General features: G+C 41.9%; 3 protein-coding genes across 4 annotated transcripts; 2 read left to right on the forward strand and 1 right to left on the reverse strand.

The window, feature by feature from the left end:
* Nucleotides 1-14,216: 14,216 nt before the first annotated feature.
* LOC111978451 (leucine-rich repeat-containing protein 4B-like) lies at nucleotides 14,217-17,417 on the forward strand. The gene is made up of 2 exons (XM_024008523.3): nucleotides 14,217-14,698; nucleotides 14,826-17,417. The coding sequence occupies exons 1-2, from the start codon at nucleotides 14,456-14,458 to the stop codon at nucleotides 16,839-16,841; spliced, it is 2,259 nt and encodes a 752-aa protein (XP_023864291.1). The 5' UTR covers nucleotides 14,217-14,455; the 3' UTR covers nucleotides 16,842-17,417.
* Nucleotides 17,418-36,263: 18,846 nt separating this feature from the next.
* LOC111977630 (testicular acid phosphatase homolog) lies at nucleotides 36,264-53,006 on the forward strand. Its single transcript, XM_070448738.1, has 11 exons — nucleotides 36,264-36,379; nucleotides 36,961-37,056; nucleotides 37,355-37,441; nucleotides 38,324-38,479; nucleotides 44,266-44,364; nucleotides 48,847-48,945; nucleotides 50,597-50,729; nucleotides 51,028-51,110; nucleotides 51,335-51,441; nucleotides 51,991-52,169; nucleotides 52,413-53,006. Exons 1-11 carry the CDS (start codon nucleotides 36,290-36,292, stop codon nucleotides 52,520-52,522), a joined length of 1,239 nt encoding a protein of 412 aa, XP_070304839.1. The 5' UTR covers nucleotides 36,264-36,289; the 3' UTR covers nucleotides 52,523-53,006.
* Nucleotides 53,007-54,450: 1,444 nt separating this feature from the next.
* On the reverse strand, nucleotides 54,451-106,873 carry LOC111977788 (myosin-binding protein C, fast-type). Of its 2 annotated transcripts, XM_024007448.2 has the most exons (30): nucleotides 106,756-106,873; nucleotides 83,582-83,599; nucleotides 83,156-83,173; nucleotides 82,389-82,412; nucleotides 80,037-80,063; nucleotides 70,497-70,565; nucleotides 70,055-70,203; nucleotides 69,760-69,877; nucleotides 68,877-68,925; nucleotides 68,574-68,633; nucleotides 67,962-68,131; nucleotides 67,711-67,843; nucleotides 65,825-65,949; nucleotides 65,063-65,168; nucleotides 64,661-64,824; nucleotides 64,244-64,409; nucleotides 63,883-63,989; nucleotides 63,677-63,706; nucleotides 62,099-62,241; nucleotides 61,621-61,885; nucleotides 61,287-61,475; nucleotides 60,922-61,056; nucleotides 60,095-60,262; nucleotides 59,461-59,549; nucleotides 58,945-59,140; nucleotides 58,480-58,619; nucleotides 57,626-57,785; nucleotides 57,321-57,457; nucleotides 55,202-55,388; nucleotides 54,451-54,565 (listed from the first exon to the last, which is right to left on the reverse strand). In XM_024007448.2, the coding sequence occupies exons 1-30, from the start codon at nucleotides 106,775-106,777 to the stop codon at nucleotides 54,531-54,533; spliced, it is 3,399 nt and encodes a 1,132-aa protein (XP_023863216.1). In that variant the 5' UTR covers nucleotides 106,778-106,873; the 3' UTR covers nucleotides 54,451-54,530. The 2 variants fall into 2 exon arrangements, with proteins under 2 accessions (XP_023863216.1, XP_023863218.1); XM_024007450.2 differs by lacking the exon at nucleotides 80,037-80,063.
* Between the last annotated feature and the right edge of the window lie 22,459 nt (nucleotides 106,874-129,332).

Genomic DNA, 129,332 nt, shown 5'->3' on the forward strand with positions numbered 1-129,332 from the left:
CCCACAGCAATGTTCCAACATCTAATGGAAAGCCTTCCCAGAAGAGTGGAGGCTGTTGCAGCTGCAAAGGAGGGCCCAACTCCATATTAATGCCCATGATTTTGGAATGAGATGTTTGACGAGCAGCTGTCCACATACTTTTGGTCATGTAGTGTATTTTCACAAAGTATTGTCAAAAGTGTCATAATTTCTTTTCAAATAAATTGGATTTATTATCCCTGACTTTTGCTATCTGATAAACATTGGTATCTAGGTAGCAAATTTGGGGCAATCATTTTCCTGAMTAAGCCATGTTAAATTCTTCGCTAAATATTGATCAATTCTGTGCTTGCTAAATTATCATAATTGCTTCTTAATGCTTCTAAATGTTTATACATTTTAAAAAGTAATTAAATACATATGAATTGTTAATGAAGGGGTGGCAGGTAGCCTAGTGGTTAGAGCGTTGGACTAGTAACCGAAAGGTTGCATRGATCGAATCCCCGAGCTGACAAGGTAAAAATCTGTCATTCTGCCCCTGAACAAGGCAGTTAACCCATTGTTCCTAGTCCGTCATTGAAAATAAGAATTTGTTTTTAACTGACTTACCTTGTAAAATAAAGGTTAAAACAAGTTAGTACGTTTGTGTTTTTTTGTTGACTGGAAAAATAAACTTTACAGAAAAATATKATGTGTTTATTGTTACCTTAAATAAAGTAAAAATAAATAATTTGTAAAATAAAGTTACATTTGAATTCAGTAAAAAAATATAGAAACATAATTCATAATATTACTTTCAGGTTAGGCATTTTGGTTAACGTCTGTCTTAATATGTTGTTTTAACTAATACATATTTGTAAACTCTTTTCTGAAAGTCATTCTTGAATATACCCTATTATATTGGAATACATCCCCACCGCATCACTGCACATACTGCTAGCAATCATAACAGGCCCACATCTGAACATAAACATGAGTGCATACACATAACGCACGCACGCACGCACGCACGCACRCACGCACRYACRCACACACRCACACACAAACACACTGTGTACTAACCAAAGCGATTTCTCACAGACGGGAAATGATGTCAGGTCTTGTCTCCAAGGAGATGGAGGCAGTTGCTAAGATACTGTGACACTAGACTCTCTCCTCTGGCTCTCTCCCTCCCTCACACAGCACACAGCGTTGTCACCATGAATAGCACTAAATTCACTCAGTATCTATCTCTTTCTGTATCACAAATGACATTGAACGGTTTTCTATCTTTTCAGTCACAGTTATAAATAGAACAGATCCTAAAGACTAAAGTGCCAAAATATCAATTCGTTAGCAAGCTCACATCAGATGCCTATCAAGCAGACTGCTATTTTGTTTACTAGAATCTCAAAGCATATTTAATGACCCRCATTGTCAAACAATGCGTGTAAATGAATGTTCACCACAATAGGAATGTGCACAACCAGCTTTGCTATCTGAAAAGACAGGGCATAGAGACAGCTATCCAACATTCTTGATCCAAAGTGTTATGGGATTGATGAATACGTAGCGACACCCTCCTGTGTGTCTCCACAGTCCTAGCTGCACCTCTCCAGAGCTATCAGCATGTTACATGTGTCTTGCGATGACATGCCACTGCTAAATCTCCATCCCCCTCTCTCTCTCTCTCCCTCTCTCCCTCTCTCTCCCCTGTGGATCATAGCACCACGTTAAGAGGTTATGTGTTGGGATGTATTGGAGATGGTGCACATGCACCCCTCTTTCAATGGCAGGATTAGTGCCATCCACTGTATTTCTGTCAGGTAGCCTCTCTGTACTGATGACACAAGCAATACAGCTATAAGTGTTTGCTCATTCGCCTGCACACACACACACACCAACACACACACACACACACACACACACACACACACACACACACACACACACACACACACACACACACACACACACACACACACACACACACACACACACACACACACACACACACACACACACACACACACACACACACACACACACACACACAACAACACACACACACACACACAAACACACACGTAACGCAAACACACCAACACACACGTACTGCCACACATGCAATGACAGCGAGGACAGAGCGTTGGGAGAGGGGGGCAAGAGGTAAAGCAGGGGGTGGGGTGATCTTTGGTGATGTGTATGGAAACATTTTAAATGGTGCAGGGGTTGGAAGGGAAAGAGATGCACGGAGGAAGAAGAGAGAGAGGGAAGAGTTTGAAAGAGAGCCAGAAAGGGAGAGTGGGATTGGGAGAGGACTAAGATTTCAGAAGGAGTGTGGGGGGAATGCAAGAGACCAGGGGAAGAGGGAGAAAGAGGGAAAAGAGGAATATCCTCTGCACCACTGTGTGACTGGAAATTTAATAGAGAGAGAGAGGTGGAGGGGGAGAGAGAGTCAGAGGCGGAGAGAGGGGGAGGGAGAGGAAGAGAGAAGCACAGAGACCTCATTGCTGTGCAGCACTTAGCGAAAGCTATCGGTTGTGAGCAATGCTCATTACGGCATTCGGGGAGAGGAAGGGGAGGAGTCGAAAAGCGAGGGAGTGCAGAGTATATCTGAGGGGTTCTTCTGGTGAATACTCTTGTCTGTGCTCTACTCCACAGCCTGTACTGTGGAGATAGATGGGGTGAGGGGGAAGGGGGGTGGAGGGAGTGATGCTATAAGCTACGCATTTGAACTTATCACGGGTTCATGTGGATGCAGCTTGAAAATTGATTGAGAGCAAATGCTGTGGATTGCTGAGAATAGCTATAGTCTTGTGTTTTTWAAAAAGTTGAACACAACTCTCAGTGGAATGCATGGAAACAGAGTGACAGGATCCAGTGCATTGTGCAACAGGTTACTAGAGTTGGGTGGTGTGGAGGGCCATGCTAACGTTCAAGGTGGGTGGTATACACCAAGTGGAGCAGTGTCACTGTTTCTCCTAAACTCCATTACTTTCAGTTTAGGGATCTATTTACGAGAAGGAAAGGACAAGGAACCGACTAACAGGACCACATGCCACACACGGCATCACGACACGCATAATTGCTGTCCAAGGCTGTTATGTCCCGACAAAACCATTCGCTGTTATACCCATTGAGCAAAAATTCAGATCAGATGGTCAATGTTTTCTTGATTGCTTGGTTGTCCATATGTCATAATAAGTATTGTTTGGGAGGAGTGAATAATGCAGTTTAACTAGTAATTTAACAAACTTTTGCAGTAGCTTGGTGGTACTCTATATATACAAAAGTATGTGGACACCCCTTCAAATGAGTGGATTCGTGCTAGTTCAGCCACACCTGTTGCTGACAGGTGTATAAAATTGAGCACACCGCCATGCAATCTCCATAGACAAACATTGGCAGTAGAATGGCCTTACTGAAAGGTTCAGTGACTTTCAACGTGGCACCGYCATAAGATGCCACCTTTCCGACAAGTCCGTTTGACAAATGGCTGCCCCAGTCAACTGTAAGTGCTGTTATTGTGAAGTGGATCGTCTAGAAGCAACAACGGCTCAGCCGCGAAGCGGTAGGCCACACAAGCTCACAGAACGGGATCGCCGAGTGATGAAGTGCGCAGCGCGTAAAAATAATCTGTCCTCGATTGCAACACTCATTACTGAGTTCCAAACTGTCTCTGGAAGCAACATCAGCCCAATAATTGTTCATCAGGAGCTTCATGAAATGGGTTTCCATGGCCGAGCAGCCGCACGCACACAAGCCTAAGATCATGCACAATGCCAAGCGTTGGCTGGAGTGGTGAAAAGCCTGCCGCCATTGGACTCTGGAGCAGTGGAAACGCGTTTTCTAGAGTGATGAGTCACGCTTCACCATCTGGCAGTCCGACGGACAAATCTGGGTTTGTCCGCCGGAGAACATTACCTGCCCCAATGCATAGTGCCAACTGTAAAGTTTGATGGAGGAGGAATAATGGTCTAGGGCTGATTCTCATACTTCGGGATAGGCCCCTTAGTTCCAGTGTAGGGAAATATTAACGCTACAGCATACAATGACATTCTAAACTATTCTGTGKTTCCAACTTTGTGGTAAAAATTTTGCACAAAGCGAGGTCCATATAGAAATGGTTTGTTGAGATCGGTGTGGGAGAACTTGACTGGCCTTCACAGAGGCCTGACCTCAACCCCATCGAACACCATTGGGATGAATTGGAATGCCGACTGCGAGCCAGGCTTTATCGCACAACATCCGTGCCCGACCTTGTGGCTGAATGGAAGCAAGTGCCCCGCAGCAATGTTCCAACATCTAGTGGAAAGCCTTCCCAGAAGAGTGGAGGCTGTTATAGTAGCAAAGAGGGTACCAACTCCATATTAACGTCCATTATTTTGGAATGAGATGTTCGACAAGCATGTGTCCACATACTTTTGGTCATCTAGTGTAGTTTAATTAAATTAAAACGTACGTAGTGTTTTTTTGTTGCCATGTAGCTTGGTAAACTATATTTTTCAGAGTAGCTTCCCCAACACTGCTAATAAGCTGTATGCCATGAAGCCACAACCTTAGATACACTACAAAAATACAAAACCCGAATTGAAAAGCCATTGCCTCAATGTTTCTTTTTTTCTTTTTCTAGGAAACCTTTATACTGTGTTAAACCAATGTGGATTGGTCCGGTCAGGTCTGATATTTGTAGGCCATCATTGTCAATAAGAATGTGTTCTTAACTGACTTGCCTAGTCAAATAAAGGTAAAAAAAATACACATTTAAATAAGGCAACATTTGTGTAACAATAGTACAACTGAAAATGCCCAGGGGTTAGTGAAATAGCTACTTTGCCCAAAGGCCCAGTGGYAATATGCTCACTCACTCTGAGATGCAATTGGGAACCAGCAATATCTTGATCTCAAAGCCACTAAGCACACTGCAGCGAAACCTCACGCAACTTTTCCTGAAATGTACCGAATCAATCAATTAATCGAGCAATAGAGTGCTGAGTCATATCGAACACTTAACACTCTGTGACCACTGTCCGTAGCCCACCATAGATCTATCTAGGTTCCCTCAAACCCACTGGACCTGATATCCCACTCACCCTACAAACATAGGTTATAGTAGGGCCTGCACAACGATTGCAAAGACCATTAGGATATTGTAGTGCATTAGCGCCATATGTCTTGGAATACATGGCGAGTTTCTTGATCMTGGCCCTCCATCATAAATGGCTGGTCTTCTGTGATCCACGTTGAGAGCTTACGCTGCCTTCGTGGCATTCAGCTGCAGACCTACGGAATGTGCGTATACTGCCGCTTATGCTGGAGCGCAAAAATACTCTGCCCAACGGGCGCCGTCGCGTTTGCTGCCTGCGCGCGTCTCCAAGGATAAGAAGACGCTTGGATGCATCCAATCCGGATTTCGTTTTTATTTGAACCAAATACCGCTTTATATATTGTAACGTTAACGTTTCTTCACCCTTTTTTATGGTGTGTGTGGATTCTGCTTATATTGAACGTGCTATCGGTGTATGAAGTCCCTGTTGCGTTGCTGCTGCGGAAGACAAGAACAAGACCCGAACTCACAGCCGTGGAAGCGAGCGAATCAATTTAGAGAAGAGAAAATGAGAAATAGATAGAGAGGTTGTGGGACTGACGAGAGGAGAGGGATCGAACGGAGAAGAAAACGTCGACCTCACGCCGCAGCAATTGAAACAGAAAGGTATGRGTCTATTGCACATAGCCTAATACTGGTAGAAACGTCTGAAAAGACAGCCGTAGTCAACCTATTTCTTATTTTGGTTTGTTTCTGCGGATATCAGGTGGCAACATTACTGTTTTATTAGCTAAAATAGCGAAGTATAAATGGATACACGGCATAATTAGTAGGTTCCAATTAACGTTAGACATTTTGAAAATCAAAGCTGATGTGTTGAAATGATCTTGTGTTGAAATGTATTCTTAAGATCATTTCAACCCTAAAAGCTGTTGAAATCATATTGTCACCATATGTAAGCCTATTTTGTAGTAATATACCTTCATAACGATATATTTTGTAGTAATATACCTTCATAACGTTAAATATCATTATTCTTGTTGCAATTGTGTAGTTGTCATTATTCCACATTCAAAGAGACAGTCGATGCAAGCCATTTTGTAATGCAGCATGTGCCGAATTTGGCCTATTCTAAGAATTTCAATTGCGTTCCATAGAAGGTGCGCCGTAGCGCGAGGCCAGCTGCATTAATGAAATTATATGTTAATTTATATTCACTAGGGTTTATTGTGCTTTGGCCATACATTGAGAATAGATTAAACCTATTTGTCATATAAATTCATTGGAAATGATAATAATATATCATTCGACTTTTTATTCCAATGTTTAGACTCTCCATTTTATGCTGTAAAATGTCAGACCAATTAAGGAGGAAAAAAATATCTCCTGCAATTGAAGTGTTTGAAACACCATTTTGACCTACCTAATTTCCCCAATAGGCTAACATTCTGATTTCCACTATTTTGAATATAGCCTCCTCCTAACAGGAAGCCCACGTCCAACAACTCCGAATCAATTTAGTGTTGTCATAGTTACAGTAGGCCTAGACGTTAGCGCTGTTGCAGCTTTGTGTTAATCTCAGACCAGCTGTAAATATCAGGCCTAATTTAGCGTGGTATTGGGTACTAGGGGGTAACTAGCCCCCCCTAAAGAACAATGTCTAATTGCTGACACAAAAAAGCAACGGTTTGGGAAATAAATGGTATTTGGATGAATGCCATGCGTAGGCGAATAAACTATAAAGGGTAATAAATGGCTACAGTTGAGTTTTTTCATGAAATGTTGTTTTTAGAAAAGGGACGTTTTTGTTAAAGTGCCGGTGGCCAGTTACCCCGGTAGAAGATCATGGAATAGGGTTTCACAAAAGTGTGTTMAAATCCATTTAATCAGTTGTATTTAGAAATTCTTTAGTACGTAATACTTCAAAGCTATGTCCAGTTGTCTAATTTTAATTGTTTAAATCAAATAAGGGTGTTGCACATGCCACCATTAATAGCCGCACTATGAGGAGATTTGATGTAAAGTCCCTCCTTTTAACTCACCTGCACATACATTTTCTTTGCTGTTCCTTTTCCATACAATCCATGACGTACAATTGAACTAAATATTATTTGAATAATGCAAKATTTGAAATCCCAGCAGTCTTTAAAATTACATTCAAGAGCAAAAGGTTTTCAATCTTTGTTTTTAATTCATAAAAATAAAATATTCATTGGAATGGAATATAACTAATAACATTAAATAACATTTGAATATAACATTTAATAACAACAACAATAACTTACCTAATTAACTCAGTGTAACATTGMTATGGCAACTCTCTTATGCTTTATTATTGCACGATTCTAATTTGTACAAAGGTCACAAATAAAGATATCCCCAGTAAAATTGAAGCACAACTCGTGAGCCCACCTGCTGCACTGCTCACACCTAATCCAGTCCCCACCTGTGACTGAAAACAAGGGGATGCTGTGCAAAATAGCTAAAAGGCTATAAAGTAACATTAACTGCAAAGCAATCAGTCACTAGTGGAAACATTTACAACTGCAATTAAGTTATGTTATCTTTTTATGTATTCTACCTTTGATGATTTGATAGTAAGGTTGCTAGCGAGCACTCCTAGCAGCTAATGCTAACTAGCTGGGGGGGGGGGTTGCCCCCAACACACTCATCCAACATATTACTACGTTACAAAAAAATGATCTACATGTTTCTCTCTAAACATGTGGATAATTCATCTTAAGGCTTTCCTCCTTGTATATTTAAAAAACAACTATAAATCTAACTTCATTGGAATATATCTACAACTTTTTCAAATTTTCTAAACATTTGATAAATTTACCAGAAAATCGTTTTGTTGAAATATCTCCAAAAGTTGTGATGACACAGAGGATTTTTTTGTTGTTGAGCAAGAGCAGTGGCAGCCAGGGAAAGAGTTGGGAACCCTACAGGAACGCCACAACAAAGCCACAATTGAAAGCCACAACAAAGCCACAATTGGTAACACTTTACTGTGACTTTACTAGAGTGCTGTGCTTTATAACTTGTTATAAGCATATAAGCTATGAGCCTTTATAATGTCTTATAATAAGGCTTATAATAGACTTATGTTAGGCCTATGTCTCTATTATGTTTCAACATTTCAACTTACTCAAAATGGCTGTTATTTATTCAGGATCATTTTGCCACTATTATAATAGTCTGCATTATACACTCGACAATGCATTATAACTGCATCATAATGGACATTATAGTTGCAGGCTATTGAAGTCAATTGAAACCGCCGGCTAGTTAAGTRAAGTGTTACCCCACTATTCACCTCAACAGATCCAAAGAATAAACCATTGTTAGACAGTGATTACACAATAATCATGTGTTGGTGTAACWTTTGGCCAGCAGGTTGCAGATCATTTGTTTCTTCACGACTGAATGCTTTCTTCTCCCAGAACTGATTGYGTGTAGTCGATCAATATCTACATGTGTGCAACTGCAACCAGCTCTTGACATGAGACAAATTCATTGCACCAGTGTAAAGACTAGTGTATGGGGGAGAAGAGTAAGAAGAGCCTATGTCACATAGGAATAAAACCAGAGCCATGTTGTATGAACATAATGTAATGTTCTGTATTTGCGACAGGAAATAAAAGAAAAAGGCTACAGACGACTCAACCTTGTCTTCCACTGAAGGTGGAATGTGTGGTATAGGGTAACTCAAGAGTTCGCAGTGTGTTTTTTTCCCCCAGTGCTTTTTAGCGTAGCCCAAGATAGGCAAAAGCCACCTCCCTAACAGAAGTTCACTGTAGTTGAAGGGAGTAGGGCTAGGGGTAGGGAGTTCAGTAAAACAAGTAAATCAAATAATAAGGCAGACATTTGTGTCAGTTCGCTGGTCTTATTGTGATAGACACATTGAATTGAGAGAAAATGTTATGATTTGCCATGCCTTAGTAGACTATAGGTAGCCAACGTTTACCTACAATAAGAGAATGTGCGCTATAGAATTGCATTGTTGCAGATGCCTGCCTCCACAGTGCACAGCCTGTATGAGAGAGTCTGTATAAGAGATACTGTACATCCATGGACAACACTATGTGTTCTGTTTTGATGGCTYTGGATTGAGTCTTAGTAAAGAGCAATCGTTTCCCCATGCAGCCATGAGCTCATAAACTCGCTTTACAACGGTGTGTCCCTCTGTTGTCTTGTAAGACCCAACATACACTTCTTATGTAATAAAAATGGACTTTTGCTGATCAAGATCGCCACAATAAAAGAGAACATTTTCACAATGATGGACAAGTCCAACACTGGTTGATTCAACGTTGTTTCCACATCATTTCAATGAAATGACATTGAACCGACGTGGAATAGACGTTGAACTGACGTCAGTGCCCAGTGGGCATAATCTCAGAGATATCATCCTGGAGTGTAGGCCCCACATTTTTTWAAATGTAATTTCAATTTAAATGTAACATTTATTTAACTAGGCAAATCAGTTAAGWACAAATTCTTATTTACAATGAYGGCCACATAGATCGTGAAGGGACCTCCGGGGCACATATTTCATATATTCCCCTCCCCCAATGTGACTGTCCATTGCAAAGACCGGTAAACTATCTAATGCCCAGTGACACAACAATCATTTGTCTCAACGTTGAAATTATAGTGGAGAATCATGGATTTAAACGTTACTTTGGTGTGTACAAGTGTTTGTGTGTGCGTGTTTGCGTGTGAGTGTGTGTGCACGTGTGAGGTCGGGTAAAGAACATTTCCACAGACCTATATTTAGGATATTCTCCATCATAAGCTTCTTAAAGGTCCAATGCAGTAATTTCTATTTCAATATTAAATCATTTCTGGGTAACAATGAAGTACCTTTCTGTGATTGTTAAAATGGTTAAAAAAATAAACAAAAATAGCTTCCTTAGCAAAGAGCAATTTCTCAAGCAAGAATTTTGCCAGGACTGTCTAGGAGTGGTTTGAGTGGGGTGGGGGAAAGTGAAAATGTCCTGTTATTTGCAGAGATGTTTGGAACTGTCTTTCTTATTGGTCTATTAACTAATTTACTGCMTRGTGATGTCACCATGGAAGGCCAAAACTCCATCCCACCAAAACAGGCTGAAATTTCAGRTGGTCTTTTCAAACAGCTCTTACACTAAAAGGGCATTATCATCATTTTCACAATTTTACAGTATTATTCCAACCTCATAGTGTGGAAATATATATAAAACACAGGAAATCAAGTTTTTTACTACACTGGGCCCTTTAATGGCTGCATTAAGATTTCAGCAATATTTTAACACCCATTGATGTGGATCTAATCTGCAGCCTATGCGCACATTAGGATTCATGAAGAGTTTGTTTCCCTACGCTCTTATCGTGAGACGCAGGGGTTGGCTTTAGTGTGTTCAATGTGTGCAACGTATATGTTTGAGGGATCATCTCTGGATCAGGTACTTTGACATTGTGGTATGGGAAGTTTGTGTATTTTTCCTTTATTTATGTTAAGTTCGGTCTAAAGATATCGTGGACTCACTTAGGCTACTCAATCATTTCAATAGGTAGGCCTAGTTCTAGTACTASAGCTGTAAACCACCAGCCAGATATTTCAGATTGGTTTAGAACATTTGTAAAGCATAACTTTTTAATGACCCCTTTGTCAGAGARAGAAACATGCCATGTCTAGTGAGCAAGTATGGGCTGTTGACATGCAGGCACCCGACAGTGTAACATAGCCTACAGAACCCTAAAAAGCTTTTGACTTACACTCAGTGGCCAGTTTATTAGGTACACAAATCTAGTACCRGGGCAGACCCCTCTTTGCCTCCAGAAAAGCCTGAATTCTTTGGGGCATGGAAACGTTGCTCAATTGGTATCAAGGGACCTAACGTGTGCCAGGAAAACATTCCCCACACCATTACAACACCGGCACCAGCCTGTACCGTTGATACCAGGCAGGAAGGGGCCATGGACTCATGCTGCTTACGCCAMATCCTGACTCTGCCATCAGCATGACGCAACAGAAACTGGATTTCGTTGGACCAGGCGATGTTTTTCAACTCCTCAATTGTCCAGTGTTGGTGATCGCATKCTCACTGGAGCCACTTCTTATCGTTTTTAGCTGATTGGAGTGGAACCCGGTGTGGCCGTCTGCTGAAAAAGCCCATCCATGACAATGATCGACGAGTTGTGCGTTCTGAGAGGTTGTTCTGCACACCACTGTTGTAATGCAATGTTATTTTCCTGTTTGTGGCCCGCCTGTTAGCTTGCACGATTCTTGCCATTCTCYGTCCACCGGACGCTGACTGGATGTTTTGTGTTTGTCACRCCATTCTCTGTAAACCCTAGACACTGTCACACGCGAAAACCCCAGGAGGCCGGCCGTTTCTGAGAAACTGGAACCAGTGCACCTGGCACCAACGATCATACCACTCTCAAAGTCAATTAGGTTTCTCGTTTTTCCCATTTTAACATTCAATCGAACAGTAATCGAATGCCTCGATGCCTGTCTGCCTTCTTTATGTAGCAAGCCACGGTCACTGTCTGTAGGAGCAAACAATTTTCTGGAATGGGGTGGTTTACCTAATATACTGGCCACTGAATGTAGGTGTTAAATGAGTGAAAAATGAGACACTGATTGTTTGAAAATGATGCCCATACAGTAAAGCTGCTACAGTAGGTATATCTACAGCGTGGGATATATTCATTTTTCTTATTACGTTTATTTAGTCAGGGACAACGTACAACAAAAACATACGTCTCAGATGTGTTGCATCATATTTAGCTAACAGCTACTTACATCTGCAGTCCCCGGGCATAAACATAAAAACATTATATACAGAAGGACAATATACATTCATCAGATTTTTAAGAAACAGAAGTTAGRACACACAGACACATTTAAATACAGAGGYCAAGACATGACACATAAAAGTTAATGCGCATATTTCTGTTGCACCTAATAATATTCAAATCGAAATCAGGATAGGGCACTGGGCAGTGAAACACAAGATGGTGTGTGAGCCGGTTGCCACAGCAACCGGGTTTCTAGGACCGCATGCATCCATGGCACTGCGTAGGAAAGAGAATGTTTTGGGGTTACAATCTGACTATTTACCAGAGAGGTATGATATAGATGGATATACAAGAATTTGAGCACAGGTAGCTTTAGTTTGAACAACAGGGCCTTGAACCACATATAGTATTGTATTGAGGTTCTGATAAGGGTCTCCATATTTGTCGGTCTTAAAGGGACMGTACAGRGTAGTTTGTGGGAAGGAGGATGAAGGAAAGGGAAAGGGGGATACCTAGTCAGTTGTTCAACTGAATGTATTCAACTGAAATGTGTCTTCCGCATTTAACCCAACCCCTCTGAATCAGAGATGAGAGTGGGATACCATGTTTGTATACATGCTAAGATAACTATGTTAGCTATTTTACTTCCCAATTTGTAGAAGCAGAAATTGGCAGAAATGACCATGTAGAAATGATATGGTAAACTGGTACCCAGCAATAACCTATAAATKACTTGTTTGTGTCTTCATAAGACAATCATTTTCAAATGTGGTACGTGTACATCATGAGTAGCCTGATGGTATCACACTAGAGGTACAAGGGCTGAGTTGCTTAATGTAAAACACGTTCACTGTGAAATGGACTACTGAAATTATACAGTCGCAAGGCTAGGGGGTACAAGTTTAACCCGGGTTCTTTYACCCCAATCAAACCCTGAAGGGCTATTGGAGGATGCAGACCAGTCAGGAGGGATGCCGAAAGCTGAGTTACAGATGTAAGATCTTCATTTTTGCTGCTGAGAAATGCAAACATGGAATGTATTCAAGGTTTATAAAGGCTTCTAAAGTTTGTCATTTCAAACTTAAGAATTTCAAGATTTGCTGATAMCAAAAATGTATCAACCCCTACAACAAAAAATCCATCAATCATAATCCACATAATAATTCAAATTTCCTGTTGCTGCAGGATTATTTTCCTGCTGTAGCAAACTGGCTCAAATTAAGATCCAGCATCTGTACACTTGGTTGTGGAAGTACCCCTCAACATCACAAAACATACCCTCCAGTTCCTTGTAATCAATAGAACTGATTGTGACTCAATTAATATCTGTCTTGCAGATCATTAGGGCTAGGTCACCATAAATTTAATGTCGGGAAACTTTTAGCTGTTTCCCCCATGTAGCAGTAGTTGTGTAACAGTGATTCTAAAAACAAGTTATACCTCATTAAATAGAATAGCAAACTGACAGTTCAACGCTTGCTTGTTTTAGTCTTTTAGAGTGATGTTGGCATGTGTTCATGTTTATTTTTTACACAAATACCTTTTCTCCAGTCCAAATACATTACAGTGTGTATGATTATGCTCATAAATAACAAAGGTGTTTCTTTTTTTTCTGTCATCGTCGAGTAATGAATCATACTCTAAAGTCTATTTCATACTTTGCTCTAGGCCTGTGKTTTCTTTGAGTTGTGACACACCTGAGCTCTTGAGTTAAAAAAAATATATATATATATTTTGTGATCCACTTTTTGAGCAAACTCAGAGTATCAAGCCTTGACTAAAATGTTTCCCCTCGACCTATGAAGGATTACATTTACATGATTTATTTATATTGTCAATGGCACACAAGGTCCAACCGAAACTTGACTTCCACTTGTSGGGGGGTTAACTGCCTTGCTCAAGAGCAGAATGACAGATTTTCCCCCTTGTCGGAGCTGGGATTCAAACTGGCAACCTTTCGGTTACTTGCCCAACGCTCTAACTGCTAGGCCACCTGCCACCTTTAGTAAATAGTAGGTGACTCACCAGTAAGCTCTAGAGCCTAATTTATGAGAACCAATGCTTTAGTGTAAACCTGAAAGCTGACATGCTTTCCAAACATGTTATGTATTGACCATCAATCTTGCAATTGCGTTAAAAGTCCAACATGATTCTATGTTTCAGTGCCCACAGAGATTTCACAATGCTTCTACAGTTACAGAACTCATGCTTTGTGAGGTTGTCTGATCCCTCTTTCTTTCTCTCTCTCTCGCTCTCTCTCTCTCTCTCGCTCTCTCTCTCTCTTCCTCCCCTATACAGTGAGGAGCATCTACCATCCACAGAGATACGCCTATCAAGAGCAGATTCACCAAACATCTACTTTGTTGTTCTAATAATTGTCATGGGATCTACAAATACATAATTCCCTAAAAAGCTGTGCTGAAAATTAGACGGCATTTTATATTTACACTGACATTAACATAGTCAAGTGAGGAAATATAAATGATAAATCAAGAGAACATTTAATATCTAACAGTTCTTCACAGTTATTAAAAAGACTTGAAAGAGAAGAATAGAATGGATTGGTAAAATGAACAACAAGAGAACCACTTAATTGTCTTGTATCAGAGGGGACTTATCAACATATTAGGACTAGGGGTGGGTCATGACCCATTTGCCATGCGTGTTGTCATGGTGACCAGCCCCTCCACCCCTTCCCCCCTCCTCTGGTTGGTCCAGCTTTTACTGTGGCTCCAYCACCATGGACCTCAGGTAACAGAGGCCGCGCCCCCATGTCCAAACCCCTGTAGCTGCTCCAATCAGGCAAGCCGAGTCATCTGTACAAGGAAGAGTTTGGTGGAAGTACCGGACAGTATTTCTGTGAACACAAGATACCTTAACCTACAAGAGAACACGATTGAGGTAAATATGCCTTTCTCTCATTACGTTTACCTACAATCCATACATGTACGCATATGAAAAGAGTATGCTTTACGGCAGAGCCGTTTCATATGGCTACAATGTACCAACATGTATTTATCTTTAACAGGTGATAAAGTCTGACACATTCAAGCACCTGCGGCATTTGGAAATCCTGCAGCTTTCCAAGAACCACATCCGACAAATCGAGGTGGGCGCGTTCAATGGCCTGCCCAACCTCAATACCCTGGAGCTCTTCGACAACCGTCTCACACTGGTACCGTCGCAGGCCTTTGAGTACCTCAGCAAGCTGCGGGAGCTCTGGCTACGGAACAACCCCATCGAGACACTGCCGGCGTACGCTTTCCACCGCGTTCCCTCCCTGCGCCGTCTCGACCTGGGCGAACTACGGAAGTTGGACTACATCTCTGAGGCCGCCTTCGARGGCCTGTTCAACTTGCGTTTCCTGAACCTGGGCATGTGCGGTCTGAAGGAAATCCCCAACCTCACACCCTTGGTCCGACTGGAGGAGCTAGAGCTGTCTGGGAACCAGCTGGGGAATGTCCGTCCCGGCTCGTTCCAAGGCCTGGTGTCGCTGCGCAAACTGTGGCTCATGCACTCCAAGGTGACGGTCATTGAGCGCAATGCCTTCGACGACCTGAAGAACCTCGAGGAACTCAACCTGTCCCACAACACCTTGCACTCGCTGCCCCACGATCTCTTCACCCCGCTGCACCAGYTGGAGCGGGTGCACCTCAACCACAACCCCTGGGTGTGCAACTGTGACGTGCTGTGGCTCAGCTGGTGGCTGAAGGAGACGGTGCCCAGTAACACAACATGCTGTGCCCGCTGCCACGCGCCCCCAGGCCTGAAGGGCCGGTACATTGGTGAGCTGGACCAGAGCCACTTCACATGCTAYGCTCCCGTCATTGTAGAGCCACCCACTGACCTCAATGTCACAGAGGGCATGGCTGCCGAGCTGAAGTGTCGCACTGGCACCTCCATGACGTCTGTCAACTGGCTCACCCCAAATGGCACCCTCATGACGCATGGGTCGTATCGCGTCAGGATCTCAGTCCTTCACGATGGAACTCTGAATTTCACCAATGTGACTGTGCAGGACACGGGCCAATACACCTGCATGGTGACCAACTCCGCCGGCAACACTACGGCAACCGCAGTGCTCAACGTGTCTACCTCCGACTCCAGCAACCCTTTCAGCTACTTCACCACCGTCACTGTGGAAACCGTGGAAACTAACAATGGGGAGGATTCCGCTGCAAGGCAGTACATCAACGAAACCTACGTACCGCCAGATTACCTGGGTCCCACTGTTTCAGGAGGGGTACTGGGTAAAGGCAGGGCTGGATTCACCATATCTCCATCTCGCTCATCTCTCTCCTCTCTGTCACCGCGAGCCACCAGAGCCACTGAAAAGGCAGTCACAGTGTCGATAATGGAGGTCACRAACATCCCTGGCCTGGACGACGTGATGAAGACCACCAAGATCATCATTGGCTGCTTCGTGGCCATCACCTTCATGGCGGCCGTGATGCTGGTGGTCTTCTACAAGCTGAGGAAGCAGCACCAGCTGCACAAGCACCATGGCCCCACCCGCGCCATCGAGATCATCAACGTGGAGGATGAGATGGGTGCCGGGGCCGGGAGCGGCATCTCAGGGGGATCGACCATGCAATCTGGGTGCGGAGGAGACGGAACCTTGAGGATGCATCACCCGGAAATAGTCAACCTTCCCAACATCGGGCGATCAGAGCATCTTAACCATTACTACAAGGCCAATCATTTCAACAACAACGTGATGGGTTTGAGCATTGGGACAGGGGCAGGCATCAGTACTCTAAGCAACAAGAACAACCCGTCCCCACTGAACCAGCAWGGCCAGGATATCCCCATYTCCTGTACACAGGTTCCAATYTCCTCAACCACTTTCCAGACCATGTCCGGAAATGGTGCCAACACCAACCCTCTTTCTGTTTCCCCACCTCTGCCGATGTCCCTCCCCATGTCCCCCATGGGATTACACGGATCGATCAAGGGTTTCATGGGCCAGAACCAGAATCCACAAATGGAGCCTCTTTTGTTCAAGGGAAACTCAAAGGAAAACGTTCAAGAGACTCAAATCTGAAAAAAAAGAGTGAGGAGAGAGAGAGTGCAAGGGAAAGACAGAGAGGGGATTGATGGCCTCTTTACGTGCCGAACGATTAAACACTACAGTGCATTGACATTACACCAGGAGAGGGGATAGACTGACACTGCAATACACAAACACATAGACTGGTCAGCGACAGTGTACTGAGCCAAGGATTACCACAATGGGCTACTTGTGTTTGTAGTAACGATCACGGCAATGGAGTTCAAAAACGAACATCGCTACAATGTAAATCTGTGCCAAAGCAAATGTTTCTTGCAGTTTCTACGAGTTGTATTCACATAGAAGAAACGTCTTTCCAAGTACTGTAGCTCAATCCCCCAAGTTGTGGTTGGCCAGTAAGTCAAGACTTAAGTCACGCACAGTACTGACCACATTGAAGTTTGGAGACATTGCAGGGAAAAAATGCTAGAGACATTGCTTTCACAGAAAATACTTGTGCAAGACACTATCTCATATGAACTCAATAGTCTCCCCTTGAGGCTGTAGGWAGGCAGAAATGGAAGGACAAACGGTACATACAGTACAGTACAGTACAAACTACTGTGAAAATCCCACAGATACATAAATATATTTTCATTTGAATATGTTACATTGCAGACTCTAACGCAGAGATATTTTGGAGGATGTACGAGCTGTAGTAGTTTGTTTTGTGAATAATCAGGGGCGGTGATTGTGAAGGTTGATTATACGATACATATGTTTTGAGTTTGGCTACTCCTCGAATACATAAGGGCTCAATTGCAACACTCATTGTGAATCTATGAATTTGGCTKCCATGAATACTGAAGAATGGTCGGAGAGTTCCCCCAGTTTTCTGTTTGGCGAGCTGTTTTTCCTGTGTTTCACTCCCKCAACCGTGACGATAACTGGACACTTCTGTTCTTGTTTGTTTTTGAGAATATATTCCATRTGTTCCAGCAGGCTACTTGATTATTCAAATGAGAGCTCCAGATGCCAGCATATACGTGTACCATCAGCAAATTTAGGTGAAATAACAAAACACATCAACAGTGAGCTAATACCTTGCGAAGACTTGTATGGGAAATGTTGACAAAGTGTAACTCGATCAGTAGCAAGATATGTGCTATAAGTGGTGAATTTGATATGAACTTCTTTCTCATGGTGACCATTTTGATGCCACATAACGCTGTCATAAGGGTGATTAAATGCCTGTCTTTGCAATGGCATTCAGTKGGTGGATTCGACCACATTCTTTGGTTTAGTGGAACAGAAATGTATGATAATAGTATTTGGTTGTATGACAATTGTACGAACCATCTTTTTACGGTGTACCTTTCATGTGTTAATACCATTTAAAGCTTTGTGCATTTAAACTATGTCTTCAATTATTTTTGTTTAGTTTGATATAATGTGTACAGTTGTCTAGCCATGTATCATTCACATGAAATAAATAAATCATATATCGAGGTCTGGGCGGTCAATGGAAACCAACTGAAAACATGCAGTAGTTGTAAAGAGTGATCAGTAGGCTACATATTTCAATCTAGGTTGAACCTATATGGTATACGATACACCCATTAGTCATCTTGGTAATCATATTATGATGTCTGTTCTTTTAATATCTCAAGACCGGCTTTTAGTCATTCTTATGAGKGAGTTACATTGGCATTAAAAGGCTGCTTCAAATGACACAGAATCCCGTTTGTCTCCTTAACCCCAAGGAAGTGATGTGAATCAACACGGAAAACTGATATGAAAATGGTTGTTGCAATTGAGAGCAAACTGAACACGCCAACTCCATTCAGGTGAAAGACGACTGAGATTTGACGGGTGTGATGGTAACGCTACCCGCATACGTCTTTGTGTATGTGGAGGTGATCTTGCACCAACATGCTGCTCTGTGTAATTTGCAAACCACTCAACAATCGCTATTGCTGCACCCCTCTCCTCGCGGTGCTGCATACATTTTCAGTGCTTGAGTGGGTGGGGAAGGCTGGTTCTTCTGATCTCGTTGTTATACTCCCGTAATGAGTGCATCGGGTTTTTTTAATAGGAAATAATGATTCTGATAATGATCAAGACAACCACAATAATAATAACATTAATAATAATATGATCAATTCTGAACGAATTTGTGATAATATCTCTCGTACATTTACATCTGGATTTAAGTTAGTTTGATCAGTATTAAGATATGAAAGGAACATACCGAACATACCAATAACAGGGCAGAATTACTTGTCGATGCAATTTGTCAGCTCTCAACGTCGCTCAGTTGGTGTGTTGCCTGTAGTCTTTCTGAGATGAGACGGGCAAAACGACCGACCAACCAAGGAACTATTAGTGAGTTGTAAAGCAAGCTTTTCCCTGATGTTTTACACACATTTTCAGTAATTATGGCACTCCTCCTCAAAAGGAGTGAAGTAGGATGCTGATATAGTATTTTATGGCCCGGCAGAGAGTTCAACTGTTTCCCTACTGAGACGCTACTAGAATATAAATGAAGACTAAAAACTCCAACATATGGCTGCACTGTTGATGACAGTTGATGTGCTACATTTGGTAACTGTGCTGTCAGATTTCAAAGAGCATATTAAGTACCTCCTGAATATGCTAGTAGAACAAGAAAGTCCTTTCTTGGAATTATAATATTTGKCCATGTTTGATGATCAATATCAATATTGTAGCATCACTGTTGTTACGATTGTACCATTGGAGAAACAAATCTATTATTTAAGCCATATTACTATTAACATGATTATGTTATTATTGTTATTATTATTAGAATTATCCTAATTATCAACCACCCTGTCACACCCTGAAGATAGTGGTGTGGTGAATTTGATGGAGGAATTACACAACAGGAAGTATTATACAGTTACTACTAAGTCATGCCCCGGGTAACAACATCAGAAGAGAACACATGAACTTTGACAACTATGTCTTCTTCACTCTACTTCACAGAAGAAGATGATGATGGCCTTTTGCAACAGATGGAATACTGAGTGTGTTGTTTGTCCCACCTCTTGTTACAGCTGGATGCTACAGCCCAGATGCCATTTCTTTTGGTGTTTGGAGCAAAAATGGGATAAATTACACAGAATGTGGATTACTATACAGCCACAAAATTGTGAGAAAATAATGGAATACTGTATTCTAAACCACAAACTGACCTTTTGGTACAAGATTCCATTTGATAAACAGAACAAGAAACTGAACTAGGTTGTTGTTTGGAAAGCTTTTTAATGATGTGAAATACATGAAGATGAAGCTATAGAAAACATAGATTTCCTTAAATGCAAAATAATAAAAGTGTCATTTTTGTGTTCATTTGTTGACATTTTTCCCCACAAGTGTTGGTTGTATCTAAAGTGTAATATTATTAATATGGTCATTATCAATGTACTGTCATCTGTATAAATCATAAACCCAGGGATACAAAATGGTGGAGTAGATGGTTTGAAACACTGTACTATTTTTCTATAACTTTGGCCAAATCAATACATATGGTATTTACACTTCTATGACTGTCATACAATGACTGAGAGGTATTGTACGTTGCTGTCTATGCCAGTTTGGCTTAGCTTTCTGCTAGCTGTAAATCATATTTCACATACAGAACTATTCAACACACATAGTTCCAATTCAGTTGTTGTTGTTTTCCCATCTTGAGCACCGTGTACTACAGAAGTGTTGACATTTAAGCCGGGGTTACACGATGATACATTAAGTTATGGCGTGGATTTGATAAAACAAAAAAGAAATTCATTCTGAAAAATATAAATTATTCTGTGTGTTTTGTCMTTTTTCTTTTTCTTTTTTAAGAARAAAAGGGAGTTAGTACTTCATTSACCACTAGTACGGTGCCCCATATTAGGTCAGAGACACATCCATGGAAGTTGTGTCAGAGTTAGCAGGGGTTTATGTCAGAGTCACTTGGAGTTGATATCATTGTCGCTTGGAGTAAGTGTCCTAATATGGACACCGTAGACAGGTGTGAGTCACTGCTGTGGACTTGTCTGAATCTTACACTGCAGTACGGCTTAATGGCATTGGGCTATGAAAGTACACTCTTAATCAATGCATGAGTGGAAGTCATTGCAAGTTTGTTTAACCACACATGAGTAGGTGCTCTTTGTTGTTGTGATGTTGCTAGCTTGCTAGCATGTTGAGGTGTACAGCAAGTACCAAGGTAATAATACTTGAGGTGGCCTGACATGTCTTCATAATATTTACATAGGAGTGACAAAAGGGCCTACCATCTGTCAGGGTGCACAATACACCGTAAAGATATTTATCTTTAAAGTATTTGACAGAAAATGACGTTAGATGGATTTTACCCTTGGTTCATCTAGATCAGGTATTTCCAAACTGGGGTGCCAGGGATACGCGCAATGCCGTCGGGGATATGCCAAATAAAAATGTTATTCAATTTCTTTTAAAACRGGGCTATACATTTGGGTGAGGTTTTGTTTCTCGCCTGAGTATCCTCGTTTCACTGGCAAAAATKWAATTCAACCATCTAGTGTTTAGCGAAATAACAACACAATGTCAAATACAGGTAGCCTAGTMAAATAATTAAAATCCAATCACATTAACCRTTACTCTCTTGCAGGAAACCTTCACTCTTGCGCAGACATTTAGAAACAAAACATGACAATTTGAAAAATAATCCACAGGAGTTTTATGGTGAGCTACCGAGTGTCTAGGACAGGCAAGCCCCATACTATTGTGGAGGACTTAATTTATCCTGCTGCCGCGGATATGGCTGGGACAATGCTGGGSGAAAAGGCAAAAAAAACTATACAGACAATGCCTTCATCAAACAACACTGTTTCACGACACATCAGTGACATGGCAGGAGATGTTTTGAAACAATTACTGCTTCGCATACAAGCCAGTGAATTATATGCGTTACAGCTGAATGAGTCAACAGCCGTAGCGGGCCTGGCACAGCTCCTGGTATATGTCCGTTACGTTTATGGGGGTGTCAATTAAGGAAGACATCCTCTTCTGCAAACCACTGGAAACCAGGACAACATGAGAGGATATTTTTAAAGTACTGGACAGCTTTGTGACATCAAATGGACTTTGGTGGTCAAGATGTGTTGGTATCTGTACTGATGGGGCAAAGCCATGACAGGGAGACATAGTGGAGTGGTAATGCGCGTGCAAGCAGTTGCTCCCGACGTCACTTGGGTACACTACAGCATCCACCGAGAGGCTCTTGCTGCCATGGGAATGCCTGACAGCTTAAAATATGTTTTGGGCACTACAGKGAAAATGGTTAACTTTGTTAAAGCAAGGCCCCTCAACTCTCGTGTATTTTCTGCATTATGCAATGATATGGGTAGAGACCATGTAACGCTTTTACAACATACAGAAGCGGGCTGGTTATCAAGAGGCAAAGTATTGACACGTATTTTTWAATTGAGAGACAAGCTTAAAGTTTTCTTTACTGACCATCATTTTCACTTGTCTGACCGCTTGCATGATGATAGGTTTCTCACATGACTGGCCTATCTGGGTGATGTTTTTCACCTGAATGATTTGAATCTAGGATTACAGGGACTCTCCGCAACTATATTCAATGTACGGGACAAAATTGAGGCTATGATTAAGAAGTTGGAGCTCTTCTCTGTCTGCATTAACAAGGACAACACACAGGTCTTTCCATCATTGTATGATTTTTTGTGTGCAAATGAACTCAAGCTTACGGACAATGTCAAATGTGATATAGCAAAGCACCTGAGTGAGCTGGGTGCGCAWTTACGCAGGTACTTTCCCGAAACRAACAACACAAACACCTGGATTCATTATCCTTTTCATGCCCTGCCTCCAGTCCTCTTACGGATATCTGAACAAGAGAGCCTCATCTAAATTGCATCAAGCAGTTCTGTGAAAATTGAATTTAATCAGAAGCCACTGCCAGATTTCTGGATAGGGCTGCGCTCAGAGTTTCTTGCCTCGTGCTGTTAAGACACTGATGCCCTTTGCAACCACGTACTGTACCTATGTGAGAGTGGATTCTCAGCCCTCACTAGCATGAAAAGTAAATACAGGCAYTGACTGTGTGTGGAAACTGATTTAAGACTGAGACTCTCTCCAATACAACCCAACATTGCAGAGTTATGTGCATCCTTTCTAACGCACCCTTCTCATTAACCTGTGGTGAGTTATTCACCATTTTTGATCAACAAATAAGGTGTTATTTGTAAGATGGCTAAATAAAGAGCAAGAATATTGATTTTTATTATTATATTATTTGTGCCCTGGTCCTATAAGAGCTCTTTTATCACTTCCCCCGAGCCGGGTTGTGACAAAAACTCACACTCATTCTTATGTTTAATAAATGTATCGTATAGTGTGTGTGTGTGGCAGGCTTACAATGATGGCAAAAAAACAACAATTRAGAGTGTGTTGACCCTGGTGCTAGAGGGGGTACGCAGCTGGAGGTTGAATGTTTGAAGGGGTACGGGACTAACAAAAGTTTGGGAACCACTGATAGATTAACTTCTTGATTTGACACACTGTTAGAACACAGGACATGTTTTATTTTGTGGTCAGGATAGAGTAACTGTCTGTGTTTTGCACMYAATTGGTTACAGAGTAATGGTTGAGAACAGTTACCTACATCTGGTTCGTCATACAAAGGTGAACGTAACTTCCCATAACCGTGGGTATAAGCCTTCAGTACTGGAATCATAGTATGTTCCACTTATTTGTCCCAGTTTCATAAGGTTTATTGCATATTGATTACAACCAATAKAAAGAAATGTGGATTGACAAATACGAAACTGATGATCCATTTTGCGTTTCGTATTTGCAACATTTGTCTGATTTGTGATGCTTATATGCCATGTTTAACTAAGACTACTGTACATTTGGGACACTATTCAATTCTCTGGGGCATGTTCTTTGGGGCATGTTTATATGTKGTTGTCCTCCTGCAGCCCCTGGAGATCCCCCATTGGTCCCTGGAGACTGTCTGTACATCTGTTTAAAAAAACGTCCTGTTGGAACAAGCATCACACTGCAGTACAGACATTGATTGGACCTAARGAGATGGGTTGGTAGCAATTGGTGAATTGTAACAGAAAAACCGAGTTACATTTGTAGCTGCCAGTAAGGATGGTGCTTATTAACAAGTTGAAGGAGATAACCTCGAGCTGTGATGAGGCTTGAAAGCAGTTGCACTCAAAACACCTTGAGGKGAAATTTCGAGGAGATAAATCGTAACCTGTGTGGCCAAACACACAGAATGAGCTGAAAGGAAATAAATATGGGTTAACGAAAGAAGAAAAAAACCCATCTATATAACATCTATCACTCGCGCCTTAAGTAGGCTTTTATGTCGACAGAACAGGCAGATTTAGGTAACGCATCCATCGTAAATATTCTTAAGAGGCCTTGAAGAGAGAAGCGGAATGCGTCGTACGCTGCGGCGGAAAAACAAATTGAACACGCATCCACACTGAAAGACGGAAGATAAAATGCTGGGAATGCAAATGTGATTAGAGGTGCGTGTGATCTTAACGCGGACATATGTGGCAGTGCAAGGTGATCTTGTGAAAATACCCCTTCTCATCGCTCACAGCAAGGCGCGACCATTTGTACTGGGGGCACGTTTTTTTTTGAACATTACGTTTTTGGCCCTTCTAATTGTGACCTGACTAATTGAAATGAAAGGGGGACAAATTGTTTTTGTTGATGGATGCGACTTTCCTCCCCATCGCTGTCCCCTTTATCTGGATCCCCAGAAAATGTATCTACCCTCGCCCTGAGCCTCCCCGAGCCTGCTCTCTTGCCCTGTTTTTCTCKTTCCGTGCTATCGTTCCCTTCAAATTCAATAGCCTCCCAGCAGTGATTCTCAAGGGGATTCCCTTTTCACTCCCCTGGCCAACAAACAGACTGCACATATACTACAGTGTCTGTTGGTAGACTGACACTGTATGAACTCAACTATGGAGCTATGGAGCAGAGGTGTCACAGTGCGTAGGCAGCTACAGTAGAGCCTTTGCTCTAKAACCATGGACATTTTGTTTTTTTTGTTGCTGTAGGGAGGTAGCGTACTTCTGAGCATGCYCACAGTACATGCATACAAGAGCAGTTTATGGTCGCTGTATTCAAGTGTGGATGTCGCATCAGTGGCTAGATACTGGCTGTGGATTATGTGATCTGTTAGGGAATTGGGTGGATATGCTCTGCCTTTCAATGCCACTCAAAGCCTGGGACTGGGCAACATTTGAGAGAAAGCCTAAGGAACAGAATGCATTCAACTGAATAGGAGTTCTTGTGTGTATTAGGGATATATTGTACTAAATACAATTATTTTTCAGATAGTGATCTTTATATGTAAATAGAGACAAATTGCTACTTCAGCTTACTATTATTTTGTATTTGAATTTTATTCCGGATCCCCATTAGATGAGAACCGAATGCTCTCGAATGTCTCAGTGTCTAACACAATGTACGGTATGTGGAAATGTACAGATGTAAATAATATATTTTTCAGGAAAATTTGATTTTTTTTATCTCGATTAATATTCTGGMCAGTGTATACCAGCTCAAAGAGCTATGGAAGATGCTATCCGCGTTCTATTTTAGTCATACTCTTAACCCATATCTCCACTTCAACTTTCCGAACGCACTCCTCCCCCAGAGCAGTTTCATTACCTCATTTGATGTCTCTCAGGGGGAGACAGCGCTCAACCCAGCAAGCTATGTCACCTGAAATAACTGCATATTTGTAATTCTACTCTGGGTAAAAAAAAACATGTTTTTGCCTATTGGTTTCATTTTGATGATTCTTTTCCTGTCGTTTAATCCAAAAAGGTGGAAGAGGGTGGGAGACGGGGGAGTAGGTTGATAGAGTGTATCTGGAGCCTGTGCCAACTTTTTTTTTATGATGATCCAATTGGTTCATGTGCCCACCTGAAACAAATTTTGTGGAATAAAATATGGACATTGTTGTTGTTAAGAAATGCATGTGTTTGATTCCAAATGGAAACCTTTGCCCGTATTGCTACTGGGAGGAATTGTGTGCATTTTCCTTTGACACTGAGACTGAGGAGGAGATACAGTATTTATACCATGCGTACATGATTAAAAAAGTGTGTCTTGTTTCCTTGACAAGCTTCCTGAACAGCTTGTCCACGTCTTTGAGGACATACACGAGGCTATCGCAGTTATATTCTAAAGCTGTAAAACCAGTGCTCGACTTGGGCCGCAGCTCACAGGAACTGAGTACTGGCACCTATTTCAGTCCCAGTCAAGCATGGCTTAAACTTAAATGCTTATGTCTCCAGTCTCCACTTAGAATGTTCTTTTACTCTCAGCGAAAACATGTTACCTTAAAAGAAAATGTCAGCAAAATATCTTCATTTTTTGTTGATGATTGTCTTGTGTTCCATTTCCAGCAATGCAGCAATGGGTCAATTACCAAAATATATTTTCCTTGTGGTGCATCATGAACACACTCTGAAATAGCACACACATTCAGAATGCATCAGTGCGTTAGAATCTCATTCATAATGTATTCTAACCGTGTTAGATGTTACCAATACAGAACCTCTAACAAGCACAGGACTTCCATAAATATCTCACCAGCCACTGTAAAAAGAGTTTTGAGGTTAGAAAGGGATTCCTTGCTTTTGAGCTATTCTATTTCTCTATCGTCTCCGATATCCCAGTCTTGCAGATGAACGGGGGGGGGGGGGGGGGGGAAGTAGTAGGTCATGTATGTTGGTATGCTGAGGTAAGTTTATGCGCTATGTTGACGTGTGTGGATACATCTTGGAATAGACTACAGTATGCATCACTACTGCGTATGGTACATTACAGTAGGCCTCTGGTTGCCCGGATGATACGGTGAAGCTACTGTGCTCCTTGGGGACACCGTAGGATGATGGCAAGGCAGTGGATGAGGATTAAGGGGAAATGATAAAGGATTGTAAAATGTAAAGAGAGAAATAATGGAAAATATGAGAAGAGGGTGAAAGGTCCATGTTTGGAACATGTCACTACTCATTGAGTGGAGTGTTTCAGTCTCAAGCCTGTTAACATGAGCTATATATATTTCATTTGAATGCGTTTGCAAGTAACTGTCAGTTTCACAACTATCTCGGGAACTGTGGAAGTGACAAATCTGTGTCTGCGAACTCAACACTTGAGAATATGGGGCAGTGGTAAAGGCACTTGATCGTTTCTGTGTCTGCTGCCTCTCTGTTGTGTCTAGATTAATATATTGATTCCATGTTATTACTGTTCCAATATGTACAGTATTCTTATTTTTGGTGGGCAGTTCCTCGTTCTTTCTGAAAAGTCATTTTTTTGACAACACAAAGAAGGAGAAGATTGTTTTAAGAAGCAAAGGACTGAAGGGGAAAAAAAAGTTAAGAAAGAAAGATTAAAGGGAAGCGAAGAAAGACGTACCAATTCTTGCTGTCGAATATATTATTTAGGACATGATGAGATAGGAAGGCAGAACAAGTTTCTCTACCTCTGTCTGTCTGTCTGTCTGTCTGTCTGTCTGTCTGTCTGTCTGTCTGTCCGTCCGTCCGTCCGTCCGTCCGTCCGTCCGTCCGTCCGTCCGTCTGTCTGTCTGTCTATCTATCTATCTACCTACCTCTCTCTCTCTCTCCCCCCTCTTCTGCTCCATTTGTCCTAAGGAAATACATTTTTGTCCCATGGGGTACAACAGTATTGACGTCAAGAGATGAGTTATTGATTGACAAGAGAGGACAGAGAGACAGTTGACATGCAGAAGGTATACGAGACGCCAACAACAACGGTCCCCCTAGTAGGCCTATGCGGTATGCACGGGACACACATTGCTGGCCATAGTGATACATAGCCTACATGTATCTACTGGACTTGTGCATGCACGTGTCCACCAGATGTACACTGAGTGTACAAAACATTAGGAACCCCTTCCTAATATTGAGTTCCACCCTTTATTGCCCTCAGAACAGCCTCAATTTGTCAGGGCATGGACTCAAGGTGTCAAACGTGTTCCACGGGGATGCTGGCCCATGTTGACTTACTTCAATGCTTCCCACAGTTGTGTCAAGTTGGCTGGATATCCTTTGGGTGCTGGGCCTTTCTTGATATACTTGGGAACCTGTTGAGCATTAAAGAAAACCTAGCAGCGTTGCCGTTCTTGACACACTCAAACCGGCGCGCTTGGCACCTACTACCATACCCCTGTTCAAAGGCACTTCAATCTTTTGTCTTGCCCATTCAACCTCTGAATGGCGCACATACACAATGCATCTCAATCGTCTCAAGGCTTTAAATTCCTTCCTTTAACCTGTCTCCTCCACTTCATCTACACTGATTGAAGTGAATTTAACAAAGTACATCAATAAGGGATCATAGCTTTCACCTGGACACACCTGGTCAGTCTATGTCATGGAAAGAGCAGGTGTTTTGTACATTGGCAACACGGACACCCAGATTATTTTCCCTTTATATTCCTCATGKYCTTCAGTGGCACATACTGTATGTCTTCGGTTGTGTTAATGTGTTGATGTGACAAATATTTTTGATATTACATATAGCCTACCTACATATACATACATACACTGTACATGTACACATTAGAGATTGCGTGTCATCGTTATTACCCAGTTAGCACCAGGACTCGGGCCGAACTCGGTTGAGTGAAGGCATGCGTCGGGTGTCGTCAACTGGACCAACAGCATGCCGACTTTGTATACATTCATGGAATGGTATTATATCAGTATGTGTATAACAGTACGTATGTAACTTCATCCCATATTTATCAGTTTATTTATCATGTTTCAAAAAATCCACCTTCTTGTCAGATGGGCCCTTTTGGTTTGCATTGTTTAAGTCCTCACGCAATAACCACACACTGCATTATCCCCCTGTCATTCTCAGTCTCCCTGGGTAAAGTAATGATGTGTGGGATCTTATCACTGTACTTCCTGTCATTCTGAACGACGCTCACGAGGTAAATAAATTCAACACAATTATGACAATCGAGCAACTCAATGTCAAATGAATGAGCAGATGGCTATAGGCCTCCACTGTGTTCTGTGGAGAGTGAGAGAGAGATATCGACTCGAAGCAAGATAAGATATCCGGCGAGAATTATGTTAATGACAGTGACAGTCTGGGCTCTCGGCGGCTCTAGAAGCAGAGATTCGCCATCGCCCCAGTCGGGTGCGGCTATCATTAGCATTAGCATTGTTCACACATCCCCTCATCTTAGGCCCCGCTTCTCTCTACCCCTCCCCCCTACTCCTCCTCCTCCCTCCCTCTCTCCTCCTCCTGCCTGTGTCCTCTCTTTCTTTTTCTCTCGCCGCAGTGTTGCTATAGCAACCCGAGAACTGTGGGAATACCTCTGTCCTTCAGAGAGACGGAGAGAGAAAGGGAGGGAGAAATGGAGAGAGAAAGGGAGAGAGGGCAGAGAGAAAGGGAGAAAGATAGAGAGGGAAAGAGAGAAAAAGAGGGGGAAGGAAGCGGCCAAAGGGACTGGTTAATTAAAAGACATACTGAGTGGCTGGCTCACCATTGACTGAATGGACATTACTTAGCCCCTGACTCCCAGCGTTTGTCCCCTCTCACTAAAGCACCCCATTCATATTCACTCTGGCTGAAAGAGACTGTGTTTTCATGAGGATTAACCCGACCAAGATGGAGAGTAGTCACACATGCCGTGGCATTTGCATGCGCTTGTACGCACGCCATTTGTTTGTCGATCCATGTGTTCTAGTTGTCTCCATTTGTAGTGGCGAGGCTGCTGTTTCCATGACAACCCGCGGCCTAAAATAGCTCGCTCTTTCCCTCTCCGTCCTTTTTGCTCTGTYTCTTTCTCTCTTTCTCTTGTGCTCTTTCTCACAACCGTTTGTTCCCATTGGAGCCTTATTGTGTTGAAATGCCCTGCACTGTTTAGTAACGTTCACTCGTTTGATGGATTTGTGTATCCCTTCACCTCTCATCTCCCATTTTCAATGTCTCAGTCTCCCTGCACAGATTCGTTCAAAATGCATCAACTGCTGGGTTTCCATGACAACCATTGTGAAATTGTGGCAATAACAGTGCATTTGGAAAGTATTCAGACCCCTTCCATTTTTCCAGATTTTGTTAGGTTACAGCTTTATTCAAAAATACATTTAAATATTTTTTCCCTCATCAATCTACACACGTACCCCATAATGACTAAGCAAAAACAGGTTTTTATAAATGTTTTCAAATGTATTACAAATACAAAACAGAAATACCTTATTTACATAAGTATTCAGACCCTTTGCTATGAGACTCGAAATTGAGCTCAGGTGCATCCTGTTTCCATTGATCGTCCTTGAGATGTTCCTACAACTTGATTGGAGTCCACCTGTGGTAAATTCAATTGATTGGACATCATTTGGAAAGGCACACACCTTTCTACATAAGGCACACACCTTTCTCATAACCAAGCAATGAGGTCAAAGAAATTGCCCGTAGAGCTATGAGACAGGATTGTGTCGAGGCACAGATCTGGGGAATGGTACCAAACAATGTCTGCAGCATTGAAGGTCCCCAAGAACACAGTGGCCTCCATTCTTCTTGAATGGAAGAAGTTTGGATCCACCAAGACTCTTTCTAGACCTGGCAAGAATCTGATGGTCACTCTGACAGAGCTCAGATGGACCAAAGTACAGCTAGATCGTTGACGAAAACCTGCCTCAGGGCGCGCAGGTTTTCAGACTGGGTCGAAGGTTCACCTTTCAACATTACAACGACCCTAAGCACACAGCCAAGACAAGCAGGAGTGGCTTTGGGACAAATATTTTAATGTCCTTGAGTGGCCCAGCCAGAGCCCGGACTTGAACCAGATCGATCATCGCTGGAGAGACCTGAAAATAGCTGTTCAGCAATGCTCCCCATCCAACCTGACAGAGCTTGAGAGTGTCAGCAGAGAAAAATGGGAGAAACACCCCAAATACAGCTGTGCCAAGCTTGTAGCATCATACCAAGAAGACTCGAGGCTGTAATCGCTGCCAAAGGTGCTTCAACAAAGTACTGAGTAAAGGGTCTGAATACTTATGTAAATGTGATAGGTACATTTAAAAAAAATCGAATAACCTGTTTTTACTTTGTCATTATGGGGTATTGTGTGTAGATTGATGAGGGAAAAAAAGCAATTTGATACATTTTAGAATAAGGCGGTAATGTAATTTTGGGGGGAAAAAGTCAACGGGTCTGAATACTTTCCGAATGCACTGTATTTCAACAGAGACAGAAACATTATTGCTGCAGTATCCCTTTAATGCAGTTCAGATGTCGTAGTCAGTGTATTGCAGTGTCAACAGTATATACTGTATGTGTGTGTGCGTGTGTGTGTGCAGGGGTCGTGTTTAACTATACTTGTGGGGAATAGAAGAATAGCAAACAAAAACATTTGATCAACTGGGGACATTTTTTTTCTTCCCCACAAGGTCAAATGCTATTTCTAGGGGGTTTAGAGTTAAGGTTAGAATTAATGTCAGGGTTAGAATTAGCTTTAGGGTTAGGAGTTAGGGTTAGGTTTTGGGGTTAAGGTTAGGATTTTGAATGGGACTGAATTGTGTGTCCCCAAGGTTAGTTATACAAGACTGTATGTGTGTGTGTGTGTGTGTGTTGTGTGTGTGTGTGTGTGTGTGTGTGTGTGGTTGTGTGTGTGTGTTGTGTTGTGTGGTGTGTGTGTGTGTTGTGTGTGTGTGTGTGTGTGTGTTGTGTGTGTAGTGTGTGTGTGTGTGTGTGGGGTGTGGTGTGTCAGGTGGATTCGCACCTTCCCTTGGTCATATTCTCGCAGGGCAGAAACCTCAGAGATCAACTGGTAAACTCTGATTACCACCCAAGATATCCCTGCAACAACGTGTATTTGCACCCCTACTGGATGGAAACTTGAGCTGTGCTCAATGCAATGGCACTTATAAATGTAGATCCTTCAAACACCCCAAACAGGGAAACAGATCCCAATCAAGGTGTTATCACGTGCTCCACTAAGGCAGTTATTTATCTTATAACTTGTCCTTGTGGTAAAAATGATGTGGGTAAACAAAACGCAAATTAAAAGTACGTATCTCGTAGTATCGTAGCACCATTAGGTGCAAAAAACTCGACTTAGCCAGTTGCGCCCACTTTTTGGAAGAAAATCACTCGATTTCGTCTCTACGTTATATTGGCATCGAACATGTCACCCTCCCTAGGAGAGGGGTGACCTCGACAATTTATTGTTAAAACGAGAGGCTGCTTGGATCTTTAATAAAGACCCTAATTTAAAGACCTCTTGAGAGTCTACGTTGAGAGTAGACTCTCAACGTAGACTCTCAAGGTATCAACGTAGACGTAGCTCTACACGTAGATTTTGCGGTGACGTAGTGTCTCCATGAGTGACAGAACACTGGCCACGGCGCAACTAGAGAACATACAAACCCCATATTTTTCTGCTGGCTGCCCACCACCACAGATAGCACTGAACTAGGCTGAAACACCTGCGTTTTGGAGCTGCCTTACTCAAGAAAGCAAAAGAGACCAATTCGCATGCGGCTTGATTAACTTCTTATGGCTGCAGGGGCAGTATTGAGTAGCTAAATGAAAGGTGCACAGAGGTGCCCAGAGTAAACGGCCTGCTCCTCAGTCATAGTTGCTAATATATGCATATTATACTATATGTCAACAGTCTGTAGAACATTGAATGAAGCTTCTACTGTGATGTGGGGCTGAATGAGAGGGGAATGAGTCAGGTTACTGGCAGAGAGCCATTTCCTGGTCATGCGCATTTCACATGATAGGGACTTGCGTTCCATTACATCTATAGACACAAAGGAATTCTCCGGTTGGAACGTTATTGAATATTTATGATAACAACATCCTAAAGATTGATTCTATACTTAGTTTGACAAGTTTATTCGACCTGTAATATAACTTTTTGAAGTTTTCGTCCGACGTTCGCCTGGACCTGCACGAGCGTTTGGATTTGTGTACTAAACGCGCTAACAAAAGTAGCTACTTGGACATAAATGATGGACATTACCGAAACAAAACCAAAAATTTCTTGTGGAAGTGGGAGTCCTGGGAGTGCATTCGACAAAGATCAGCAAAGGTAAGTGAAGATTTATAATGCTTTTTATGAGTTTTGTTGACTGCACAATTTGGCAGGTAACTGTATGGCTTCCTTTTGTGCTGAACGCTGTTCTCAGATTATTGAACTATTGTGTTTTGCCGGAAAGCTTTTTGAAATCTGACACAGCGGTTGCAATTAAGAAACAAGTGTATCTTTAATTCTATGTAAAACATGTATCTTTCATCAAAGTTTATGATGAGTATTTATGTTATTTGACGTGGCTCTCTGCAATTTCGTCCGGTATTTTGGAGCAATTTTGCTGACATGGCGCCATGTAAACTGAGGTTTTTGGATATAAATATGAACTTAATCGAACTAAACATATATGTATTGTGTAACATGAAGTCCTATGAGTGTCATCTGATGAAGATCATCAAAGGTTAGTGATTAATTTTATCTCTATTTCTGCTTTTTGTGACTCATGTCTTTGGCTGGAAAAATAGCTGTGTTTTTCTGTGATTTTGCGGTGACCTAACATAATTGTTTGTGGTGCTTTCGCTGTAAAGCCTATTTGAAATCGGACACTTTGGTGGGATTAACAACAAGATTATCTTTAAAATGGTATAAGATACATGTATGTTTGAGGAATTTTAATTATGAGATTTCTGTTGTTTGAATTTGGCGCCCTGCACTTTCACTGGCTGTTATCATATCATCCCGTTAACGGGATTGCAGCCATAAGAAGTTTAACCTCAAATATATATATWTTTTTTTACATTGTTTGCAAACTGATATGTGACACGTATGAATGCCAAAATAACATGCAAAACAGGCCCAACATTTTTTCTAAACAGGTGGTGCTCAGCCCCTGACTCTCTGTCAAGTTGGTTGTTGACCATTGCTAGACAGACATTTTCAAGTCTTGCGATAGATTTTCATTCAATGTCATCTTGGTAAGCAACTCCAGTGTATATTTGGCCTTGTGTTTTAGGTTATTGTCCATCTGAAAGGTGAATTTGTCTCCCAGTGTCTGTTGGAAAGTAGACTGAACCAAGATTTATTCTAGGATTTTGCCTGTCCTTAGCTCTATTCTGATGACAAACATACCCATAGCATGATGCAATCGCCACTATGCTTGAAAATATGAAGAGTGGTACTCGGTGATGTGTTGTRTTGGATTTGCCCYRAACATAAGGCTTTGTATTCAGGACATGAAGTTAATTTCTTTGCCAATTTTTTTGCAGTTTATTCTGTACAGGTTTCCTTCTTTTCACTCTGTCAATTAGGTTAGTATTATGGATTAACTACAATGTTGTTGATCCATTCTCAGTTTTCTCCCATCACAGCCATTAACCTCTGTAACTGTTTTAAAGTCACCATTGGCTTCATGGTGAAATCCCTGAGTTAAGAAGGACGCTGGTATCTTTGGAGTGACTGGGTCTATTGATACACCATCCAAAGTGTAATAAATGTTTTACCCATCTATCAATAGGTGCCCTTCTTTGCGAGGCATTGGAAAACCTCCCTGGTCTTTGTGGTTGAATCTGTGTTTGAAATTCACTCCTTACAGATAATTGTATGTGTGGGGTGCAGTGATGAGGTAGTCATTCAAAAATAATTTTAAACACTATTACCGCACACACACACTGAGTCCATACAACTTATTATTTGACTTGTTACGCACATTTTTACTCTTGAACATATTTAGGCTTGCAATAACAAAGGGGTTGAATACTTATTGACTCAAGACATTTCAGCTTTTCATTTTATATGAATTTGTAAAAAATTAAAAAAATACATAATTCCACTTTGACATTATGGGGTATTGTGTGTAGGCCAGTGACGACACATCTCAATGTAATCAATTTTAAATTCAGGCTGTAACACAACAACATGTGGAAAAAGTCAAGAGGTCTGGATACTTTCTGAAGGCACTGTGTGTATGTACAATGTGTACAATGTGTACAGTGTGTACTCAAATGTGTCATTTAGCTTGTACTGCTATACCATATTCATCCTACTATGTATACACATACCTACAATCTTACAAAAAAGAGTTCCAAGAGGGTTCTTTGGCTGTCCCCACATTCTAAGAATGTACAGGATTACAAAATAATGAACTGATGAATAACTGAGCACTAAAAGTCAGCTCACTTGTTCCAATCATGATGGGTCATAAATTATAAGCCTATAGTACATCATATTACCCTATTTTACTGACCCATAAGGCGACTTTGATACTAACAGAGCCCTACAAGTTTGCCAAGTCAGGGAAAACACTGCAGGCCCTGTAATTTTGGGGCAAAATCCATGGTGGATGACATGGCACGATATAATGAGTGTTTGTGGCCCCGGGCTGTGTGTGTGTGGTGTGTGTGAATGCATGCATGCATGCGTGTGTGTGCTGTGTGTGCATAAGTGCATGTGTGCTTGCTTGTGTGATGCACTCATGGATGTAAGCATGTGTCTGTGTGCCACGGATGTGTGTGTGTTTATGTGTGTGGTGTGTGTGTGTGTGGGGGGGGGGGGGGGGGGGGTTGAGCTAAGTGAGTAAGGCTATCGTTAGAGCCTTGTTAAAGGACGATTCTCATGTTTAGGGCTTGGTTCACCATAGGCACTGTATGGCTGCTACATAAGGAGAGCAGTCCTGTCTGAGGTGGACAGATATGTCTACAGATCAAATGCGAAACTGAAGAGAACTGCCAGGGTATATTGGTCCATTGGTACGTCAAGGGAGAGAGAGTGAGATCGACAGACACAGTTATTTGTATTTTGAGCGGCCAGTGCGAATTGGGAGCAGGCATCACAAGGGAGAGAGGAAGAGAAGAGGAAGAGGGGGTCAGCTAGGTGGGTTATGAAAGCAGTGCATCCTTTAGTGAAACATGCACTAAATGTCAATTCATATCTGTGTATAGCTTCACGGATGAGATTTACTGCAGTGGGCCTTTTTCTCATAGATTTCTTAAAATACAAAACCAGCTGTAAGGAACTACTCTGAGTCTGTTACATACAAATTAAGGTAAGTGAACATTTGCAGTAATTATGTTTTATAATTATTCTCATTTGTTACATGACAGGTCATCATTTACATTTAATGACATAAGGGTTCAGAAGAAATTAACAAACTATTATGAAACAAACAAACTATTATTAGTTAATTAACAACTATTACACTTGTGGAATTAGAATCACCATTGCATTTATATAACATAATGACCTTATTAATGGACTTRCCAAATAGTGTGTTTCTGCTAAAAGTGTCCAAGTAATATTGAGTGAGCAAATAGACTGAATTTGGCAGAACATTTTCATTGTCTTTATCGATATTCGATATTACCTTTTTTTCAGTTAACCTCTAAAAGGCGACCCCGCTGTAACAGAAGTGAAAGAAACTACAGAAGAGATGGTGGGGTGCCTGAAAACTTTGGGGTACCTTTTACTTCTCTCTTGTGTCTCATCGACTGAATCCCGCATTCTGAAATTTGTTGTTGCCGTAAGTCTTTTCAGTTCTGCTTTACTCTTCTGGGATTTGTTTTAAAATGTTTAATGAAATCCTGATAGATTCAACACTTGGTTTATGCTTGAAGGGAAAATAAGATGATCAATAATCATATTGTATTTTATGTCTGATGTAGGAGCCATGTATTAAACCAACCAATCAAGCTTAATTTAACCCAATTTTAGCCCCGTTTATACCTGGTTCTAACATGTGTCCTTTGTCCCAATTCTTGTCCACATTCTGATTGTGCCCACATTTTAAGACAGGTGTAGATGATTMAAATATGTATTATTTGCTGATTGTGATCCGATCTTCCTGACCACCTCCGGAGGGACTAGGATATCTGGTCACAATGGGGACACAGTAATCGGATAAGAAACACATTTTAATACCACGTGTAGATGCAACGACTAATAAGTGGGCACAATCGGAATGTGGATAAGATTAGGACATAGGACACGTTAGCACCAGGTATAAAATATACTTCTGCATATCACATAAGAATATAAGACACATGACTTGTGTAAGGTACTGTAGCTCTATACATATGACATAAAACATATGACTGGCGTAAGGTATTTCGTCATGGCGATCGATCCCCCATTGAGTCGTTTCCCACGGACCCTCACGGTGAGGAAGTGTGGGCACAAGGCTTCGGGCAGCTAACTGAGGTACAGAAATTTGAGTATGCAATGACAATTATATTTCAAAAAAACATATCCCTTTGCCTATATTTTCATTCTGAATGTGCCTGTAACTTCTTCTACAACTATAAGCTTAAGCAAGCACACACATTGTCTTAAGAAAAAGTTGAAGGAGTCTGTCATGAAATGTTAAATAATCCTGTACCGTAACAAAAACAAGCAATATTATCACACTTCACAGCAATATCTCCTAAATCTTCTCCGTAGAAGTTCTTACTTGACCTATAAGCTTTCTCTCGTCTTTTTTTTGGCTCGCTTGGCTCAGTTGGGGATGAGACAGCAGTTTGACGTCGGCAGGTTTCTAAAGAGACGCTATGGACTCTTCCTCAGTGAAGACTACAACAGCAAAGAGGTGCGTTACTGGAGCCCAAACATGTACATATTACACAGGAGAGAAACTGCATTGTTTACCATGTGTGCTGTTTGTGCATTTGAGTCTTGGCAAATCTACTTCGGGCTATACGTCTGGGTTCTTTGGAGCATATGACCACACGATATCCATGTGTGGTACTTAGTGCCTGTAATGTCTGTTATGGTGCAGGCTAATGAGAATGACTCATGTTGATGACATCATCACCCCGGCCTCATAACATGATGTAACATGTGGGCTAATCTCGCCTGATCTCGTCACTGTGCATTAGACTGCATGCATGTTGTTTGGCTCTGTTTGCCCCAAGGCAGTTCGCATCGTACTGGCATTACAGCAAAGATCTGATTTCCCTCTTCCAGTCGCTCTCTTTCTCTTCCTGTCGTTCTCTCCCTTTTTCTCTTCACTCCATTCTATCGCTTTACCTTTTTCTCTCTCGTCCCCGTCTCTCTCTCCCTTTTYCCCTCCCTCCGTCCATAAAGTAGCAATTACCACCAAAATAACAACTTTCCTAATTCACTGTCGCTAACGATTTGTTGTCACACTCAAGTTTCAGCTCGTGCTGTACCTTTCCTGTCCCCTGTCATGTCACATCCGAATTCAAGCAAGCTTTATCGGCATCACAGGAAAAGCCAATGTTGTCAAAATGATTTACAGTGTGCAATCACTTCACATAGGATGACAGAAAAGGGAAAAGCACATTTTAAGTAGAACATATTAATTCTTAATACAGTAAAGCTTTGTTCCATTATGCACACTGGCAAACCACTTACTGTACAGTGGAGCAGTTTTTTGGACATGCATTCTCTAAGTGGTATGCTGGTATAGACATAGGGACCTAAGCTTTACTTCTTTCCCYCCACACAGGTGTATGTGCGGAGCACAGACTATGACCGCACTCTAATGAGTGCCCAGGCTAACCTGGCTGGGCTGTTCCCCCCAAACAGACGCCCCCCTCCCCTCATGCCCCAGTTACCATGGCGGCCCATTCCAGTGCACACTGTCACCAGAGCACAGGATAAGGTAGGCGGGCGCAGGGCTCTAAACTTGCGACCAAATATTTTCCTGTGCGACTAGGAGTTTTATTTTGGGATCTGTAACGATAAGGCTTCACTGTACCATTTGTTTCTCTGTGCCCTAGAGAAACAAGCGAGTGCAGATTCATTCGTGTCATGGTTTCACCATTACGACAGCGAAAACGCCGTGCTTCTAACCCAACCAGGTCAAAAGATCTGACCAATATTATCGGCGCAACATTTTCATCTTCCTATGGCAGATCGATCGCAAGCAGGCAGCTCCCTCCAGATGGAAGAACCATAACAGAGCAGAAAAGACGTATGGCGGATGGTTGGAAACGGCGGCGAGTAGTGCGGACGAAGTGGAGGAAATTGAGACAAGGTTGGAGAAGCAACAGCTGTGCTGGAATGCGATCAATATGGGTGACCGTTCTGATGATATGGAGTGGGAGGATGAGGGTCAAGGATCTGAATGGTCGGTAGAGGAAAGACATAGGAAGAAGAGAGATCATGATACTGAAAGCAGTGGAGCGTCTAGTCTGCAAAGCATAAAAAGGGCCAAGGTAGGGAGCAAGAGTAATAATGTGTTGGAGTGGAAAGTTGTGATGGTGTTTGATGAGACCACAGGGCCTCATTCACACCCTATCCGATTAACCAATGCCGTAGAGATAGGTGAAGTCAAACTAGCCTGGTCCATTGGAAATGGTGGATTGATAATATTGTGTGGTAGCCAGGCTTAGCAAGGGAAGATTCTGTAATGGAAAAGCTTAATGGGAAGAAGATTAAAAGCCATGTCCCTGATGCTTATGCTAGGTCGAGGGGAGTCATCACTGGGGTCCCGATATCTATGTCCATAGATGATATTAAAGAAAATGTGAAGGGAGGCAGAGTGATTGAGGCCAAAAGGTTGATCAGTAGGAAAGAGGGTCAAAGAAGTGAAAGCTTATCAGTGCTGCTGAGGTTTGAGAAGGTTTTGCCTGGAAAAGTACAGATAGGATTCCTTAGTTTCAATGTCAGAGAATTTGTCTCATCCCCAATGCAGTGTTTTAAATGCCAAAGAATGGGACATGTAGTTGTTCAGTGTAAAGGAAAGAAAATATGTGCCAAGTGTTGTAATTGTGGAAGGGGGGGTATGACGACAACATAGTGCATCAGTTGGTGRATGCCAGGTGCAGAGAGAGGCTTGAGAGGCTCAGAGATATAGAATCACTCATGATGTATTATACAGTGCATTCGGAAAGTATTCAGACCCTTTGACTTTTTCCCACATTTTATTACGTTACAGCCTTATTCTAAAATGGATTAAATCGTTTCCCCCCCCTCATCAATCTACACACAATACTGCATAATGACAAAGCAAAAACAGGTTTTTAGACATTTTTGCAAATGTATAATAAAAATAAATAATTCAATATCACATTTACATAAGTATTTAGACCCTTTACTCAGTACTTTGTTGAAGCACCTTTGGCAGCGATTACAGCCTCAAGTCGTCTTGGTATGATGCTACAAGCTTGGCACACCTGTATTTGGGGTGTTTCTCCCATTCTTCTCTGCTGACACTCTCAAACTCTGTCAGGTTGGATGGGGAGCATTGCTGAACAGCTATTTTCAGGTCTCTCCAGAGATGTTCGATCGGGTTCAAGTCCGGGCTCTGGCTGGGCCACTCAAGGACATTCAGAGACTTGTCTCGAAGCATCCTGCCGTTGTCTTGGCTGTGTGGTTAGGGTCGTTGGCCCGTTAGAAGGTGAACCTTCGGCCCAGTCTGAGGTCCTGAGCGCTCTGGAGCGGTTTCCATCAAGAATCTCTCTGTACTTTGCTCGTTCATCTTCCCTCGATCCTGACTAGTCTCCCAGTCCCTGCCACTGAGTAACATCCCCACAGCATGATGCTGCCACACCATGCTTCAGCGTAGGGATGGTGCCAGGTTTCCTCCAGACGTGACGCTTGGCATTCAGTCCAAATAGTTTTTTGTTTTTTATCAGAACAGATAATCTTGTTTCTCATGGTCTGAGAGTCTTTAGGTGCCTTTTGAAATTCCAAGCAGGCTTTCATGTGCCTTTTATTGAGGAGTGGCTTCCGTCTGGCCGCTCTACATATAGGCCTAATTGGTAGTGCTGCAGAGATGGTTGTCCTTCTGGAAGGTTCTCCCATCTACAGAGGCACTCTGGAGCTCTGTCAGAGTGAACATTGGGTTCTTAGTCACCTCCTGACCAAGGCCCTTCTCCCATTTGCTCAGTTTGGGCGGACGTCCAGCTCTAGGAACAGTCTTGGTGGTTCCAAACGTCTTTCCAACAGAAATGTTTGGTAACCTTCCCCAGATCTGTGCCTCAACACAATCCTGTCTCGGAGCTCTACAGACAGTTCCTTCGACCTCATGGCTTGGTTTTGCTGACATGCACTGTCAACTGTGGGACCTTATATGACAGGTGTGTGCCTTTCAAATCATGTCCAATGAATTGAATTGACCACAGGTGGACTCCAATCAAGTTGTAGAAACATCTCAAGGATGATCAATGGAACAGGATGCACTGAGCTCAATTTCGAGTCTCATAGCAAAGGGTCTGAATACTTATGTAATAAGTATTTCTGTTTTATTATTTTTATACATTTGCAAAAATGAAAAAAAGTAAAAAAAACCTTTGTCATTATGGGGTATTGTGTGTAGATTGATGAGGAAATAATAGATTTTAGAATAAGGCTGAAACGTAACAAAATGTGGAAAAAGTCAAGGGTCCGAATACTTTACGAATGCACTCTATGCAGAGGCTGGTTAACAGATTGGTGGAACTACAGTGCGGACTGATGGAGCTTCCATGACTGCTCCTGTAGTAAGTGGACCTGCTGTGTGGCTGGTGCTTCTGCTGGTCCTGGCATGTTTTCGAGACCTGTTCAGAAATCTTGCGCTCAAGAATAGTTGTGTCAAAGGACACTTGATGGTGAATAAATTCATTTCATAGCTTTCATTGGTAAGGTTATCAACACGACTCGGGTTGTGGAAAGCAGAAATACCAGCTTGAAGGCTATTGTGGATACGGCAAAATAGTTATGAGGGTAACAGATGTTACTGTCAAAATGGTTGTAATATGCTGAATAATCCTAAGGATGGATTGTTTCAACATAATATAGATCATATTTAATGAGGGGGCTTGGGGGGTTTGAGGGAGGGTGGGTAGAAGTTAGTAGAGATTTATTTGGTTTAAAAATGTATTTTCTTAGTACAGAATTGGCAGACATGATTGTTCGCACACTCCAGCATAGTAGTGGTGGCATGCACCTTAAACGTTTTTTTTTGTGGACCGCCTTAATATCATAGAAAAATAAGATGGTGCGGGGGCGACAATGGTAGCTAACTAGCTAGCTACGAAAACGGTAGACAGTGTTCTTTGCCTCTGCATGTCGGGCACTGCTTTCCTCCAGTTCTGTTAACGATGGCGGGCAGGTGTTTGGCAGGTGTTAGCGAAGGACACTGGGTGCTAGCTAACTAGCTAGGACTCCGGTACATAGCAGGCAGGAGGCAGGATAGATAGCTAGCTATCTAGGACACCGGTAGACAGTGTACTTTGCTCCCGCCTGTCGGGCACTGTTTTCTGCAGTTCTGTTAAGGGCAGGTTCAGCCGGTGGGAGCGAAGCACTGTGTGCTAGCAAGCAGGCGTCAGTGAAGGACGAATGTAAACTCACCCCATTCCGTACAAATGTGCGTAACCGCGACATTCAAACGAGGCTACAAAGAAAACTAATGGGACTGTAGCGACAGTGTTGACTTCAAAATCGGGGGTGTGAACTAGGTTTCTATTCAAGCGTTGATCGACATGGTAATGGCTCTATACTATTGGAGAAAAGTCGAAAAAACTGACCCTCCGTTACATCTTGACGTGTCATGTCGTAACGTACAGCATGCATAAAGCAACTATTTCTGTCTTACAATCTCTCTCCACCAGGTGTAGCACTTCTCTCATCGTTTAAAAACAAGAAATGGACAGTGACGGGGTAGAGGGGGATACCTAGTAATTTTTTTCGTCATCATTGCATGCGATCATCATTCCAAAGCCGCTGTTTTACTTCTAAGATCACTTTAGCACCGCCCTAAAAACCTGATTCAAATTCGACACAAACCTTCAAATAGGTATGTAATGACACATGATATAAACTCTTTATAGTGTTTTATTTACATTTTAGAGGCGATAAGGTGATACGTTGGACAGATCGAGTGAAAAAAGCAATTTTCCCACAGGACATCTGTCCTTCTCACTGCCCCGCATTAGTTTCACTTCCCACCCTCCATTTTTAAAAATACACGACGGGGCTCATTGCCTGCTTGAATTATGCAGAAACGGGCAGTGTTTAGGTCATGTAATCGATTTTGTTGGAAAGGGAGAAGAATTGTGCTTTACCAATGGTATTGAATACAGTTGATCTGGAAGTATTACGTTTTTGGGGCGCTAAAATAAGGGCAATTGTACGGACCAAGGCGATGTACGAGTTTACGTTAGTTAGCTAGACTCCGGTACACAGCAGGCGGGAGGTGGGGGCAACACCTGTAGCTAGCTAGCTCAGACACTGGTAAAAACTCTGATAATACTTTTATTTCCCTTTAGACCCATGTTTTAATTGCATAGACAATCAGGGGAAATACAGAATATCAAAAGTGTCACACAACCATGAAGATGGTGTGCTCAAGGCGGGGTTCATGCAGAAACCAATGGGATGCTCGATTACAGCTGCAATCACACACTACTAACAGAGATACTTTTGAGGAGATTGGAAACTCCATTGAAATCGTATTAATGCGATTGTGTACATTGCCACGCGTCGTCAATGGGCCGTGAGGTGCATTCTGGGCTATTCTACGACAAGAAAATATCTCCTTCAAGGAGTGAATGGGGGTCAATTGGGCGCTAGTGTAAAAACCCAACATTAGCATGAATTCCMGTGAACAAGAAGTACAACATTACAAGTCTTTTCCGAGATGTAAGATRACTTGTTTTCTGTAATATCGTATAGCTTTGGAATCATGACATTATGTACTTTCGAGAAAAATAGGTTTCTTGACTCATACCCTGACTTTGAGAAGGGATTGCGTGACGATTATTTTAGCAACCACGTGAAGCAGCATGACAACATGAACGCGATTGTTCACAATCTGCTGGGTGGGGCATTATATGGTGCTCCATTTATTGCCCAATGTGATTCCTAGCTCCTCCTTTCACTAATAACGCTGCTCTTAATCGCACACCTGACATTTTTAAAGAGATTATGCTCCTAAATTTCATTTGATGTTTTTTTGCATTTAGAGCCCTGGCCTGGAGGCTGGCTGGCATAGACAAACATGCCCACTCACTCACTCACACGTCATCCATTAAATCAACTGTATGAATCTATCCAGTAGACCTGGGTTCAAAATAGTGTTTGTTTTCTTTCAAATTTTTTAGTGGTGATTGATTGAGCTTGCCTGGTTACATTGGAACCAATGAAATAGTTCCAGAAGTGTAAACCCATCCCATCTGAAGTATTTGAAGAAAAAAAAAGACTAGTTTGAATCCAGATATATTGGTTTTGGGTGGAGCCTGATGTGGAACTCAATATCACTACGCCCATTTGAGATGTGAGCATGGACCTTCATGTCCATTTCCCAGACCAATAGGCCATTTGGCACTGAGATGGCGTTAAACAGAAAAGAAAGGGCCACTAGTAAAGCAAAGCTGTAAACCGAGTTTACATGGGTTTTATGAGAAGAGGAAGAGGAATTTGACAGAGGAATAAAAGTTGTTGTTTTGTCTCGGATTTCACAAGCTGTTGAAGTCCCCAAGCAAACACTGCCCCAGGTTTAGAGAGCTGATGGGGGAGACGTTTGACAGCCAACACTACCGGAGAGTTCTCAAGTCTCACCAGGTAAGTCTCAGAAGAGTTGTCAAGGTAACACATCAAATCATAAAGCCTATGACGCTTCATACATCTTAATTGGACCAGTTTCGTCGCAGGAGTAAAATAATCCTGCTGCAGGAGGATTTTATTTTTGTATTTTTTTCACTGATAATTTCAAACGGAAGTTAGTTTTGATAGGCTACAGTAGGCTATAGGCTGCATTTCGGATACACTATGTTGTAGTAGAGACCATTATCTATTTGTGTTATTTAAGCAATAAGGCCCGAGGGGTTGTGGTATACAGCCTGTTCTTATGCGCGACGCAACGCAGAGTGCCTGGATACAGACCTTAGACGTGGTATATTGGCCATATACCACAAACCCCTAAGTTTCCTTATTGCTATTATAAACTGGTTACCAACGTAATTAGAGCAGTAAAAATAAATGATTTGTCATACGGTCTGATATACCACGTCTGTCAGCCAATCAGCATTCAGGGCTTGAACCACCCAGTTTATAATAAGCTATATACAACGTGTCACGTTCGTTATAGCGATGAGACCAAAGCGCAGCGTGATTTGAATGCATCTTCTTGTAATAAAGAAAGAACACGGAATGAACTATACAAAAACAACAAAACGAACGTGAAGCTATATAATCATAGTGCTGACACAAGCAACTAAACATAGACATAGATAATCACCCACGAAATACTCAAGGAATATGGCTGCCTAAATATGGTTCCCAATCAGAGACAACGATAAACAGCTACCTCTAATTGAGAACCAATCTAGGCAACCATAGACATACAAAACCCCTAGACGGTGCCATACCCCATAACATACAAAAACCCTAGACAGGACAAAACATTATACACCCATGTCAACACCCTGACCTACCAAAATAATAAAGAAAACAAAGAAATAACTTAAGGTCAGGGCGTACACAAACGACAGTTGTTGATGGTATGGCTGCATTTCAGATACAATGTTTCATTATGTACATTGTTCAGTGTGACATCATAGTGAACCTACGTATAGGACATTTTATTCTGTCTGTGATTTGGTGATTTAGAGCGAGCAAGAGAGAAAGAGAACTATAGGTTCATGAATGTATGTGAATAACGAGGCTCATTTGAATATCCTGCTCTGCAGAATTTTCAGTGACAACAGAGTGATCAATATATAATATACAGTGGGGAGAACAAGTATTTGATACCCTGCCGATTTTGCAGGTTTTCCTACTTACAAAGCATGTAGAGGTCTGTAATTTTTATCATAGGTACACTTCAAAAATCCAGAAAATCACATTGTATGATTTTTAAGTAATTAATTTGCATTTTATGCATGAACTAAGTATTTGATACATCAGAAAAGCAGAACTTAATATTTGGTACAGAACCTTTGTTTGCAATTACAGAGATCATACGTTTCCTGTAGTTCTTGACCAGGTTTGCACACACTGCAGCAGGGATTTTGGCCACACTCCTCCATAAGACCTTCTCCAGATCCTTCAGGTTTCGGGCTGTCGCTGGGCAATATGGACTTTCAGCTCCCTCCAAAGATTTTCTATTGGGTTCAGGTCTGGAGACTGGCAGGCCACTCCAGGACCTTGAGATGCTTCTTACGGACCACTCCTTAGTTGCCCTGGCTGTGTGTTTCGGTCGTTGTCATGCTGGAGACCCAGCCACGACCCATCTTCAATGCTCTTACTGAGGGAAGGAGGTTGTTTGCCAAGATCTCGCGATACATGGCCCCATCCATCTCCCTCAATAGGTGCAGTCGTCCTGTACCCTTTGCAGAAAAGCATCCAAAAGAATGATGTTTCCACCTCCATGCTTCACGGTTGGGATGGTGATCTTGGGGTTGTACTCATCCTTCTTCTCTCTCCAACACGGCGAGTGAAGTTTAGACCAAAGCTCTATTTTGTCTCAACAGACCACATGACCTTCTCCCATTCCTCCTCTGGATCATCCAGATGGTCATTGGCAAACTTCAGACGGGCCTGGACATGCGCTGGCTTGAGCAGGGGACCTTGCGTGCGCTGCAGGATTTTAATCCATGACGGCGTAGTGTGTTACTAATGGTTTTCTTTGAGACTGTGGTCCCAGCTCTCTTCAGGTCATTGACCAGGTCCTGCCGTGTAGTTCTGGCTGATCCTTCACCTTCCTCATGATCATTGATGCCCCACGAGGTGAGATCTTGCATGGAGCCCCAACCGAGGGTGATTGACCATCTAATAATTGCCGAACAGTTTGTGCCTTCTCACCAAGCTGCTGCTATTGCCTGTAGCCCACCAGCCTTGGCAGGTTTACAATTTATCCCTGATGTCCTTACACAGCTCTCTGGTCTTGGCCATTGTGGAGAGGTTGGAGTCTGTTTGATTGAGGTTGTGGACAGGTGTCTTTATACAGGTAACGAGTTCAAACAGGTGCAGTTATACAGGTAATGAGTGGAGAACAGGAGGGCTTCTTAAAGAAAAACTACACAGGTCTGTGAGAGCCGGAATTCTTACTGGTGGTAGGTGATCAAATACTTATCTGTCTTGCAAATAAAATGCAAATTAATTACTTAAATCATACAATGTGATTTTCTGGATCTTTTGTTTATAAGGTATCCTGTGGCTCGTCTAATACAGTTGAAGTGTACCTATGATAAAAATGACAGACCTCTACATGCTTTGTAAGTAGGAAAACCTGCAAAATCAGGAGTGTATCAAATACTTGTTCTCCCCACTGTATATATATATATTTAATCTTCATTTAACAAGGCAAGTCAGTTAAGAACAAATTATTATTTACAATGACGGCCTACCCCCCAGCCAAAGCCGGACGACGCTGGGCCAATTGTGCGCCGCCCTATGGGACTCCCAATCACGGCCGGATGTGATACAGCCTGGATTCAAACCAGGGACTGCTGCGCATACTCTGTTTTAAAAATGAAGATACTACACCTGTAGTAGACATGACATAACATGTTCAGACCTGTGTCAAATGCATAGTAGTATGTCAAATACTTTCAAATACTCTGCGTTTGATTGAGTTCGTCCAAATAGAATAGCCCCAAGGGGAAAAACTCCAAGGTTATCAAACACACCTCAATCGCTTTCACTCGTTTTTTTTTATGTTGTTATTGTTAATGTTTCATTTTGTTCTGTCTAGTCATTTCAAGTCCTATCCTGTCATAGATGGGCCTTGAGCAATATGTCGCAGCAATGAAACCCTTTTCCTCACAACCCTGTCCCTATTCATCTTGTCTTGTGAATTAATTTTGACTCACTTGCTACATGTGTTTTGTTATTCAAAGACTGATTTATTGTTTCATTCCGGTAGGTTATTAGTTGTCACAAAGGCCTTGTTAGTTATTTCGGTGTGACATCAGGCCCTCAGTGATTTCCTCACTCACAGTTTTCTCCTTCATCTTCCAAAAAGCTGCTTGGTGCAATTTCTCTCACATTCTCAGAGCTGTTAATTAATGACAGGATTGAATTATATTGAGAATTAAAATGAAAAGGCTTTAATTAACTGAATCCCATCCTGATTCCTATTATGGAGATGTCTGGCTTTTGATGGAGGCGTCCTTGGTACTCTTTACTACCCTCTGGTGAGAAGATGGGGTATCTGAACATTTCTGTCACCCTGGGTTCATCTTAATAGTCACAAGTGGCTTCCTCTTGTCTCATTTTATGTGATCTGAAAAGCAGGTGAAAGGTTCATGGGCATAAAGACATAATATGTAGAAATCGCTCCCCATTAGCTGGTTGCTAAAATTCTATCACGTTTGCCTAATTTCAGTTGATGTGACAAAACAAGTGTAGAGAATCATTAAACAATCTWAACGGCTGTGAAATATATTTTCTAAAATAAAAAATATCGTATTTTGAGATGATTCAAGCTGGTGTACAAAACGAAAAGTAAAAAGATGCAAAACCGAAACTTAAAGATACGTTATAAAGGTTTTGTATAATTTCAGTCAGTAGTTGAAAAGTAGCGCTCATGAGCCAAAATGTATGATATGTTATGAATTCCAATTCGTACGATATGTAAGTCCATAAGATCCCGTTCAATCTCTTTAAGGACGGGAAGCATAGAAATAGCTCACATAGAATATGCTGCTTATCAGACTTGCTTCCAATGAGAATGACAGATCTACAACTCACATTTCTATCTGAATTTGGTTGGGTCGCCACCAAAGCTACATACTGGACCTAGAACGATGACCTATCACCACGTACTGACAGTAATCATGTATTTTGCATCAGTGTAGATGAACCTTCCCCTGAGTCATTTTCTCTCAACTAAACACTGGGTATAAAAAAAACCTTGGTACAGTGCCCTTATTTGACAAGACTTACGGTTTTAATAATCAACTGTTTATGGAAGCAAAAAACGAATGTGACATGTGAATATGTGACCGAGTGATTGCTTTTAGGAATCCACCAGGCGCAATCTTAAAATTGACTGACTGGAATAAAATAAAAAAATCATATAAGATGAACATCTTCCCACAGCGATTTATACAGGAGCTCTCCAACCACACTGGGTATCCTGTGTCTAGGCTGCTGGGCAGGAATTCCATCTGGAGGGTCTACGACACTCTCTCCTGTCAGGTACTATTGCATGTAGCTCTCTGCATACACACTCTGACTCTGAAATAAATACCATGCCACATGTAGGGTTTCCCCTCTAGGGTTAGTTGCAGGTCCCCTTCGAAGGGATMTACGTCCCAAATGGCACCCTCTTCCCTTTATAGGCCACTTACTTTGTGAAGGGCCCATAGGGCTCTGGTCAAAAGTAGTGCACTGTAAGGGAATAGGGTGCCATTTGGGATGCATCTATAGACTTGCTTGAAACCCACGAAACCCACGTTTCCTGCATGTTGTCCGTGCCACTCTGTGACTTCCAGTCATTGCACTAATGCTTTGTTAGCATTGGCTTACGAAACTCCCTCTAACTTCCTACTGTTCAGTCGTGTGGTCAGGTGCCACAAAAAGGACTTAGGAAAATTGCAATTGGTTCAGAACAGGGCAGCCCGGCTGGCCCTTGGATGTACACAGAGAGCTGATATCAATCATATGCATATGCATGACTTCATCACTACTTGTATTTGTGAGAGGTACTGACATGTTGAACGCACCGAGCGGTCTGTTTGAACTACTGGCACACAGCTCGGACATCCATGCATACACCACAAGACATGCCACCAGAGGTTTCTTCACAGTCCTCAAATCCAGAACAGACTATGGAAGGCGCACAGTACTAAACTCTATTTCACACCAAGTAACTCATGCAAGCAGTTAAAATAGATTTTAAAAACAGATTAAAAAACACTTTATGGAACAGCGGGGACTGTGAAGCAACACAAACATAGGCACAGACACATGCACACACACACACACATGATAGCATACGCACTGTACACACACGTACACATGGATTTTGTACTGTATATATATGGTAGTGGTGGAGTAGGGGCCTGAGGGCACACAGTCTGAATGTATTGTAATGTTTTTAAAATTGTATAAACTGCCTTAATTTTACTGGACCCTAGGAAGAGTAGCCGCTGCCTTGGGATCCATAATAAATACAAAAATACAAATACTGCACAGAGACATAAAAATTGCATCCACGAGTTCATCTGACTCTGCATCCTGCCTCACTCATTATATAGGCAGGACGCCTCCCCTCCCTTCCCCTGCCTACCTCTGTTGCAAGTTGCCCTGTGTCAAATAGTTGGCTTCTATTGGTTTCAATTGACAACTTTGATGCCAGAAAGCCTGGATGTTACTCTTTGGGCCTTTGTGCCCCGCCTGGGAACAAACAATATAGGGGAACACTGCCATGTGATCATCTCGGCAGTTGGGCTTGATGAATAACTCAATAGCTCGTTGAAATGAACAATATTCATGATGATATAAGAGGTAGACTTGGTCATACTTACAGTAATGCACATTAGCACCAGTGCAAAGTGTACATCCGTCATCTGTTATTTTCAGAGACGGATATAAATAGAACGACTTATGCAAACCGCGAAATAGAGCTTGCATCCAAAATGGGACCCTATTTCCAATATTGTGTGCTAATTTTGACAAGAGTCCTATGGGCCCTGGTCAAAGGTAGTGCACTTTAAAGGGAATAGGGTGACATTTGGGACGCACCCACAATAATTACACGGGTATAGGCTTGGTTGTGACTCATGTGTTGTGGAAGATTGCGCGTCAAACAGAACGATGCTAACGGTTGTCATTGTACCCTTGTTAGAGGAATCACAACCTGACCACCCCTGGCTGGGCCACACAGGAAGTACTCAACACTCTACAGGAAATATCCTCCTTTGAGGTCATGTTCAGCGCCGTCACTCACAAGAGAAAGGAAAAGGCCAGGCTCTCAGGAGGTGAGCGGTTCGAGTTCAGAAGGTGTCCGAGGTCATGTGGGTTGTGAAAGAGTTGAAGTAATGTTGCTTTGATGTTGCGGCCGCGGGGTTGAGAGTTGAAAATAAGTCGAAGTGACGTTGAGTTAATGTTGTGACTGTGGGCTGAGAGGTTGCTCGTGCTGAGTGGATGACATATCCTGTGGATTGTGAGTTGGTCTGAATGGTATGTTAATGAGTTGGATTATGCCAACCGTTTGTTTGTTTGCGTGTATGTCACTATGATTGTTTTTATAATGTTGATGGTTTGTTTATTGTTCAGGGGTTCTGTTGAATGCCATCCTGAGGAATTTCTCCAAGGCAATGGAGCAAGGGGGCGCGTTCAAGTTCATCATGTATTCGGCAGTTAGTGAACACCGCTGGCACACACATACACACCCACATGCATAGATGTACACTCACACTTCATATTATGCAATCTGACATCTAGCATGTCTCCGTATTCATATTTACACATTCGCAAGCACATCCACGCGTGACCAAACACAATGTTAACGCTGTGTGATTATGCAATTTATGCGACACAATTAATTCTGTGTTCTAATGTGTACATCTCTCTCTCTCTCTAGCATGACTCCACCCTCATCACTCTCCAGGCTGCCCTAGACGTGTACAACGGTCTTCTTCCTCCTTATGCTGCCTGTCAGCTCTTTGAGTTCTACCAAGAGGAGGATGGGTAATGTAGTTTTAGTTGTGATACCTCCAGAAACGATCATATGTACAAGGCTAATGTTTTAGCGCAATAAACTGTACAAATTATTTGGTTTAAAGCTGCAATATGTAACTTTTTGGGTGACCTGAAAAAATTTACATAGTCATTCACATTAAAAGCAACTCCAAGAAGCGCTATATCTGTTCTATGTGCGCTATGTTTATGCTTCCCGTGCTTAAGTTTCATATTTGCATCTTTTACTTTCGGTTTTGTACACCAGCTTCAAAGAGCTGAAAATACAATATTTTTGCTTATTGAAAAGATATTGCACAGTGGTTTAGAAGGTACAATGAATTTCTTACACTATACATTGCTTGTTTTGCCGCATAAACATTTGGTGAACTATTAGCATTTTAGCAACCAGGAAATGGCTGAGCGATTTCTGCATATTGCACCTTTAAATGGCAACTAAATGGTATGCGAGATGTGAAATGAGTCTTAAAGTGTCACAGAAATCTGCATAACACATGACTATAGGCTATGTCTTTACATAGTCTGTATAAACTATTCCAGGTCCTATTCTCTTGACATGTATTACCGTAATGACTCATCCCGTGATCCCTACCCGACCCCTGTGCCTGGCTGTGAGACAACTCCGTGCCCTCTGACCTCATTCACTGACCTGGTTAAAGATGTCATCTCAACGGACTGGGACGCCGAGTGTGGGCTCAAACCGTCATGGTCCAACACAGGTAAAAAAGGTAGTTCCATATTGTCCTAATGGTTCAAAGCTTTGTTGCTTTTGCTTATAGGAGCTCATTTTTCTGTCATTCTATACACCAGAATATCCATAAATATTGCCACAGATACTGTAAGTATAAGTAAACTTAACGTTTACTCGGAAACTGACACTACTCATTGAAACCGGACTCTAAGACTGACATCTTTTAAATCTGATTACTTATCTTCATTGCATCTCTCCTAACTTTTGCAAGGTGTCATTGCGGCGCTTGCAGTGGCAGTAGCTATCCTGACAGTGGCGCTGTTGGCCAGCATAGCTGTGTTTATTCACCAGAGGAGAAACCTGTACTCCAGGGAGGGGTAGTAGGGCTCTCCAGGCTTGAATAAGTCTTCCTAAAACATCATGGAGGCATTGGGAGAGGACAGGGCAATACATCAATACTTATAGGCCTACTATCTCTGAGATTAAAATGGAAATAATCCATACAATGACCTTGTGAATTTTGTTCTCTTGTGATCTGTTGTACTGTTTTGTATTGTATTGTATTGAGTTCTTATTGGATTTTGTTCTATTTAGCAGAATGTCAAGTCATCTTAGGTCTTTGAGTGATTTGGCTTTTATAATATTTAGAAAATGATTGAATTCGTTATGTCTCCTTGACTTTTTCCACATTTTGTTGTCTTACAGCCTGAATTTAAAATGGATTTACATTAAGATTTTATTGTCACACACAATACCCCGTAATGTCAATGTGGAATTATGTTTTTCCATTTTTTTACGAATTAATAAAAAATGAAAAGCTGAAACGTCTTGAGTCAATAAGTCGTCAATTACCTCGACACCGGTGCACCCGCACATTTACTCTGTACTGGCACCCCATGTATATAGCCTCGCTATTGTTATACTGCTGCTCTTTAGTGATTTGTTACTTTTATCTCTTACTTTTTTTTATAGGTATTTTCTTAAAACTGCATTGTTGGTTAAGTAAGCATTTCACTGTAAGGTCTACACCGGTTGTATTCGGCGCATGTGACAAATAAAATTGGATTTGATTTATTCAACCCCTTTGTTATGGCAAGCCTATATAAGTTCAGGAGTAAAAATGTGCTTAAAGTCACATAATAAGTCGCATGGACTCACTCTGTGTGCAATAATAGTGTTTAACATGATTTTGAATGACTACCTCATCTCTGTACCCCACACATTAAATTAGAGGTAAGGTCCCTCAGTCGATTCAACCACAACGACCAGGGAGGTTTTCCAATGCCTCGCAAAGAAGGGCACCTATTGGYAGATGGGTAAAAATAAAAAAGCAGACATTGAATATATCCCCTTGAGTATGTTGAAGTTATTAATTATGCTTTGGATGGTGTTYCCAGTCACTACAAAGATACAGGCTTCCTTCCTTACTCAGTTGCCAGAGAGGAAAGAAAGTGCTCAAGAATTTCACCATGAGGCCAATGGAAACTTTAAAAGAGTTACAGAGTTTAATGGCTGTGATAGGAGAAAACTGAGGATGGCTCAACAACATTGTAGTAACTCTACAATACTAACCTAATTGACAGAGGGAAAATAAGGAAGCCTGTACAGAATACAAGTATTCCAACACATGCATCCTGTTTGGAACATGGCACTAAATTAAAAMAAAAAATKAGGCAAAGCAATTCACTTTTTGTCCTGAATACAAAGTATTATGTGTGGGGCAAATCCAATACCACACATTACTGAGAACAATTCTCCATATTTTCAAACATAGTGGTGGCTGCATCATGTTATGGGTATGCTTGTAATCGTTAAAGACTGGGGAGTTTTTCAGGATAAAAAATAAACAGAATGGAGGTAAGCACAGGCAAAATCCTAGAGGAAAACCTGGTTCAGTCTGCTTTCCAACAGACACTGGGCGATTAATTCATCTTTCAGCAGGACAATAACCTAAAACTCAAGGCTACATCTACAGTGGAGTTGCTTATCAAGGAGACAGTTAMTGTTCCTGAGTGGCCGAGTTACAGCTTTGACTTAAATCTACATGAAAATCTATGGCAAGACCTGAAAATTGTTGTCTAGCAATGATCAACAACCAATTTSATAGAGTTTGAAGAATTTTGAAAAGTATAATGGGCAAATGTTGCACAATCCAGGTGTGGAAAGCTTTTAGAGACTTGCCCAAATGTGCAACTGTAGTTTAACAAGTGTGCTGAATATTCTGATTCTATGTATTTTCTATGTACTACTCTGATTCCACAAAAATATAAAATATGCTCAAGAGGAAATAAAGAGAGCCAAAACAGCCAGAACTTCAAGTATTTTTTATTTCAATGCATGCTTCAAAACCTACTGAAACATTGTGAATGTTTTGTGAACATTCTGCAGCTCACTTCTCATCTCCATCCTCCTTGTCCTTGAGAGCTATGAGAGGATGAGAAAATGACAGAGGTTGCAAAGGAACATTCAGGTGCTGTTCATACTGCATGGTCAATATACTTGAGATAATGTACACCGTAGAACCTAATTAAAAAACGAAGACATTTAATCAATACATCAATCATATAAAAAAGTTGTATTTTTGAACCCATGGTGTTGTTTCCATTACAATGACTATCATTCTACTCCCTGTTTCGCTCTCCCAGTCCTTTCCTCCATACCCCTCCTCTCAATCCCTCCCTCTCTCCATACTTTGTACCTCCAGCTTGCACTACACTTTCTCTCTCTCTCCTTTCATCCATCCTTTTCTCTATCCTTCCCTCCTTTCCCCGGCACCTCTATCCGTACCTCATATCTCCAGCCGGCACTCCCTCTCTCTCATCCCTTTCTCCCGCCCTACGCCCACCACCCCTCTCCTTCCCTCCGCCCTCCCTCGCTCCACACTTCCTATCTTTAGCTTGCACTACACCTTATCTCTCTTCAATCCCTCCCCCTCCCAACCCCTCTCTCTATACCTCACATCGCCATCTTTTTTTCTCCCTCAATCCGTTCCCCCATCCCTGTACTCCACCCCCACTCTCCCTCCACCTCCCTTCCCCCCCTGTCCCTCTCCATCCATACCTCGTACGAGTAGGGTGCACTCCACGACGTCCTCCCCCAGAGGGTTGATAGCCTTGCAGGTGAACTTGCCCCCGTCATACTGACTGGGCTTGCGGATGTTCAGGGTCAAAACCCCTTGGTTGTTCTGCATCAGGAACCTAGGGTTCTCGTCCAGGGGAATCTTATTCCTCAACCACCTGATTTTAGGCTAAGTGGGAGCCAAAGAGAGACTTGTGTCAGTGGCTTCATGACAAGTATGCGGCCATAATGGCCTTCAATGTAATAAAAATCAAGGGGAAGGACTTAACAAAAATATGGTATCACTTTATAAAAACTTTCATGAGTAAGCCATTTGAAATGCTTGTAAATGTCTAGAAATGCRTAGGTATATACAGTGCATTCAGAAAGTTTTCAGACCCCTTCCCTTTTTCAACATTTTGTTACGTTACAGCCTTATTCTAAAATAGATTGAAAAAAATGTGTTCCTCATCAATCTACACACCATACCCCATAATGACAAAGCGAACGCAGGTTTTTAGAATTTTTTGCAAAAACAGAAATATCTTAGAGCTCCGAGACAGGATTGTTTCAAGGTACAGATTTTTTTATTTATTTTTTTATTTCACCTTTATTTAACCAGGTAGGCTAGTTGAGAACAAGTTCTCATTTGCAACTGCGACCTGGCCAAGATAAACGCATAGCAGTGTGAACAGACAACACAGAGATCTGGGGAAGGGTATGAAAAAAATTCTGCAGCATTGAAGGTCCCTAAGAACACAGTGGCCTCCATCATTCTTAAATGGAAGAAGTTTGGAACCACCAAGACACTTCCTTGAGCTGCCCGCCCGACCAAACTGAGCAATCGGGGAGAAGGGCCTTGGTCAGGGAGGTGRCCAAGAACCCAATGGTCACTCTGGCAGAGCTCCAGAGTTCCTCTGTGGAGATGGGAGAACCTTCCAGAATGACAACCATTTCTGCAGCACTCCACAAATCAGGCCTTTATGGTAGAGTGGCAAGACGGAAGCCACTCCTCAGTAAAAGGCTCATGAAAGCCCTCTTGGAGTTTGCCAAAAGTCACCTAAAGGACTCTCAGACCATGAGAAACAAGTTTCTCTGGTCTGATGAAACCAAGATTGAACTTTTTGGCCTGAATGCTAAGCATCACGTCTGGAGGAAACCTGGCACCATCCCTACGCTGAAGCATGGTGGTGGCAGCATCATGCTGTGGGGAAGTTTTTCAGCGGCAGGGAGAGTATGAACAGAGAGGGAAATATGAACAGAGAGATTCTTGATGAAAACCTGCTCCAGAGCGCTCAGGGCCTCAGACTGGGGAGAAGGTTCACCTTCCAACAGGACAATGACCCTAAGCACACAGCCAAGACAATGCAGGATTGGCTTTAGTACAAGTCTCTGAATGTCCTAGAGTGGCCCAGCCAGAGCCTGGACTTGAACCTGATCGAACATCTCTGGAGAGACCTGAAAATAGCTGTGTAGCAACGCTCCCCATCCAATCTRACAGAGCTTGAGAGGATCCGCAGAGACGAATGGGAGARACTCCCYAAATACAGGTGTTCCAAGCTTGTAGCTTCACACCGAAGAAGACTTGAGGATGTAATCGCTGCCAAAGGATCTTCAACAAAGTAATGAGTAAAGGGTCTGAATACTTTTGTAAATGTGATATTTCTGTTTTTATTTTTAATACATTTGCGAAAAATTCAAAAAAACAGTTTTTGCTTTGTCATTATGGGGTGTTGTGTAGTTTGGTGAGATTGAGGAGATTTTAAACCCATTTTAGAATAAGGCCGTAACGTAACACAATGTGGAAATAGACAAGAGGTCTGAATACTTTCCGAATGCATTATAAATCCCTCTATGAATATTCAGAAATGTGCATATATGAATTTACCATACAGTATAAATGATATTTCTGGTTGGTTAACATTGTTTTTTATTGAATTCACTCTAATGTGCATTCATGACGATGAAAGAATACTGAATATGTATACACATCCTTTCAGGTCAGTGGCCATGAAGACGATGACAATGTAATTGGAGACATTTAGGACAGAGCCACAATTTCTCCCCCCCCCCCCTGCACCTACAGTTAGAGTATTCGGACTGCTTGTCCCAAAAGACATACCTTCGGGAAGCCYCTGACAGCACAGCTGATGGCGGTACTGTAGCCTGCCACGACAGACCTGTCAAGCAGGGGCTGTATGAACTTGGGGGCGCTTTGCATATCCTTCTCCTTGAATGGAGGTGGGTTGTACTCCAATCCTGAAGGAAAGGAAAGGGAGGTTGTTATACAGTGAATTAATACGGAGTGGTAATGAATTAATACTGTAATGGATGTCTCTGTTAAAATAYTGTAGGCATTGAAGATACTATAGGCCTTGTTGACATAATGTATGTAAGTATGTACAGCACACACACAGACATACCCACCTATCTTAGGTATGATGGCTGTGTCCTTGCTGAGGCAGAAATCCTCACTCTTTCCAACGAGGTTCTCGCTGAAGATGCGGAACATGTACTCATTGCCCATGATCAGGTCTGAGGCTGTGCAGTTTGTCCTCCTGTTGTGCTCGTAGATAGTGAACCATTCCTAGAGAGAGAAAGATAGAGAGAGAGAAGAAAGCGGAGAGAGGCGAGAGAGGAGAGAGAGAGAAGGAGATAGAGAGAGAGAGAGAGAGAGAGAGGGGGGGGGGAGAAGAGGGAGAGAGAGAGAGGGTGGGGGAGAGAGAAGAGAGAGAGAGAGAGAGGAGAGAGGAGAGAGAGAGAGAGAGAGAGAGAGAGTAGAGAGAGAGAGAAAGAGAGAGGAGAGGAGAGGAGAGAGAGAGAGAGAGAGAGAGGTGTGGGGGAGAAAGAAGAGAGAGAGGGGTGGGGGGGGGAGAAAGAGAGAGAGAGAGAGAGGGGTGGGGGGGAGGAAAGAGAGAGAGAGAGAGAGGGGTGGGGGGGACGACAGAGAGAGAGAGGGGAGAGAGAGAGGGGTCGGGGGAGAAAGAGAGATGAGAGGGGTGGGGAGAAAGAGGAGAGAGGGGTGGGGTGGGGGAGAAAGAGAGAGAGAGAGAAGTAATGAGGAGAGTGGTTAGTTGTAGTGATCTGGTGTTTCGAGTTACTTTAAGAATTCCACGGTGTCCATTACCAAATAATTTGATTTGGTTCTATTTGTTTTTTTATTCCCATTCCCCATGCCACAAATTCACAATCCTATACGGTAGCCCATAGCTTTGCTTTGCATACTGGGGGATGGAGTATTTGATCCCTTTGTCCCTACTGTGTATGCCCTCCTCTCTCACATTTGTCTTCTTGTCCGCCTTCTGTATTGTGTAACCGGTGATCTCACAGTTGCCGTCGTCCTTTGGTGGCTTCCACTCCAGCGCAGCGTTGAAGCCCCAAACATCTGTGACCTTCACTACCTCGGGAGGCCCGGGTGTCTCTGATTGGACAAAAATATATGGTCATTTYTTTAAACGTTTAGGATGAAAAAATGGCACGATATTTACTACAGTAAGACAATACAGCGGCCTAGAGCCAGTATACTGTCTACTTCGTAGATTCGAACCCGCGACACAACAACGCAAAAAGCCAAGCCATTTCTGGTTCTGGGGGCARCAGTAGCTACTTCAGTTCTCAGGAAGGCAGTAGCGATGCTAAATGACTTAGCCATCCACTTCACTAYGATCCTGGGTTGTGTTCATTAGCCATTACACGGATGGAAGAAGGGAGGACACTTATGTCTACAGTTGTCTTTCRTCTCTTACCTACGATCCTGATCTCCAGAATAGCCCTGGCCTCCATGTTCTCAATCTGCAGGACCAACTCGTACTTCCCAGAATGGGATCTCTCAGCCGAGCGGATGAACAGGATAGAGTCCACTTCAGAATTGCGTACGCTGGCAACTCGAGTGTCAAGCTCTTCCCCATCCTTGTACCATTGCACTTTGGGACGTGGCTTACCCTATTAGACACAAGGTAATACTTTGTTCAGAATAGAAACAAATGAAGGACAAAACAATAGCTGTCAATGACTAACTGCAGTGGTACCTGGTAAACCAACTTCACTAGATAATGGGCACCTGATAAGCTGTTCAAGCTTGTCCCAAATAGAGTGATTCTGTAGACGTCACAGCATTCAAGATAGCTTTGGATCATACGTCATACGTAGGCTGTCATTGTAAATAAGAATTTGTTCTTAACTGACTTGCCTWGTTAAATAAAGGTTAAATAAACAAACAAAAATGCAAACCTTGGTTTAATGGGTAACTTTGAACAACTGACCTGGAAGGGGATGGTCAGGTTGATTTTGTCGCCCACTCTTCTAAGGTACTTCTGTCTCAAGTAGCGAGGGAGGCGGATCTTGGGCAGTTCTAATGGAGAGAGACGGAGAGAGAGAGGCAGAGAGGGGGAGAGAAGAGATGGGGAGGAGAGAGAGGAATAGAGAGAGAGAGATGGGGAGAGAGTGAGAGATGGGAGAGAGAGAGAGAGCATGGAGATGGGGAGAGAGGAGGAGAGAGAAGAGAGAGAGAGAGAGATGGGGAGAGAGAAGATGGGAGAGAGAGATGGGGAGAGAGAGAGAGAGAGAGAGAGAGAGAAAGAGAGGGGAGAGAGAAAGAAAGAGAGAGGAGATGGGGAGAAGAGAGAGCGAGAGAGACGGGGAGACGAGAGAGAGAGAAAGGATATGGGGGAGAGCAGAGTAGAGAGATACGGGAGAGAGAGAGAAGAGGAGGAGAGAGAAGATATGGGAGGAAGAGAGGAGAGGAGAAGATGGTGAGAAGAGAGAGAGAGGGATTGAGATAAGTGGTTTACGTCATCCACACCAGATTGATGTTGAAATGAACCACATACAATACACAAACAGGGTCCTGTTCAGCAGGACACACAGTCCTATTCCTACGGGCGACGGAGAACTCACCCACGATCTCGCGGATAGTGACGGGCTGGGTCAGGCCGGTAGGGGGGCTGCGTCCAGCAATGTTCACGGCCACCACTCTGAAGTTGATCTTCTCCGCGGTGGGGAGGTTGCGGACTGTGTAAATCTGTCTCTCCACCAGCTCAGTGTTCGCCACCACCCACTCCGTGTCTAGGACCAAAAGAAAGGGAAACAGACTGAGGTGGAAGCGATAAAGGAGTTTTGACCGTGTTATACGTTATACGTGTTATAAGGTTTGCCCATGATAAATTTGGTTTTACAATGACAAAGTAGGTTTTACCAGGATAAATGAAATTTGGCAGTGATAAATGAGGTACAGTATGGCCGAGATAAATAGGTTTTGACAGTGTGATAAATAAGGTTTGACCATGAATGAGGTTTGACAGCGATAAATGGGGTTCGACAGTGTGATAAATGAGGTTTGACCTTGAACGAGGTGTGACAGTTATGAATGGGGTTTGACAGTGATGAATGAGGGTTGACAGTGATGAATGAGGTTTGACAGTGATAAATGAGGTTTGACAGTGATAAATGAGGTTTGACAGTGATAAATTAGATTTGACAAAGATATATAAAGTTTGACAATGATAGACTATGGCGTTTGACACAGGGCGTAGGAAACTGACCGTTTTGGTAGCTATGTTACCACAACTTGTAATACACAACAAATTCATGTTTTTGGACAACATTCATTTCATGCCATTGTTGAACTGACACAAATCTGTGTTTAGACACAGCTAGGCCTAATTGAAATTCCCATTCAAAAGGGATAATTTTCTTAACAGTCTTATTTTGTCTCACACCCTCACCTCCCTCCTTGCAGTACTCAATAACGTATCCGTCCAAGCCTCCGGCACCGATCTTCTCAGGGGCCAGCCACTTCAGGGTACATGTGGTGTCTGTGACATCATGCACCTTGAGGCCCAGAGGCTCACTGGTTGCAGCTGTGTTGGGAAGAGAAGGAGACAAAAGACACGGAGGGAGATACGAGATAGACACAGAGACAGAAAGAGAAAGAGAGAGAGAAAGAAAGAAGACACAAAAGACAGAGGCAGTGAGGGAGACAAAACGACTGAAAGTGAGGGTGGACAATACTGAGCAATCCAGGAAGATGCGAGAGACAACCAATAGTGACAGGGAGAAAATGATGAGATCCGTTTGAGACTCCACCCACCGATGGGCATGAAGGGTTTGGAGTTGAGGCTGGGCTGGGACATGCCAATGCCGTTGACGGCGTACACTCTCATCTCGTAGAACACGCCCTCAATCATCCTCTTGGCTTCGTACGTCACCCCCTCGTACACGTCAAAGTTGAGCTTCGTCCACCTGGTGGAGCCCTTCTTCTTCCTCTCCATGAGATAGCCTGAATGAGAGAGAGGAAGAGAATGAGTGACCCATCCATCCATCCACCCACCCACCACATTGTTCTGTTACTAAAAGGGGTTACTCATGTTTTTAACATTAAAGTATTTCAGTATTTAAAAACCATGAAAAAATCTTGACTGTACCTGTGACTGGTACGCCTCCGTCGAACTTGGGTGGCTCCCAGACCATGGTGGCACAGTCTTCTCCCACCGAGGTACACTTTACATTCTCAGGGCAGTCAGGCACATCAACAATCTTGACCAACAGATGAGCCTTGTCCTCTCCGGCAGGGTTGGTGACAATGATGGAGTAGTTGCCCTCATCCTCTCTCTCCGCCCCCTCTATGACGAAGCAGCTCAGGTCCTTCCGGTTCTCCGTCCTCACACGCCCCTCCACAGCTGTGATTGCCTAAGAGACAAGAAATCAAAACACGCCCACGAGCAAAAGTATGTTAGCCTAAAAACAAGGTTTGTTTGGTTTCATGAATATGTCAATTGATTAAAGGTATATCGTATCTGTATATACATGTAAACCATASCAGAAACACTCAAGACCAAGGAATTAGGAATTAGCAACTGACTTCCACACATATTTATATGAATTACTACAGGAAGTGCCTACCGTGTCTCCCTTTGCCCAGACGACAGTGGGAGGAGGCTCTCCAGAGATCTCCACATCCAGGCGCAACTTGTTGCCAGCCACCACAATGATGGTGTTCTGGGAAACCATGTTGCCGGTGGTGTCTAGATGGATCTTGGGTGGGTCTTTATACACAAGGCAAATAACGGTGTGAATGTACATGTAAATGTTTGACTATTATATCTACAGTATATTGATAATTAATGTACACACACACACACACATACATACATACATACATATACACAGTGCATTCGGGAAAGAATTCAGACCCCTTGACTTTTACCACATTTGGAGACAGGATTGGGTCAAAGCACAGATCTGGGGAAGGGCACCAAAACATTTCTGCAGCATTGAAGGTCCCCAAGAACACAGTGGTCTCCATCATTCTTAAATGGAAGAAGTTTGGAACCACCAAGACACTTCATAAAACTGTCCGCTCGGCCAAACTGAGCAATCGAGGGAAAAGGGCCTTGGTCAGGGAAGTGACCAAGAACCCGATGGTCACACTGACAGAGCTCCAGAGTTCCTCTGTGGAGATGGGAGAACCTTCCAGAAGGGCAACTACAGTATGTCTGCAGCACTCCACCAATCAGGCCTTTATGGTAGAGTGGCTGGATGGAAGCCATTCCTCAGTAAAAGGCACATGAAAGCCTGCTTGGAATTTGCCAAAAGGCACCTAAAGACTCTCAGACCATGAGAAACAAGATTTTCTGGTCTGATAAAACCAAGATTGAACTATTTGGACTGAATGCCAAGCGTCACTTCTGGAGGAAACCTGGCACCATCCCTACGGTGAAGCATGGTGGTGGCAGCATCATGCTGTGGAGATGTTTTTCAGCAACAGGGACTGGGAGACTAGTCAGGATCGAGGGAAAGATGAACAGAGCAAAGTACAGGGAGATCCTTGATGAAAACCTGCTCCAGAGTGGTCAGGACCTCAGACTGGGGCGAAGGTTCACCTTCCAACAGGACAACAACCCTAAGCACACAGCCAAGACAATGAAGGAGTGGCTTCGGGATAAGTCTCTGAATGTCCTTGAGTGGTCCAGCCAGAGCCCGGACTTGAACCTGATCGAACATCTCTGGAGAGACCTAAACAATTGTTGTGCAGCGACGCTCCCCATCCAACTTGACAGAGCTTGAGAGGCTCTGCAAAGAAGAATGGGAGGAACTCCCCAAATACAGGTGTTCCAAGCTTGTAGTGTCGTACCCAAGAAGACTCGAGGCTGTAATCGCTGCCAAAGGTTYTTCAACAAAGTACTGAGTAAAGGGTCTGAATACTTATGTAAATATCATATTTCAGTTTTGTATTTTTAATACGTTTGCAAACATTTTTAAAAGCATGTTTTTACTTTGTCATTATGGGGTATTTTTTGTAGATTGATGAAGAAAAAAAAATGTTTTATCAATTTTAGAATAAGGCAAACGTAACAAAAAAATTTAAAAGTCAAGGGGTCTGAATACTTTCCGAATGCACTGTACATTGATATATTACATATATTGATGTGAATCAATACTTATGACATTATGTTTATAGCAGTAATTTAGAAAACCTACCTTGGCGGGGGACATAGTCGATCTTAATTTCTGTTGAAAGGAAGACAAAATTGATTTATTCAAATGTGACTTGAACTGATGTTAAGGGACTTTATTTYCATTTAAACAGTATGTATATGCATGATGTAAATTTCTCCAAAGTTGGTGAATTTGTCATTTTAAAAAATCAAGATATTTTTCTCATCTTTTCTCTCTCTTTCTCTCACCCAGGAAGTTGAGTTTTGCGGACAGTGAGAGGGCATATCCGTCTGGGATAAACGTATAGTCTCCAGCGTCGTCGGGCTTGACGTCGTCTATGGTAAGCCGATGGATTCTAAAACACATTAAGGATGAGGAAGTTGAGATAATTGCCACATTCTAGTTCAATAGCGAATTACACAGTCACAGCTCCTCGTCATTCTAGAATACAATACATACTGAAAATAAAAGACAGACAGTCCATGTGGTTACATATGACCATAACACATTCTGTAGGTAAAACATAAATCAGAAGTTGATACAAAAACATTATTACAATCTAAAGTCACTTGACACGTAACCTGTCCCCACGTCTTTCCCCTCCCGTACCTTCCGATGTGGGTCAGCTTGATGCGACTGCTGGGCAGCACCTCCACGCCATCTTTGAGCCATTTCCCTGTCACCTTCTCATCAGACACCTCACACTTGAACATGGCCTGGTCCTCGGCCTTCACCGTCAGGTCAGCGATGTTCTGCAACACCTCCAGTTCTTTCTCTGGGGGGGGGGGGGGGGAATAGGGAGAGGGCAGAGTGAGAGAGACAGGGATAGAGAGGAAAGCGAGAGGAACGAAAGAGAATGCGGAGAGAGAGAGACAGGGAGCGAGGGAGAGGGAAAAGTGAGAGGATACCCAAACTAGCATACCACGACATTACAACAAAAATCCACCGCAGATATAGAACTGAATTTGAATCAACATGAAGACTGAAAAATATGTCTCATCTTTTCCCGAGAACAAAGAATGGTACCTTCAACTTCCAGCTCTCCTTTGGTTCGCCCGCCGTTGGTGAAGCACCAGTACATTCCAATGTCATCCAGCGAAGCCTCTTGGATGATGAGCATGTGCTTCAACCCGTCCTTCTTAAAGCGGTACTTATGGGAGTCCCTGGAGAGTTCTTGGTCCTCAAACATCCTGAGGAGTGAGAGTAGGTGACATAGAAACACCTGAGTGAATTGTGAAGACACTAGGAACATAAAATGGTTCAGGCCTTCCAAGCTGAACTTACTTTCCTTTTTATTTAACTTTGAGGTCAGTACTATAAAGTATACATTTTTACTACACCGTTTCTTAGTTAACACCATGTAAATAGAATAAAGATACCGGATTAAAGGGGACTGTAAAATAAAGCATTACTGAAAGGTTTACTGACCAGTTAACGTGTGCTCCCTCCACAGACACCTCCACCTCAAACTCCACTCTCTCTCCCACCACCACGTGGTAATCATCCAGCAGCTTGGTGATGGTGACCGGGGGCTCTGGAGAGGACAACAGCAAGAAGACACCATTTCATGTTCCTTAACACTGGGACAGTATTGTAAGTGCAGTGTAAAAAGCATTGTGTTTATTTCTTGCTACATTGGCTACACGGTGGTCCTCAGGGGAAAAGTCGTTTTGAAAAATGTGTGACAGTGAGCGTACACAACTGCAAATATTTTTGTAATATATTTTTTTTACATGATTCAAAATCTTTTTGTTTTATGATTATTGTCGTTATATGGATACTGGATGATTCTCATGGTCAAAGTTGAATTGCAAAAAAAGATTACTATGTAAATGGGAGTCATCTCGTTAAATAAAGGATGCATGKGTAACACTTTACAATAAAGGKACACTTTATGATACATGGCATCAACAAATCACAACTCCACACTCTTAGAAAAAAGGGGTTCCAAAAGGGTTCTTCGGCGGTCCCCATAAGAGAACCCTTTGAAGAACCCTTTTTGGTTCCAGGTAGAACCATTTTGGGTTCCATGTTGAAACCTCTGTGGGAAGGGTTCTACCTTGAACCAAAAGGATTCAACCTGGAACCAAAAAGTGTTCTTCAAAGGGTTCTCCTACGGGGACAGTCGAAGAACCCTTTTAGGTTCTAAATAGTAACTTTTGAGTGTAGACGAGTGAGAACAAGGCGTACCTTTGACAAACACCTCTGTGAAGGACTTCTCGTCCCCAATCACACACTCGTACGCAGCGTCGTCAGCCAGGCTACACTTGTTGATGGTGAGCGTCCTGATGTTGCCAATTGATTCTACGATGTACCTGGTGCACAGATAGACAAACGGACAAACGGACGAACGGATGGACAGAGACAGCATTGTAAATGAATGTCGTTTCACATTCTCCGAAAGACAGTTTATAAGACATGTATGAGCAGCATGTCAACTTGAATAAAATGGCAATCTACAGTTTTATGAAAGTGATTGACCTATCGTTTGTTTAGAAGAACTAAAGTTGTTCTAAAGAACTAAAGTCTTCTAAAGTTGTTGCCCATTTTTCTTGTACCGCAATAAATCTCATAGTTCATACTAGGGATAGACAAAAAAGAAAAACATAAAAAAGAAAGAATAGAAGAGTATTAAGTTAAGAGTTAGCTAAGAGTACTAAGTAATCAGAGGTGACGTACAGTAAAGGTTACCAAACTGTCACGAGGCCACAAGTAAACAACTATGACCATTAAATTGAGCCATGTCCATGATAATGATTCAGACCTGACTTTGTACATGAGCAAGGATTTTTCTGAATAGAAGACACTTTGGCGGGCAGCCCAAGTGTTTTTTCGGGCTGCTTAAGTCCAAACAGTTTTTAGTGTAAACTTAAACGACTAATCAGATACAAAGTATGTAGAAAAGATAATGGACCAATCCATTTTCTTTATAATATCATCTTTCAGAACTAACAATCACCAAAATAAAAGTAAAAATTAAAAACTATGAATTCAGCACTATTGATTTTGTTATGTTTGAGCAAAAGAACACAGCATTAGCCATGGCAAAATRCATAGAATTTCAGGAAATTCACTTTAAAACTGCAGCATTTTCTCTCGGCTCCATGGAGAAATGTGTAGAATTGCAGGAAATTGGCTTAAAAATGCCAAAAATGTCTCTACACTGCCAAGATTGGGGCTTCAAAAATTGTGGCAAAAATATTCCGATTTAAAAAAAAAACATGAGGCGTTTATGCGCAGGGAATAATATGACTTGTCAACATGATTTGTTGGCCACTGAGAAGCTGATTATGGCTTCCTATAAATAAAATGTGTTGATGGCAGCGCAATTTAGAATGATGGAGTTGTGGAGAGATAATTTTAGAGAGCTATTTTCCAGCACTGCCGGTCAAGTCCAGGAGACGCGGAGAACACCATCTTAGCTTGCGGTAAATCAGATAGGGCCAACTGTGCAATTAATCACATATCTGGCATTGCTACAGAGAGAGAGGACTCTGCTCTACCAATGCATTCCAGAGAGAAGACAAAAATAGATAGGCCTACATTGCCTTTTGATGGAGATTGTTCAATGGAAGGCTTACATGATACAAAACGTCTCGTCCAAAAATATATATTGTTGACTGAATATGCCAAGATGAACGTAAACAAACAACCTGGTGAGTTTGCTTGTGGTGTTTTGGGTTAAGTCACGTTAACTCATTACTAGGAAACAGTCACATAGCCTACAGCTTCCTCACGTAAATKGACTTTTTTGAATCTATTTTGTAAATCTCCATTAGTGGCCATCTCCATGAATAGCCATTGCACTTCTTTCGCTTCCCCTTGCTAGTATTACGTCAGTAAGTTATGGCCACATCCTAACAGGAGATGAACGTGATTCGCTTATTGACATCAGTCATTTCTGCAAAGGTTCCAGCTACGCCGTCATTTCTCAAGTTGGGGTTCGGCCCTCAGTCATGATATGTTCTAACCATAATGACCCTCACCGAGMCTCGGCCTCCCAGTAACCTCTTCTAGGATGTGTGTGTGTTTGATGGTGTGTGTATCTGTATTTGTGTGTTTATTTGTGTGCGTACTTGGCTGATGATTTTATCTCCTGACCGTTCTTCAACCATCTGACCTGGGCATTTGGGTCAACCACTTCCACCTGCAGTACGATTTTCTTGCCCTTATCCACAGAGTAGGCAGACTCCATTCTCGTTAGGAAAGCTGCATGGGAAACAGAGAGCATGACATTGGTTGCAATTGTTGTAAGATTGGCAAGATACTACTGTTTGTTTGAGAAACTTTGAGAAACTTTTTTTTGTATTTCCCCTCTCCATCTTACCGTCGCTGTGCTTGGGCTCAACAGTCTTCATCTTCTTCAGTCGCTTGAGCAGACCCCTCAGGTCTGTAATGCCGTACTCAAAAGCAATCTTCTCATACTCGCTGGGTTGAGCGTTCTTCAGGATTTCCCACACGTCTGCCTTCTCCTCATCTACGACTGGCTTCTTCTTCCTGTGGGTGAAAGATGGAAGGATGAGGCAGGGAAGGAAGCGAGAGGGCCCGAGATGAAGAGAGAGGACAAAGGGAGAGGCTACCTCGTCAACAATGCAAAAATCTATCAAATCAATAGTCATTCCATCTCTCAGTTTTCCATTTAATATGACTGTTACAAATGAATGACTCGTTCCAGCACGTTCTATCATACTATCCAATCAACTTTGTACGCGTAATCTAAAGGATAGGCTACATGAAGGAATGTACTGTATACTGCAAATGGATGTAGCATTCAAAAAAATTATGCAGCCTAAAAACAATAATAATGTAATCATATATGCATTTTTGATCCCTGGAATGTGGTCGGTGATCCCTGATCCCTGGAATGTGGTCGGTGATCCCTGATCCCTGGTACTTTATGTGATCCCTACATATGGCACACAATGTTAACACTGCTCACTTCTTGGTAGCTTTCAGCAAAGCACTGAAATCCAAACTGCCTTCATCCTCTCCAGCATCCCTAATTAGAGAAAGACAGGACACAAAATACACTGTCATTCTAGATTAAGCGATGGACATTATATCTTTGCTGAAATGCAGTCAAACACGTTACGGATAGCACTCAATCATACACGTACACAGGTGTGCACGCACACACACACACACACACACACACACACACACACACACACACACACACATACACACACACACACACACAAAGAAATACTAATAAGCTCAAAACATGAATAGAAATGCTTACGTTCTTTTGAATGCGGACATAATATCGTGTTCCTCCTCAATATGCACAGCTGGAATAAGAGGGATTGCATAAAGAACACATATGGGTTACAGTAGCGTGCACCTAGATGCTAAACTGATTACACGTTTACATTTGAGTCATTTACCAGACGCTCTTATTCAGAGCGACTTACAGGAGCAATTAGGGTTAAATGCCGTGCTCAACGACAGATCTTTCACCTATTCGGTTTGGGGTTTCAAATCAGCAACCTTTCGGTTACTTGCCCAACGCTATTAACGGCAAGGCTACCTGCCACACTTGTAATACCCCCTATCTTATGTTAAGAACCTTTGATTGTGCATTCATTGGAGTTGAACACATGTTTCGATACATCAGATAATGATAGGCTCACTGTCTAGTCATTTTAACTAACATTTAATCCAATAGCAAAAAATACATTATAGAATCTTCTGTTCTTTTGGAAATGCTGAAGAGAAGAAATAATAGATGGTAAACAACATTTTCCATTCAGTATTTAGGTATAACTTGACATGAATCATTTTTTAAGTGTATGGGTGATACATCATCACTTCCTGACAAAGGCAATGATGCCTTCTGCTCTACAGAACATACCAAAACAATAAGCCTTTAACTTCAAGAGTGCCTTGGGTCCCTTGAGGCAGTGGTTCTCAAACGTCTTCTCGAAAACCCCCAGTCGTTCCATGTATTTCATCCATTTCAAAGGTTGCACACTGAATGACTCAACTCATCACCAAGCCTTATAGATGAATCAGATGTGATGGTAGTTCGGGGCTACAAAGTGTATCGGGGGTCCCTGAGGAGAGGTTTGAGAACCCCTGCCTTAAGGAGACAGTGGTCAGTGTTCCTAAAATGTCCCACTCACCCTCCACAGAGATGTCAAAAGCGCTGCTGTCGCACTTGTCTTTGGACGTGACCTCACACCTGTAGGCCCCAGCGTCACCAGGGACCACCTTGATTATCTTCATGTCCCAGGTGTAGATCTAAGTGGAGTAGAACATTTAAGGGAGAGAGAGAGAGAGAAAGAAAGAAAGAAAGAATTAAGCAATGGGCAGAGAGAGAGAGAGAGAGAGAGTGGGGGGGATTGGTGATGCATAGAACATTCACTCACTTTTGTCCTCCACTCATCCAGCCAAACCCACCCACTTGCACAGACCTACCTTTGTGGCTCTGTCAAAAGTCTCTTTGAACTGCATGTGTTTTCCTGCTTTGCTGCCCAGGTCCAGCCACTTCCCCTTCAGCCATTTAATGGTGGGTTTCCTTGTTAGTGTAGTAGAGTCCACTTTGGCAGTAAACAGAATGTCCGTACCTGCCATTCACAATCAACACTCAGAAAGCCAGTAAAGGAATAGAATTTGGCAATTTTCTATTTGYATGCGTTCCTATACCAAAGTTCCTACAGTACAGCTGAATTGTGTAAACTTCAGGTCAACAGGTTGGTAAAAGTACATGACAGAATTAGGCCTACTGTAGTATTTATTTACAGCAAATAACTACTCAGTTTAACAAAACCCTACGTGAATACAAAGTAGTAAGACACATTGGTATTTGCATGCTAGGATGTAGCTAGTATTAGTCAACTGCCAGTGTTGTTTGTATAACCTGTTATGGCAACCGTAGTCTCGGGGTGCTGAAGAAACAGTCCTGTAATCTCCTGTGACTGATGGGCCCCTGATGGGTGTGAGGGTAGAGATGAGAACACACTTCCAAACACACACACATACACATTAACGCACACAAACACACACACTTACACATTAACGCACACAAACACACACACATACACATTAACGCACACAAACACACACACATACACATTAACGCACACAAACACACACGCACTCACAGATGTAGGATCTTAATTTGATCACTCTTTTGTTTGCTGAGAATTGTCCTGCTCCTGCACAGCAGGAAATGCATACTTGTAGTGCATTTGAGTTTTTAAAAAGGCTTCCGTAGTTTGCAATTTCCACTGAAATATCTGAATTTATTTGCCCTAACGAAAACTGTATCAACCCCTGTACAAATGTCAATTTAGTATAATCCACATAATAATTCAAATTTCCTGTTGCTACAGGATTATCTTCCTGCTGTAGCAAAYGCATTAAGATCCTACATCTGTACATACAAGGAAGCAAGCAAAAGGAAGGAACCTGGTCTCACACCTTTTTCTTTTTACATACACTATCGGTCAAAAAGTTTTAGAACACCTACCCATTCAAGGGTTTTTCTTTATGTTTTACTATTTTCTACATTGTAGAATAATAGTGAAGACRTCAAAACTATGAAATAACACATATGGAATCATGTAGTAACCAAAAAAGCGTTAAACAAATCAAAAATATATTATATATTTAAGATTCTTCAAAGTAGCCGTTTGGATACCTCTTGAAACACAAACACACACACATGTACATAGACACACAAGGAAGCAGCCTGGTCTCACACCTTTTTTCGTAACATATGCATGTTTTGAACAATCATAACACACATTTTTGGATGAGCACTAATCCATTGTTTGGATACATCTTGTAACACACACACATTCAAATACATACACACATCCAGCAAGATCATAACACTGTAAACCCATATTAAATGTGCAGGAATGTTACCAGAATAATCAATAGCACTGAAACAATTGTGAAAATCGAGTCCTAAAATCAAGATACTGGACTGGACCACAGTCTTTCGATCGTAACAGACATCGGAGGAAACGTTTCTTGTACCGTTTTACTTCTTATCTTGCTGGTTCTGCCTGGGTCTCTAAATAAAGTAAACCAGTTGATGTATTATTATTAACAGATTCACTGTTTCACAACTTCCAGAATTAGAATGCTATTCGCTCAAGTAATCAAGATGTTTGTCGTCAAGATCTATGATTTTTTTCCCCCCCACAACTATGTGTTTGAGCAATCGAGTGTTCAGGTAGGCTACTTTACTACAATATTATAAAAAGTTGGTAACACTTTATAGTGGTGGGCACCAATATCGATAATTCAGTATGATATCGATATCATTGGATATCGGTACGAGCAAGGCATATAGTGATATTCGTTTATCCTTGAGCAATAAGGCCCAAAGGATGTGGTGTATGGCAGTACCACTGCTAAGGATTGTTCTTAGGCACAGTACAAAGTGGAATGCCTGGACACAACCCTTAGCCATGGTATATTGGCCATATACCACAAAACCCAGAGGTGCCTTATTGCTACTAACATATTAAAACAATAACTAACATATTTTCATTAAAAACTTGATTTTGAAAGGTAAATTCATACTATTTCATCCTTCCACCAGAGGACATAGTATGGACGAAAATCTGGTTGCAATCAAATATTTTTTGCTATGCATGCAGGCTAGCCTTTCATCTGTGGGCTAACGTTCTCGTCACTTGCTAGCTAGCCACCGACTTGCTAGTTTGCCTCTGCAGCTGAAATGACAGCAAAGCAGCTTCATGTTTGTCCATTATAATGATGCTGATGCATTATTTCGCCTGGGTCTGGTCGGAAAAGTTGCTGTTTCGTCAGGACATCACTCTCTATGGTAGGCTACAGGGGAGATCGCATTTCTACATTGCATTGCTGACTTCGGTGAGACAGACAGCAAGGTTTATACAAGCCCCCGTTATTGCAAACCAACTGCTAGGCTAGAAGCAAGGGGAAATGTGTTAATACAAGCCTTATTTCTTTTCTTATATCATTTGCAGTGGTATGCATAGTGAAACTTCATTAAAGCAGTATTCAAGTATTTTGTGTCATACCCGTGGTACATAGTCCGTTTTAGCCAATCAGCATCCACGATTCAAACACGGTTTATTTTTAAGCAATGAGGCCGAGGGGGTGTGGTAGATGGGCAATATGTCACGGCTAAGAGCTGTTCTTAAGCACGACAAAACACGGAGTGCCTGGATACAGCCCTTAGCTGTGGTATACTGCCTGGATACAGCCCTTAGCTGTGGTATATTGTCTATATACCACAAACCCCTGAGGTGCCTTATTGCTATTATAAACTGGTTACTCGTGTAATTAGAGCAGTAAAAATATGTTTTGTCATTCCCGTGGTACATGGTCTGAGATACCACAGCTTTTAGCCAATCAGCATTCAGGGCTCGAACCACCCAGTTTATAATATCACACTGTTGAACTATACCCTTATGTCAAAAGAACATACATGCACAAAACCCTCTCACAGACCCGAAACAGGTCTAGAAATACAAAATATGTTACAACTTCCCTCGTGTCCCCTTGGGAGCTGTTAATAATGCTAAATGGGAGCTGTTAACAATGATCTGTTTAATTTGTTGGTCTCGGCTGTTCTCGGGAAGAAATTAAGAGTCCTTATTGTCCGAGTCAAAGCCGAGTAAAAATACAATCAATATGTAGTCGCGGGTAAGCTACTACAACACCGATTCATTGGAAACATGTATAAGCATTTATAAGAATTATAACTCATAAGCATTTAGTGTTCATTTGTAAAGCATAAGAATTAATAAATGCTTGAAAAGCATTACCAGATAACCCCTTAAAAGGTAGTGTTGAAAAACACATTTTTGACTACAATGGCTATTCCATTTGTACAGCCTTGTATCCGGTTTTCATTAAAGCCATTGGTAAGTAGGCCAAATAGACAGGATGCAACTTGATACTCATGGCCATAGCTTTACATTACATTGAGGATTTAGACATTTATGAATCAATACAGTTTTGGTATCAGAATATTACAAACACTCTTCCGGTGCCCGCTTGAATGATAGGGTAAAATGTAGATTTAGGCCTAAAAAGACATAGCCAAATATAATTATTTTTCATGAGATGGCCACAAACAAGAACTGTTAATGTTGCAWAGTTTTAGATTTAAATCGTTATAARTTGCTGAGGTGTACTCACAATTGARGACACAAGCTCAAGTACATWCTGTAGTTAAATATTATGAAAAGAATATATTGTTTATTCTATTCAACAAAAGTGAGGCAMTATTGCTTGAAATGACTGAAATGCTTTCTAAATATAGTAACAATCAAATTATAGACGACTTAGTATAATATTTTGCGTGTATTATAACTGTAAAATAAATATGATCATTAGTTACAGTACAACATTGACACAATTTCGTAGACTGACGACAGATACTTTTCCTCGGAAACGTCCATTGAGCGGCGCAGAGACGCCTTTACAACTTCAGCTTTAAGCAGAAGTGAATTAATCTGTCTGTGACCAAGAGTATGTGGTCTTGTTCTATGATTCTATGAAATGATTTAGTATTGTTCATGTTGAGAGCTCTAAATCCGTCTGGGAATACCACAGTGAGATGAAACCACAATTTGGATTCGCTTGACTGTCCMCTTTCATTATACCGTCTCCCAGGCTGGGCTCTGTTGCTCAGAAGGAGAGCAAATCGATTATTTGTCTGGGTAGGCCAGAAAATGTAACATGTCACTCCCTATACAAATGTGGGATCTGGAACCTGACATTTTAATTCAGCTCCGCTGAGAGAATGGTAGTGGAGAGAAGACAAATTGGATTTTCTRGCACAATAAGGCACGGGACAGTACGACGTTGACACAGCGCTTTGTACACCAAAATGTCAGTCGGAACTGGTTCAGGACCTCTCAAAGTCCCCTAAATAGGTGACTTAACATCAAAGAATATACAGAGGAGGCAGATAATGTAAACAACATTCCACATTTACATTCTCACTTGGGGCTGGAGCTGCCTCAGCAGGTGCCTCTAAAAATAATAAGCACATAATAAATGATGAATCAATATCTGTTTCCAATACCAAAAACTTTTAGAATTCTGATAACGACCATTATATTTCCTTGGGAAAGAGAGAAAAAAGTATGACACGTTAATTCTCCCTTTCCCCCAAAATATAATTAGCCTCACCAGTGGCTGCAGGTGCCTCTGCAGTTGCCTCTGATAAATACACATTGTAATGATTAAATCATCAATATGTCTTTCCAAATATATATTTAGGGGTTCACAGCGAAGCTGGATTACATTTTTTTCCCCTTGACATGGTCAAATAACTCAAGCATAGACTGGGAACTTGTTTTCTCTTTTGGAACACAGGAACTAGAGGCAATGAGTAACTTGGTCAAATGTAATGTCACTGATTGGCCAATAGGGGCGCTGTTATAAGCAGTCTCACTTAAATCCTCAAATACGTCACCCTGTTTGACCTAGAAACTTGAAACKTTGTATGTAGGCGTCTTTCCTCATGCTAAACAAATTTGGCTCAAGGACCCATAAGATCCGTCAGGACAGATTTTCCTCCATCTTGAAAACGTTTGAAAAGCTTTAAAAAATGAACAACTAACACCAAATTCTGTATGTAGGCCCATGGTACATATCTTAATWTAGTTTGAGAAAAGCTAAGGGATTGGTGTCCATTTAAATTCTTTGTAAATCCACTGCACAATRGCCTATCTACTTKAAACTTTTAGGGTCCTCAAATACATTACTATGATGAAACATGTTAAGTTTGGCATTAATATCTTTAAAAAATAAGGAAACTATTAACAATTCACTTTTTGGACTATGCAACACTAATGTTTAAAACAATCCCCCCCAAAATCTTCATGGACTAAGTGAGATTCACTCGAAATGTGGTCTTTGGACTCTAAAGAGTCCCTAAAGAGTTKGAGAAAATAACGCTGATGCATTCATTCAAAGATGGCCACACTTTACCAGTAGATGCATATTAGCCAATATAAAAATATGCTACCAAATACTTCAAAAATCTTCTTCTCATGAACCAGGACCAAATTGCAGCAAATGTGGAATGTAGGGACATAGTACATGTCTAAACTTACGTTTGATCAAAAGACGGCTAAGTTATTGACATTATTATTWTTTTTWATGATTTTACATGTCCATTTAAACCACTGTAAATACACTCCACATTATGTGGTCAGAACATAGTGAAAAGTGGATATTTTATTAGGGAACATTTTAAACAGGAAGTCCTGACTCTTGCAGTCTGCGTATTACAGCTGTGAGAGTGTATTGAAGTATTTTGGAATGCTAATGTGGAGAGTACCGACTGAGAGTTAAACAATTTACACAAACAGATTGACAAAATAAAGTCCCAGAATTCAAAGATGACTGCAATATACAATACGGTAACGCTAAAAATATTTAACAAATCTTAACATAAACCAATTGACCCCAGAATTGGTACATAAACTCAACACATTAAGTAATTATTTGAATAATTCCTTGTGGTATTGAGAGATAAACATGGCAATGCTTTCACTGACTACACCTAAAGGAATATACAGTAGCTCCTACAYGATAGTGCTTGCTTTGTTATCGAAACTGATTTTGTGTCCTTTCTTTCATCCTGGGAACACTGTTCATTGCTGCTCGCAGCTATATTCCAAATATATACAGTATCAGTCAAAAGTTTGGACACATCTACTCATTCCYATGGTTTTTCTTTATTTTGACAATTTTTTTACGATGTAGAATAATAGTGAAGACATCAAATCTATGAAATAACACATATGGAATCATTTAGTAACCAAAAAAGTGTTAAAACAAATCAAATTATATTTTATATTTGAGATTCTTCAAAGTAGCCACCATTTGCCTTGATGACAGCTTTGCACACTATTGGCATTCTCTCAACCAGCTTCATGAGGTAGTCAATCTGGAAAGCATTTCAAGTAACAGGTGTGCCTTGATAAAAGTTAATTTGTGGAATTTCTTTCCTTCTTAATGCGTTTGAGCCAAGCAGTTGTGTTGTGACAAGGTAGGGGGGGTATACAGACGATAGCCCTATTTGGTAAAAGACCTAGTCCATATTATGGCAAGAACAGCTCAAATAAGAAAAGAGAAACGACAGTCCATMATTACTTTAAGACATGAAGGTCAGTTTTCAAGTGCTGTCGCAAAAAAGATCAGTCTTCAAGTGCAGTCGCAAAAACCATCACGCGCTATGATGAAACTGGCTCTCATGAGGACCACCACAGGAAAGGAAGACCCAGAGTTACCTCTGCTGCAGAGGATAAGWTCATTAGAGTTACCAGCCTCAGAAATTGCAGCCCAAGTAAATGCTTCACAGAGTTCAAGTAACAGACACATTTAGAATTCAAGGCACACTTAACCAGCATGGCTACCACAGCATTCTGCAACGATACGCCATCCCGTCTGGTTTGGGCTTAGTGGGACTATCATTTGTTTTTCAACAGGACAATGACCCAACACAACTCCAGGCTGTGTAAGGGCTACTTGACCAAAGAGGAGAGTGATAGAGTGCTGCATCAGATGACCTGGCCTCCACAATCACCCACAATCACCCGACCTCAACCCAATTGAGATGGTTTGGGATGAGTTGGACCGCAGAGTGAAGGAAAAGCAGCCAACAAGTGCTCAGCATATGTGGGAACTTCATTCCCGGAAAAGCATTCCCGGTGAAGCTGGTTGAGAGAATGCCAAGAGTTTGCATAGCTATCATCAAGGAAAAGGGTGGCTACTTTGAAGAATCAAAAATATAACACATATTTAGATTTTTTTAACACTCTTTTGGTTGCTACATGATTCCATATGTGTTATTTAGTTTTGATGTCTTCACGATTATTCTACAATGTAGAAAAAAGAAAAAAAGAAAGAAAAACCGTTGAATGAGTACATGTAGGTGTGTCCAAACTTTTGTCTGATGCTGTATTTCCAAATAAACTGTATAAAGTAAGTATTTCCAAAAATCTAATTATACAATATTAAAAAAGCTTTTGCCTCTTATAATGAACATTGGTCATAGTTCCTTGGGAAAGAGAAGAAAATGACGACATTTTCATTCTCCCTTTCCTGGAAATACAAAGTACTGTGTTTACTTTTCACTTTCAACTACAGTAATCAGACAATGTCAWTATAAACAATAATTGTGCTGCAATCATGCACCACCAAAGACAATAATATGGTGTCACCATGTCCAAGACCAAACAAAACCATTATAGAATATATTAAAATAACGCCAATTAACTCCAAATACATACACACATACATTGTATGGCATTACTCAGGTAATCAACACGTACAGGCCCATACATGTTGTGCATGTTACAAAATTTCACATACTGTTCATCCAAACATTCATATATTACACAAAATATACAAGTACATCATTGTTTCTTCTGCTATCCCCATTAAAGGAATGTACTTTATATATTTACATATGCATATATTTATTTCCTTATTTGCAGTCTCTCCCTGTCCATAGACTGCKTTTAAAGTAAGGAAACAAATATATAAACATGTAATTTTGAAGCGATAGTTCAGCAAAATTACATATTTGTCACTTTYGTGCCTAAGTACAACYCTWAGCCGTGGTATATTCACAATGTACCACACCCCCTCGGGCCTTGCTTAAATAGACGAGACTAGGGTCAAATACATGAGTCAAATACATTGGTCAAATACTTGACAGCATTTGAGGTGGGCTATTATAGTTAGCAGTTTTGCAGCTTTTTCATTAGTTCAATTGTACTGGGCAAGCTAAATCAAGCGCAGAACAATGTTTGACCGACAGTTGAAGTCGGAAGTTTACATACACTTAGGTTGGAGTCATTAAAACTTGTTTTTCAACCACTCTACAAATGTATTGTTAACAAACTATAGTTTTGGCAAGTTGGTTAGGACATCTAATTTGTGCATGACACAAGTAATTCTTCCAACAATTGTTTACAGACAGATKATTTAACTTATAATTCACTGTATCACAATTCCAGTGGGTCAGAAGTTTACATATGCTAAGTTGACTGYGCCTTTAAACAGCTTGGAAAATTCCAGAAAATGATGTCATGGCTTTATAAGCTTCTGATAGGCTAATTGACATCATTTGAGTCAATTGGAGRTTTCCTAACACCTGAAGGTCCCACGTTCATCTGTACAAATAATAGAACGCAAGTTTAAACACCATGGGACCACGCAGCCATCATACCGCTCAGGAAGGAGACGCGTTCTGTCTCCTAGAGATGAACGTACTTTGGTGCAAAAAGTGCAAATCAATCCCAGAACAAAGGCAAAGGACCTTGTGAAGATGCTGGAGGAAACAGGTACAAAAGTATCTATATCCACAGTAAAACGAGTCCTATATCGACATAACCTGAAAGGCCGCTCAGCAAGGAAGAAGACACTACTCCAAAACCACCATAAAAAAGCCAGATTACTGTTTGCAACTGCACATGGGGACAAGGATCGTACTTTATGGAGAAATGTCCTCTGGTCTGATGAAACAAAAGTAGAACTGTTTGGCCATTATGACCATCGTTATGTTTGGAGGAAAAATGGGGAGGCTTGCAAGCCGAAGAACTCATCCCAACCGTGAAACACGGGGGTGGYAGCATCATGTTGTGRGGGTGCTTTGCTGCAGGAGGGACTGGTGTACTTCACAAAATAGATGGCATCATGAGGGAGTAATATTATGTGGATATATTAAAGCAACATCTCAAGACATCAGTCAGGAAGTTAAAGCTTGGTCGCAAATGGAACTTCCAAATGGACAATGACCCCAAGCATACTTCAAAAGTTGTGGCAAAACGGCTTAAGGACAACAAAGTCAAGGTGTTGGAGTGGCCATCACAAAGCCCTGACCTCAATCCTATAGAAAATTTGTGGGCAGAACTGAAAAAGCATGTGCGAGCAAGGAGGCCTACAAACCTGACTCAGTTACACCAGCTCTGTCAGGAGGAATGGGCCAAAATTCACCCAACTTGTTGTGGGAAGCTTGTGGAAGGCTACCCGAAACATTTGACCCAAGTTAAACAATTTAAAGGCAATGCTACCAAATACTAATTGAGTGTTTGTAAACTTCTGACCCACTGGGAATGTGATGAAAKAAATAAAAGCTGAAACAAATCATTCTCTCTACTATTATTCTGACATTTCACATTCTTAAAATAAAGTGGTGATCCTAACTGACCTAWGACAGGGAATTTTTACTAGGATTAAATGTCAGGAGTTGTGAAAAACTGAGTTTAAATGTATTTGGCTAAGGTGTATGTAAACTTCCGACTTCAACTGTGTATSTATTTGACCCAGGTCTGCTGTTGACAGTTGACACATAGGTTGTGTTCTCAGTCATACAGTACAAAGGCATCCTCTGATAGTTTATACGGTCCGACGAAACTTATCTTACCCTCCTCTCCTTCAGGCAGTGCCTCATCTGAGAAAAAGGAAGCATTTTAACTGGAAAACTATAAAATAGACACATTCCTGTGAATTGGACATACGATWCTGATGCACGCAGAACCAACTCAACTGCAAACACTGGACTTCCTTGAGGGACTGAAACAGGGTTATCGCACCACCAAAATTAGAGAATGACGTAGTTCCACACATGCCAGAGTCTGAGGAATTATTAAAAAATACAGATATTTAATCTAATAATTTTAAATATCAAATGTTAACACACTGAGGAACATGTATACTGCACAGTGCAGTACATGCATACAAACACATACAGTACATTGTGTCCATAACATACACATACCGCATACTTACACACATAGTTCTCTTACTCCCGTCTGCTGGTTTTGCATCAGCTAAAATAGTTGTTTTTTTTACTTTGCAAGATATCATATTATGAGTATTATATGTTTACCATGACCTGAACACAGCCTGTATGCAGGCACATACGTAGGCACCTACATACATACATACATATCTTGTACAGTATACTAATACAAGTGCCCCCAAGACATGCTAATATCTCACCACTACCAATAACAGGCGAGGTTAGCATGCCTTGGGGGTAGGATATTTGACCCTCTGTAACTTTCTCACTCATCRTTATTCATGATTGATTCAGGATTATCCATAATCATGGTGGCATCCACATGAATGTAAAAGTGTTTAAAACACAGGAGGCTGGTGGCACCTTAATTGGGGAGGACAGGCTCGTGGTAATGACTGGAGCGGAATAAGTGGAATGGTATCAAATACATCAAACACATGATTTCCATGTGTTTGATGCCATTATTATGAGCCGTCCTCCCCTCAGCAGCCTCCTGTGGTTTAGAAGCATACTATATTCTTATTTACAGTAAAAATGACTCCAAAATGACACAATACATTATTTACTACTAATTTCTATTGGGCACAAATTAATCTGAGACACAAACAAAAATAAATGTAAACACATCCAACAAGGTTGTAGTCATACAGTAGGAATATGGGACCAAATACTAAACTTTTGACTACTTTCTTTATAAGAATCTTTAGGGGTGTCAATCATTTTGATCCCTACCTATTTGAGAAAAAAATCTTGTTTATTAACAAAATATCTTTCTTTGAGAAATTGTATAAAATATAATTTGCCCATTTGTTTTTGCAAACAATATAGCTCAGTATTTAAATAATGTATTTTATACAGTTGCTCATTTTTATCAATGGAGTCAATTTCAGACCAGACTGTACATACATACATACAGACATGCATGCATATGTACAGGTAACTGCCAAAATAAAGGAAACACCAACACAAATTATCTTAATAGGGCGTTGGGCCACCACGAGATGCCAGAACAGCTTCAATTTAAATGAGCCTTGGCGCCTTGGCATTCTACAAGTGTCTCTATTGGAGGGATGCGACACCATTCGAAAAATTCCATCCATTGGTGTTTTGTTGATGATGGTGGAAAACGCTCTCAGACGCAGCTACAGAATCTCCCAGACGTGTTCAATTGGGCTGAGATCTGGTGTTTGACTTAATTAACTCAGGATCAACTCCTGYGTGGAAGCACCTGCTTTCAATATACTTTGTATACCTAAAAAAATACAGCAGTCAAACCAACCTAGCACACATGCCACTCACGGATAGTATGTGCAAACCAACACACATCAAACATGTGTATACATAGAGACAGATATCAAATCAGATTGTAATGCAACATAAACAAACCAACACGCAGCTGACGGAATGCATGCATTTCCACATCTTCTTTACGAAGCAAATAAATGTATGTACTTTAGACACCATGCCTACTTTTGTACAGGTTAGTTAAATCAAAATGCATTAAGATCAAATAAGTAGAAAAATTCAAAAACAAGACGAAAAAGACAAATCACATAATGATACAGATACAAARAAAAWAAWAAACTAAACAAAGGAAGACAGCAAGAGTGCAGATGATACATAATCAAACGGGACTACATCAGACATCAAAGTGCATATGATAGCATATTTTACAGTACAGTACAGTACACTGCATCAAGTACACTGCAGTACAGTAAGTATTTTATAATCATTTAGCCAAATTCTGTTAATGTCTGATGTGTTTTAGCAGGTAATAACAACATTTATGTTTGTCCGTACAGTAGCCCACAGTAATTCTATTTTATGCGTTAAGAAATATTTCTCTTTGATTTTGCTCATTCAGTTGACCGTTTCACTCTGTATCTGAAGTTTGTTTCTKTGAGGTTATACTGCACGTACAACCAAACCTATCAACACTGAACACTCAATACAATAAAACATAGTGTCCCTTACCATCTTCTGCTGTTTTTTCTTCGGCTGAGGAAAAAATGATCATTATTTACAGAGGGACTACAGCATGGATATTAGACGTGTTACACAGACTAACAACTGAACTGGGAAGTGTATAGCTTYTCGTGTTTCCTTAATACATTTATTGCGCCTGGATTATTTCGATTTGAGCCACTTTTTTTAAATGCATCGCTGGATTCTGGGACTGAACTGAATTGAATATTCACTTTATTTGGAGGACAAAGACATTTAGCCGGGTGGAACCAGCCTGATCGCTGCGTTCAGCATTCTTTTTCACTGCACGTATCAGTCTGGCATTCCTCCATTTTGAAACTGTTTGAGCTTATGTCTAATAATGGGAATTATTCAAAACGGACTTGTCAGCGATTGGATCACCTTCAACTAATCAGAGGAATGTAGCGATCTGGTTGGTTCCATCAGGCTAAAAAAATTTTTTTTGCTAGACTAAAACAGAGACGTCATTTTTAACACTTTCATTTGTGATTCAGAGACTGAGTCTATATATTTGAGTTGATTTGGGGGATATTTTGGTTTGATTATGTATGCCAGCTGGATTAATTGCGACTACATATTGATTCATGTTCTATTCGCGGCATTGGGATTAGTGACAACCGSTCGTTTTAGAATCACATTTTCAGTGTTACACTAAGTGTTCAAAAGTGTTGCATTCTAAACAATTGTATGAAGACCATAGAAAGGTGGTTTTATTGACACTGAACTGGKGTCTATACTAGAAATCATCACCGTACCTTCTGCTGGTGCTTCTCCTGAGAAGGCAAAAAAAAAAAAAATGGTTAGATAAGAAGAAGTGGACAGTATATAACCAGTCATCAGTACTGGTCAAAACCATGACAATATGCTCATATCTTTATATGGGTGTTGCAATTACATGAAAGTAAGACAATGGGTCAAATTATACTACATTATCATGGTACAGATGTTTTAGTTACATGTTTTAGTTACATCAGTCCACTCTGCCATTCAGCCACTTCATATGCACAATAATAGCAGATGGAGACATGGCTTTGTTTTACAGTAGTTCCTGTAACCTACCCTCCTGTAGCTTACCCTCTGACATGACCAGTTGACAAGAAGACATGGAAAAATGTGAGTCATTATCATGTCTAACTATGCCACTGTAATGCACTCAAAGGTCGCCACCATAGGTTACTCACCCTCGCCCTCCGGCTTCACTAAAGAAAAACAGAAACACACAGTACACGCACATCAGAAGAGTTGATAAGACTGTAGGGAAAACATTGTTGATCCTCAGTTGATTCCTAAATAAGTATTCGCATGACCTGATCTGAAATGGAAAACATAAATTGGCAGTGTTACAATGACGTATGCRCGACTGCAATCATGAAACCATTACAATTTAAAAAATGCTTACCACTTAAATTGAGAATAATGGCATTTCAATAAAAAACCTTTGTTTCTATGCTCAAAGGTACACAACATTTTCTGACAATACTTAGGTATTTTGAGGTGTCGAATTTAGGGACTTAATGTGATAAGACTAAGCTTTATTCAACATTTGCCTTTCCCTCGCAGCTTTCGCTGCATGTTTGCAACAGACGGTCCATGCAATGACGTTAGAGCAGCTATGTTAAATGTAGTGTTTCATTTTACTGTGTRGCTCACTTCTTTGGAGTGTAACTCTAGAGTGGAAGACACCAGACTTTTAATATCCACTTTAAAATCGTCACCAGTAGAATTTGTAGGAGACTGTGAAACACGGCCTGCATTACCCTTAAATTTGATACCTGACCCCAAATTTCACTGTGACCTCAGGGTCATTGGATCASCCACAGTAGATATTTCTGGAACGGGACATTGCTATCTGGCCTGCCGGTATGACTCCTCTTTCTGGTCCGTCCGGGTTTTTGTCCAGCCAGCCTTTTGCCTATCAGGGGTATTGGACAGGGGACCGACTTTGGATTGGCTGAGGCAGAAAGCTGGTAAAAGAACCCTCTCTAATCTGAAATAGACGCATCAGGCATATCATATAGCTGGCTCCCAACGATTTCTCAGGCCTGACTACATTACCGCGGCGGCTGGAAAAGGGACGGTGTATGAAGTCATGTCAGTTCTCCCTGAGTTGCCCATCATTGTCTTAAATAGTCAGAGCTGACCTCTGCTGCAGTCCTCAGCCAGGCTGTCTCTTTCTACCCTAAAAGCTCCTCGTAAAGTACATTTTTCAAAGACATTTTCGGATTCAATCCAGGAAGACCTTTGTTCGATCTGAAACAGATACGTTGACCATCCTTATGTTCTTCTTCTCAGCAATGTAGATTACACTTTGTTTCACTGTCTGCTTTTTTTGCCTGGTGTCTTTGTCTAATAATGACATTTGACATGAATTACAACTTTTGTTACCAACTTTTGTTTCTTTCGGTTTCATAATGCACTGTTTGATACCAGGTATTGTGTTGACTTCCGTGTGTTTAGGTAAGTATCAGACAGAACTAATGGTTATCACATAACACCTTTTAGTACATTGCTCACATTTTAGTTTTTTACATCTGCTTCAAAAATCTATGTAAAAATACATCTTGCAATACGAAGTAATTGGATAATASAGACAGCGGGGTATTATCTGGCTASCATCGTGGTGTGAATGCCCCTGATACCCTGTTAGAGGAGTAGGTGTAAATCTGTAAAACACTCTTCAGTATGCCGGGAAGAGTCCAGTGCATTAGGGAAATGGAGGCTCCTCCAGTCCTAGTGCCATGGCACAGCAGGGACACTAACACCAACTCACATTGTATCCATACTTGAGATTATGATTTAGTATGTGKTATTCCTGATGTAAAAGAGATACTGAGACTTCATAACACCTACTTTTCCCAATGAAGAAAAAAAAACTAAACTCATCTGATAGGTTGGAGTTACTGAGGGCATGACTTGGTTCAACATATGACGGCCTCTGCTGATCCCTGGGTTACGGGTGTAGGGCTATCGTGATGACCGTATTACTGCCACACCAGCAGTCAGGAGTCATGACCGCAGTCAAATTTCATGTGATCGTTGGTCASGGTAATCCCATCCAAAGCTGCGCAAATGAATGCCATTGATTGGTAGCCTACCTAACTTGATAACGGCCCTCGCTAATGGCCCGGTACTCAGTGCTTTATGTCCCTCTAATCACTCTCTAAACACTATGAGTTTGAATAATCTGAATGATGAGGAGTTAATGGTGATGGGAGTTAGAGGTCCCGTTCCAAAATGGACACGGGAAAGCCCTGGACCCAATATGCATAAATACATTTGGTTCGATTTGCTTGAGGGAAGCAGCAGAAAAGCAAATTGTTTTGCTGGTTTATTAACCAGAGCTATAGAGAAAGGGAGAGAGAGGAGGGGCCGTGTGGTGTGTTTGAATGAGTGAGTAAAGCTTACTACAAACTCTATGCAGACGTAAGATTCGGRGTGTTGGAATGTTGTTTTATGTCACAAAAGGGGTAGCTCCTTGTAATAAACTCTGGCATTCAATGTGCGTTTTTACTACCTGAAAATTGAGACAGGGAGCAGTGTTGTCGCTTGGTTCCTATAGGATTTCTAGGCTATTCATCAAAGTAGACTATTTTGCATTGATTACCAAATATAATCTCAACGGCAATTTAAACAGTAAACCACACAACAAGATTCGACCCCAAAATGTATTTTACTTAGAAGTAATAACTAGTGATTACAGGCTATCAAAAATGGTAGAACCTGCTSTACCCAACTAGCTAGCCATGTGCGTTTTCTGCGTGACCAAAACAGGATGACGTTCTATTTGTAGCTGATATGGGAATGAATACACAAGCAGCATATMAAACTGGYATAATGTTTTTTACACTCAATATTTGCAGGGCATATTTTCTTCATTATAAATCKGATTATTTCACATGGTGAYGTGGTTAACTTAAAAGGCTAGCTAGCTTGCTATGTTTTTATCCAGGCAAAATGAACAGACAAAAAAAAAACTTTGCTATTTTCCCCTTGTGAATGGGAGTGGGACCAGTGGGGATATCATGTTACCAAAATGTGTCCACTACACCAAAAATCCCACTCCACCCACGCACGAGGATAGTTATCATTGTTTTAGTTTACTGTGGAGCCCCTAGTCCCACTCAACATGCCTCAGACACCTCCTTTGTCCCACCTTCCACACATGCACATGTGACTTCACCCAGCATAACTAGCACGTCTGGAGATGCAACCTCTCCTATCATCACTCAGTGCCTGGGCTTACCTCCACTGTACCCGCACCCCACCATACCCCTGTCTGTACATTATGCCCTAAACCTATTCTACCACGCCCAGAAATCTGCTCCTTTTATTCTCTGTCCCCAACGCACTATACGACCAGTTTTGAWAGCCTTTAGCCGTACCCTCATCCTACTCCTCCTCTGTTCCTCGGGTGATGTGGAGGTTAACCCAGGCCCTGCGTGTCCCCAGGCACTCTCATTTGTTGACTTCTGTAACCMAAAAATCCTTGGTTTCAAGTTTGTTTTACTCACTGCTTTAGCACACTCCGCCAACCCTGATGTCATTGCTGTGTCTGAATCATGGGTTAGGAAGGCCACCAAAWATTCTGAGATTTCCATCCCCAACTACAACATTTTCTGTCAAGATAGAACTGCCAAAGGGGGAGGAGTTGCAATCTACTCCAGAGATAGCCTGCAAAGTTCTGTCATACTTTCCAGGTCTATGCCCAAACAGTTCGACTCATATTAAACATCTCCAATCCAAAATTAAATCTATAATCGGCTTCCTATTTAGCAACAAAGCCCTCTTCACTCACACCGAAACATACCCTCGTAAAACTGACTATCCTACCGATCCTCGACTTCGGCGATGTCATTTACAAAATAGCTTCCAATACTCTACTCAGCAAACTGGATGCAGTCTATCACAGTGCCATCCGTTTTGTTACCAAAGCCCCTATTCAACCCACCACTGCGACCTGTATGCTCTCGCGCTGGCCCTCGCATCATATCGTCGCCAGACCACTGGCTCCAGGTCATCTATAAGTCGATGCTGGTAAAGCTACGCCTTATCTCAGCTCACTGGTCACGATAACACAACCCACCGTAGCAGCGCTCTAGCAGGTATATTTCACTGGCCATCCCCAAAGCCAACACGTCCTTTGGCCGCCTTTCCTTCCAGTTCTCTGCTGCCAATGACTGGAACGAATTGCAAAAATCACTGAAGCTAGAGACTTATATTTTCCTCACTAACTTTAAACATCAGCTATCTGAGCAGCTAACCGATCGCTGCAGCTGTACATAGCCCCATCTGTAAATAGCCCACCCAATCTACCTACCTCATCCCATATTGTTTTTATTTACTTTTCTGCTCTTTTGCACACCAGTATTTCTACTTGCACATCATCATCTGCTCATCTATCGCTCCAGTGATAATTAGCTACATTGTAACTACTTCGCTACTACGGCTATTTATTGCCTTACCTCCTCACGCCATTTGCACACACTGATATAGACTTTCTTCTTTTTCTATGGGTTATTGACTGTACGCTTGTTTTATTCCATGTGTAACTCTGTGTTGTTGTTTGTGTCGCACTGCTTTGCTTTATCTTGGCCAGGTCGCAGTTGTAAATGAGAACTTGTTCTCAACTAGCTTACCTGGTTAATAAAGGGGAAAAAAACAAGAAAAAAAAAAACTTCTTGCTAGTTATTTATCATCCAATCCGATTATAGTACCTGTCTTGACTGCATCAAACTGAGAGAAGATAGCTTATAATAACAACAACTCCATTTGGATTATAAATAGCAGCCTACCTGTTCCTTCTCATTTCACTTTTAATTCTGTCGTTTTAATGACATCTTCCATTGATTAGATATCTCTTAACCTGCTTGCCACACAAGCAGAGCAGCAATGCATTTGCATGACAGTTACTGGTGACAAAAGTTCATGACCCCCACAGCCCTACTAACGTCTCAAATTAACTACCGGAGTGAACTGTGACAGGACTGTTGACCCAGTGAGCATTAATTCACTGATTAACAACCTGTCTTAGGTTGTCCATATGAACTTCAGCTGTAGAATAGCACCCTGTTTGACACTTCTGGCTCCACAGTGATTAGACACTGATTGGTCAGTCTCCTCCAATAGCTTCATGAAGATGTACACGAAGAGGAGGTGGTTTGGTGAAATATGCTTGCATGATGTATAACTTCGCTATAGACTTAAAGATTTGTGTTGGCTACCAAAGCTAATGCCTAGGCTTCAGCTCAATGGACCAATGCAGTCCATAGAGTCACGCTACCTGGTTTGATACCTGGTTGGTCACAAAGACGTGGGCATCCAATACGCCCTATATATATCGTACGGGTCATACTTTTGATGAAGTTAACATTGAAATGCTAAAATGCATCAGGAGTAGTATTTCCCTTTCAGTAACATAACAAATGAAGAGTTTCATTCCCAAACTCTATATATACATTTTCAGAAATGTTGGTAAAAAAAAATTTGCTTATATTTTTTAAAGAAATTACGAAAGAGATTGGTGCGTTTTTCACTTTCTAATCGTGGCATGGGGTTGTTCAACGACAGACATGTACTGTATTTGTTGGAAATCTATCACTTGATGGTTTCATTTCAGAGAGAGAAATAATCATGTTTTTTTTGCAAAATGCTATATACTGTAGACACCTCACTTTCAGAGAAATAACTAGTACTGCGAGGTTTTACACAGTCAAATGAAACAAATAACAACATTTGTAATAAAGAACTGTACAAATAATACATTTGTGACATCAATATTTAAAGTGGAACTGACAGCATTTTAGCAGCATGAAACATGAAACAAGCGAGCGCTTAAATATGTTCTTTTTCACGTTTTCAGAAATTCTTAGAATGTTTGGGAATTATATGTACTAAGGCATTTGTGACAATTCTACAGCAATACAAAGTGGGAAAGCGGCCGTGCGTTTGGACAATTAATAGACACTGCAGTAAATAAAACCTAATAAAAACATCTGTCTCGTCCAGGACCGGAGTCTACGCAGACCGGTGCGCCATAGCCAATCAGATTTACAGTAGGCCTTTATAAAAAACAAGCCATTTGCCACACAGGCCTGCCATCATTCACTTTGAACTGGACTGTGTGTTTAAAGGCAGTTGCAACAGCACTACTTTACATCATTAGAGCGCATTCGCCAAAAGCCACAAAATTCACCTGAATGGATTTCTGCAAATATGTMAAYACCACAGGAGTCCTTTTAGATTTGGGAACTTTACAGTCCTATCGATCAAACAACCATGAAAAGGTAGGCTCTTTCTCCCCCAGTTATGCACATCAACAACAACAAGATCAACAACTAATGCTAGCCAGAGCAAGATGAGCTCAAATCTAACGAAGRAACATTATATAAACCCTCTCAAACTTTTTTGCTAGCTGGCCGTCAAAATTGCTCTGATAAACGATGGGGAATTGTAGCCTACTCGTCCTTCTGCAGCTTGCCTGCCAAAAACCTTGAATTAAAATAATGATTGTGCCATTATACAATACATAGCCAACCACATATTACACATAGCAGAAAAACATTTAAAAAATACTGATTCAAGATATCTTTGGTACATAATTGGTCTAGCCTAAATCAAAATTTGGCAGATTTAGCCTACATTTATAGTGAATTTGTTTTAGATTTCGAATAGGCTAGTAATAGTTTTTTTTTTTTTTWWACGTCATAATTAATAGACTGACACATTGCCTTTAATTAAAGAATATCTCWCCACCATGAGTTTCCATCTACTCCCCTCTCTCCTTCATTGCTTTCAACTAAATTCAAMTMAATTCAAATGGGCTTTATTGGCATGGGAAACATATGGTAACWTTGCCAAAGCAAGCGAAATAGATCATAAACAAAAGTGAAATAAACAATACAAATTTGACAGTAAACATTAAACTCACAAGTTTCAAARRAATAAGCACATTTCAAATGTCATAKTATGGCTATGTCCAGTKTTATAATGATGTACAAAAGTAAATATGGGTTGTATTTACAATGGTGTTTGTTCTTCATTGGTTGCCCTTTCAGAGAGATGTCAACAGTTTCATTAAATATGTTTCTATTGATGTTCACAGACAGATTTCACTTGGTTTCCCAAATTAAGCACTGGGTAGCATCAGGAACACAGTTGGACAGCCCATGGGTTTGAGTGGTATATCATCTGTGGTGCAGCGAAATKACCAGAACCGGAGTAGCCTACCCAACATGAGTGAAAAATGTACCTGCGGAAAAGTGGCTTCCATTCACTATTCCAGTGTATATGGATGACATGTATTTTTAGTCTTGCCCCTGTTCTTGCCCATTTGATAACGGGCCATTCTAAATCAAAACGAATTTAACATATTAGTAAAGACAAGATTAAATTGAGAATAGTCTGATGGGTGAAAATATGATCACTTGGTGAGATAACAGCCTGTGCAGCCTGAGGCTAAGAACAGAGCCAGTGTTTCATTTGAGCAGAACAGGTTCCGGCACTTCCGGGTTTTGGACTGTTTTGTTGGATCCGGTACCTCTCGTGACATGAAAAATCTTTTTAATTTGAGTTGCCTCTTTGTTAATTATCCTGCCCCCACAAAAAAAACAKAATGTGGAAAAGTAGATTTTCAGCCCTGGCCTAACATTCTAAGAGTTGATTTGGGTTGGGCCGGCCCGGGTTTATGATTCGCGCAACATTGTAACCTATGTTTGAGACCAACGCGTGGCCGTGGCTTTGTGAGAATCTTAGCGCGCGCCCAGTCAAATCTTCTATACCAACATTACTAGAATGAATTAGATTCAATCCTATCTATGTCATTGTCTCGTTTTTCTGTCACTGATATCATAAGAGACATGAGCCAGTAGCTCATTTCCCAATATCATCTTCAGCGTTTTTTGATACACACCATCACATCACTTGTTACTATTTCTCAACTTAGAGAACCATAGCCAGGGTGCAGAAAGTGAGGTCTGAAGTAACTGCGGCAACCGCACAACCTGTATGAATTATAAATTACATTTGCCAAAGTTATAGACTTACTGCTGTCCTGTCTATGAGAATATACATTTATCATTATTACCAGGAATCACGCCACACTACTAGTTATGACAATGGCAGTCGATTGTTGATTGTCACTCGCAACTCTCTAGACGAAGGAGGAGCATTGAAGAGATCGGACCAAGATTGCCGGATTGGTGTATTTTGAAATCATACTTTTAATGAAAACAGCAAAACAAGCACCTTACAAAACAACAAACGTGACTAACCTTCCAAGCCGTAACCTGTGTGGCCCATATCAAACCAATTGACACTTAGAAGATTAAATCAAATAAGGGGCAATTCACTCACACGACAAAAACCCCAGTGAAAACCCTGGCTGCCTTAGTATGACTCTCAATCAGAGACAGCAAACGATACACACGCGTCTCTAATTGAGAATCATACCAGGCCGAACACAAAACCCAACATAGAAATACAAAACATAGACTACCCACCCAACACTCACGCCTGACCAATAAAGAACATATTAAAAACAAGAGAAAACAGGTCAGGAACGTGACAGACACCCCCCTCCTTAAGGTGCGAACTCCGGCGGGCGCACCAGCACAGAAGATCTAGGGGAGGGTCTGGGTGGGCGCTGTCCACGGTGCTGGCTCTGGCGGTGGACGAGGTCCCCACCCCACCATAGTCACTCCCGCGCTTTCCCTGCTATCCCCCCTCCAATGACCACCTCACACACCACTAGACACACCTAAATAAAGGGGCACGACATCGGGATAAGGGGCAGCCAGCTCCGGGATAAGGGGCAGCAGCTCCGGGATAAGGGGCAGCAGCTCCTGGTGAGGAACTCTGGCAGTCCTGGCTGAGGACTCTCTGCAGGTCCTGGCTGAGGACTCTGGCAGTGCGGCAGTGGGGACTCTTGGCATGGTCGGGTGAGGGACTATCTGGCATGCTCGGGCTGAGGGCGGCGGTCGGGCTGAGGGACTCTGGCAGGTCCGGGCTGAGGGACTCTGGCAGGTCCCGGTCTGGCGGAAGGCTCTGGCTGATTCGCGGCTCCTGGCGGAAGCTCTGGCTGTCCGGTCGGGCGGAAGGCCCTGGCTGATCCGGTCTGGGACGGTAAGGCTTGCCTATCCTCAACGGCTGAGGTCTCGGTAGCTGGAGCTCTGGCTGATCCGGTCTGGCGGAAGGCTCTGGCTGATCCGGTGGCTGGCGGAAGGCTCTAGCGGCTCCTGTCTGGCGGACGGCTCTACGCGGCTCCTGTCTGGCGGGACGGCTCTGTAGGCTCATGGCAAGCGGGCGGCTTTGCAGCTCATGGCAGACGGGCGGCTTTGCAGGCTCATGGCAGACGGACAGTTCAGACGGGTAGGGCAGACGGGCAGTTCAGACGCGCTGGGCAGACGGGCAGTTCAGGGAGCGCGCCGCTGGGCAGACGGCAGTTCAGGCGCCGCTGGGCAGACGGGAGTTCAGGCCCGCCGCTGGGCGCGCAGTTCGGCGCCGCTAGGGCACGCTCTGGCCGGCTGAGACGCACTGTAGGCCTGGTCGGCGTGTACCGGCAACGGAACTGGAGGTACCGGGCTAAGGACACGCACCTTCAGGCTAGTGCGGGGAACAACAACAGGGCACACTGGACTCTCGTGGCGCACTCTAGGCCTGGCGTGGTCGCCGCGGTAACTGGAGGTACCGGCGCTGAGGCACGCACCTCAGGGCGAGTGCGGGAGAAGGAACAGTGCGTACAGGGCTCTGGAGACGCACAGGAGGCTTGGTGCGTGGTGCCGGAACGATGGAGCACTGGGCTGGAGACACGACCATAGGAGAGTGCGTGGAGGAGGAACAGGGCTCTGGAGATGCACTGGAAGCCTGGTGCGTGGTGTAGGCACTGGTGGTACTGAGCTGGGGTGGGAAGGTGGCGCCGGATATACCGGACCGTGAAGGAGGACACGTGCTCTTGAGCACCGAGCCTCCCACCTTACCAGGTTGAATGATCCCCGTAGCCCTGCCAGTGCGGCGAGGTGGAATAGCCCGCACTGGGCTATGCAGGCGAACCGGGGACACCACCTGTAAGGCTGGTGCCATGTACGCGGCCCGAGGAGACGTACTGGAGACCGATACGTTGGGCCGGCTTCATGGCACTCGCTCGATGCCCAACCTAGCCCTCCCAGTGCGGCAAGGTGGAATAGCCCGCACTGGGCTAAGCACGCGTACTGGGGACACACGTGCGCTTTACCGCATATACACGGTGTCTGACCAGTACGACGCCCTCTTACTCCACGGCAAGCCCGGGAGTTGGCTCAGGTATCCAACCGGCTTCGCCACACTCCCTTTAGCCCCCCCCAAGAATTTTTGGGTGAGCTCTCGGGCTTCCAGCCTCTCATACGTGCTGCCTCCTCAATCCACCGTCCTGGGCTTGTGGCTGCCTTCTTCTCCTCCCGCGAGCGCGATTCACACCAACCTTAGCCCAGGGTCCTTCTCCGTTGAATATTTGTTCCCAACTCCATTCCTCTTCTCTCCATTGCTTTAGTTCCTTTCCTCCGGCTCCAATCCGCTTGGTCCTGTTGTGGTGGGTGTTTCTGTAAAGCAGTCATTGTTGTTCTCCTCCTCAGACGAGGAGGAGCATGGATCGGACCAAGATGCGGATTGGTGATATCATACTTTTAATGAAAACAGCAAACAAGACACTACAAAACTACAAAACAAACAAACGTGACTAACCTTCAACCGTCCTGTGTGGCCCAAACACTGACACAGGAACAAACACCCACAAAACCCCAGTGAAACCACTGGCTGCCTTTAGTATGACTCTTCAATCAGAGACAAACGATACACACCTGTCTCTAATTGAGAATCATACCAGGCCGAACACAAAACCCAACATAGAAATACAAAAACATAGACTACCCACCCAACACTCACGCCCTGACCAAATAAAGACATACAAACAAGAGAAAAAAACAGGTCAGGAACGTGAAAACTAACACCATGAAAAGGCCTATAAATTAGCCACAGAGGATCAATAGCTTTTTTCTTAAAAATAGCCTCGCTGTGGATTGTAGCCCAATAACAAAGGCATAGCCTACAATCGGGAAACACACGGCAAATATGTCAGTGAATAACAGCATGCAGACCAAACAGGCCTCGCAATATTTCAAATACAATCGATTGCTCACCTGCCTGTATTATGTGAGCAACGTTAGTCCCAGTGACCGCTGTGGACCTACTAAGCTACATACATCTAGTGGCATCTATTCGGATTCCCGTTTCTCGGGTGAAATAATCCTATGCTAAAGTTTGCCGGCTAGAGTAAGTATGTTTCAGGCAGCACATAACGAATTTGTTGTTGACACTGGCATACTATGCTGTCTCACTGTACTTTAAACTTTCATTTGATCTCATTTAGTTTCTTAATCAAAGACAATCGCTGTTGAAAGCGTAGCATTTAGATGTATTTATTTTGACTAAGGCTTTGATTTTGCTGTTCCACTTATGATAATCTATAGCCCACATGGTAGTTTGGCCACCTGTAGGCTATTTTGGATACTGTTACTCACAAGTTAGACACCGATCCGGTCTACCAATATTTGTGTATATATAAATGCATTTTTCATTGGGGCTCTCCTTGATGTATTCTGAACTACCGTGGTTGACGTTGGCCTTAATTGGTGATGTTGCTCACTGACAGTCCTCAGTCACATTCACTTTATCTCGGACTCCACTACGACATTGGAGTCTAAAACTATCACTCCTCTCTTCCAATTTCACTCTTGTTAAATTGTTGCACTAGCTGAAGAGTTTAGACCCACGGTTCGTTTGCTTAATTGTATATATCCAAAATGCTAGTTGTCCGTTTGTATACTGTTATTTAATTGTTTCCACCTAAGGACGTTTGTAAGAATTTACCAAGACAGGGGGTGACCCTTTTCATAGCCTACTGGTTAATTTCAAATGTTTCTCATTATCTCCGCCATGTGGCAACACCTAGTGGACGTCATATTATGGCCATTGAACATTATGTTGGCATTATCCAAAGATTCTTGTGCTCTGTTTCTGTTTCTCTAAAGGTTTTTATTTTTATTATTCAGCAGTTGTTTTTCATGCTGCTCCTCTCTCAATCTCTCTTTTCCTTTTTCTTCATTTGACGTTTTGGGACTTCCAGTCAGACTGGTGACATGGAACTCTTACACACACGGAAATTGACAGCTTTTTAGATAACTTGGATATTCCATCTATTGATATGGACATGAGTAAAGTTCTGGATAACCCTCTAGATGAGATAACAAAGGCTCTAAAGTTAATGCAAAGTGGCAAGGCCCTGATGGCTTCCCCATTGATTTTTATAAAAAATTCTCAGATCAACTCTACCCCTTACTATTAGATCTGTTCACCGACTCGTTATTACATGGCTCTCTCCCCCCGACGCTAACTCAAGCCTACATATCACTTATACCCAAGAAAGATAAAGATCTGGCGGAATGTAGTGGATATCATTCCATTTCACTTTGAACGCTAATGTTAAACTATCAGCTAAGGTTCTAGCATGCCGGTTGGAACCCTGCCTTCAGGGTGTCATATCTGATGATCAACAAAGGGCGACAACTGTTTTCCAATGTACGCCGTCTTTTGGGCATTATACTCGCTCCTGTCTCTCCAGACCCCAAAATTGTTGTTTCTCTTGATGNCAAAGGGCGACAACTGTTTTCCAATGTACGCCGTCTTTTGGGCATTATACTCGCTCCTGTCTCTCCAGACCCCAAAATTGTTGTTTCTCTTGATGCGGAGAAGGCTTTCGACCGGGAGGAGTGGGATTATTTAAGATTTTGTTTTGGGTCCAATTTCATCTCATGGAKACGTCTCCCCTATTCTGCTCCTACGGCTAGCGTACACACCAACTTTCAACATTCAAAATACTTTCCCCTCTCCAGAGGGACCCGGCGCCCTATGTCCACACTCCTTTTTGCAGATACGATAGAACCACTTTACTTGGCCTTAAAATGATCATTATTCACGAGAATCCACCGAGCTGGTGAAGAACACAACGTGTCACTATATGCAGAAGATCTACTATTATATATCACTAACCCTGTGAACTCTGTCGATAACATAMTGCATATTTTAGACACATTTGGATCATTCTCAGGTTACAAATTGAACATTCAGAAAAGTTCATGTTTTCTGATCAACCCCGCTGCCAAGCAAATTCCCCCTGGAGCCTTGCCTTTCCGTCTATGGTTTTTCCAACTTAGGCGTGAGTATAACACATTCTCTGGCTACCCTCCATAAAACTAACTTTGCAAGTCTAGTTACACGAGTTAAAGCAGACTTACAACGCTGGGATAGTCTGYCTCTCCCCTTAGCTGGCAGAATCCAATCTGTTCAAATGAAAATTTTACCTAGGTTTCTATACGTTTTTCAATGTCTTCCGATCTTTCTGCCGAAATCATTGTTTACCAAGTTGGATAGGCTCATCAGTCATTTTATCTGGGAAAGTAAATCAACCAAGGATACGTAGAGCAATATTTAAAAGAAGGAGACAAGATGGAGGATTGGCACTTCCAAATTTACTTTTTTACTATTGGGAAGCCAATATTCAAAAGATTATGGTCTGGTGTAATGCTCCAAGTACCAACTGGTGCTCATTAGAARCACACTCCTGAAAACCATCCTCCCTTTCTGCCCTTACTTGTGCTCCTTGTGTCCTTCAAAGTATACTAKAAACCCCATTGTGCTCTCTACTTTGAAGATCTGGTGACAATTTCATCAACATTTGAGACTTTCTGCCCCTTCTCTTYTAAGCCCTATCTGAAACAACCACCTATTTCTACCCTCCAAACTCGACCAGGCTTTTGTTTTGTGGCAAGAGAGAGGTTTGGTATGTTTCAAAGATTTATTTTTAGATGGGAAGTTTGCCAGTTTTAATGATCTCGTTATTTTCAAGCCATTGAGATGGCAGCCTTAAATTTCCTTTTTTGAACAGTTGCCTTCTATTGATCAGGAGTAAGAATTCTGGCCAACAGGGGATATGAGAGGGTGTGGGAGGGAAGGGACAGTATGTTGTGATATTTTAATTTAATTTTTGTGTATATGTATGTACGTACAGTTGGTCAGAAGTTTACATACACTTAGGTTGGAGTCATTGAAACTCGTTTTCAACCACTCCACACATTTCTTGTTAACAAACTATAGTTTTGGCAAGTCGGTTAAGACATCTACTTTGTGCATGACATAAGTAATTTTTCCAACAATTGTTTACAGACAGATTTTTTCACTTATAATTCACTTAATCACAATTCCAGTGAGTCAGAAGTTTACATACACTAAGTTGACTGTGCCTTTAAACAGCTTGGAAAATTCCAGAAAATTATGTCATTGCTTTAGAAGCTTCTGATAGGCTAATTGACATCATGTGAGTCAATTGGAGGTGTACCTGTGGATGTATTTCGAGGCCTACCTTCAAACTCAGTACCTCTTTGCTGACATCATGGGAAATTCAAAAGAAATCAGCCAAGACCTCGTAAAAAAATGTGTAGACCTCCACAAGTTTGGTTCATCCTTGGRAGCAATTTGCAAACGCCTGAAGGTACCACGTTCATCATTRCAAACAATAGTACGTAAGTATRAACACCATGGGACCACGCAGCCGTCATACCGCTCAGGAAGGAGCTGTCTCCTAGAGATGAACGTACTTTGGTGCGAAAAGTGCAAATAATCCCAGAACAAAGGCAAAGGACCTTGTGAAGATGCTGGAGGAAACAGGTACAAAGGTATCTATATCCACAGTAAAACGAGTCCTATATCGACATAACCTGAAAGGCCAGTCAGCAAGGAAGAAGCCACTGCTCCAAAACCACCATAAAAAAGCCAGACTACGGTTTGCAACTGCACATGGGGACAAAGATCGTACTTTTTACAGAAATGTCCTCTGGTCTGATGAAACAAAAATAGAACTGTTTGGCCATAATGACCATCGTTATGTTTGGAGGAAAAGGGGGAGGCTTGCAAGCCAAAGAACACCATCCCAACCGTGAAGCACGGGGGTGGCAGCATCATGTTGTTGGGGTGCTTTGCTGCAGGAGGGAATGGTGCACTTCACAAAATAGATGGCATCATGAGGGAGTAAAATGATGTGGATATATTGAAGCAACATCTCAAGACATCAGTCAGGAAGTTAAAGCTTGGTCGCAAATGGTTCTTCCAAATGGACAATGACCCCCAAGCATACTTCCAAAGTGTGTCAAAATGGCTTAAGGACAACAAAGTGAAGGTATTGGAGTGGCCATCACAAAGCCCTGACCTCAATCCTATAGAAAATTTGTGGGCAGAACTGAAAAAGCATGTGCGAGCAAGGAGGCCTACAAACTCTGTCAGGAGGAATGGGCCAAAATTCACCAAACTTATTGTGGGAAGCTTGTGGAAGGCTACACAAAACGTTTGACACAAGTTAAACAATTTAAAGGCAATGCTACCAAATACTAATTGAGTGTTTGTAAACTTCTGACCCACCGGGAATGTGATGAAAGAAATAAAAGCTGAAATAAATCATTCTCTCTACTATTATTCTGACATTTCACATTCTTAAAATAAAGTGGTGATCTTTACTGACCTAAGACAGGGAATATTTACTCCGATTAAATGTCAGGAATTGTGAAAAACTGAGTTGAAATGTATTTGGCTAAGGTGTATGTAAACTTCCGACTTCAACTGTATGTGTATATGTACATATGTGCATATAAATTTATATATTTATTATTATTACATGTATTTAATTTTGTATTTATACGCTGCTTTTGTTGTTAAGGAAGGGAGGTGTTTCAATAAGTATAGGGGGATAAAAGGATGTACCTGTTACATTCGTAATTTGTATATCTTTATAAGTCCAACAAAAATAATAAAAAATAATAATAATCCAGCTTCCTATACAGCAGCGATGGATGCCCTTGGGCAGCAGTGGGGCCACCCACACAACCTGGCACTTGAGCAGATCGCCCACACGATGGATGCCGCTGACGTCCGCCTGGATGATCCAAAGGGTCTCCGCAGATTCTCCATCCTTGCCCGCTCGATGGTGAGTGTCCTGATCTCACAGACCTAGCGAATTGGCTCCAGATCGAGACAGAGTGTCAGGGCAGGGCACAAGCGACCAGAGAGAGGTGTGAGCGTATGCCCACAGAAGAGATGGGGCACTAACGTTCTCACGGAACCAACCAGAGTCCACCCTGGGGAAAGCCAGCCTCGCCACTTCGATATAAGTTTAAGGACTAGCTCCAGCCCTACTCAACTTACTCCAATGACCTAGACGAGGAGGAGCGCTGCACCAGATGTGACCGATAGCACTCAGCAGAGAAGTGCRTCCTCAAGAAACTCTGCAACATCTGTGAGGGACGCCACCTATACGTCCTTCACAAGATCTAAGTCAAGGAGACCATGACCAGTCACCATGTCACAGCCCCCAAGAACACAGCACGAATGGAACGGCTAAGCTGCAATGGCCAACTGCTCCTCGAAGTGGCCAACTGGTCCCACCCTTCTCATCACAGCCAAAATCGCAGGAGGCAGTGCTCTGTAACCCTAGGAGCACTGGAATGCAGCTGGCTAAAGGCCTTGCACRAACCTCCTCCTGCAGACCAGGAGCACTCAAGCCAAAGCAAGACGGCCACATGATCAAGACCAAGCCTGAGGACTACAAGGTACCTCGTCTAAGGAACATCGATCGGATCGTAGCCACACCACTGGTCTGATTTAATAGGGGTCAGCCAGCTCATACCATAAAATGATTTAAAATATGTACTTTTATTTATTGGTACCTTTATTTAAACTAGGCAAGTCAGTTAAGAACAAATTCTTATTTACAATGACGGCCTACATACAAACAGATACAGTATATTAGGTTACAGTCTTGCTATCTTTAGCTCAGAGCATGTGATCTACTGTAGGACTGGTGCAGCATGGCCATACACAGACACGTATAAGGCTTCTTTTATGGCTGCATCTGGAGGAACGGTTAAGCCTTGTGGTAAATCAGTGTGATTTTAAATGACAGTCCTGATTATAGGATTTATTAATACAACTCATTTCTTTACTTTTCATTCGAGAAATGCTGTGTAGTGATGATAGGGAGGTCATTGACACACTGTGTGTAGGCCAGCGAAACAAAATCTACATTTTAATCAATTTTAAATCAGGGCTGCAACACAACGAAATGTCAAGCGGTGTCAATACTTTTTGAAGGCACTGTATGTCTTGAAAGAGTGACATCACATTGGGAACACTGCCTTCAAAAGCAATCAATGCAATGCAATTCTCCAAAAGTATTGGGACAGTGACTGAATGGTCCTTTGAGTCCAAGTTCTTTTAATTTGGAGGGGCAGCTGTTWAAACCCCTCTCCCCCTCAGCTAGAGTTGATTACATGTATGGCCAGTCTGCTGCATGAGGAAGGGCACTCTCTGCCTTGGAGGTGTGAAGTGTCTGTTTACAGGTCACGCCTCTGACCTCTCAAGGGACCTTCCACCCACTAATCAGCCCCCTTGACCTTGCCCACCTTGGCCTTGAGCCAATAGGAACTTTAGGCCGGGACTGATGTAATAGTCAGCCCATATCATACAATTATTTTAAATATGTWCATAGAAACAGATACTGTATATTTAGTTACAGTCTTGCTATCTTTAGCTAAGAGCATGTGATCTGGTGCAACATGGCCATACACAGACACTTAGATGGCGTCTTTTATGGACGCATCTGGAGGACGGTTAAGCCTTGTGGTAAATCAATGTGATTTCAAACGACAGTCCTGATGATAAGATTTATTAATCCTACATGGGGAGGCAGACATCTCTCCTGGTCTGTTGCCCTAACAACAACAAAATGTGCCACTGTCCCAATACTTTTGGAGCTCACTGTAARTTGCCATGAAGAGAGCCTTGACAGAAACAAGACAGATAAGGAGGTAAAGTATAAACCTACAATGGGGAGTCCCTTGACTTATTCCACATTTTGTTGCGTTACAGCCTGAATTCAAMATTKATTAAATMTTTTTTTCTCAAMCATCGACACACAGTACCCCATAATGAAAAAGTGAAAACAGATTTTTTGAAATTTTTGAAAATAAATATCTAATTTACATAAGTATTCACACCCATGAGTCAATACTTTGTAGAAGCACCTTTGGCAGTGATTACAAGAGTGTGTCTTTCTGGGTAAGTCTATCTAAGTGCTTTCCACAACTGGATTGTGCAACATTTCCMCTTTATTCCTTTTCAAAATTCATCAAGCTCTGTCAAATTGGTTGTTGATYATTGCTAGACAACCATTTCCAGGTCTTGCCATAGTTTTTCAAGTATATTTATGTCAAAATTCTAGCTCAGCCACTCAGGAACATTCACTGGTTAGTAACTCCAGTGTAGCTTTGCCCTTGTGTTTTAGGTTATTGTCCTTCTGAAAGGTGAATTCATCTCCCAGTGTCTGGTGCAAAGCAGACCGAACCAGGGTTCCCTCTAGGATTTTGCCTCTGCTTAGCTCCATGCTCTTTATTTTTTATGCTGAAAAACTCCCCAATCCTTAACGATTACAAGCATACCCATAACACGATGCAGCCACCACTATGCTTGAAAATATGGAGAGTGGTACTCAGTAATGTGTTCTATTGGATTTGCCCCAAACAAAAKACTTTGTATTCAGAACAAAATGTTCATTGCTTTGCCACATTTTTTGCAGTATTACTTTAGTGTCTTGTTTCAAACAGGATGTATGTTTTGGAATATTTGTTAGTCTGTACAGGATTCCTTCTTTTCACTCTGTCAATTAGGTTAGTATTGTGGAATAACTACAATGTTGTTGATCCGTCTTAATTTTTCTCCTATCACAGCCGTTAAACTCTGTAATTGAGCAGTTTCCTTCCTTTCCAGCAACTGAATTAGGAACGATGACTGCATCTTTGTAATGACTGTGTGCGTTGATACATCATCCAAAGTGTAATTAATAACTGCACCATCCTCAAAGAGATATTCAATGTCTGCTTCTTTTTTTTTACCCATCTACCAATAGGTSCCCTTATTTGCGAGGCATTGGAAAACCTCCCTGGTCTTTGTGGTTGAATCTGTGTTTGAAATTCACTGCTCGACTGAGGGACCTTACAGATAATTGTATTTGTAGGGCACAGAGACTAGGTAGACATTCAAAATCATGTTAAACACGTATTGCACACAGAGTGAGTCCAAGCAACTTATTATGCAAAGTTTTTCTCCTGAACTTATTTAGGTTTGCCATTTCCCAWGACATTTGAGCATTTCCTTTTTGAATAATTATGACATTATGGGATATTGTGTGTAGGCCAGCGAAAAAAAAATCAAAATTGTAATCAATTTTAAATCCAGGCTGTAACACAACAAAAAGTCAAGCGGTGTCAATACTTTTTGAAGGCACTGTATGTCTTGAAAGAGTGACATCATATTGGGAGAATGCCTTCAAAAGCAATCAATTCAATTCAATGCAATATGGCCCGAAAATGTAATAGTGGCAAGAGGTGGAATAACGATGTTTTGTGAGTGCCAACCTTTTCCTTTTCTGGTTTCAGGAAGTGCATTGCACAAGCCATGTTGAGGAAAACAAAATAAAGATGTACAGGAAACATGAGAGAGGATGATGAAGAGTTCATTTTGCCGCCATAATGTTTTGCAAAGATGAAAGGAAATATGGCCAACAAACTGTCATCTCTACATTTAATTTGATATTTTAGCAGTAGCGATTATCCAGAGGGTTAAGTGCCTTGCAGAAGGGAATGTCAACAGATTTATCACATAGTTGGCTCAGGGATTCAACCCAGCAACCTTTCGGGTTACTGGCCCTATGCTCTTAAACACTAGGCTACCTGCCAYCCTTTGCTCTCTCCCTATCTCTCTCCACTTACGTTGAAAGCAGACCTGTCAAGTTTTTGAGAGAGGAGTCGGGAAAGGGTGGGATGAGAAACTAGTTCAAATAGGAAGGGTTGGACTATATTTTTTGAAAAAGTACAGATGAAAGATCTTAATTTGAGCTAGTTTGCTACAGCAGGAAAATAATCCTGCAGCAACAGGAAAAAKTARTTATTATATTGATTGTAATTAATGGACAGTTTTGTAGGGGTTGACACATTTTCATAAKGGACATTTCTGACATTTCTAAGTGGAAATSACTAACTTCAGAMGCCTTTTTAAACCTCAAATACATKACAAGATCCTACATCTGTAGAGACAGAAGGAGGATTAGATCATGATTTATAGCAAATTATATTGCAAGTTGGAAACGATAAAACCTTATATGCCKGCGTGATATCATATTAATGTGGATGGAGTAATGTAGATGAGGAAAAAGGTTAGAGGTGAAGTCGGGATATTTTTAACTGGGAGAAGGGGGAAGAGAGAGATCAGTGATAAAAAGAAAGAAATAGTCTTGTGGTTACCTAATAATGGAACGACACAGAAATGCAAGAACCCCCAAGGCATTGATAAGTAGTTTGAAGGACAAACGGGTAAAATATACACAGAGTAGATCATTCTGTATCCTGAGTAGCTAAAATGACAGGCAGAAAAGCTGCCCCAATGTATGTCAATTGTTTATGAATGATTATAAACTACGTAAATACTTGGTACAAATTGGTATTTCCTGTTCTTTTTAAACTCTTTACGGCAGAAGTTTGTTACTAAACTGTAATGTATTTTCACATTTTCAGAGTATTCTCATACTGAAATAAACTGTTTGTATCTGTCCTTCAAAATGATATTATATTTAGAGTTTTTTTTTCTGGTGAGCCTAATGTACAGGAACCCGTCAATCAGGGAGTGTGGTGGTTATTTGAGCTGAGCCGTCAAAGGTTAGCGGTTGAGTGAGGACGGGGCCAAGAAAGGTCTAARATGGTGGCGGGGGTTCAGACATGGCAAGGGGATATCATATCTATCTTAAGGCCCAACCACCGGTAAATTCAGGGTGAAAAAGGATGGCTCTGGGAGAACGAGAGTAGATGGAAGGAGGTGAAAGTTTATGGGGGTTACAGTGGTCACTGTTTCATAGGTGACAGACGGTAGGTAGGACAGGGGTCTGGAAATCTTGGAAATGTGGCAATAGGCCTCCACAAAGATAAGGAGCTGTGGGAGCTTCTATACTTAGTAGTGCTTAGTGTGTGTCACATTTCAAGACTTCATAGACTGTCATTGAAGACTAACACARTGTAAAACAGACAGCGATACGTGTCAAAGAAATACAGAGATTTTCTGTCAGAGGAAAAAGGTGGTAGAGCAGCGACGGCAGAAAGACAAGGCCAATCGTCCTGTCTTGATATCAACGTGGTGTCTTTAAAACTCATCTCCCTCTCACACTCTGGTTTTCTAGTCCCTCTCTCAGGTTACCGCCAGCGTTGTGATTTACGGTAACACTTAGTCAAAGTGGATGTTAAAAAGGAGGACGGATCGCTCCTCAGAGGAGAGGAAGCCAACCATATATTGAAATCCGCCATAGACACACATCACTAAATATAGTGCAGTGAAGTTTTATGACAAGTTTGAAGTCATGACATACCCAAACGTTATTGGGTTACTAAGTGTCAGTCTAACTTCGATAGGTAGGAAAAGTTGGGATTCAAACGCCATGATGCTACCAAGCTTATTTTCGATATGTTGTGACATTATTTATGACATTATCATAAACAACAGTATATTTCTCAACTTTCCGACAGTCCTGCCAAGTAACCAGGAAATGAAATCTTCCAAGACAGGCATTATTCCCAATGCGTGCCTTCCCTAGCATGCATTTGTGTATAAATCAAAGGTCTGGAGCGAAACCAGCTAGTAAATGTGGAACAAAAACAAATGAAAGTAAACCTTGAAAGAAAAGGTTTTTTTTGTTTTTCAGKACAGGTGCAGAAAATGTGTGAATATCGGTGAGGTATATGCTTTTGTATGAGCTGTAATATTTGGAAAAAACTGAGGAGCGATTAAAATAAACGTACTTCTGGACACGTAACTAGTAGCCTGAATTGACATAAGTTTTATGCCCACATATCAGATAGTAAATTATAGAGTAGATAGTGTTCCAATCCATTGGTTGTGATGTCAGCTCAATTTGTTACATTTCTAAGTCTCATACAAATACAATTTCCGGGTTTGTCATGGTATCAATATATTAGAGCTTATAGTCAACATTTTGTATGTTTTTTTTATCTTTTGAGGGAACATATATCTGTAGGAAATCACAGAATGCACCTTACACAGAACTGTACTATTCATAATTATTTAAATTATTTTTACAAAACTAACTATTTTTACAAAACCTGATACTGTACAATTTATTTGATCAAACTTAACGACTGCTGAGTTTTCCATAGCAAAGCCATCACGTACGATCCTTTATGTCACATGTGCAAGAGCCTGCACTTTTAAACTTGCACACATCATCAGTTTCCTTAGGGCACATGTAAGCTATACATCGCTTATGACTGCATCACCTGATTAGCTCATCTGATTCTGAACACATGCATTTGGTCACCCTATAGTGTCATACACCAGTAGTAATTGTCTGGATCAAGTTCATGTTGTGCTGCAGTGACGAAACTGAGAGGGCAACGAGATTAGACCCCCTGTATGTGTAGTMATTTTTCTCCGCAAACTAGTCCATCAAACCACTTCTCTTGCACCTGGCATCTGTTCCTCTCTCCATCTTCTGACATGACATACCGTATGTACTAAGCTCCATTATTTTGTCCTCTCCAACCTAAGATATGCAGTACATTTTCACATCAGGTTGTTGCTAGCTGGAACCAAATTCCATGCAGTCTGGTTTACAAAATGTACTGTAGCTTACTAACAGTATTATAAATGACATCGGTGTACACTGTTTGGAAATTGCTCTGGCGTTGAATGTATCTTCATTCATATTCCGTGCAGTACGTATTCATATTAGCTATGCATTTGCTCAAAACAATCACTTTAGAAACGGCTTAGTAAATTGACAACTCAATTTACTAAAGTCGTGAGAAGACAACAATTATGACTTTCAAATAAACCATTTCTGCGAGGAATTTCGAGATACATCCCACTCCTTTCTCCATATTTAGACAGAGTTCTCTATGAAGTAGTCTTTACTAACAATAAAATAAGTCTATGGACATTGACGTAAATATATATCAGAATGCATGTTCAACACTGCAACAATATGTCTACAGTTACGCCACTTTTGCAAAACAAATGAACAATTAACTAAATATCTAACAACTATGTAAAAATCCTTTCACATTTTACAATTTAGCGCTTTACACCCTCACATCTTAGATATGCATCCTCTAACAGAAATACTTTCCACATACTGATTCAAATTAATGATCCTTCAGGTGCATACCTGCATCAGCGGCTTCAGGCATGACTATCCCAGTGGCTATCCCAGTGCCTTCTCGTCTCGGCTGGAAGTCTGACGGCTTGCTGTGCTTATTCCTTTTATTTCTCTCTCTCTCTCTCTCTCTCTCTCTTTTTTTATTTATTCAAAGCTCTCCTGGCACTTAAGTCACCCACCCACCAGGGAGGAAGGTAGGGAGAAGGGGAGAGAGAGAGAAAGGGAGAGGCTGTCACTTGAAACCAATGAGGATTCCAAGGAGACGAAGTGAGAGGCAAGAGTGATAAGGTGGGGGAGACAAGAGAGGGTGAGAAGGTGGAGAGAGTGGTGAAAGGGGTTTATTTGACCATGGAGATCGGTCGACGTATTAAACTTGTGGAATACTTGTCATGTTAGAGGGAAACTATGCTGTGAGCGTAGCAACATCTGCTGCTTTTCTATCACTTTGTCTTGCACCTCGTGTATGTCACCGCTGCCCCAATCATCACCTCTCACACTACCATTAAGGGCTCAGACACACCAATAGCGTTTGCTGGCCGAGAGTACTTAGCACCTCTGAACGTAATCTGCTAACCGAATGTGCACCAATTTAACATGTAAAATCAAATGAAAATGGCAGTCTGAGGTCTACTGTGGGTGGTCCCTAAAACACAGCGTGCTGAACGATCGTCAGATTAACGTTAGATCCACATTCGGTGCTATGTGTGCAAAGGGCCTGACCCATAGGCCAAAAAAAGCACCTCTGGGTTATGCTCTTTGTTTTCTTTCCTTCTTCCATTTCTAGTTAGATTTATTTGTCATTATATTATATCACATTATATAAAGTGTAGTGGGGAGGCAGGTAGCCTAGTGGTTAGCGCGTTGGACTAGTAACCAAAAGGTTGCAAGATCGAATCCCTGAGCTGACAAGGTAAAAATCTGTCGTTCTGCCCCTGAACAAGGCAGTTAACCCGCTGTTCCTAGGCCGTCATTGAAAATAAGAATTTGTACTTAACTGACTTGCCTAGTTAAATAAAGGTTAAAAAAWTTAAGTGTAGTATTTTAATGTACCATATTTATGTCAATGTAATAGGATACTTTTTCTTGACCTACATTTACATATCAGAGTTGGGGTTAAAGGTTTAAAACAATTGGGGGTAAAAGGAAAAAGTGATGAAATAAATAGCTTCTACTTTTCAGTTTATTAAGAAGTCATTGGCAATATACTGTATGCCTTTTTTCAATTACTACATTTGGAATTTCAGTTTACTTCCTGAATTGACGGCCTTCAATTCGAACTGACCCCAACCATGAYACATACATGTACGTACTATATTCATTCATTTAGTTCCTATGTTTCATATCAGAGCTATTAATAGCCAGTGAATAAGTATACCCTAACAAGTGGCCGGATGACCCCCTCACCGCACCTCCCCCTGATTAAAAATAAACATTTTGTTTGTAAGACCATAAAGATTTAACAATATAGAATTCTTAATGACTTTYTCTTTTCCCCACTTTTTGTTGGCCCATCGACATGGAAAATTTAGCCAATCCAGTATTTCCTACTCATAATTGAATCCCCCTCCCCAGGCCTTTCTAAATGTACCAATAAGGCTCTCAGAAGCTATATACGCTATAATGGTCAACAGAGCCTGACCATACTGGATAGTGTGCCGTTCTAGAGTTACACTATCTGACACTTTCCCCTGTCTCCTATTCACTGACATCTAGTGGTTTAAAAGCGGGTCTGAAGGAATGTCTTCATTACTGCTCGTCACCGCCTCTTCAGCTGTGACTCCTCAGCTAGCAGAATGCGACTGGCTTGACAGCTAGTGTCACCGTGGAGACAAGCCCCCTGCTGCTCAGCTCTCGCGTAAATCTGTGAAAGCGACGAGCACGCCGGCCCACCGAGAGATATAGTTGCAGACAGGGCTGAAATGCACTGAGAGGAAGGGATAGAGAGAATGAGAGAGAGAGAAGAAAAGTGAGATAGAGGGAGGAACTTGATACCCTTTGTTCAACAGGCAGAGAGGTGGTGGGGTCACAATCAACTAACACCCCAAAGGTCCACACACTAACACAAACTTTCATTGCACACTTATAGCCAGACCCACATTTAATACACATGCGTTAACACGTTGCCTAAATGCATTGGTTTTAATCTGAGATTTGCACTAAAATGTGAGATATGTGCACAGAGTTTACATTTGGATTTGGCCCTTAAAGGGGATTGCCAAATCCATTTCAGGACTTTTAAAAGAATGGCACTTAGSCATTGATTCTTGAAGAATATAACTTATGCATGAGCTTAGAACAACTGTCGTAACCCATCAGAACCCCAAATATAAGCTTGTTTTGTTTACTTCATTGATAGCAAACAATGTTCTTGTAAACAAATGCTGTATAGCCTCAAAACAACATATAATGTTTATCTCTGGATGGTCGGYCTTCGCATCCATAGCTCTGTTAATCAATTCGAGTGTTTACCAAAACAGGTGGCAGGGTTTCTGCTTCATTTTTCTTTGAATACTAGCTCTAAAATCTGGACAAACTGACTAGATTGGTATGTGTCTGAAGGGATGTACAGGACAAGATTTTCCTAAAGTGTTCGAGGATTTTATGTAACTAATGTATAGTATTTTTAAATAGTTTTCCCACATTCGTCATTTWAAAAATGGGAGAGGACAGAATTAGAACCAACATCTTGTCAGAATTTGAACTTTACATCATGAAACCAATATAGCCAAATAGACGGAAGACCACTTATGTTTAAATGTAATTTAAGAATAGATGTTGCTATGCAGTGAGAGAGGTAAAAGAGATTGAGTGGTGGCTGACACCATCACCGTTTGACTGATCTGACATGTAATAGCCTGTAAACACAGCCATTAAGTTTACAGTGTGAATTAAATGTAAAATCTTGCTATACTTCATTTAACTGTCCCTATTAATCCGGTATTTTTTTTTTTACTGGGTGACATAATTACCTAATAAATACTCGTGACCTGTATTTTGGATTCTTTGGAATTTCAAACATACTCTACAAAGAAAATGATATTTTCAAAATGATATTTTCAAAATGATATTTTCAAAATGATATTTTCAAAATGATATTTTCAAAATTAATACATAAAAAAAAACAAGATGTCTTACACGTTGTAATGTAGCCATTACGGCTGTGAATAATTTTTAGCAAGATTCTACCAACTTTTAGGGCAACATAACCCCCCTCGTGTTGGCCCATGTTGACTCCATTGATTCCCGCAGTTGTGTCAAGTTCACCTGGTCAGTCTATAAAGTGTTCAATAGGATTTATTGGACTCCTCTGAGGTTGAACGGAATRGGTTTGATAGAATCCAACCTACGTTGGAGATGTCAGTCAGTTGCAGGTGATAGGATCCATATGTTCTGCAACTGTCCCAGCTTGCATACCTTCTGGCAGACGGAAATGGAAACTATTGGGGATAGTCCGGGTACCACAATACTTGGAAATCCTGAATATCAGGATATTGATAGACTGAGAAGCTCGTGTTTAAACTGGCTAAARGTTGCTCTAACCACAGCCAAAAGAGTCATATTGAGACACCGGAGGGAGAAGAACCCTCCCTCGTATAAGGAATGGTACGTAGCCTTGGCAGAAACGGCTTCATATGAAAGATTGATTTATAAAATTCATGGCAAACKCAATAACTTTTCTGACATCTGGGGACATTTTCTCTCCGAGATAGAAAGAGAAAACGATGTAATGGCCTGATAGACTACAGACATACTGTACATAGWWMKAYKRSTRGKRGKRGKRKSKTYTWWTWAYWWWWAAAWAAAWAAAAWMATTTTGTTGTAATAGCTGTTATGGAGATGGGGAGGGGGTTGTGGGTGAACAATTTAAAGTTTGTTTCCTTTTCTATCTTCTTTATTGTATTTATAGTCATGTCTGTCAAGTTATTGCTTAGTGTTAAATGGAATTCAATTGCATTGTTATATTGTGAAAGGAAACAATAAAAAGTGTAATTACAACAACAACAAAAAGAAAGAGCAGGTGTTCATACTGTTTTGTAAACTCAGTGTATATCCTTTTTGTCAAAATTGCTCAAGCTCAGTAAATTTGGTTGGGAATCATTGACGGACAGCGATATTCAAACCTTGTCTCAGATTTTCAAGCASATTTAARWYCRGRMYKRRACYKGRMCMMTYWRGGAMMMYYMAACACCTCTTGGAAAGCCATTCTGGTGTGTCTTTGTCATTTGTGTAGTTGTCCACTGAAAAATAAAACTCTATCCCAGGGTTAGGTTTCCAGAAGACTGAGGTGGGTTATCCTCTCACTTTTAATCTGGGCTTTGCTCCTTTTATATTTATTTTGATCCGGACAAACTCCCCAGTCTCTGCCGACGACAAGCATACCCATAACTMTGTATTGTATTCAATTTGACCCAAACCTGTAGTTTTGTGTTGTCTTGGAGTATTGCCTTATTGSAAACAGAATGGATGATTTGGAGTGGATTTTTTAAAATCAGGCTTCCTTCCTTTTACTTTTTCATACAGGCCTGTAATGTGGAATGAAGGCAATGTTGTTGATACGCTTTTTTTGGTAGAAATCCCCCCATTTTTTTTATTTGGGGGGGATTTAGGCAGCAAACTGTGAAGACTGTGCAAGGGGTGTGTAGACTTTCACTAGTGACCATAAGTATCAGGTATCTATTGTTACCACACAATGTTATGGTAAATGTAAGGTAAGTACTGTGTGAGAACCTTTTTTTGTTGTTGAAAAGACACTAAAAGTATTGTTGTGTTGCATTTTAAATGCATTGGTATCCAAATCACTGCAATGAAAATGTAGGTACACTCCACATCMGTGAYTCTTAAAACCTCTTAAGGATCAGMTAYTTTCTTCCAATTTTCGCCTAAWATGACAAATCTAACTGCCTGTAGCTTAGGAACTGAAGCAAATATATGCATATGCTTGATACCATTTGAAAGGAAACACTTTGAAGTTTGTGGAAATGTGAAATGAATGTCGGAGAATAYAACACATTAGATATGGTAAAAGAYAATACAAAGAAAAAAACATATATTTTTTWAAATRGTATTTTTCCRTCATCTTTGAAATGCAAGAGAMAGGTCACWATGTATTATTATTGGTTAATTGATACATTTTCAAGTTCATAACTGTGCACTCTCCTCAAACACTATCATGGTATTATTTCACTGTAATAGCTACTGTAAATTGCACAGTGCAGTTAGATTAACAAGAATTTAAGCTTTCTGCCCATTCAGATACGTCTATGTCCTGGGAAATGTTGTTGTTACTTACCTCTACAGGGGGGGGACCAATCCTGTAGAGGTTAACCAAACCTAATACATTATGGTCTTATTCTTCGTAGTTTCCAGTCTAACTAGTTACGTTATCAGGTTTCAGGTATGACCCAGATGCAGACAGTGTCGAAGAAACAAACGTTTATTTCTAGTAGAGGGGTAGGCAAATGACAGGTCAAAGGCAGGCTGAGGTCAGTAATCCAGAGAGGGTGCAAAAGTTCCAGAACGGCAGGCAGTCTCAGGGTCAGGGCAGGCAGGGGTCAATAATCCAGTGAGGTGGGACAAGGTATAGAACGGCAGGCAGTCTCAGGGTCAGGGCAGGCAGGGGTCAATAATCCAGTGAGGTGGGACAAGGTATAGAACGGCAGGCAGGCTCAGGGTAGGCAGAACGGTCAAAACCGGGAAGGGCTAGAAAACAGGAGCAAGAACAGACAGGAGCAGGGGAACAAACGGCAGTAGGTTTCACAAAACAAAATGAACTGGCTACAGACAGAGAACACAGGTATAAATACACAGGGGATAATGAGGAAGATGGGCGACACCTGGAGGGGGGTGGAGACAAGCACAAAGACAGGTAAAACAGATCAGGGTGTGACACACAAGATTGTACAATCTCAAAAAATGGTTAAACTGTTTACGTCCTGCACATTCCCATCCACCTTATGCTTCAATACCAATTTTCCAGTTGCATAAAGTACCAGCCAAACGTTTGGACACACCTACTCTTTATTTGTACTATTTTCTACACTGTGGAATAATAGTAAAGACAAAAAAACTATGAAATAACACAAATGGAATCATGTAATAACCAAGAAAAGTGTTAAACAAATCATTATTCAAAGTAGCCACCCTTTGCCTTGATGACAGCTTTGCACACTCTTGGCATTCTCTCAACCAGCTTCGTGAGGTAGTCACCTGGAATGCATTTCAAATAACAGCTGTGCCTTGTTAAAAAGATAATTTGTGGAATTTCTTTCCTTCTTAATGCGTTTGAGCCAATCAGTTGTGTTGTGACAAGGTAGGGGTGGTATACAGAAGATAGCCCTATTTTGTGAAATACCAAGTCCATATTACTTTAAGACATAAAGGTCAGTCAAAACGGAACATTTCAAGAGCTTTTAAAGTTTCTTCAAGTGCAGTCGCAAAAACCATCCAGCGCTATGATGAAACTGGCTCTCATGAGGACCGCCACAGGAAAGAAAGACACAGAGTTATCTCTGCTGCAGAGGATACGTTCATTAGAGCTACCAGCCTCAGGAATTGCAGCCCAAATAAATGCTTCAGAGTTCAAGTAACAGACATCTCAATATCAACTGTTCAGAGGAGACTGCGTGAATCAGGCCTTCATTGTGGAATTGCTGCAAAGAAACCACTACTAAAGGACACCAATAAGAAGACACTTGCTAGGGCCAAAAACCACGAGCAATGAACATTAGACTGGTGGAAATATGTCCTTTGGTCTGATGAGTCTAAATTTGAGATTTTTGGTACCAACCACAGTGTCTTTGTGAGACGCAGAGTAGCCATCCCATCTGGTTTGCGCTTAGTCAGACTATCATTTGTTTTTCAACAGGACAACGACCCAAAACACACCTCCAGGCTGTGTAAGGGTTATTTGACCAATAAGGAGAGTAATGGAGTGCTGCATCGGATGACCTGGCCTCCACAATCACCCGACCTCAACCCAWTTGAGATGGTTTGGGATGAGGTGGACCGCAGAGTGAAGGAAAAGCAGCCAACAAGTGCTCAGCATTTGTTGGAACTCCTTCAAGACTGTTGGAAAAGCATTACTCATGAAGATGGTATGAGAGAGTGCCAAGAGTGTTCAAAGCTGTCATCAAGGCAAAGGGTGGCTACTTTGAAGAATCTCAAATCAAAACACTTTCTTGGTTACTACATGATTCCATACGTGTTATTTCATAGTTTTGATGTCTTCACTGTTATTCTACAATGTAGAAAATTGTAAAAAAAAACACAAAAAAACACTTGAATGAGTAGGTGTGTCCAAACTTTTGACAAGTGACATTAATAAGGGATCCTAGTGTAACGGCTGTTGGAAGGAGAGCACCAAGGTGCAGCGTGGTACGTGTCCATATTTATTTAATGAACACTGAAATAACTAAAATAACAAAGAGAATGACCGAAACAGTTCTGAAAGGTGCAAACACAAAACAGGAAACAACTACCCACAAAACACAGGTGGGATGAGGCTACCTAAGTATGGTTCTCAATCAGACAACGATAGACAGCTGCCTCTGATTGAGAACCACACTCGGCCAAACACATAGAAATAGAAAACATAGAACAAAAACATAGAAKGCCCACCCCAACTCACGCCCTGACCAAACCAAAATAGAGACATAACAAAGGAACTAAGGTCAGGGCGTGACACCTAGCTTTCACCTGGATTCACCTGGTCAGTCTATGTCATGGAAAGAGCAGATGTTCTTAATGTTTTGTACACTCAGTGTATATGAACCCATACAGGTTTATTGAAGAACACATTTTTAATTAACGCCCATAGTGTATGTTTCATGAAAACACATTTAAAGACTGATGCCTATTTAGAAATGTTGAGGACAGCATTTTCAGAACGCTTTATTTTCTAACGTTTTCAGTTGAGTCCTGTTCCAGACACAATGTTCTGTCCCACTGTATCATATTGCTCCAAACATCTTTTCCATCTTCAAACATCCACAAAGTTGATTATGTTGATGGCGTCGTTGATTAAGCTGCTGTCAGACACATCACGTTCCCGAAACATACTAATATTCTGTTCCAGTTCTATAGTATCTCTTTTATGCTAACCATCTCCATCATCAATCACCTTCTCCTCAACCTCTCCTTTCAGCTCTGTCTGAGCTGGTTACTGGGTCTTACTCCAGTTCACCYCTCTCTGAAATTCCAATCTATTTCCCAAAGATTTTAATGGAAGTGCAAAGTCTTGCTCTGGTGTGGTTACAGAAACACAAAAACGGCTTGAACTGAAAAGGTCCCAGAAGTCTCATAACTGTATCTGGTTATAAGACTTAGTATCAAGTACTGTTAAGTTAAAGTGGTTACCTATGCTCAGACCATCCATGGAAAGGTGTCTTACAAACAAGTCCTCAACGTAGGTCAAGTTCCTCAAGTTCATCAATTGGATGAACTTCTTCATGTGGCGTCACCTCACACCTTGGTTGGCAACGTTAGATTTTCTGTATATCTCTTTCCCCCCATCCACCAGTAGTGTTGACACATCAGTGTGATGCCCAGCCACTGAATCTCACATTACAATGTGTCCATGTCCTAGTTTTTTTTATTGAGTTGCTTTACACGATTAAGGTTACAGGAGTTTCAAATGTCCTAGCTAACCTCATCCACTCAACTTTATTTCGATCCAGACACCCCCAAATGCCCCSACCTCTTCTTCTCCGAGGGTGTAAAAGTCTACCCCCTTAAGGGCATGTAGCATCTATTTCTCAATGCCAGAAATGCATATAATAGTCAATTAGAGCACCCCAAGAAAACCTTCCCAAATTACAAACTCTGAAATACATTTTTATATTACTGTAATATTGTTCTAAAAGTTGGGTTTGAGGTTTTCTCCAAATCAGCTCTAACTTGGGAAAACAATCCCACAACGCCCCATAGTCAGCATCACACAGTNATCCCACAACGCCCCATAGTCAGCATCACACAGTAAGGAAATATAAATACATGCTCACCCTTCATATACTCAAAAAACTAAACAAATCTTGTTGGTTAGTAGTATGGAGCTAGCTAGCGATTGCATTTTTATTCATCAAGATGGCCAAGCTTTGTGTGATAGTAGGGTGTAGCAAGACTTGTTATGCAAATGTGAGTATGCCTATATGGTCACGCAAATTAAACACTTCCTAAAAAGTGAGATACATTTGTGAGAAAGAGGTGGGGAAATTGGGCAATCTGCGGGGCACATTTCATCCTCGAGAACTTCCACGGCTATCAACAATGAAAGGAGGGCTTCAGCAAAACACTGCTGTCCATACCAACAACGTGGCTTATAAAGTATCACAAACAGACAGCAGCACCAGCAGAGACAAAGCATTAACAGGGCTTCACCTGTTATGCTAACGTTAGYTAGCTATAGAGCTACCACATTAGGCTCACGTCTTCCATCTAAATAACACTGATTGAAGCTAAAGTAACACACACGCTTTGGCCATGTATTTGATTGTGGATCTGCTGGCATTTTGGAGAAAGTAGCCAGGTATTCTTAAAAGGGGTGGATTTTGCGCAATGGGATAGTTCATTTCGGGAGCTTGCCGCATGAGTTGTGTTTTGGGAAACGCTGGCTGTCTGCGCACTCTGTGTGTGGATGGTGCCGGGGGAGTTTTCTATAGAGCAGCGTTTCTTAATGTATGGGTCGGACCTGTTAATGGTGGGTCGTGACGTAAATGTATAATTATTTCATTAATATGTATAATTATCAATTTAATTAATTGATTTGGCCAAGTGCAACTGCGAACTCGGTTCAGTGCGCTCTCTGCTTAGCAGCGGGCTCTGCTCAATTGGGCAGCTGCGCGAGAGGTAGAGGGAGATGCCCGTGTCGTTTTATCGGATCTTTTTTTCTGCAGTTATCTTGAAGATCACTCCGCGACCCACACCCTGCAGCSATGTCGTTCAAGCCACTGACTTGTTATTCCCACTCGCCATCATGAAMTGGACTCATGCTAGCCACAAGTTCTGACTGAGCTCAATCGTCATGAAATGCAAATACAGTGATGACTTTTTGTCTCTTTCAATGTGTAACTCTGTGTTTGTTGTAGGTGTCGAACTGCTGTGTCTTATGGCCAGTGTGTATTGTAAATGAGAACTTGTTCTCAACTAGCCTACCTGGTTAAATAAAGGTAAAAAAAAAAAATATATGTAACGGCTCTCGTTGGTGGTATGAAGAGTGGACCAAGGCGCAGCGTGGTAAGTGTTCATGATACTTTTATTTCAAAAACACTCAAACAAAGTAACAAACGTGAAAACGAACGCTCACAAGTTTGTAGCCAAGAAACACAAAACAGAAAACAAGATCCCACAACCTAATGGTGGGAAAAAGGGCTGCCTAAGTATGATCCCCAATCAGAGACGATGATAGACAGCTGCCTCTGATTGGGAACCACACTCGGCCAAAAACAAAGAAACAGAAAACATAGAATGCCCACCCAAATCACAGGGCGTGACAATAGAAAAACCCTAATGACCCACACCTGAAATTAACCAATGGATTTCATTAAAAAAAGATCCAGATGCTGGGTMAACCAAACTGATGGTTATAAAAACAACAACTAATGCTTAAATTTACCCATGTTTGGGTAATCCTAACAACCCAACTGGGTCAAGATAACCCAGCATGTGTTCTGTCCTATATTTAGGTTGWTTTTAACGCAGCATTTTTTAGAGCATGGCTTAATTTCTGTATTGTGTCCTTTACTTGCTTGTTTCTTTGCAGTCTTGCCAGATTTAGTTGTTTTCCTAACTGTAAAGATGAGGGTAAGGGAAARAAATATGGACACTTCACGGCTAGGAAACTTTTATAAGAACATTCCATATGTTAGGCTATGACCAAGGACACAAATAGAGACTGATTTGAAGAGGGCACGACAAAACCTATTCCCCCTCAGGAGACTGAAAAGATTTGGCATGGGTCCTCAGATCCTCAAAAGGTTCTACAGCTGCACTATCGAGAGCATCCTGACTGGTTGCATCACTTCCTGGTATGGCAACTGCTCGGCCTCCAACCGCAAGGCACTACAGAGAGTAGTGCGTATGGCCCAGTACATCACTGGGGCAAAGTGATGTACCATCCAGGACCTCTATACCAGGACCTCTATACCAGGCGGTGTCAGAGGAAGGCCCTAAAAATTGTCAAAGACTCCAGCCACCCTGGTCATAGACTGTTCTCTCTGCTACAACGCTGCAAGCGGTACCGGAGCGCCAAGTCTAGGTCCAAGAGGCTTCTAAACAGCTTCTTCTACCCCCAAGCCATGGCATATCAAGAAGCTGRTTAAACAGCTTGCTCATTACAGAACATGGTGGACCTTGCAATTGGCATGCTGATTGCCGGAATGTCCACCAGAGCGGWTGCCAAAGAATTTAATGTTAATTTCTCTACCATAAGCCGCCTCCAATGTTGTTTTAGAGATTTTGGCAGTATGTCCAACCGTCCTCACAGCCGCAGACAACGTGTAACCACGCCATCCCATCACCTCCACATCCGRCTTCTTAACCTGCAGGATCGTCTGAGACCAGCCATCCAGACAGCTGATGAAACTGTGCGTTTGCACAATCGAAGAATTTTGGCACAAGCTGTCAGAAACCGTCTCTGCATGCTCGTCGTTATCACCAGGGTCTTGACCTGACGGCAGTTCGGCGAATGCTCATCTTTGAGGCCACTGGCACGCTGGAGAAGTGTGCTCTTCACGGATGAATCTCAGTTTCAACTGTGCCGGGCAGATGGCAGACAGCGTATATGGCGTCATGTGGGTGAGTGGTTTGCTGATRTCACGTYGTGAACAGAGTGCCCCATGGTGGCGGTGGGGTTATGGTATGGGCAGGCATAAGCTACGGACAACGAACACAATTGCATTTTATCRATGGCAATTTGAATGCACAGAGACACAGAGACAAGATACTGAGGCTCATTGTCATGCCATTCATCCACTGCCATCACCTCATGTTTCAGCATGATAACGCATGGCCCTATGTTGCAAGAATCTGTACACAATTCCTGGAAGCTGAAAATGTCCGAGTTCTTCCATGGCCTGCATACTCACCAGACGTCAGCCATTGAGTATGTTTGGGATGCTCGGGATCGACGCGCCGTACGACAGCATGTTACAGTTCCCGCCAATATCCAGCAACTTTGCAGACATTAAAGAGGAGTGGGACAACATTCCAATGGCCACAATCAACAGCCTGATCAACTCTATGTGAAGGAGATGTGTCGCGCTGCATGAAGCAAATGGTGGTCACACCAGAAACAGAGTTGTTKTCTGATCCACGTCCCTACCTTTTTCTTAAGGTATCTGTGACCAAAAGATGCATATCTGTATTCCCAGTCATGTGAAATCCATAGAGTAGGCCCTAATGAATTTACTTTAAATTGACTGATTTGAACTGTACCTCAGTAAAATCGTTGAAATTGTTGCATGTTGGGTTTATATTTTTGTTCAGTGTACATGTGGAAAAAAGTATTTGAGTGAACATGATCAAGCCAGCAGCAAATGAAACAGAAAGTGAATTCTCTCCTCCCTCTCTGTCACAAACGCCTGGAGTGGTGGGTGCAGAGTCAATTGCAGAGAGCAGAGGATACTGGGGAAAACCGTCTTTATTTGGATTCCCAAACGAACRCMCAAAACCATAGGCGAAAAATAGACAGAAAAAATGTCCGACCCAACACAGGGCACAAACAGACAGGAACACAAACATGCACACCCTGACTAACAGAAAACAATCCCACACAAACGTAGGTGGGCCTAACAGGCTAAATAGACATAAATCAAGAAACACAATAAGAGACAGGTGCAACCAATAAGACCAAACAAACAGAAAAGGAAAAAGGGATCGGTGGCGGCTAGTAGACCGGCGACGACGACCGCCGAGCGCCGCCCGAACAGGCAGGGGAGCCACCTTCGGTGGGAGTCGTGACACTCTCKCCCGGGTTTTATCTGATATTTAATATTCCATACCAGTGACAAACTTGGCTATGTTATCAACATATGGCAGTACACAAACAAAACCTAGCTCACTCATTTTACCAGCTAGAAAATAACAGCCACAAATTAATTCAGAAACAGAGGAAGAGGATAGCTAGCTATAGCAAGCTAACGTTAGCTGATACCTCTTTAAAAACATTGATTCTAAGATTTAAAAAAAAAATAATACTTTGTCTCCAGAACTTCTCCAAAATGACCACAGATCTGTGAYCAGATCCATGACCAAAGCGTTACATTTCAATTTAGCCCGCAGGAAGGTTCTATATCAGGGGTTCTTAMACTTTTTCAGCCTGGGACCCAAATKAGAAATTYTGTGTTTTCCTGGGACCMAAGCGTAGGAAAATATGCAACTATTCGTAAATATCAATRCATTTCATTGCCCTTATGCCTAAAAAAAAGCWATATAGACAAACACAAATAATTAAATACCCATAAATATATTTTCGTGTTTATTTTTCCCCATTAAAAACACTCTGACATACCTGTCTAGGTTGGAACTGTTGCTGTTAAAATACAAGAAATAATTTCATTCTGAACTGGAACAAATTTATTGATTTATACATCACACAGAATGTATAACTGAACACACACACAGGCTTTTTGATCGTGCAACCCTAAGTAACAGTACAGATAAAAAATTACTGTATAAATTATTGTTGATAGAAAGTCTGGGTTGGAACTGTTGCTGTTAAAATACAATTTTTTATTCTGAATTGGAATAAACTGATTGATCACATCACACAGACCAGAAAACAGACACATACACACAGTCCTAATGAGAGGTGTGTGGCTGGTTGAAGTTTCCAACAAGCATGTCTATTCTGGGCTCAGTTTTTAACAGTGCAACACTGAGGTCATGCTCAGCATTGACACTGTTTCTGTACTTGAGAACCCTGACTTGCATAGGTATGTGGTGCCAAACTGGATCAGAACATCTATTGTTTTCTCAGTCAGGCAGGAGACCGCTTCCTGCTGCAGATGAGCAACCCAGAACTGTGTGAGTGTTTGCTTCAAAAAGCATCTTGCGTCAATCAGAGAGACAACACTACATAAAGAGAGACCTAAGACAACACAGCATGGTAGCAACACAACATGACAACAACATGGTAGCAACACAACATGGTAGCAGCACAAAACATGGTACAAACATTATTGGGCACAGACAACAGCACAAAGGGCAAGAAGGTAGAGACAACAATACATCACGCAAAGCAGCCACAACTGTCAGTAAGAGTGTCCATGATTGAGTCTTTGAATGGAGAGATTGAGATAAAACTGTCCAGTTTGAGTGTTTGTTGCAGCTCGTTCCAGTCGCTAACTGCAGCGAACTGAAAAGAGGAGCGACTCAGGGATGTGTGTGCCTTGGGGACCTTTAACAGAATGTGACTGGCAGAACGGGTGTTGTATGTGGAGGATGAGGGCTGCAGTAGATATCTCAGATAGGGGGGAGTGAGGCCTAAGAGGGTTTTATAAGTAAGCATCAACCAGTTGTGTGGCTTTGAGAATTATTTTTGGCCACCTACAAGAGTAAATGTCATTCCTGTTCATCATGTTAAGTTTGTACGCCGCAAAGTTCAATTTTCCAGCACCCAGCAAAGTTCAATAACCCAGCACCCAGCATCAATAACCCAGCAGTTAAGAAAACAATCCAACTAAGTGACCCCCAACCCAGCATTTATCAGAGTGTAGAACAGATATTAATTTTGATTAGTATAATGAGTAAATGTGTTACACATTGATGCCAAATTCCTGTTTGACACTTTCTCTTCTCTCTCCCTCTAGTCACAGAGAAAGCACCCGTCTATGACACCCAATGTTCCAGAGCCAACATGCCGCGCTTCTAAAACATAAGGATGTGCACCTTTTTCAGCAAATGTTTTCAAATATGGAATAATATGAATGTATTTGCCCCATTTTTCTTTCATCTAGACTGGATCAACCTGTCTCTGGATGACAAGACMGCCAATAGGATGCTGTGGATTTCTGAGGACGGGGCCAAGGTGTCTCGTAGAGGAGATGATACCATGTGAACTGTCCTGGACAGTCCAAAAAGATATGAATACTCCCCTCAGGTAACTATTTCTTCCTAAAGCACATGGGTTTTCTCACAATGCTCGTGCTGCAGTATAATGCACATATTATAGCACATGAATACACRTTTGCATAATGTTATTTTTTATATTACCCTTATCACGAACAGCACTGTTGTCTTCTCTATCATCGTACCTATCTTCCTCTCTTAGAGGGTATTTGGGGCTTTAGGGGCCACTGGGAGGTGATGGGTGGTCATCGGCACCACATATGAAGGAGCAGGGAGGCGAGGAGGGTCAATGCTGGGACGCCCAGTGGCCTGGGGAAGAATGAGGAATTCTGGCGCTTGGGTTGGTCCGGCTCCTGCTACCAGGTGTGGTTCAAAGCGAGGAACAAGGACATCTGGGACATCCCACAGTGCTCCACCGTTGGTGTGTATGTCGACCGGCTTGCCGGCGTCATGAGCTACTACCTTGTGGATGAAGGGAAAGAGGGAGAGGAGAAGGAGGTGAAAGCTGCTTAATAGACTTGAGGGCCCTATTAAGTCGAAGATTCTGCCAGGGTTCTGGGTTGGGGTGCAGTCTTCCTGCATGATCCTGAAGAAACCTGAATAATTTTCTGAGGGGGAAGTTGATTATTAATACGTTTTATAAAATGACGGGGTAGTCACGCTAAATGTTACATTTGTGATATCTTGTATTACACAGGTGAAAGGTTTAAACAAAGAAAAGGAGAATATAAGGTGTTTTGAAAAGACCCTACACTCTAGAAAAGGGACATAAAAGCTATGGGAAAACAWGGATTGGAGGATGAGTTTATACAGGAGAAGAAAAGCGGGTCTTGAGTTAGATTTGTAGTCACGAATTGGGGAATAACTTAGCTCAGCACTTCCCAACTCGGTCGTCGGGACCCCAAGGGGTGTACATTYAGGTTTTTRCTCTTGCCCTACACAGCTAAATAATTAACTCATCAAGTTTAGATWATTTGAATCAGCTGTATRGTGCAAGGGCAAAAACCAAAACGTGCAGCCCTTGGGGTCCCCAGGACGGAGTTTGGGAAATGCTGCCTTAGCTAATGGTTGAGACAAAAACATCATGACGCGTGTTGTGCATGAAGAATTTAAACTCTTGCAAAGGCCTCTGAGATTATATAGCTTCTAGCCTAGTTTTTATAGCTTCTCGGCTATTTTTGTTCTCTTACTGTATCTGTACGACACTGTTGCATCATTTTCTATGTCAATATATTTATGAATGTGGTGATTGTTCTAAAAAGAAAACTCAATAAAGTGTTCATTTCTATGATTGCAATGCATTTTATCTTGGTTAATTTGAGTCTTGATACAACAAAAACATTGTTGGTGTCCATAAGTAAAACATACGTGCAAATAAGGTACTTATAAATTGCTGATCATTCAAATACATAGAATTTTGTTATAATTATTGTATGTCAATTTCTGAAAAGTATCAAATTAACTAGTCATATTTCATGATGAAATAAAAGCTAATTAGCAACTTATATGCACATAGTTAAAGCTTCAAAAGTGGACACTTAAAATAGTCTCCAAACTTKCAGCCAGAGAGTACAAATTATCACAAGAAGGATACTTAAATCAGACAACACATTTGACTGAATTTTACACAATACCTGTGAGTCTTTATTCTGGCTCTGCACTRCACTCATCTACAACAGTGATTGATTGTACAGACTCACCTGGATATCCCTAGCCCCAAAATAAATKACTTCCTTAATGAGGAAAACCTATGTGACCTACAGTATGAGAACTCGAGGTCCTCACGCCTGAGAAACCGTCTAAAACAGGGATGGGCAACTTTGAAAATCTGAACTCATTGTAAATTGGCTCGGGGGGGTCGTGTACCTACCTCTATAAAGCCCCACAGTTGAGGTGTCATAATACCCATAAAACYTAGCGGTCAAACGGAAGTGTTCCAATCGTTTTCCCGCCATTTATTTTTCCCACAGGGGATTTTAGATACACTGGAAATTAGGGCCGTATAGGCTTACCCTGGCGTGACATTTTGATAACCATGTYAATCAGTCTTGGACAAGGTGACTGCATCTCGGAGCGCACAACTCGTCGGTCCTTGTCACAGATGGGCTATTGCAGCAGACGACCACACCGGGTTCCACTCCTATCAGCTAAAAACTAGAAGAAGCGGCTCCGGTGGGCACRCRATCACCAAMACTGGATAATTGAGGAGTGGAAAAACATTGCCTGTTCCGATGAATCGCGGTTCCTGTTGCGYCATGCTGATGGCAGAGTCAGGATTTGGCGTAAACAGCAGTCCACGGCCCCRACCTGCCTGGTGTCAACGGTACAGGCAGGTGGCGGTGGTGGAATGGTGTGGGGAATGTTTTCCTGGCACATAGTTCCATTGATACCAATTGAGCAACGAGCAACGTTTCCATGCCCCAAATAATTCAGGCTGTTCTGGAGGCAAAGGCGGGTCCGACCYGGTACTTGACTGGTGTACCTAATAAACTGACCACTGAGTGTACATACTGTATGTGCAATTAACAYCTACTTAAGTACATAACGGTGAGCCATACAGTAGTCCCGTTATAATGAGATTTAGGCTATTATGTGCTGTATGTTAGTGTGACAGAAGCACCCTTATGACAGGAACAACAACATTGTTGATCTAAGAATACAGGTTCATTAATTCCATTAATTCCGGTACATATGTGTGCCTGTATGTGTGAGCGAGTTTTAGTGGTAACTCAAAGCCCATGCAATGATAGGTACTATTTGATGAAACACAGGCCTAGAAGCTCATAAATATACAGTTGTGGCCAAAAGTTTTGAGAATGACACAAATATGAATTTTCACAAAGTCTGCTGCCTCAGTGTCTTTAGATATTTTTTCAGATGTTACTATGGAATACTGAAGTATATTACAAGCTTTCATAAGTGTCAAAGGCTTTTATTGACAATTACATAAAGTTGATGCAAAGAGCCAATATTTGCAGTGTTGACCCTTCTTTTTCAAGACCTCTGCAATCCCCCTGGCATGCTGTCAATTAACTTCTGGGCACATCCTGACTGATGGCAGCCATTCTTGCATAATCAATGCTTGGAGTTTGTCAGAATTTGTGGGTTTTGTTTGTCCACCCGCCTTCTTGAGGATTTACCACAAGTTCTCAATGGGATTAAGGTCTGGGGGTTTCTGGCCATGGACCAAAATATTGATGTTTTGTTCCCGAGCCACTTAGTTATCACTTTTGCCTTTTTGGCAAGTGCTCCATCGTCTGGAAAAGGCATTGTTGGTCACCAAACTGTTCCTGGATGGTTGGGAGAAGTTGCTCTCGGAGGATGTGTTGTACCATTCTTTATTTCATGGCTGTGTTCTTAGGCAAATTGTGAGTGAGCCCACTCCCTTGGCTGAGAAGCAACCCCACACATGAATGGTCTCAGGATGCTTTACTGTTGACATGACACAGGACTGATGGTAGCGCTCACCTTGTCTTCTCCGGACAAGCTTTTTTTACATGGCCCCAAACAATCGGAAAGGGGATTCATCAGAGAAAATTACTTTACCAGTCCTCAGGCAAGTCAATCCTGTACCTTTTGCAGATATCAGTCATGCTCCTGATGTTCTTTTGGACAGAAGTGTCTTCTTGGCTGCCCTTTGACACCGGCCATCGCTCCAACTAATCTCCTCGAACTGTGCGTGCAGACTGCGACTCACACCTGCCTTGACTGCCTATCGCTGAGCAAGCTCTGTACTGTGATTCCCGATCCGCAGTGAATAACTTTAGGCGCGGTTCTTTGGCGTTGTGGACTTTTCTTGGCGCCCTTGAAGCCTTTCTTCACAACAATTGAATCGCCATCTCCTTGAGTTCTTGTTTGAGTCCGATCTGGTTGATTTCTGTGCACTACTGGGCATATCCTTGCCTGTGAAGCCCTTTTTGTGCAAAGCAATGATGACGGCACGTGTTTCATTGCAGGTAACCATGATTAACAGAGGAAGAATAATGATTCCGAGCACCACCCTCCTTTTGAAGCTTCCAGTCTGTTATTCGAACTCAATCAGCATGACAGAGTGATCTCCAGCCTTGTCCTCGTCAACACTCACACCTGTGTTAACGAGAGAATCACTGACATGATGTCAGTTGGTCCTTTTGTGGCAGGGCTGAAATGCAGTGGAAATGTTTTGGGGGGATTCAGTTAATTTGCATGGCAAAGAGGGAATTTGCAATTAATTGCAATTCATCTGATCACTCTTCATAACATTCTGGAGTATATGCAAATTGCGATCATACAAACTGAGACAACAGACTTTGTGAAAATTAATATTTGTGTCATTCTCTAAACCTTTGGCCATGACTGTACGGTGCACTCGTAAAGTATTCAGACCCCTCAACATTTTCCACATTTTTCTTGTCCTCATCAATCTACACACAATACCCCATAATGACAAAGCGAAAAACAGGTTTTTAGACATTTTTACACATAAAAAAACTAAACAATGAAATACCTTATTTACATAAGTATTCAGACCCTTTGCTATGAGACTTGAAATTGAGCTCAGGTGCATCCTGTTTCCATTTATCATCCTTGAGATGTTTCTATAACTTGATTGGAGTCCACCTGTGGTAAATTAAATTGATTGGACATGATTTGGAAAGGCACACACCTGTCTATATAAGGTCCCACAGTTGACAGTGCATGTCAGAGCAAAAACCAAGACATGAGGTTGAAGGAATTGTCCGTAGAGAGCTGAGACAAGATTGTGTCGAGGCACAGATCTGGGGAAGGGTACCTAAACATGCCTGCAGTTTTTAATGTCCCCAAGAACACGGTGGTCTCCATCACTCTTAAATGGAAGAAGTTTGGAACCACCAAGACTCTTCCAAGAGCTGGCCGCCCGGCCAAACCGAGCAATCGGGGGAGAAGTGCCTTGGTCAGGGAGGTGACCAAAAACCCAATGGTCACTCTGACAGAGCTCCAGAGTTCCTCTGTGGAGATGGGAGAACCTTCCAGAAGGACGACCATCTCTGCAGCACTCCACTAATCGGGCCTTTATGGTAGAGTGGCCAGACGGAAGCCACTCCTCAGTAAAAGGCACATGACAGCCCGCTTGGAGTTTGCCAAAAGACACCGAAAGGACTCAGACCATGAGAAACAAGATTCTCTGGTCTGATGAAACCAAGATTGAAATATTTGGCCTGAATGCCAAGTGTCACATCTGGAGGAAACCTGGCACCATCCCTACGGTGAAGCATGGTGGTGGCAGCATCATGCTGTGGGGATGTTTTTCAGGAGCAGGGACTGGGAGACTAATCAGGATTAAGGGAAAGATGAACGGAGCAAAGTACAGAGAGATCCTTGATGAAAACCTGCTCCAGAGCGCTCAGGACCTCAGACTGGGGGCGAAGGTTCACCTTCCAACAGGACAACGACCCTAAGCACACAGCCAAGACAAAGGCCAACCCTGAGGACCAAGGGAAAAGTACAGCGGCAAAGGAGATGGACCTCTGCAGCAACGAACTCTGTGAGTTCCTCCTCATGCCTCTCTAGTGTCTTCATCCATAATACATATCATCTGATTCGAGTTTATTCAGCATTGAAGTATAATTTATTACTTAATAGATAAACTTCGATTCATTATTCCAGAGGACTCTGTCTCTGTGTGTGTGTGTCTCTCTCTCCGCTCTGTCTCTTCTCTCTCTCCTGGTCTGTCCTCTCTCTTCTCTCTGTGTCTTCTCTCTCTCTCTCTTGTGTGTGTCTCTCTCTCGCTCTGGTGTCTCTCTCGTTGTGTCTTCTTCGCTCTGTGTCTCTCTCTCTCTCTCGGCTCTGTGTCTTCTCTCTCTCTCGCTCTGTGTTTCTCTCTTCTCGTCGCTCTGTCTTCTCTCTCGCTCTGTCTCTCTCTCTCGCTCTGTGTCCTCTCTCTCGCTCTGGTTCTCTTCTCTCGCTCTGTGGTCTCTCTCTCGCTCTGTGTCTTCTTCGCTCTGTGTGTCTCGTCTCTCGCTCTGTGTCTTCTCTCTTCTTCTCTCTCTCTCTCTCTCTGCCTCTCTCTCTTGTCTCTCTCTCTCTCCGTGTCTCCTTCTCTCTCTCTCTCTCTCTCTCTGAGTGTACATACTGTATGTGCAATTTAACACCTACGTAAGTTACATTAAACCGGTGAGCCCATACACGTAGTCCCCGTTATAATTGAGATTTTAGGGCTATTATGTGCTGTATGTATCAGTGTGACAGAAGCACCTATGAAGGAACAACACATTGTTGATCTAAGAATACAGTTCATTTAATTCCATTAATCCGTGTACATATGGTGTGCCTGTTGTGTGAGGAGTTGTTAGTGGTAACTCAAAGCCCATGCAATGATGGTTATGCAAACATATGACATGAAACACAGCCTAGAGCTCATAAATAACAGTTGTGGCCAAAAGTTTTGAGAATGACACAAATATGAATTTTCACAAAGCTGCTGCTCAGTGTCTTAGAATATTTTTTTTCAAGATGTTACTAAGGAATACTGAAGTATAATCTACAGCCTTTTCATACAGTGTCAAGGCTTTTATTGACATTTACATAAAGTTGATGCAAAGAGCCAATATTTGCAGTGTTGACCTTTCTTCTTTTTTCCTCTTGACCGATCTGCAATCCACCCCTGGCATGCTGTCTAATTAACTTCTGGGCCACATCCTGACTCGATGGCCAGGCCCATTCTTGCATAGTAATGCTTTGGAGTTTTGTCAGAATTTGTGGGGTTCTTGTTTGTCCACCCGCCTCTTGAGGATTTACCACAATTCTCAATGGGATCTAAGGTCTGGGGAGTTTTCCTCGTGGCCAGGCACCAAAATATTGATTTTTGTTCCCCGAGCACTTAGTTATCACTTTTGCCTATGCATGTGTCCATCATGCTGGAAAAAGGCATTGTTGGTCACCAAACTGTTCCTGGATGGTTGGGACGAATTGTCTCGGAGGTGTGTTGGTACCGGATTCTTTATTCATGGGCCTGTGTTCTTAGGCAAAATTGTGAGTGAGCCCACTCCCTTGGCTGAGAGCAACCCCACACTGATGGTCTCAGGATGCCTTTACTGGTTGACATGACACCAGGACTGATGGTAGCGCTCACCTGTCTTCTCGGACAAGCTTTTTTACGGATTGCCCCAAACAATCGGAAAAGGGATTCATCAGAGAAAAATTACTTTTACCCCAGTCCAAGGAAAAGGAGGACCAACACTGCCCCCTTCTCATCGACGGGGCTGGTAATGGAGCTAGGTGACGAGTCTTCAAGTTCCTTGGTGTCCCACATCACCAACACACTAGAATGATCCAAACACACAAGACAGTCGTGAAGAGGTCTACGAACAAAGCCTATTCCCCCTCAGAAATAAAAAGATTGGGCATTAGGGTTCCTGAGATCCTCAAAAGGTTCTACAGCTGCAAAATCGACGAGCTGATCCCTGAACTGGGTTGCCATCATGCTGGTACGGCAATTTCCGCCTCGCCCGCAAGGCACTATCAGAGGGTAGTGCGTTACACGCCCAGTACATCATGGGGCGTAT

This window comes from Salvelinus sp. IW2-2015, linkage group LG18, assembly GCF_002910315.2.
Source record: "Salvelinus sp. IW2-2015 linkage group LG18, ASM291031v2, whole genome shotgun sequence".
In the NCBI taxonomy this organism is placed as follows: Eukaryota; Metazoa; Chordata; class Actinopteri; order Salmoniformes; family Salmonidae; genus Salvelinus; species Salvelinus sp. IW2-2015.

Excerpts from the sequence above, each read along its gene's own strand:
- LOC111977630 (XM_070448738.1), top strand. The coding sequence starts at position 36,290 with ATGGTGGGGTGCCTGAAAACTTTGGGGTACCTTTTACTTCTCTCTTGT. Across the intron at positions 37,057-37,354 it reads GCTTCGGGCAGCTAACTGAG|TTGGGGATGAGACAGCAGTT; the intron begins GTACAGAAATTT and ends CGCTTGGCTCAG. Across the intron at positions 51,442-51,990 it reads TTCTACCAAGAGGAGGATGG|GTCCTATTCTCTTGACATGT; the intron begins GTAATGTAGTTT and ends AAACTATTCCAG.